We start from the raw sequence: 144,179 nt of genomic DNA, 5'->3' as shown, positions 1-144,179 counted from the left end.
TGTCTGAATACCGACAACCCCCTCCACTCTCTGCCCAGTCTGTCTGAATACCGACCTCCCCCTCTACTTACTGCCCACTCTGTCTGATAACCGAAAACCCACTCCACTCACTACCCTGTCTGTTTGTATACAACTCCGCCCTCTACTCACTCTCCAGTCTGTCTGAATACGACACCCCCCTCCACTCAGTCGGCAGTGTATCTGAATACCCTGACAAACCCCCTCCACTCACTCCCCAGACTGTCTGAATCCATACACCCCCTCCACTAACTCCCCAGTCTGTCTGAATATGGATACCATTTTCCACTCACTCCCCAGTCTGTGTTAATACATACACCCCCTCCTCTCCCTCCCCAGTCTGTCTGAATACAGACACCCTCCTCCATTCACTCCCCAGTCTGTCTGAATACCCTGACAACCCCCTCCACTCCCTCCCCAGTCTGTCTGAATACCGGCACCCTCCTCCACCCAGTCCACTGTCTGTCTGAATACCCTGACAACCCCCTCCACTCCCTCCCCAGTCTGTCTAAATACATACACCCCCTCTGCTCACTCCCCAGTCTGTCTAAATACATACACCCCCTCCGCTCACTCCCCAGTCTGTTTGAATACATACACACCCTCCATTCACTCCCCAGTCTGTCTCAATACATACACCCCCTCCGCTCACTCCCCAGTCTGTTTGAATACATACGCACCCTCCACTCCCTCCCGTCTGTCTAAATACATACACCCCCTCCGCTCACTCCCAAGTCTGTTTGAATACATACACACCCTCCATTCACTCCCCAGTCTGTCTCAATACATACACCCCCTCCGCTCACTCTCCAGTCTGTTTGAATACATACACACACTCCATTCACTCCCCAGTCTGTCTAAATACATACACCCCCTCCGCTCACTCCCCAGTCTGTCTGAATACAGACACCCCCTCCACTCCCTCCCCAGTCTGTCTAAATACATACACTCCCTCCGCTCACTCCCCAGTCTGTTTGAATACATACACACTCTCCATTCACTCCACAGTCTGTCTGAATACAGACACCCGCTCCAATCATGCCCCAGTCTGTTTGAATACCCACACCCTCTTCCACTCACTCCTCACTCTGTCTGAATACCGACACCCCACTGACTCACTCCCCCGTCTGCCTGAATACCGAGTCCCCTCTCCCTCACTCCCCACTCTGTCAGAATACTGACAACCCACTCCACTGACTCCCCAGTCTGTCTGAATACGACACGGTCCTCTACTCACTCCCCAGTCTGTCTGAATACCGGCACCCTCCTCCACTCCCTCCCCAGTCTGACTGAATACCGGCACCCTCCTCCACTCACACCCCAGTCTGTCTGAATACAGACACCCTCTCCACTCACTCCCCAGTCTGACTGAATACCGACACCCTCCTCCACTCAGTCCGCAGTCTGTCTGAATACCCTGACAACCCCCTCCACTCCCTCCCCAGTCTGTTTGAATACATACACACCCTCCATTCACTCCCCAGTGTGTCTGAATACAGACACCCCCTCCAATCATGCCCCAGTCTGTTTGAATACCCACACCCTCTTCCACTCACTCCTCACTCTGTCTGAATACCGACACCCGCCTCGACTCACTCCCCCGTCTGCCTGAATACTGAGTCCCCTCTCCCTCACTCCCCAGTCTGTCTGAATACCGACAACACCCTCCACTCTCTCCCCACTCTGTCAGAATACTGACAACCCGCTCCACTGACTCCCCAGTCTGTCTGAATACGACACGGTCCTCTACTCACTCCCCAGTCTGTCTGAATACCGGCACCCTCCTCCACTCAGTACGCAGTCTGTCTGAATACTCTGACAACCCCCTCCACTCACTCCCCAGTCTGTCTGAATACCGGCACCCTCCACCACTCCCTCCCCAGTCTGTCTGAATAACGACACACCCCTCCACTCACTGCCCAGTCTGTCTGAATACGGACACCCCCTCGACTCACTCCCCAGTCTGTCTGAATAACAACACACCCCTCCACTCAGTCCGCAGTGTGTCTGAAGACCCTGACAAACCCTCTCCACTCACTCCCCATCTGTCTGAATACAGACACTCCCTCCACTCCCTCCCCAGTTGGTCTGAATACCGACTCCCTCTCCACCCACTCTCCAGTCTGTCTCAATACATACACCCCCTCCGCTCACTCTCCAGTCTGTTTGAATACATACACACACTCCATTCACTCCCCAGTCTGTCTAAATACATACACCCCCTCCGCTCACTCCCCAGTCTGTCTGAATACAGACACCCCCTCCACTCCCTCCCCAGTCTGTCTAAATACATACACCCCCTCCGCTCACTCCCCAGTCTGTTTGAATACATACGCACCCTCCACTCCCTCCCGTCTGTCTAAATACATACACCCCCTCCGCTCACTCCCAAGTCTGTTTGAATACATACACACCCTCCATTCACTCCCCAGTCTGTCTCAATACATACACCCCCTCCGCTCACTCTCCAGTCTGTTTGAATACATACACACACTCCATTCACTCCCCAGTCTGTCTAAATACATACACCCCCTCCGCTCACTCCCCAGTCTGTCTGAATACAGACACCCCCTCCACTCCCTCCCCAGTCTGTCTAAATACATACACCCCCTCCGCTCACTCCCCAGTCTGTTTGAATACATACACACTCTCCATTCACTCCACAGTCTGTCTGAATACAGACACCCGCTCCAATCATGCCCCAGTCTGTTTGAATACCCACACCCTCTTCCACTCACTCCTCACTCTGTCTGAATACCGACACCCCACTGACTCACTCCCCCGTCTGCCTGAATACCGAGTCCCCTCTCCCTCACTCCCCACTCTGTCAGAATACTGACAACCCACTCCACTGACTCCCCAGTCTGTCTGAATACGACACGGTCCTCTACTCACTCCCCAGTCTGTCTGAATACCGGCACCCTCCTCCACTCCCTCCCCAGTCTGACTGAATACCGGCACCCTCCTCCACTCACACCCCAGTCTGTCTGAATACAGACACCCTCTCCACTCACTCCCCAGTCTGACTGAATACCGACACCCTCCTCCACTCAGTCCGCAGTCTGTCTGAATACCCTGACAACCCCCTCCACTCCCTCCCCAGTCTGTTTGAATACATACACACCCTCCATTCACTCCCCAGTGTGTCTGAATACAGACACCCCCTCCAATCATGCCCCAGTCTGTTTGAATACCCACACCCTCTTCCACTCACTCCTCACTCTGTCTGAATACCGACACCCGCCTCGACTCACTCCCCCGTCTGCCTGAATACTGAGTCCCCTCTCCCTCACTCCCCAGTCTGTCTGAATACCGACAACACCCTCCACTCTCTCCCCACTCTGTCAGAATACTGACAACCCGCTCCACTGACTCCCCAGTCTGTCTGAATACGACACGGTCCTCTACTCACTCCCCAGTCTGTCTGAATACCGGCACCCTCCTCCACTCAGTACGCAGTCTGTCTGAATACCCTGACAACCCCATCCACTCACTCCCCAGTCTGTCTGAATACCGGCACCCTCCACCACTCCCTCCCCAGTCTGTCTGAATACGGACACCCCCTCGACTCACTCCCCAGTCTGTCTGAATAACAACACACCCCTCCACTCAGTCCGCAGTGTGTCTGAAGACCCTGACAAACCCCCTCCACTCACTGCCCAGTCTGTCTGAATACGGACACCCCCTCGACTCACTCCCCAGTCTGTCTGAATACCGACTCCCTCTCCACCCACTCTCCAGTCTGTCTGAATACAGACACCCCCTCCACTCACACCCCAGTCTGTCTGAATACAGACACACGCCTCCACTAACTCCCTAGTCTGTCTGAATACCGACAACCCACTCCACTGACTCCCCAGTCTGTCTGATTACGACACGGTCCTCTACTCACTCCCCAGTCTGTCAAAATACCGGCACCCTCCTCCACTCAGTACGCAGTCTGTCTGAATACCCTGACAACCCCCTCCAATCATGCCCACACCCTCTTCCACTCACTCCTCAGTCTGTCTGAATGCAGACACCCCCTGACTCACTCCCCACTCTGTCTGAATACCGACAACCCCCTCCACTCTCTTCCCAGTCTGTCTGAATATCGATACCCTGCTCCACTCAGTCGCCATTCTATCTGAATACCCTGACTCCCCCCTCCACTCACACCCCAGTCTGTCTGAAAACCATACACACTCTCCATTCACTCCCCAGTCTGTCTGAATACAGACACCCCCTCCAATCATGCCCCAGTCTGTTTGAATACCCACACCCTCTTCCACTCACTCCTCACTCTGTCTGAATACCGACACCCCACTGACTCACTCCCCCGTCTGCCTGAATACCGAGTCCCCTCTCCCTCACTCCCCACTCTGTCAGAATACTGACAACTCACTCCACTGACTCCCCAGTTTGTCTGAATACGACACGGTCCTCTACTCACTCCCCAGTCTGTCTGAATACTGACAACCCACTCCACTGACTCCCCAGTCTGTCTGAATACGACACGGTCCTCTACTCACTCCCCAGTCTGTCTGAATACCGGCACCCTCCTCTACTCACTCCCCAGTCTGTCTGAATACGACACGGTCCTCTACTCACTCCCCAGTCTGTCTGAATACCGGCACCCTCCTCCACTCAGTCCGCAGTCTGTCTGAATACCCTGACAACCCCTTCCACTCACTCCCCAGTCTGTCTAAATACATACACCCCCTCCGCTCACTCCCCAGTCTGTTTGAATACATACACACCCTCCGCTCACTCCCCAGTCTGTTTGAATACATACACACTCTCCATTCACTCCCCAGTCTGTCTGAATACAGACATCCCCTCCGCTCACTCCCCAGTCTGTTTGAATACATACACACCCTCCGCTCACTCCCCAGTCTGTTTGAATACATACACACTCTCCATTCACTCCCCAGTCTGTCTGAATACAGACACCCCCTCCGCTCACTCCCCAGTCTGTTTGAATACATACACACCCTCCACTCCCTCCCCAGTCTGTCTAAATACATACACCCCCTCCGCTCACTCCCCAGTCTGTTTGAATACATACACACCCTCCACTCCCTCCCCAGTCTGTCTAAATACATACACCCCCTCCGCTCACTCCCCAGTCTGTCTGAATACATACACACTCTCCATTCACTCCCCAGTCTGTCTGAATACAGACACCCCCTCCAATCATGCCCCAGTCTGTTTGAATACCCACACCCTCTTCCACTCACTCCTCACTCTGTCTGAATACCGACACCCCACTGACTCACTCCCCACTCTGTCTGAATACCGAGTCCCCTCTCCCTCACTCCCCACTCTGTCAGAATACTGACAACCCACTCCACTGACTCCCCAGTTTGTCTGAATACGACACGGTCCTCTACTCACTCCCCAGTCTGTCTGAATACCGGCACCCTCCTCTACTCACTCCCCAGTCTGTCTGAATACCGGCACCCTCCTCTACTCACTCCCCAGTCTGTCTGAATACCGGCACCCTCCTCCACTCAGTCCGCAGTCTGTCTGAATACCCTGACAACCCCCTCCACTCACTCCCCAGTCTGTCTGAATATACTGACACCCAACTCCACTCACTCCCGACTCTGTCTGAATACTGACACACCCCTCCACTCAGTCCGCAGTGTGTCTGAAGACCTTGACAAACCCCCTCCACTCACTCCCCAGTCTGTCTGAATACAGACACCCCCTCCACTCACTCCCCAGTCTGTCTGAACACCGACACCCCCCTCCACTCACTCCCCAGTTTGTCTGAATACAGACACTCCCTCCACTCACTCCCCAGTCTGTCTGAACACCGACACCCCCTCCACTCCCTCCCCAGTTTGTGTGAATACCGACTCCCTCTCCACCCACTCCCCAGTCCGAATGAATACCGACACCACCCTCCACTCACTGCCCAGTCTTTCTGAATACCGACACCCGCATCGACTCACTCCCCAGTCTGCCTGAATACCGAGTCCCCTCTCCCTCACTACCCAGTCCGTCTGAATACCGACACCCTCCTCCACTCAGTCCGCAGTCTGTCTAAATACATACACCCCCTCGACTCACTCCCCAGTCTGTCTGAATACATACACCCCCTCCACTCACTCCCCAGTCTGTCTGAATACGGACACCCCCCTCCATTCACTCCCCAGTCTGTCTGAATACGGACACCCCCTCCAATCATGCCCCAGTCTGTCAGAATACAGACACCCCCTCTACTCACTCCCCAGTCTGTCTGAACACCGACACCCTCCTCCACTCAGTCCGCAGTCTGTCTGAATACCCTGACAACCCTCTCCACTCCCTCCCCAGTCTGTCTAAATACATACACCCCCTCGACTCACTCCCCAGTCTGTCTGAACACCGACACCCCCCCCCACTCACTCCGCAGTTTGTCTGAATACAGACACCCCCTCGACTCACTCCCCAGTCTGTCTAAATACATACACCCCCTCCACTCACTCCCCAGTCTGTCTGAATACAGACACTCCCTCCACTCACTCCCCAGTCTTTCTGAATACGACACACCCCTCGCTCACTCCCCAGTCCGAATGAATACCGGCACCCTCCTCCACTCAGTCCGCAGTCTGTCTGAATACCCTGACAACCCCCTCCACTCCCTCCCCAGTCTGTCTAAATACATACACCCCCTCCGCTCACTCCCCGGTCTGTCTAAATACATACACCCCCTCCGCTCACTCCCCAGTCTGTTTGAATACATACACACCCTCCATTCACTCCCCAGTCTGTCTAAATACATACACCCCCTCCGCTCACTCCCCAGTCTGTTTGAATACATACACACCCTCCACTCCCTCCCCAGTCTGTCTAAATACATACACCCCCTCCGCTCACTCCCCAGTCTGTCTGAATACAGACACCCCCTCCACTCCCTCCCCAGTCTGTCTAAATACATACACCCCCTCCGCTCACTCCCCAGTCTGTTTGAATACATACACACTCTCCATTCACTCCCCAGTCTGTCTGAATACAGACACCCCCTCCAATCATGCCCCAGTCTGTCTGAACACCGACACCCCCCTCCACTCACTCCCCAGTTTGTCTGAATACAGACACTCCCTCCACTCACTCCCCAGTCTTTCTGAATACCGACACCCCCTCCACTCCCTCCCCAGTTTGTGTGAATACCGACTCCCTCTCCACCCACTCCCCAGTCCGAATGAATACCGACACCACCCTCCACTCACTGCCCAGTCTTTCTGAATACCGACACCCGCATCGACTCACTCCCCAGTCTGCCTGAATACCGAGTCCCCTCTCCCTCACTACCCAGTCCGTCTGAATACCGACACCCTCCTCCACTCAGTCCGCAGTCTGTCTGAATACCCTGACAACCCTCTCCACTCCCTCCCCAGTCTGTCTAAATACATACACCCCCTCGACTCACTCCCCAGTCTGTCTGAATACGGACACTCCCTCCACTCACCCCCCAGTCTGTCTGAATACAGACACTCCCTCCACTCACCCCCCAGTCTGTCTGAATACCGACTCCCACTCCACTCATTCCCCAGTCTGTCTGAATACGACACACCCCTCGCTCACTCCCCAGTCCGAATGAATACCGACACCACCCTCCACTCCCTCCCCAGTCTGCCTGAATACCAACACCCGCATCGACTCACTCCCCAGTCCGAATGAATACAGACACCCCCTCCACTCACTCCCCAGTCTGTCTGAATACAGACACTCCCTCCACTCACCCCCCAGTCTGTCTGAATACCGACTCCCACTCCACTCATTCCCCAGTCTGTCTGAATACGACACACCCCTCGCTCACTCCCCAGTCCGAATGAATACCGACACCACCCTCCACTCCCTCCCCAGTCTGCCTGAATACCAACACCCGCATCGACTCACTCCCCAGTCTGCCTGAATACCGAGTCCCCTCTCCCTCACTACCCAGTCCGTCTGAATACCGACACCCTCCTCCACTCAGTCCGCAGTCTGTCTGAATACCCTGACAACCCTCTCCACTCCCTCCCCAGTCTGTCTAAATACATACACCCCCTCCACTCACTCCCCAGTCTGTCTGAATACGGACACCCCCTCCACTCACTCCCCAGTCTGTCTGAATAGAGACACCACCCTCCACTCACTCCCCAGTCTGTCTAAATACCGACAACCTCCTCCACTCCCTCCCCAGTCTGTCTGAATACGGACACCCCGCTCCGCTCACTCCCGAGTCTGTCTGAATACAGACACACCCTCCATTTACTCCCCAGTCTGTCTGAATACCGACACCCCATCCAATCATGCCCCAGTCTGTTTGAATACCCACACCCTCTTCCACTCACTCCTCACTCTGTCTGAATACTGACACCCCCCTGACTCACTCCCCACTCTGTCTGAATACTGACACCCCCCTCCACTCAGTCCGCAGTGTATCTGAATACCCTGACAAACCCCCTCCACTCACTCCCTAGTCTGTCTGAATGCAGACACCCCCTGACTCACTCCCCACTCTGTCTGAATACCAGCAACCCCCTCCACTCTCAGCCCAGTCTGTCTGAATACCGACCTCCCCCTCTACTTACTGCCCACTCTGTCTGAATACCGACAACCCACTCCACTCACTACCCTGTCTGTTTGTATACAACTCCGCCCTCTACTCACTCTCCAGTCTGTCTGAATACGACACCCCCCTCCACTCAGTCCGCAGTGTATCTGAATACCCTGACAAACCCCCTCCACTCACTCCCCAGACTGTCTGAATCCATACACCCCCTCCACTAACTCCCCAGTCTGTCTGAATATGGATACCATTTTCCACTCACTCCCCAGTCTGTGTTAATACATACACCCCCTCCTCTCCCTCCCCAGTCTGTCTGAATACAGACACCCTCCTCCATTCACTCCCCAGTCTGTCTGAATACCCTGACAACCCCCTCCACTCCCTCCCCAGTCTGTCTGAATACCGGCACCCTCCTCCACCCAGTCCACTGTCTGTCTGAATACCCTGACAACCCCCTCCACTCCCTCCCCAGTCTGTCTAAATACATACACCCCCTCCGCTCACTCCCCAGTCTGTCTAAATACATACACCCCCTCCGCTCACTCCCCAGTCTGTTTGAATACATACACACCCTCCATTCACTCCCCAGTCTGTCTAAATACATACACCCCCTCCGCTCACTCCCCAGTCTGTTTGAATACATACACACCCTCCACTCCCTCCCCAGTCTGTCTAAATACATACACTCCCTCCGCTCACTCCCCAGTCTGTTTGAATACAGACACACCCTCCATTCACTCCCCAGTCTGTCTAAATACATACACCCCCTCCGCTCACTCCCCAGTCTGTTTGAATACATACACACCCTCCATTCACTCCCGAGTCTGTCTGAATACAGACACCCCCTCCACTCCCTCCCCAGTCTGTCTAAATACATACACCCCCTCCACTCACTCCCCAGTCTGTCTGAATAGAGACACCACCCTCCACTCACTCCCCAGTCTGTCTAAATACCAACAACCTCCTCCACTCTCTCCCCAGTCTGTCTGAATGCAGACACCCCGCTGACTCACTCCCCAGTTTGTCTGAATACCGACACACCCCTCCACTCAGTCCGCAGTGTGTCTGAAGACCCTGACAAACCCCTCCACTCACTGCCCAGTCTGTCTAAATACATACACCCCCTCCACTCACTCCCGACTCTGTCTGAATACCGACACCCCCCTCCACACACGTCCCAGTCTGTCTGAATACCGACTCCCACCTCCACTCACACCCCAGTTTGTCTGAATACCGACTCCCACCTCCACTCCCTCCCCAGTTTGTCTGAATACCGACATCCGCATCGACTCACTCCCCAGTCTGCCCGAATACCGAGTCCCCTCTCCCTCACTACCCAGACTGTCTGAATAACGACACCCCCCTCCACTCACTCTCCAGTTTGTCTGAATACAGACACTCCCTCCACTCCCTTCCCAGTCTTTCTGAATACAGACACTCCCTCCACTCCCTTCCCAGTCTTTCTGAATACAGACACTCCCTCCACTCACTCCCCAGTCTGTCAGAATACAGACACCCCCTCCACTCAGTCCGCAGTCTGTCTGAATACCAACAACCCCCTCCACTCTCTCCCCAGTCTGTCTGAATACCAACAACCCCCTCCACTCCCTCCCCAGTCTGTCTGAATACAGACACTCCCTCCACTCCCTCCCCAGTCTGTCTGAATACAGACACCCTCTCCACCCACTCCCCAGTCTGTCTGAATACCCTGACAACCCCCTCTACTCCCTCCCCAGTCTGTTTGAATACATACACACCCTCCATTCACTCCCCAGTTTGTCTGAATACCGACACCCCCCTCCACTCTCTCTCCAGTCTGTCTGAATACCGGCACCCCCTCCACTAACTCCCCAGTCTCTCTGAATACCGACACCCCCCTCCACTCTCTCCCCAGTCTGTCTGAATAACGACACCCCACTGCACTCACTCCCCAGTTTGCCTGAATACCGACACCCCCTCCACTCAGTCCGCAGTGTATCTGAATACCCTGACAAACCCACTCCACTCACTCCCCAGACTGTCTGAATCCATACACCCCCTCCTCTCACTCCCCAGTCTGTCTGAATACAGACACCCTCCTCCATTCACTCCCCAGTCTGTCTGAATACCCTGACAACCCCCTCCACTCCCTCCCCAGTCTGTCTGAATACAGACACCCCCTCCATTCACTCCCCAGTCTGTCTGAATACCGGCACCCTCCTCCACTCACTCCCCAGTCTGTCTGAATACCCTGACAACCCCCTCCACTCCCTCCCCAGTCTGTCTGAATACAGACACCCCCTCCACTCACTGCCCAGTCTGTCTGAATACGGACACCCCCTCGACTCACTCCCCAGTCTGTCTGAACACCGACACCCCCCTCCACTCACTCCCCAGTTTGTCTGAATACAGACACTCCCTCCACTCACTCCCCAGTCTGTCTGAATACCCTGACAACCCCCTCCAATCATGCCCACACCCTCTTCCACTCACTCCTCAGTCTGTCTGAATGCAGACACCCCCTGACTCACTCCCCACTCTGTCTGAATACCGACAACCCCCTCCACTCTCTTCCCAGTCTGTCTGAATATCGATACCCTGCTCCACTCAGTCGCCATTCTATCTGAATACCCTGACTCCCCCCTCCACTCACACCCCAGTCTGTCTGAAAACCATGATACCCCCCTCCACTCACTCCCCAGTCTGTCTGAATACGGACACCACCCTCCACTCACTCCCCAGTCTGTCTGAATACCGAGACCACCCTCCACTCACTCCCCAGTCTGTCTGAATACCGAACTACCCCTCCACTCACTCCACACTCTGTCAGAATACTGACAACCCACTCCACTGACTCCCCAGTCTGTCGGAATACGACACGGTCCTCTACTCACTCCCCAGTCTGTCTGAATACCGGCACCCTCCTCCACTCCCTCCCCAGTCTGTCTAAATACAGACACCCCCTCCACTCACTCCCCAGTCTGACTGAATACTGACAACCCCCTCCACTCACTCCCCATTTGTCTGAATACCGACACCCTCCTCCACTCAGTCCGCAGTCTGTCTGTATACCCTGACAACCCCCTCCACTCACGCCCCATTTGTCTGAATACCGACACCCTACTCCATTCACTCCCCAGTCTTTCTGAATACCCTGACAACCCCCTCCACTCCCTCCCCAGTCTGTCTGAATACATACACACCCTCCATTTACTCCCCAGTCTGTCTGAATACAGACACCCCATCCAAACATGCCCCAGTCTGTTTGAATACCCACACCGTCTTCCACTCACTCCTCACTCTGTCTGAATACTGACACCCCCCTGACTCACTCCCCACTCTGTCTGAATACTGACACCACCCTCCACGCAGTCCGCAGTGTATCTGAATACCCTGACAAACCCCCTCCACTCACTCCCCAGACTGTCTGAATCCATACACCACCCTCCACTCACTCCCCGTTCCGACTGAATACCGACACCACCCTCCACTCACTCGCCAGTTTGTCTGAATACTGACACCCCCCTCCACTCACTCCCTAGTCTGTCTGAATGCAGACACCCCCTGACTCACTCCCCACTCTGTCTGAATACCGACAACCCCCTCCACTCTCTGCCCAGTCTGTCTGAATACCGACCTCCCCCTCTACTTACTGCCCACTCTGTCTGAATACCGACAACCCACTCCACTCACTACCCTGTCTGTTTGTATACAACTCCGCCCTCTACTCACTCTCCAGTCTGTCTGAATACGACACCCCCCTCCACTCAGTCCGCAGTGTATCTGAATACCCTGACAAACCCCCTCCACTCACTCCCCAGACTGTCTGAATCCATACACCCCCTCCACTAACTCCCCAGTCTGTCTGAATATGGATACCATTTTCCACTCACTCCCCAGTCTGTGTTAATACCTACACCCCCTCCTCTCCCTCCCCAGTCTGTCTGAATACAGACACCCTCCTCCATTCACTCCCAAGTCTGTCTGAATACCCTGACAACCCCCTCCACTCCCTCCCCAGTCTGTCTGAATACCGGCACCCTCCTCCACCCAGTCCACTGTCTGTCTGAATACCCTGACAACCCCCTCCACTCCCTCCCCAGTCTGTCTAAATACATACACCCCCTCTGCTCACTCCCCAGTCTGTCTAAATACATACACCCCCTCCGCTCACTCCCCAGTCTGTTTGAATACAAACACACCCTCCACTCCCTCCCGTCTGTCTAAATACATACACCCCCTCCGCTCACTCCCCAGTCTGTTTGAATACATACACACCCTCCATTCACTCCCCAGTCTGTCTCAATACATACACCCCCTCCGCTCACTCTCCAGTCTGTTTGAATACATACACACCCTCCATTCACTCCCCAGTCTGTCTAAATACATACACCCCCTCCGCTCACTCCCCAGTCTGTCTGAATACAGACACCCCCTCCACTCCCTCCCCAGTCTGTCTGAATACAGACACCCCCCTCCACTTCCTCCCCAGTCTGTCAGAATACAGACACCCCCTCCACTCAGTCCGCAGTCCGTCTGAATACCAACAACCCCCTCCACTCCCTCCCCAGTCTGTCTGAATACAGACACTCCCTCCACTCCCTCCCCAGTCTGTCTGAATACAGACACCCCCCTCCACTCCCTCCCCAGTCTGTCTGAATACAGACACCCTCTCCACCCACTCCCCAGTCTGTCTGAATACCCTGACAACCCCCTCTACTCCCTCCCCAGTCTGTTTGAATACATACACACCCTCCATTCACTCCCCAGTTTGTCTGAATACCGACACCCCCCTCCACTCTCTCTCCAGTCTGTCTGAATACCGGCACCCCCTCCACTAACTCCCCAGTCTCTCTGAATACCGACACCCCCCTCCACTCTCTCCCCAGTCTGTCTGAATAACGACACCCCACTGCACTCACTCCCCAGTTTGCCTGAATACCGACACCCCCTCCACTCAGTCCGCAGTGTATCTGAATACCCTGACAAACCCACTCCACTCACTCCCCAGACTGTCTGAATCCATACACCCCCTCCTCTCACTCCCCAGTCTGTCTGAATACAGACACCCTCCTCCATTCACTCCCCAGTCTGTCTGAATACCCTGACAACCCCCTCCACTCCCTCCCCAGTCTGTCTGAATACAGACACCCCCTCCATTCACTCCCCAGTCTGTCTGAATACCGGCACCCTCCTCCACTCACTCCCCAGTCTGTCTGAATACCCTGACAACCCCCTCCACTCCCTCCCCAGTCTGTCTAAATACGGACACCCTCCTCCACTCACTCCCCAGTCTGTCTGAATACAGACTCCCACCTCCACTCACTCCCCAGTCTGTCTGAATACGGACACCCCGCTCCGCTCACTCCCGACTCTGTCTGAATACAGACACTCCCTCCACTCCCTCCCCAGTCTGTCTGAATAGAGACACCACCCTCCACTCACTCCCCAGTCTGTCTAAATACCGACAACCTCCTCCACTCCCTCCCCAGTCTGTCTGAATACGGAGACCCCGCTCCGCTCACTCCCGAGTCTGTCTGAATACATACACACCCTCCATTTACTCCCCAGTTTGTCTGAATACCGACACACCCCTCCACTCAGTCCGCAGTGTGTCTGAAGACCCTGACAAACCCCTCCACTCACTGCCCAGTCTGTCTAAATACATACACCCCCTCCACTCACTCCGGACTCTGTCTGAATACCGACACCCCCCTCCACACACTTCCCAGTCTGTTTGAATACCGACTCCCACCTCCACTCACACCCCAGTTTGTCTGAATACCGACTCCCACCTCCACTCCCTCCCCAGTTTGTCTGAATACTGACATCCGCATCGACTCACTCCCCAGTCTGCCCGAATACCGAGTCCCCTCTCCCTCACTACCCAGACTGTCTGAATAACGACAGCCCCCTCCACTCACTCTCCAGTTTGTCTGAATACAGACACTCCTTCCACTCCCTTCCCAGTCTTTCTGAATACAGACACTCCCTCCACTCAGTCCGCAGTCTGTCAGAATACAGACACCCCCTCCACTCACTCCCCAGTCTGTCTGAATACCGGCACCCCCTCCACTAACTCCCCAGTCTCTCTGAATACCGACACCCCCTCCACTCTCTCCCCAGTCTGTCTGAATAACGACACCCCCCTGCACTCACTCCCCAGTTTGCCTGAATACCGACACCCCCCTCCACTCAGTCCGCAGTGTATCTGAATACCCTGACAAACCCCCTCCACTCACTCCCCACTCTGTCAGAATACTGACAACCCACTCCACTGACTCCCCAGACTGTCTGAATCCATACACCCCCTCCACTCACTCCCCAGTCTGTCTGAATACGGATACCGCTTTCCACTCACTCCCCAGTCTGTGTGAATACATACACCCCCTCCTCTCACTCTCCAGTCTGTCTGAATACAGACACCCTCCTCCATTCACTCCCCAGTCTGTCTGAATACCCTGACAACCCCCTCCACTCCCTCCCCAGTCTGTTTGAATACATACGCACCCTCCATTTACTCCCCAGTCTGTCTGAATACGGACACCCGCTCCTCTCACTCCCCAGTCTGTCAGAATACAGACACCCCCTCCACTCACTCCCCAGTCTGTCTGAATACCAACAACCCCCTCCACTCCCTCCCCAGTCTGTCTGAATACAGACACCCCCTCCACCCACTCCCCAGTCTGTCAGAATACAGACACTCCCTCCACTCCCTCCCCAGTCTGTCTGAATACAGACACCCTCTCCACCCACTCCCCAGTCTGTCTGAATACCCTGACAACCCCCTCTACTCCCTCCCCAGTCTGTTTGAATACATACACACCCTCCATTCACTCCCCAGTTTGTCTGAATACCGACACCCCCCTCCACTCTCTCTCCAGTCTGTCTGAATACCGGCACCCCCTCCACTAACTCCCCAGTCTCTCTGAATACCGACACCCCCCTCCACTCTCTCCCCAGTCTGTCTGAATAACGACACCCCCCTGCACTCACTCCCCAGTTTGCCTGAATACCGACACCCCCCTCCACTCAGTCCGCAGTGTATCTGAATACCCTGACAAACCCACTCCACTCACTCCCCAGACTGTCTGAATCCATACACCCCCTCCTCTCACTCCCCAGTCTGTCTAAATACATACACCCCCTCGCTCACTCCCCAGTCTGTTTGAATACATACACACCCTCCATTCACTCCCCAGTCTGTCTAAATACATACACCCCCTCCGCTCACTCCCCAGTCTGTCTGAATACAGACACCCCCTCCACTCTCTCCCCAGTCTGTCTGAATACCGGCACCCTCCTCCACTCAGTCCGCAGTCTGTCTGAATACCCTGACAACCCCCTCCACTCACTCCCCAGTCTGTCTGAATAACGACACACCCCTCCACTCAGTCCGCAGTGTGTCTGAAAACCCTGACAAACCCCCTCCACTCACTCCCCAGTCTGTCTGAATAACGACACACCCCTCCACTCAGTCCGCAGTGTGTCTGAAAACCCTGACAAACCCCCTCCACTCAGTCCGCAGTGTGTCTGAAAACCCTGACAAACCCCCTCCACTCACTCCCCAGTCTGTCTGAATACAGACACCCCCTCTCCCTCACTCCCCAGTCTGTCTGAATACGGACACCACTTTCCACTCACTCCCCTGTTTGTCTGAATACAGACACTCCCTCGACTCCCTTCCCAGTCTGTCTGAACACCGACACCCCCTCCACTCACTCCCCAGTTTGTCTGAATACAGACACTCCCTCCACTCACTCCCCAGTCTTTCTGAATACCGACACCCCCTCCACTCACTCCCCAGTCTGACTGAATACCGACTCCCACCTCCACTCACTCCCCGGTCTGTCCGAATACAGACACTCCCTCCACTCAGTCCGCAGTCTGTCTGAATACCAACAACCCCCTCCACTCTCTCCCCAGTCTGTCTGAATACCAACAACCCCCTCCACTCCCTCCCCAGTCTGTCTGAATACCAACAACCCCCTCCACTCCCTCCCCAGTCTGTCTGAATACAGACACCCCCTCCACCCACTCCCCGGTCTGTCTGAATACCCTGACAACCCCCTCTACTCCCTCCCCAGTATGTTTGAATACATACACACCCTCCATTCACTCCCCAGTCTGTCTGAATACAGACACCCCCTCCAATCATGCCCCAGTTTGTTTGAATACCCACACCCTCATCCACTCACTCCTCACTCTGTCTAAATACGACACCCCACTCCATTCACTCCACAGTCTATCTGAATACAGACACCCCCTCCACTAACTGCCCACTCTTTCAGAATACCGACACCCCTCTCCACTCACTCCCCAGTCTGTCTGAATACCGGCACCCCCTCCACTAACTCCCCAGTCTCTCTGAATACCGACACCCCCCTCCACTCTCTCCCCAGTCTGTCTGAATAACGACACCCCCCTGCACTCACTCCCCAGTTTGCCTGAATACCGACACCCCCCTCCACTCAGTCCGCAGTGTATCTGAATACCCTGACAAACCCACTCCACTGACTCCCCAGACTGTCTGAATCCATACACCCGCTCCACTCACTCCCCAGTCTGTCTGAATACGGATACCGCTTTCCACTCACTCCCCAGTCTGTGTGAATACATACACCCCCTCCTCTCACTCTCCAGTCTGTCTGAATACAGACACCCTCCTCCATTCACTCCCCAGTCTGTCTGAATACCCTGACAACCCCCTCCACTCCCTCCCCAGTCTGTTTGAATACATACGCACCCTCCATTTACTCCCCAGTCTGTCTGAATACGGACACCCCCTCCTCTCACTCCCCAGTCTGTCAGAATACAGACACCCCCTCCACTCACTCCCCAGTCTGTCAGAATACAGACACCCCCTCCACTCTCTCCCCAGTCTGTCTGAATACAGACACCCCCTCCACTCTCTCCCCAGTCTGTCTGAATACCAACAACCCCCTCCACTCCCTCCCCAGTCTGTCTGAATACCAACAACCCCCTCCACTCCCTCCCCAGTCTGTCTGAATACCGGCACCCTCCTCCACCCAGTCCACTGTCTGTCTGAATACCCTGACAACCCCCTCCACTCCCTCCCCAGTCTGTCTAAATACATACACCCCCTCCGCTCACTCCCCAGTCTGTCTAAATACATACACCCCCTCCGCTCACTCCCCAGTCTGTTTGAATACATACACACCCTCCATTCACTCCCCAGTCTGTCTAAATACATACACCCCCTCCGCTCACTCCCCAGTCTGTTTGAATACATACACACCCTCCACTCCCTCCCCAGTCTGTCTAAATACATACACCCCCTCCGCTCACTCCCCAGTCTGTTTGAATACATACACACCCTCCATTCACTCCCCAGTCTGTCTCAATACATACACCCCCTCCGCTCACTCCCCAGTCTGTCTGAATACAGACACCCCCTCCACTCCCTCCCCAGTCTGTCTAAATACATACACCCCCTCCGCTCACTCCCCAGTCTGTTTGAATACATACACACTCTCCATTCACTCCCCAGTCTGTCTGAATACAGACACCCCCTCCAATCATGCCCCAGTCTGTTTGAATACCCACACCCTCTTCCACTCCCTCCCCAGTCTGTCTGAATACCGGCACCCTCCTCCACCCAGTCCACTGTCTGTCTGAATACCCTGACAACCCCCTCCACTCCCTCCCCAGTCTGTCTAAATACATACACCCCCTCCGCTCACTCCCCAGTCTGTCTAAATACATACACCCCCTCCGCTCACTCCCCAGTCTGTTTGAATACATACACACCCTCCATTCACTCCCCAGTCTGTCTAAATACATACACCCCCTCCGCTCACTCCCCAGTCTGTTTGAATACATACACACCCTCCACTCCCTCCCCAGTCTGTCTAAATACATACACCCCCTCCGCTCACTCCCCAGTCTGTTTGAATACATACACACCCTCCATTCACTCCCCAGTCTGTCTCAATACATACACCCCCTCCGCTCACTCCCCAGTCTGTCTGAATACCGACACCCCCTCCACTCCCTCCCCAGTCTGTCTAAATACATACACCCCCTCCGCTCACTCCCCAGTCTGTCTGAATACATACACACCCTCCAATCATGCCCCAGTCTGTTTGAATACCCACACCCTCTTCCACTCACTCCTCACTCTGTCTGAATACCGACACCCCCCTGACTCACTCCCCCGTCTGCCTGAATACCGAGTCCCCTCTCCCTCACTCCCCACTCTGTCAGAATACTGACAACTCACTCCACTGACTCCCCAGTCTGTCTGAATACGACACGGTCCTCTACTCACTCCCCAGTCTGTCTGAATACCGGCACCCTCCTCTACTCACTCCCCAGTCTGTCTGAATACCGGCACCCTCCTCCACTCACTCCCGACTCTGTCTGAATACAGACACCCCGCTCCGCTCACTCCCCAGTCTGTCTGAATACCGACTCCCACCTCCACTCCCTCCCCAGTTTGTCTGAATACAGACACTCTCTCCACTCATTCCCTAGTCTGTCTGAATACAGACACCCCCTCCACTCACTCCCCAGTCTGTCTGAATACAGACACCCCCTCCACTCACTCCCCAGTCTGTCTGAATACCGACACCCCCCTCCACTCACTCCCCAGTCTGTCTGAATACAGACACCCCCTCCACTCACTCCCCAGTCTGTCTGAATACGGACACCCCCTCCACTCACTCCCCAGTCTGTCTGAATACCGACACCACCCTCCACTCACTCCCCAGTTTGTCTGAATACAGACACTCTCTCCACTCATTCCCTAGTCTGTCTGAATAACGACACACCCCTCCACTCAGTCCGCAGTGTGTCTGAAGACCTTGACAAACCCCCTCCACTCACTCCCCAGTCTGTCTGAATACCGACACCCCCTCCACTCCCTCCCCAGTTTGTGTGAATACCGACTCCCTCTCCACCCACTCCCCAGTCCGAATGAATACCGACACCACCCTCCACTCACTGCCCAGTCTTTCTGAATACCGACACCCGCATCGACTCACTCCCCAGTCTGCCTGAATACCGAGTCCCCTCTCCCTCACTACCCAGTCCGTCTGAATACCGACACCCTCCTCCACTCAGTCCGCAGTCTGTCTAAATACATACACCCCCTCGACTCACTCCCCAGTCTGTCTGAATACGGACACCCCCTCCACTCACTCCCCAGTCTGTCTGAATACAGACACTCCCTCCACTCACCCCCCAGTCTGTCTGAATACCGACTCCCACTCCACTCATTCCCCAGTCTGTCTGAATACGACACACCCCTCGCTCACTCCCCAGTCCGAATGAATACCGACACCACCCTCCACTCCCTCCCCAGTCTGCCTGAATACCAACACCCGCATCGACTCACTCCCCAGTCTGCCTGAATACCGAGTCCCCTCTCCCTCACTACCCAGTCCGTCTGAATACCGACACCCTCCTCCACTCAGTCCGCAGTCTGTCGGAATACCCTGACAACCCTCTCCACTCCCTCCCCAGTCTGTCTAAATACATACACCCCCTCCACTCACTCCCCAGTCTGTCTGAATAGAGACACCACCCTCCACTCACTCCCCAGTCTGTCTGAATACAGACACCCCCTCCACTCCCTCCCCAGTCTGTCTAATACATACACCCCCTCCGCTCACTCCCCAGTCTGTCTGAATACAGACACCCCCTCCACTCCCTCCCCAGTCTGTCTGAATACATACACACCCTCCATTTACTCCCCAGTCTGTCTAAATACATACACCCCCTCCATTTACTCCCCAGTCTGTCTAAATACATACACCCCCTCCATTTACTCCCCAGTCTGTCTGAATGCAGACACCCCGCTGACTCACTCACCAGTTTGTCTGAATACCGACACACCCCTCCACTCAGTCCGCAGTGTGTCTGAAGACCCTGACAAACCCCTCCACTCACTGCCCAGTCTGTCTGAATACCGACACCCCCCTCCACACACTTCCCAGTCTGTCTGAATACCGACTCCCACCTCCACTCACACCCCAGTTTGTCTGAATACCGACTCCCACCTCCACTCCCTCCCCAGTTTGTCTGAATACCGACATCCGCATCGACTCACTCCCCAGTCTGCCCGAATACCGAGTCCCCTCTCCCTCACTACCCAGACTGTCTGAATAACGACACCCCCCTCCACTCACTCTCCAGTTTGTCTGAATACAGACACTCCCTCCACTCCCTTCCCAGTCTTTCTGAATACAGACACTCCCTCCACTCCCTTCCCAGTCTTTCTGAATACAGACACTCCCTCCACTCACTCCCCAGTCTGTCAGAATACAGACACCCCCTCCACTCAGTCCGCAGTCTGTCTGAATACCAACAACCCCCTCCACTCTCTCCCCAGTCTGTCTGAATACCAACAACCCCCTCCACTCCCTCTCCAGTCTGTCTGAATACAGACACCCCCTCCACCCACTCCCCAGTCTGTCAGAATACAGACACTCCCTCCACTCCCTCCCCAGTCTGTCTGAATACAGACACCCTCTCCACCCACTCCCCAGTCTGTCTGAGTACCCTGACAACCCCCTCTACTCCCTCCCCAGTCTGTTTGAATACATACACACCCTCCATTCACTCCCCAGTTTGTCTGAATACCGACACCCCCCTCCACTCTCTCTCCAGTCTGTCTGATTACCGGCACCCCCTCCACTAACTCCCCAGTCTCTCTGAATACCGACACCCCCCTCCACTCTCTCCCCAGTCTGTCTGAATAACGACACCCCACTGCACTCACTCCCCAGTTTGCCTGAATACCGACACCCCCCTCCACTCAGTCCGCAGTGTATCTGAATACCCTGACAAACCCACTCCACTCACTCCCCAGACTGTCTGAATCCATACACCCCCTCCTCTCACTCCCCAGTCTGTCTGAATACAGACACCCTCCTCCATTCACTCCCCAGTCTGTCTGAATACCCTGACAACCCCCTCCACTCCCTCCCCAGTCTGTCTGAATACAGACACCCCCTCCATTCACTCCCCAGTCTGTCTGAATACCGGCACCCTCCTCCACTCACTCCCCAGTCTGTCTGAATACCCTGACAACCCCCTCCACTCCCTCCCCAGTCTGTCCAAATACATACACCCCCTCCGCTCACTCCCCAGTCTGTCTAAATACATACACCCCCTCTGCTCACTCCCCAGTCTGTTTGAATACATACACACCCTCCATTCACTCCCCATTCTGTCTAAATACATACACCCCCTCCGCTCACTCCCCAGTCTGTTTGAATACATACACACCCTCCATTCACTCCCCAGTCTGTCTAAATACATACACCCCCTCCGCTCACTCCCCAGTCTGTCTGAATACAGACACCCCCTCCACTCTCTCCCCAGTCTGTCTGAATACCGGCACCCTCCTCCACTCAGTCCGCATTCTGTCTGAATACCCTGACAACCCCCTCCACTCACTCCCCAGTCTGTCTGAATAACGACACACCCCTCCACTCAGTCCGCAGTGTGTCTGAAAACCCTGACAAACCCCCTCCACTCACTCCCCAGTCTGTCTGAATACAGACACCCCCTCTCCCTCACTCCCCAGTCTGTCTGAATACGGACACCACTTTCCACTCACTCCCCTGTTTGTCTGAATACAGACACTCCCTCGACTCCCTTCCCAGTCTGTCTGAACACCGACACCCCCTCCACTCACTCCCCAGTTTGTCTGAATACAGACACTCCCTCCACTCACTCTCCAGTCTTTCTGAATACCGACACCCCCTCCACTCACTCCCCAGTCTGACTGAATACCGACTCCCACCTCCACTCACTCCCCGGTCTGTCCGAATACAGACACCCCCTCCACTCACTCCCCAGTCTGTCAGAATACAGACACTCCCTCCACTCAGTCCGCAGTCTGTCTGAATACCAACAACCCCCTCCACTCTCTCCCCAGTCTGTCTGAATACCAACAACCCCCTCCACTCCCTCCCCAGTCTGTCTGAATACAGACACCCCCTCCACCCACTCCCCGGTCTGTCTGAATACCCTGACAACCCCCTCTACTCCCTCCCCAGTATGTTTCAATACATACACACCCTCCATTCACTCCCCAGTCTGTCTGAATACAGACACCCCCTCCAATCATGCCCCAGTTTGTTTGAATACCCACACCCTCTTCCACTCACTCCTCACTCTGTCTAAATACGACACCCCACTCCATTCACTCCACAGTCTATCTGAATACAGACACCCCCTCCACTAACTGCCCAGTCTTTCAGAATACCGACACCCCTCTCCACTCACTCCCCAGTCTGTCTGAATACCGGCACCCCCTCCACTAACTCCCCAGTCTCTCTGAATACCGACACCCCCCTCCACTCTCTCCCCAGTCTGTCTGAATAACGACACCCCCCTGCACTCACTCCCCAGTTTGCCTGAATACCGACACCCCCCTCCACTCAGTCCGCAGTGTATCTGAATACCCTGACAAACCCCCTCCACTCACTCCCCAGACTGTCTGAATCCATACACCCGCTCCACTCACTCCCCAGTCTGTCTGAATACGGATACCGCTTTCCACTCACTCCCCAGTCTGTGTGAATACATAGACCCCCTCCTCTCACTCTCCAGTCTGTCTGAATACAGACACCCTCCTCCATTCACTCCCCAGTCTGTCTGAATACCCTGACAACCCCCTCCACTCCCTCCCCAGTCTGTTTGAATACATACACACCCTCCATTTACTCCCCAGTCTGTCTGAATACGGACACCCCCTCCTCTCACTCCCCAGTCTGTCAGAATACAGACACCCCCTCCACTCACTCCCCAGTCTGTCAGAATACAGACACCTCCTCCACTCACTCCCCAGTCTGTCTGAATACAGACACCCCCTCCACTCACTCCCCAGTATGTCTGAATACACTGTCACCTCCCTCCACACAAGGCCCAGTCTGTCTTAACACTGACACCCGCCTCCACTCACTCCCCAGTTTGTCAGAATACCGACACCCCCCCTCACTCACTCCCCAGTCTGACTGTATACAGACACCCACCTCCACTTACTCCGCATTCTGTCGCAGTACTGACACCCTCACACCCCCCTCCACTCACTCCCCAGTGCGTCTGAATACCGACACCCCCCTGACTCACTCCCCAGTTTGTCTGAATACCGACACACCCCTCCACTCAGTCCGCAGTGTGTCTGAAGACCCTGACAAACCCCTCTACTCACTGCCCAGTCTGTCTAAATACATACACCCCCTCCACTCACTCCCGACTCTGTCTGAATACCGACACCCCCCTCCATACACTTCCCAGTTTGTCTGAATACCGACTCCCACCTCCACTCCCTCCCCAGTTTGTCTGAATACCGACATCCGCATCGACTCACTCCCCAGTCTGCCCGAATACCGAGTCCCCTCTCCCTCACTACCCAGACTGTCTGAATAACGACACCCCCCTCCACTCACTCCCCAGTCTGTCAGAATACAGACACTCCCTCCACTCAGTCCGCAGTCTGTCTGAATACCAACAACCCCCTCCACTCTCTCCCCAGTCTGTCTGAATACCAACAACCCCCTCCACTCCCTCCCCAGTCTGTCTGAATACCAACAACCCCCTCCACTCCCTCCCCAGTCTGTCTGAATACAGACACCCCCTCCGCTCACTCCCCAGTCTATCTGAATACCCTGACAACCCCCTCTACTCCCTCCCCAGTCTGTTTGAATACATACACACCCTCCATTCACTCCCCAGTCTGTCTGAATACAGACACCCCATCCAATCATGCCCCAGTCTGTTTGAATACCCACACCCTCTTCCACTCACTCCCCAGTTTGTCTGAATACCGACACCCCCCTCCGCTAACTGCCCAGTCTTTCAGAATACCGACACCCCTCTCCACTCACTCCCCAGTCTGTCTGAATACCGGCTCCCGCTCCACTAACTCCCCAGTCTCTCTGAATACCGACACCCCCCTCCACTCTCTCCCCAGTCTGTCTGAATAACGACACCCCCCTGCACTCACTCCCCAGTTTGCCTGAATACCAACACCCCTCTCCACTCACTCCCCACTCTGTCAGAATACTGACAACCCACTCCACTGACTCCCCAGACTGTCTGAATCCATACACCCCCTCCACTTACTCCCCAGTCTGACTGTATACAGACACCCCTCTCCACTTACTCCGCATTCTGTCGCAGTACTGACACCCTCACACCCCCCTCCACTCACTCCCCAGTCTCTCTGAATACCGATACCCCTCCACTCACTCCCCAGTGTGTCTAAATACAGAACCCCCCCCCCGCAGTCACTTCCCAGTCTGTCGGAATACCCTGACTCCCCCCTCCACTCACTCACTAGTCTGTCTGAATACCAACAAGCCCTCCACTCCCTCCCCAGTCTGTCTGAATACCCTGACTCCCCCCTCCACTCACTCCCCAGTCTGTCTGAATACCCTGACTCCCCCCTCCACTCACTCCCCAGTCTGTCTGAATACCGACACCCCTCTCCACTCACTCGTCAGTTTGTCTTAATACAGACACCCCCCTCCACTCACTCCCCAGTCTGTCGGAATACCCTGACTCGCCCCTCCACTCACTCCCCAGTCTGTCTGAATACCCTGACTCCCCCCTCCACTCACTCCCCAGTCTGTCTGAATACCCTGACACCCCCTCCACTCACTCCCCAGTCTGTCTGAATACCCTGACTCCCCCCTCCACTCACTCCCCAGTCTGTCTGAATACCCTGACTCCCCCCTCCACTCACTCCCCAGTCTGTCTGAATACCCTTTTCGTCTTTTGTTGCTGTTGTTTCACAGATGTATACAGCTGCTTGTTTTATTAGAACGATGCAATAACATTCTGCTATCTGACGTAATCATGTCCCTCACACTTTCTGTCACCCTGTCAGTCTTCGGCCCGTGTCACTCAGAGACTCGTGTTAATATTATTTTGTGACTCTGTGCTGGATACTAACTCGATGTGCCTTGTGAGACTCAATCTCCACGCTTTGCACCCTGGCCCCAGAGGAACAATGTTTCATTTTGTGTACATGTGTCTGGTTGAATGACAATAAACCCGAACTTGTACTTGAAATATTTATTACTGCTTCTCATCCTGTGTTTCCAATTCTGTACCGACTAGTATCTACACATTTACAAAGAAGAGAAAAGCTCAAGATGCTGGAATTCCAAGCAACACACACAAAATGCTGGAGGAATTCTGCAGCCCAGGCAAATTTTGTCCCGAAACATTGATACTGCCTGGCCTACTGAGTTCCTCCAGTATCTTGTGTGTGTAACTACACATTTGTAGTCATTGCAAATAAATTCCACTGATTTACTTTCTCAGCCCGCAGATCAGGGGCTGTTTACAGTGGCTGACTGACCCACGTGTTTGGGACATGGGACGAAATCAGATCACCCAGAGCAAATCGATATGCTCACAAGGAGAACTCCGTGCACATCGTGCCCAGGATCAGAGTTGAAGCAGGGTTTCAGGCACTGCAGGGCAGTGGTTTACTAATTGTACCTCATTGTCTTGTTGGTCGGACATTTACCTCCGGTTCTTGAACAAACCTATGCAGAGGCCTTGGTGTGATCATCTGGGCCATCTGTGGTTTGGCTTTGTTCAAATTCATGTTTAATTGTCATTCAGCCATACATAACCAGCCGGACAAAGCAGCGTGCCTCCGGGGCCAAGGTGTCGAACACAATACCAACAGTCATACACCCCACAAGGCACACATACAACACACAAGACAGCAGTAAACAGACACTCACACAGAAATGTATAATATAGCCCAAGGCCCTGAGCGACATGTTCTGTAAATTGATGGTGCATGGGCGTCATCGGCAATAGCAAGCAGTTGTCGGCAGTCAGCAGGTGAACGTACACACAGAGCTCAGCTTGTCTTCCATCAAGTGAACACCAGAGGGCAGCACTCAATACAGCATTGACACCACTGTTATGTTTAGGCAAAATTGTCTAATTTTGGTGACAAGTTGAATACTGTAGTTTACTCACTTTTATTTTTATTTCAAAGTCACAATAAACTGCAGATGCTGGAACATACAAACTGCTCGAGCAACTCACAGGATTGAGCAGCATCTGTGGAGGGAAAGAAATAGTCAACGTTTGCAAACATGCACAATTCGTTGTCCTTACAGGTGCTGATTGATCTACGAGTTCCTTCATCAGATTGCTTATTTTTATTAGTTTGTCTAGATAGTCTAGTTGGACTTATTGAGGATTTAGTAGGTAACAGAATGTTGCTAAACATCCTAACATCTTACATTTAGAATTAGAATCAGATTTATTATCACAGACTTATATGACCTGCACTTTGTTGTTCTGTGGCAGCAGTGCTGTGCAAAAACATAACATTACTATAAATTATAATTGATAATTATAATTATAATTGGTGGTGAAGGAAGCTTTTGGTATACTGGCCTTTATAGATCAGACAATTGAGTATAGGAGTTGGGATGTAATGTTGAAATTGTACAAGCCATTCATGAGGCCAAATTTGGAGTATTGCGTACAGTTCTGGTCACCGAATTATACGAAAGATGTCAACAAAATAGAGAGAGTACAGAGAAAATTTACTAGAATGTTACCTGGGTTTCATCACCTGAGTTACAGAGAAAGGTTGAACAAGTTGGGTCTTTATTCTCTGGAACGTAGAAGGTTGAGGGGGACTTGATAGAGGTGTTTAAAATTATGAGAGGGATAGATAGAGTTGACGTGGGCAGGCTTTTTCCATTGAGAATGGGGGAGATTCAAACAAGAGGACATGAGTTGAGAGTTAAAGGGCAAAAGTTTAGGGGTAACATGAGGGGGAACTTCTTTACTCAGAGAGTGGTAGCTGTGTGGAACGAGCTTCCAGCAGAAGTGGTTGAGGCACGTTCAATGTTGTCATTTAAAGTTAAATTAGATAGATATATGGACAGGAAAGGAATGGAAGGTCGGTGGGACTAGGTGAGAGTAAGAGTTCGGCATGGACTAGAAGGGCCGAGTTAGCCTGTTTCCGTGCTGTAATGGTTATGTGGTTATATGGTTACAATAGAAATGAATAGTGCAATTAAAAAAGGAACAATGAGGTAATGTTCATGGACCTCTCAGCAATCTGACGACGGAGGGGAAGAAGTTGTTCTTGACTTGTTGAATGTGAATCTTCAGACCCCTGTATCTCCACCCCAACAGTGGTAATGAGAAGAGGCCATGTCCCAAACGGTGAGGGTCCTTAATGATGGATACCACCTTCTCAAAGCACTGCTTCTTGAAGATGTCTTTGATGGTGTGGATGCGTCCACAACCCTTTGCAGTGTCTTGCGATTAAGGGCCCCCACCATGCAGCCCACCCCCTTCTTTTGATGTCTCCATCAGTCAAGAGGCACAGGAGCCTGATGGCCCACTCCTCATGGTTCAACAACACCTTCTTCCCCACTGCCACTGGGTTGTCGAATCAACCTGACTTTCTAATTCTACCTTGGACTGTACTTCTCTCAACGTATGTGTAAGTCATTACTTTTATTTTTGTTGATTTTATCCTGTAAATCAGGAAAAATTTGTAATTTATTTTTGTCATGCCATCAGATTCTTAAAGCAAAAGGGATAACTTCATTCAAATTCACTTGCCCCATCACTAAACTGTTCCCACAACCTATGGACTCACTTCCTTTATCTCAGGATCTTGATATTTATTTATCTATCTATCTATTTATTTATTGATTGATTGATTTATTATTCTTTCTTTTTTTATTTACACAGTTTATTTTCTTTTGCACATTCATTGTACAGCCCTCTTGGTGTGGTCTTTCATTGAATATGGTTATTAGATTTATTGAAGATGCCATCTAGGAAATGAATCTCACGGTTGTATATGGTGACATATATGTACTTTGATAATACATTTACTTTGAACTTTAATGTACTGTGCTGTTGCTACAAAAAGCTCTTTTTCATGGCATTATACCCTGGGTATTTTTGCCCATGACAATAGTTGAAGATAAAACAATGAATCACAGTAACAGGTCCCTCAGGCCACACTGTTGCAAAGTTGAACTTGAACTTGGGTTGCTAAGGAAAGCGTGAGTGGCTGGGTTTTTTGTAGGGTTTTGGTTGGAGGTAGAAAAGAGAGACGAGGGCTATTTCCTTTAGCAGTGTGTGCTCAGGTCTGACTGAAGGGACACTGCTTCTGATATATCTATCACTGACTTGAATGAAGCAGTTTGTCCAATTATGCTACTGAAACGTACGTTGTATATGGGAGCTGTTGGTCAATAGTTTCAGAGATTGGGCAGGAATGTGGCAAATGGCATTCAGTATGAGGTCAATCAGCCGGACCTAAGAAAGATGCACTCTGTGATCACTCACTATCTAATAAAATGGCCACTGAGGTACGTTCCTGGTCTTCTGCTGTTGTGACCCATCCACTTCAAGGTTTGATGTGTTGTGCATTTAGAGATGCTCTTCTGCACACCACTGTTGTAATGTGTGGTTATTTGAGTTACTGTCACCTTCCTGTCAGCTTGAACCAGTCTGGCCATTCTCCTCTGACCTCTCTCATTAACAAGTCATTTTCACTCACAGAACTGCTGCTCACTGGATAGTTCTTGCTTTGCGCACCATTCTTTCTGAACTCAAGAGACTGTTGTGCATGAAAATTTCAGATGGTAACGAGAAGGCATACAGGAGCAAGATATATCAGCTAGTTGAGTGGTGTCGCAGCAACAACCTTACACTTAACATCAGGGAGATGTTGAGGACTGATTGGGAACTTCAGGAAGGGTAAGATCAGGGAACACACACCAGTCCTCATAAGGGGATCAGAAATGGAAAGAGAGAGCAATTTCAAGATCCTCAGTTTTCGGATCAAGACCTTTTATCAGAACTTGGCCCAAAATGTCGACTGTTTACTCTTTTCCACAGATGCTGCCTGACCTGCTGAGTTCCTCCAGCATTTTGTGTGTGTTGCTCAGATTTCCAGCTTCTGTCGGTTTTCCTGTGTTTGTGATTCTATTCCATTAACTCTGTCTATGCTTCCTGCTGTCTCAAAAGCGGCCAGCATGTTCAAGACCATCAGACATAGCAACATAATTAGGCCATTAGGTCCATCTAGTCTACTCCACCATTCAATCATGGCTGATCTATTTTCCACCTCAACCCTATTCTCCTGCCTTCTACTCATAACCTTTATCACTCTTACTAACCAAGAACCTCTTAACATCCACTTTAAATTTACCCAATGACTTGGCCTCCACAACTATCTGTGACAATGAATCCCACAGAGTCAGCACCCTCTAGCTAACCAAGTTCCTCTTCCTGGGTGAAAGGGGTAGAGGGGCACCAGAGGGAAGTGATGTATAAGTGAGGAGAAAAGAAAGGGTAAGTGGGAAGACAGAATGGCAGTGGAAACAGGGAAGGGGAAGCAGGGAGACATTACTGGAAGCTGGAGAAGTCAATGTTCTTGCCATCAGGCCTGTATGACTTGATTACTCCCCTTGAATGAACTCTATGGGATGATCTGTCTGGATGGCTTGCAAACTAAAGCTTTTCATCATATTTTGGTACCTGTGACAACAGTAAATTTGTACCGAACCCAATATTTAACAAATTTCACGACACATACTGGTGATAATAAACCTGATTCTGATAACTTTGGACACAGAATGCAGAGCCCTAGTTTGGTGAATGATAGGTTAATGACAGTATGGTGGAGAAGAGGCAAAGGCAGACAGTGGTTTCTGTGTACAAGGGTGTGGTCAGATAACTGGACTCAGAATGCAGTTCGAGAATCCAAGGAGTTTCTGAATCACCAGACTGATTCAGGCAGGCAGCACTCCCTGTGGAGGTGATAATGTTTCCTACATTTGCCTGCCTGTTCTAAGGCACAATTCACGGCTCATTAACAGAGGTCAGACCTGGGTGACCACATTTCCTGCTGGCATCAATTTCAGTCTTGAATTATTCGAGAGGCATTTTTGTGTTTTACTCCCCTGTGTCCATCTCAATTGTCGTAATTAATGAGAAGTAGAACATTTCCTGCACGAAATGGCAAACTTTGATCTGAATGTGAATGTTTGTTTATTGCTTGGAGACACCAGAGAATGCAGATGCTGGAATCATAGTTCAACTAAATTTATTATCAAAATACATTTATGTCCCCATATACAACCTCGAGATTCATTTTCTTGCAGGCATTCATAGTAGGTATAAAGAAACACAAAAGGATCACAAACAACCAATGTGCAAAAGACAACAAGCTGTGCAAAGCCAAAATAATAATAATACTTTATACTTTATAGTCGCCAAACAATTGATACTAGAACATACAATCATCACAGCGATAGTTGATTCTGCGCTTCCAGCTCCCTGGAATACAAATCGAGAGTAAATATTAAAAATTTAAATTATAAATCATAAATAGAAAATAGAAAAATGGGAAGTAAGGTAGTGCAAAAAAAAAACCGAGAGGCAGGTCCGGATATTTGCAGCGTACGGCCCAGATCCGGGTCAGGATCCGTTCAACAGTCTCATCACAGTAAGAAAGAAGCTGTTCCCAAATCTGGCCGTACGAGTCTTCAAGCTCCTGAGCCTTCTCCTGGAGGGAAGAGGGACAAAAAGTGTGTTGGCTGGGTGGGTCGTGTTCTTGATTATCCTGGCAGCACCGCTCCCGACAGCGTGCAGTGTAAAGTGAGTCTACGGACAGAAGACTGGTTTGTGTGATGTGCTGCGCCGTGTTCACGATCTTCTGCAGCTTCTTTCGGTCTTGGACAGGACAACTTCCATACCAGGTTGTGAAGCACCCTAGAAGAATGCTTTCTACGGTGCATCTATAAAAATTAGTGAGAATTTTAGGGGACAGGCCAAATTTCTTTAGTTTTCTCAGGAAGTAAAGGTGCTGGTGGGCCTTCTTGGCAGTGGACTCTGCTTGGTTGGTCCAAGTCAGGTCATTTGTGATATTGACCCCGAGGAACTTAAAGCTTTTGACCTGTTCCACTTGCACACCACCGATGTAAATTGGGTTGTGCGGTCCACTACCTCTTCTGAAGTCAACAACCAACTCCTTCGTCTTGCTGACGTTGAGAGATAGGTTATTGTCTTTGCACCATGCCACCAGGTTCTTAATTTCCTCTCTATACTCAAACTCATCATTACCTGAGATACAGCCTACAATTGTGTCATCAACAAACATATATTGGGTTTGATGGAAACTTGGCTACACAATCATGGGTGTACAGTGAGTACAGTAGGGGGCTGAGTACACAGCCTTGTGGGGCATCGGTGCTCAGGTAATAAATAAATAAATAAGCAATGAATATCAACAACATGATTTGTAGAGTTCCTGAAAGTGAATCCGGCGGAACCTGAAGCAACAAACAACCTGCTGGAGGAACTCAGCATTAGGGTTGAGACACATCTTTGGTAAAAAAAGATTAGTTCACTTTCCGGGTCTGTTTTGACTCAGAGTTTAAATCTGAAGCTTTGACAATTCCTTCCCAACCTGCACCTCACCAAGACGCTGTTCAACCCACTGTTCACCTCCAGCAGATTGTTTGTGGATTCATTGCCCTTCCATATATTTTTATCAATGTCAAAAGGAGTGGGTACAATATAGCCCAGTCCATCACAGATAAAGCCCTCCCAGCCATTGAGTATATCTACAGAGAGCGCTATCGCAGGAAAGTAGCATCCATCATCAGTGACCCACCCGGGTGATGCTGTCATCAGGTACAGGAGTCCCAGGACTCACACCACCAGGGTCAGGAACAGTTATTGCCCCTCAACCATCAGGCTCCTGAAGCAGAGGGGATAACTTCACTCACCCCATCACTGGACTGATTCCACAGGCTATGGACTCACTTTCAAGGACTTGACAACTGTTGTTCTCAGTTTCTATTTATTTATTTGCACAATTTGTCTTCTTTGTGTTGTTTGTCAGTCTTTATTTGCATGTAGTTTTCATTGATTCTATCGTATCCCTTTGTTCTATTCTGAATGCCTCCAACTAAATGAATCTCAGGGTAGTATATGGTGACATACTGCATACAGAACATATATGCAATTTTACATTGATTTACTTTGAATTTTCATAAATTTACTTTGAACATTTTTGTATTTTTCCCACAACTTCCCCGCGTCCTGGGCCCCTGATCCCAATCCAAACCCACAGATCAAACCCCAGATAGTCTGTGTCTGAGCACTTTAATCTCAGAATACAGTTTCATTCTCCAGTCGCAGTACAGGAAACAGTTGGAACTCAAGCTGGACCAGACCAGGACAACTTATCATTGATTTTACACTTTTGCCACTCAGGGACGTTGTATGGTGAGGTCTCTGTCAGTCAGAGTAGACCACAGATATTGTGTTCTAGCTGTCTAGATACGTAAGCCTAGGCAGTACAATATGGAGAGCAGGCTGTTGCCCATGTAGCAAGCTCTCCCACTCCAATTGGTTTTAAGGCACCAGTAACCCACCTTTGTCCTGTCAGTAGAAATGGTTCCACTGGGCTTAGTAGCTAAGTGAAGGCCAGGAGCTGGACTTGGTTGTCAGAGGCTATTTGAGGCACACACCACTGAGAGAATTTAATAGGTAGTGGGAGGTTATCCCCACTACCACCCCTGGCTATGACAAACTTAAGGAACCTTGTGCAATATTATTTTATTTTATAAGTGACTGTATGTTTTTCTGAAATCGTAACCATACGTGTTAGTTGTGCTATGTGCCGTTGGCGATGTTGTTTGTATCTTGGATCCAGAGGAATGCTGTTTTCTTTGGCTATATTCACATATGGTCGAATGATAATTAAACTTGAACTTGAAGAAGTCATTTGTCCTGTTGTACTCATACCAGCTCTGTGTTAGGGCAATCCAATCATCCCATTCCCCCTCCTGTCCCCACAGACCTAAATCCTTTCCTTTCTCCGAGTGCTTCAGCTTCCTTCCACGTTCCAGACATAGGGGTCACTCCATTTATCGGTCACATCGACTGGTGTGGGCTCGTTGAGCCTTGTTACCGTGTTGTATCTCAAAAAATAAAAATAATAAATCATTCTGTATGATTCCTCAGTGTCACTTTCCTGCATTAACTGCACCTTCAATGACACATCCCTGACCACGCTACGATTACCTGCATCTTTCCTGCATTAACTGCACATGCCTTGACACATCCCTAACCACTGTACGGTTCCCTGCATCTAGTTCAAGAAGAGAGTGAAATAGCACGGTAGTGTTCTGGAGTTCATGGACCATTCAGAGATCTGATTGCAGAGAAGAAGCTGTTCCTGATATGTTGAGTGTGGGTCTTCAGCCACCTGTACGTCCCCATAGAACACTACTGGACAGAAAACAGGCTATTCGGCCCTTCTAGTCGGTGCCGAAACTTTATTCCGCTAGTCCCATTGACCTGCAGCCAGTCCATAACCCTCCAGACCTCTCCCATCCATGTCTAATTAATTCTTAAAACTCAAGAGTGAGCCCACATTTACCACGTCAGATGGGAGCTCGTTCCACAATCCCACCACTCTCTGAGTGAAGTTCCCCCTAATATTCCCCCAAAACATTTCCCCTTTCACCCTAAAGCCATATCCTCTCGAACTTATTTCTCCTAATCTAAGTGGAAAGAGCCTACTCGCATTTACTCTGTCTATACCCCTCATAATTTTGTAAACCTCTATCAAATCCCCCCTCATTCTTCTACGCTCCAGGGAATGAAGTCCTAATCTGTTCAATCTTTCCCTGTAACTCAACTCCTGAAGACCCGGCAACATCCTAGTAAATCTTCTCTGCACTCTTTCAATCTTACTGATATCCTTCCTATAGTTAGGTGACCAGAACTGCACACAATACTCCAAATTTGGCCTCACCAATGTCTTATACAACCTCACCATAACATCCCAACTCCTATACTCAATACTTTGATTTATGAATGCCAGGATGCCAAAAGCCTTCTCTACAACCCTGTCTACATGTGATGCCACTTTCAGGGAATTATGTATCTGAACTCTCAGATCCCTTTGTTCCTCCGCACTCCTCAGTGTCCTACCATTTACTGTGTATGTCCTACCTTGATTTGTCCTTCCAAAATGCAACACCTCACACTTGTCTGCATTAAATTCCATCTACCATTTTCTGGCCAATTTTTCCGGTTGGTCCAGATCCCTCTGCAAGCTTTGAAAGCCTTCCTCGCTATCCACAACGCCTCCAATCTTAAATGTTATCAGCAAACTTGCTGATCCAATTTACCACATTATCATCTAGATCACTGATATAGACAACACACAATGGTGGTCCCAGCACAGATCCCTGAGGCACACCACTAGTCACAGGCCGCCAGTCTGAGAAGCAATCATCCACTACTCCCACACTGTCTTCTCCCACACAGCCAATTTCAAATCCAGTTTACAACCTCTCCATGGATACCTGGTATCTGAACCTTCTGAACTAACCTCCCATGTGGGACCTTGTCAAAGGCCTTACTAAAGTCCATGTAGACAACATCCACAGCCTTTCCTTTGTCTATTTTCTTGGTAATCTCCTCGTAAAACTCTACAAGATTCATTAAAGACTCTACCACGCACAAAGCCATGCTGACTATCCTTAATCAGCCCTTGGCTGTCCAAATACTTGTACATCCGATCTCTCAGAACACCTTCCAATAATTTACCCACTAAAGATGGCGGCGTGATGGCAGCGCGCACGGCCACTTTGGTGGTGATGTCTGTAATCTGTCAAGTAGGGGACCGTGCACAATTCTGATTTGATGGAGACAGACGTGAGAGTACGGAGGAACATCTGGAAAACTTCTGAAATGCCCGCTTCGCTGCCGCTGCTACTGTGTGGTAACCGGAATCTCCGGAGCAGAAGGCCCCGAAATCCTCAGCTTTGCTTGTTTCAGCGGCCGGGGCGAGGTTGAAGGTGCTCGGCAGAGGATGGTGCTCGGGAGGCTGTATCGCAGAGGCTGGTCGGAAGCTCGAAGTTTTCGGATGGACGGACTCAGTGTCAGCTGTGGTCGGCTGCTTCCAAGGCATCGGCAAGTTGATGGTGCCTGGAGGTTTATGGCAGGGAGTTTCTCCCTTTTGCCGCCTGCTATCGCGGACTCGGGAGTCGATCGACTCAGAGTCTTGAGACTTTTTTTTAAACGTGCCCATGGTTTGTTCTTCATCAAATTATGGTATTGCTTTGCACTGCTGTAACTATATGTTATAATTATGTGGTTCTGTCAGTGTTAGTCTTTGGTTTGTCCTGTTTTCTGTGATATCACTCCAGAGAAACATTGTATCATTTCTTAATGCATGTATGCATTTCTAAATGACAATAAAAGAGGACTGAGTGTTCTCATAATCTAATCTAATCTACTGATATCAGGCTCACTGGCCTGTAATTACCTGTTTTACTTTTGGAGCCTTTTTAAATAACGGAACAACATGAGCTACCCTCCAATCCTCCGGCACCGCACCCGTGCTAAGGACCTTTTAAATATTTATGCCAGGGCCCCTGCAATTTCTACACGAGTTTCTCTCAAGGTCCGAGGAAATATCATGACAGGCCGGGGGGATTTATCTACCTTTATTTGCTGTAAGGCAGCAAGCACCTCCTCCTCTTTAATCTCTGTATGTTCCATGACATTGCTGATTGTTCCTCTTCCTTCCATATACGCTATGCCAGTTTCCTGAGTAAATACTGAAGCAAAAAAACTGTTTAAGATCTCCCCCATCTCATGAGGCTCCACACATAGACAACCACTCTGATCTTCTAGGGGACCAGTTTTGTCCCCTACTATCCTTTTACTCTTAATATACTTGTAGAAACCCTTCGGGTTTACCTTCACATTATCTCATGTCTCCTTTTTGCCTTCCTGATTTCCTTCTTTAGTATTTTCTTACATTTTCTATACTCTTCGAGTACCTCATTTGTTCCCTGTTGCCTATACCTGCTATACATGTAACACTCACCTGGCCTAGTGGCATGATCTCGGGGGTGATGACTCCCCGCCTGGCCAAACTTTAGAACTCTCGTTTGGGTGGATGCTGCATGATGTGTCCCCTGCGTCAGATCATTACCCCGAAATAACAAACTATACACAATATGCGGTTAGACAAGTAAGATTTTACAGCTTACTTTGACTGAGAGTAATAGAGAAATAAAATTTAAAATAAAGGGCGCCACTAATCTTACTAAACAGTCCAGTGCACAAATCGTTGGAGCTCACGGATTTTCCTTCGCTGATCCTCCTTCGATCATCGTCGACCTCTGGGCTGCTGCCCAGAACTCAGAGGGTCGGGCAACCCACCGACTCCTCAAATTGCGTCTTCTCTCTTCATCCTCCTTGTGCCTTCTCCCCGAAGCCCGTGAAAACTAACAGCTTTCACACAGACAAGAAAGAATAACATCTCTTCTATTGGTTAGCACTGAATGCCAAAGTCCCGTTATCTCTACCTATAACCCAAACATGCTGCTACAGAAAACTCATTACCTCAGCAGTTAACATTACAGAGAAGCCATTTTATAATAACACTACAGAGAAGCCATTTTATTAGCCTTAGCAGTTAACATAAAAGAGAAACCCTTACATACACCTCTCTCTTTTTCTTAACCAGATCACCAATATCCGTTGAAAACCATGGTTCTCTATGCCTGCTAACTTTGCCTTTAATCCTGGCAGGAACATGCAAACTCTGCACTCTCAAAATTTCGCCTTTGAAGGCCTTCCACTTACTAGACATATCCTTGCCAGAAAACAACTTATCCCAACTCACTTTTCCTAGATCCTTTCTCATTAACACAAAATTGGCCCTTCTCCAATTTAGAACCTCAACTTGAGGACCAGACCTATCCTAATCCATAATTAACTTGAAACCAATGGCATTATGGTCACTGGACCCAAAACGTTTGCCTACACATACTTCTGTCACCTGACCTGTCTGGTTCCCTAATAGGAGATCAAGTATTGCATCCTCCCTCATAGGTACCTCTATATATTCAGCGCCTTTACTTCCTGAGAAGGCTAAAGGAATTTGGCCTGTCCCCTAAAACCCTCACTAATTTTTACAGATGCACCGTAGAAAGCATTCTTCTGGGGTGCATCACAACCTGGTATGGAAGTTGTCCTGTCCAAGACCGGAAGAAACTGCAGAAGATCATGAACACAGCCCAGCACATCACACAAACCAATCTTCCGTCCTTGGACTCACTTTACACCGCACGCTGTCGGAGCAGTGCTGCCAGGATAATCAAGGACACGACCCACTCAGGCAACACACTTTCTGTCCCTCTTCCCTCTGGGAGAAGGCTCGGAAGCTTGAAGACTCGTACGGCCAGATTTAGGAACAGCTTCTTTCCAACTGTGATAAGACTGCTGAACGGATCCTGACCTGGATCTGGGCTGTACCCTCCAAATATCTGGACCTGCCTCTCAGTTTTTATTGCACTACCTTACTTTCCCTTTTCTATTTTCTATTCATGATTTATAATTCAAATTTTTAATATTTACAATCGATTTGTACTCCAGGGAACGCGAAGCGCAGAATCAAATATCGCTGTGATGATTGTATGTTCTAGTATCAATTGTTTGGCGACAATAAAGTATAAAGTATATTGATTTAGAAAACTTTCCTGAACACATTTGACAAACTCCAAGCCATCTAGCCCTTTCACAGTGTGGGAGTCCCAGTCAATATGTGGAAAGTTAAAATCCCCTACTATTACAACTTTCTGTTTCTTACATTGGTCTGCTATCTCTCGACAGATTTGCTCCTCCAATTCTCTCTGACTATTGGACGATCTATAATACAACCCTGTTAGTGTGGTCACACCTTTCCCGTTCCTCAGCTCCACCCATATGGCCTCTGTAGACAAGGATAATGCCATAATCCCACGAGCCAATCCACACCCTAAACTCATCAGCCTTACCTACAATACTCCTTGCATTGAAATAGATGCACCTGAGAACATTTCTATCACTTACAAACCTTTGATTTCTGTCTATACATGCAGTTCTTGCATGACCTTTATCCTCCTCCACCTCACTATCTGCCCTAACACTCTGGTTCCCCTCCCCCGGCAAATCTAGTTTAAACCCCCCCCCCCCCCCAGAGCAGCACTAGCAAATCTACCTGCAAGGATGTTAGTTCCCCCTCCAATTCAGGTGCAAACCATCCCGTCAGAACAGGTCCCACCTCCCCTGGAACAAGGCCCAATTGTCCAGAAACATGAAGCCCTCCCTCCTGCACCATCTCCTTAGCCACGTATTAGGCTGCATTATCTTCCTATTTCTAGCCTCACCAGCATGTGGCAAGGGTAGCAATCCTGAGATTGCAACCCTGCAGGTCCTGTCCTTCAACTTTTCACCCAACTCCCTAAACTCTCTTTGCAGGACCTCCTCCTTCTTTCTATCCACGTCATTGGTCCCTACATGGACCACGATGTCTGGTTGCTCACCCTCCCTCCTGAGAATACTGAGAACTCGATCCGAGATATCGTGGACCCTGGCACCAGGGAGGCAACAGACCATCTGGGATTCTCGATCTCTCCCACAGAACCTCTTATCTGTCCCCCTATCAAGTCCCCTATCACTACTGCTCTCCTCTTTTCCCTCCTTCCCTTCTGAGCTGAGGGTCCAGTCTCAGTGCCAGAGACGTGACCACTACAACTTGTCCCTGGTAGGTCATTCCCACCAACAGTATCCAAAACGGTATACTGTACTTATAATTGATGGGAACGGCCACAGGTGTGCTCTGCTCATTCTGTCTACTCCCTTTCCCTCTCCTGACAGTCACACAGCTTCCTGCCTCCTGACTTTTAGGGGTGACTCTCTCCCTGAACCTCCTGTCTATTTCTGCCTCTACCTCACGAAATGATCCGAAGTTCATCCAGCTCCAGCTCCAGTTCCCTAACTTGGTTTGTCAGGAGCTGTAGCTGGATGCACCTTTTCCAGGTGTAGTCACAATGGCGGGGGGGAGGGGGTGTTGATGGCGGACCCAAATGCAAGACATAAAAACACTACGTGAGGTAAACTAAATTGAGTTTATTGCTCGTTGCAAGGAGAGCAAAGCAGAAGCGGGAAATAGCATAATGGACAGGGAACAGGCCCCGGACTAAGGCTGGGACACAGGGACAGTGCTAAGGCTAAGACAAGGAAAGAGGGACCAAGTCAAGGAACTAGGAACTAGGAACCTGGACAAGGACTCCCAGCCGGAGACTGGACAGGGACCCGGAACCTGGGTTTTGACTCGGGCTCTGACCCCAGATCCAGGCGAAGACAAGACGTGGCTAGGCTACAGGACAAGGCACATGGACAGGACACAGACTAGCAGCAGGAACAGGAACACAGACTTGGGCTTAGGGACAGGACATGGAACTGGGGACCCAGACATGGGCTTGATACTTGGAACCTCCAGGGCCAGGACTTGATACTTGATACCCCCGGAGCCAGGATCTCTTCTTATTCACGGGACAGACTCGGACACAGGACATAAAACACTGAGCCGGCAATCCTCCTTAGACACAGGACAGAGTCTGGACTCTTCTTGACACAGGGTCAGAATCCTTCCAGGGTACAGGGCCGGGACCCCTTTTAGACGCACGACATGGATACGGAGACCACACAATGATGGACAGAACTATAACTGGGCTCAAGTGCGCTCCAAGCCGCGGCGAGCTCTGGACTCACCCCGACGGGTTAACTTCGACTGACCCGTACTGACAAGGGGAGGCGGCTTGCTGGCACTTGCTTCGGGAGGAGACTAGGCTTACTCCGGCCAGATGACATTGGCTCTCAGTACCTTCGGTGACTTTGGTAATGCTCTTGCGCCAAAGGGCTGGAAGCTAGAGACTTATAAACTGCCAGTTCAGCCGAGAGTAAATTGCCTCTAATCACCAAGCCCGAGGGACACGGGAAAACAGGGAAGCAAAGGGAAACAGGGAGTCAATGGTCCGGATCGTAACACAAACAAAGTAAATTTAAAGGAAACCTGATCCGGACCATGACAGGTGTAGTCATCAGGGTCAATTGTGCTGTCCCTGACTTCCCACATACTGCATACAGAGCACTCGACTACCCTAACTGCTGCCTCCATTACCTACTCTTAAGTTAATTAAATTAATTAAAGTAACTTACCCGGCCTTACCTCACTGGGAGCAGGCTCGTCCTCAGCCTCTGCTCACCGAAGCCTCTTGAGCCGAAGCCTCAAAGTTCCACTCCTACCCTGAGCCACTCACACACTGGCCACTCCTGTTCAGTTACCTCTCCTTTTATTTGTCCCTGCCAATTATGTCAAGTGCTCACTCCTTCTAATCAACTAATCAACACTGTTTAACCCTTCAGTTGCCCTCCGCGCTCCTTTTAAAGCACACCCACCTCAGCTCCTCAGTTGCTTCCCAGCACTCAGCGCTGTCCCGAGCCCCTCGCTCCTCCTCCTGCTGCGACGGTCCCGCGATCACTCTGATGATAGTAATGAGAAGAGGGCGTTCCCCATATGGTGATGGGTGGTTGTGGGGGAATGAAGCAAGGAGGGGAGAGGTGGAAGAGGTAAAGAGCTGAAGAAAAAGGAATGTAATGGGAGATGACAGAGGACATTGGAATAAAGGGAAAGAGGAAGGGAACCAGAGGTAGGTGAGGGGAAGTGGTGAAGAGTAACCAGAATGTGGAATGGACAAGAGAAGGAGTGAGGGGAGAAATTACTGGAACTTAGAGAAATTGAAGTTCATGTCATCAGGTTGGAGGCCATATAGAATATGAGATGTTGCTCCTCCAACCTGAGTTTGGCTTCATCTTGGCAGTAGAGAAGACCATGGGACAGACCCCTGTCACAGTTACATTGTCCGTCTCACAGTTACATTGTCCGTCTCTCTCCTGGATTCACCTTGTCACAGTTACATTGTCCGTCTCTCTCCTGGTTTCCCCGTCACAGTTACATTGTCTGTCTCTCTGCTGGATTCACCCTCTCACAGTTAGATTGTCCGTCTCTCTCCTGGATTCACCCTGTCACAGTTACATTGTCCGTCTCTCTCCTGGTTTCCCCGTAACAGTTACATTGTCCGTCTCTCTGCTGGATTCACCCTCTCACAGTTAGATTGTCCGTCTCTCTCCTGGATTCACCCTGTCACAGTTACATTGTCCGTCTCACAGTTACATTTTCCATCTCTCTCCTGGATTCCCACTGTCACAGTTACATTGTCTCTCTCTCTCCTGGATTCACCCTGTCACAGTTAAATTGTCCATCTCTCTCCTGGTTTCCCCGTCACAGTTACATTGTCCGTCTCTCTGCTGGATTCACCCTGTCACAGTTAGATTGTCTGTCTCTCTCCTGGATTCACCCTGTCACAGTTACATTGTCCGTCTGTCACAGTCATATTGTCCGTCTCTCTCCTGGTTTCCCCGTCACAGTTAGATTGTCCGTCTCTCTGCTGGATTCACCCTGTCACAGTTACATTGTCCGTCTCTCTCCTGGATTCCCACTGTCACAGTTACATTGTCCGTCTCTCTGCTGGATTCACCCTGTCACAGTTAGATTGTCCGTCTCTCTCCTGGTTTCCCCGTCACAGTTACATTGTCCGTCTCTCTGCTGGATTCACCCTGTCACAGTTAGATTGTCCGTCTCTCTCCTGGATTCCCACTGTCACAGTTACATTGTCTGTCTCTCTCCTGGATTCACCCTGTCACAGTTACATTGTCTGTCTCTCTCCTGGCGGGACAGAAGACCATGGGACAGACATGTCAGAATTGGAATGGCAAGTTGAACTGAAATGTGTGGAAATGGGGACACCCTGCCTCTCACAGCAGACAAAGCGAATGTGCTCAGCAAAGTCTCCCCTGATCTGCGTCGGGCCTCACCAACATAGAGAAGTACAGAGACTGGGCCTGTGTAATTGTTAACAGTAAAAATAGTGCTGTTGATTGTAAAGGGAGGAGGAAGTTGCCTGGCAGCTTACAGCGATATTCATAGGAAGAGGAATGGAAAATGCAGGAAAAACTCAGTAGTTTAGGCAGCATCTGTGAAAAGAGCAACATCCTTAGACCTGAGAAAGAGAAAAATAAATTTGAGACACAAGAGACTGTGGCTGTTGGAATTTTGAGTAATCTACCAGAGGAACTAAGAGGGGATCTCATTGAAACCTACTGAATGTTGAAATGACTAGTTAGGGTGGATGTGGAGAGGATGTTTCCTATGGTTGGGGTATTCTGAACTAGAGGGCAGAGCCTCAAAATTGAGGGTGACCTCTTAGAACAGAAGTAAGGAGGAATTTTTTATCCAAAGAATAGTGAATCTGTGGAATGCTCTGCCACAGATTACAGTGGAGGCCAAGTCCGAGGGTATATTTAAAGCGGAAATTGATAGTTTCCTTGTCGGTCAGGGCATCTAAGGATTTGACGAGAAGGCAGGTGTCTGGGGTTGAATGGCATCAGGCATCAACCATGATGGAGTGGTACAGCAGACTTGATGGGCTGAAGGGCCTAATTCTGCTCCTATGTCTTATGGTCTTACTGTCATATTGAGGGGGGGGGCGCTGGGAGTGGCGGACCCAAATGCAAGACACAGACACTGAAGCACTAGGAACAGGACTAGGACTAGAGTTAGGAACATGACAGGACACAGACTAGGAGCTGGGACAGGAAAACAGGCTTGGGCTAGGACTTTGTCAAGGAAAGCAGGACCAGGACAAGGAAATAGGAACTAGGAGCCTGGGCTAGGACTTCTGAGCCAGAGACTGGACAGGGACCCGGAAGCTAGGTCTTGACTCGGGCTCAGACTCCAGATCTAGGTGAGGACAAGACGTGGCAAGGCAACAGGACTGGACACCACAGCAGGACGCGGGACTCCAGGACAGGACATGGGACCAAAACTGGATGAGGACACGATGCTAAGACTTGGACTTGGGAGACTGGAACATAGCACCTTGGTCTTGGGAGACAGGAACGCAGAAACATAGAAACATAGAAAATAGGTGCAGGAGTAGACCATTCGGCCCTTCGAGCCTGCACCGCCATTCAGTATGATCATGGCTGATCATCCAACTCAGAACCCTGTACCAGCCTTCCCTCCATACCCCCTGATCCCTTTAGCCACAAGGGCCATATCTAACTCCCTCTTAAATATAGCTAATGAACTGGCCTCAACTGTTTCCTGTGGCAGAGAATTCCACAGATTCACCACTCTCTGTGTGAAGAAGTTTTTCCTAATCTCAGTCCTAAAAAGAACACAGAGCCTTGGTAATCTTGGGAGACAGGAATACAGAACACAGAGCTGGGACCCCTCCTTGGGAACAGGACGTAGGGCCGGGACTCATACACAGAATGCTGAACATGATGGGACGGTTTCTAACACAAGGTAGCGGCAAACGGCTGGACCTACCTAGCGAAGACGTGGACACAGAGATGGTTCTTAACACAAGGTAGCGGCAAATGGCCAGACCTACCTAGCAAAGGCATGGACACAGAGACAGTTTCCAACACAAGGTAATGGCAAAGGGCCGGACCTACCTAGCGAAGGCGTGGACACAGAGATAGTGCCAAACAATGAACGACAGTTCCTTATCTAGACTCTGGTCTTACTCTAGCGGTAGAACTTGATGGCGTAAATAGGAGAGGACGCAGGTGATGCTTCAGGCGAAAGGTAGCAGGCGAGGCTTCAGCCAAGGGCTACAGAGGGAAGGGGAAGGGAAGGGAACAGTCCAGCAACTCAAGCTCTTCTTCTTCTTCTTCTTCTTCTACTTCTTCTTTAATGGCGGTTGGCAAACCAGCTTTAAGTTGCATTACCACCACCTGCTGAGCTTCCGTCTTGAACCAGATACATCCTAGAGTACTCTGCTTTAAACAATCTAGTTCAGCCTGCAGATCTCTATTTACATCACTCTGTAATTTCAATTAATTTTGCGAGTGCTGTTTACGCTCAGTCGGTAGCAGTGCCGCAGACTGCTTTTCTTCCCTAATTTTTGTCACATGGCTTTCAAGTAATTGCATCACCTCAATTACATTGATTTCATCTGCATCATTTGTAAGACTAAAATCTTCTTATTATTTATCGCATGCTTAACTTTTAAATTTGTTTCCATGTTTTCGTTTAATAATCCGAATGTAAATAATTCACTTTGCAACAATTCCTTTTTCCTTTCTTACTAGCTCTTCTTTCAGTTGGTCCTGACGAAGGGTCTCAGCCTGAAACGTCAACTGTACCTCTTCCTAGAGATGCTGCCTGGCCTGCTGCGTTCACCAGCAACTTTTTTGTGTGTTCCCTTTTCCTTTTATAACTTTGACTAATTTCCTCTATTCTTTAATCTGTTTTCCAAGTCACTAAATTTTTGACAAACATCCTTTTGAGAAACCGTCTCCTTTAAATGCAGTACTGTTTCATCCAACCTCTTTTCCAACTCTCAGTTGTTCTTTTTGAATACTTCTATTTGTCGCTGGAGTTCTGCATCTTTACCCTGTTTCTTGTATACATACAATCTGAAGTTTTTCTTTAAATTCTGATACATATTTCATAAATTCTTGACCATTTGCAATGAGACTCCTTGCATTCTCTTGTAATATATATATATATACTGCCATTAATATCCCGCCTCTCCTGCCTGTAAACTGTTTGATCCTCCGTTCAGCATTTCTTTGACTGCTTCCCACCTAAGCCCTGTAATCACAAGATATATTTCTACAGTCTTGACTATAATTTTAATTTTTTCACAGGTTTATTTTTCCCTGTATTTGTTTGCACCTTCTTTCGAGCAAATGCTTTCACTGCCTCCGCGTAACTGATTCCTTGAGTTACTATCACATATTGTATCTCAGCTTCTTTCTTACTATTAATGCACCCTCAGTGAGCTGCAATGTGTCCCTCGCCACAATTACAGCATTTCAGCCTAGCTCCCGCTTCCCGCTTCACATTTCCCATATTCATGTTCCCCAATGCATCTCCCACATCTTTGCTTCCCTCTGCAGACAGCCACAATATGCCCGAATTTCTGGCATTTAAAGCATCTTAAAGGCGGTGGTATATATATTCTGACTTCATAACACATATATCCTAAATAAACTTTAGTTGGCAATCTCTCTTCATCGAAGTTAATCATAACCGACAAACTATCACACTTTTTTCCATTTCTTGTAGCTTTCAAACGTTTGGCCTCAATAATTTTTGCTCCTTTTATGTTCTGTTTAATCTCATCCATAGTAACTTTTGCTGGTATTCCCGAAATAACTCCTCTAGTCCACTTTCTGTTGTTGGGTATGGAGCATTGTACTTTCTTGCTGTCTATTTTATTTAATCTTATCACTTTGCCTTGCTGAGAACTATCCCGGCAAATCACTAATAGCGATCCATTTCGTAAAATTTTTGCTCTGTTAACCTCGCCTATAAGTTTGTTGATTGTCTTCGTCAAATGAATCGGGTTCCAGTCACTGAAAGACGGCTGTCTTCGCTCAGTTTTATAATTGATTTCATCTCATCTTCTTTCCATTGTTTTGCCATCCTATTTTGATCATCCCCTGACTCCTCAGAGTTCAATATCTCATACTTCTGTTTTCTTTTCTTACTCTTTCTAATCCATTCTTCTTTCCCGCCATCCTCCATCTCGAACTCACTCCACTGGTCTTCTCTTGTCACCATCTCATCCAGTCACGACCTTGTCTGCCGAGACACCCTGAACCAGTGACTGAAGCTGTCTGTCTGTATCTTGTTTTACGGCGGTTGGCATCCAGCTTAATGGTGCATTACCGCCACCCTCTGCTCCAGAATGTGCACTAGACATACATTCTAAATCCCTTCACCCAATCACACACACACACACACACACACTTCACCCTCCCATCTTTGACCATCCTAGTATCCTATTCCTGCTTATTCGTCATATTCTATAAAAAACCCCTGTACCCCTTAAAAACGCTAAAAAATACCCGGACTTGTGCTCTCTCACCCATGCCCAGCAACCCTTTTAATGTGAATTCCTGCATCCCCAACTCTCTTAATTTTTTTCTCATCATCTCTCTCTGTATCCCATACTTCCTGCAACACAAAACTACATGTTCTACTGACTCCTCTTCCTGACATTCTTCACACAATCCTGTCTGGTGTTTCCCTATCATTTTCAATGTTTTGTTTAATGCACAGTGCCCCAGCCTTAACCTAGTCCACACAATTTCCTCTCTTCTGTTTCCATTACCTACCCTAGTAACTGCAACACTCGTTTGTATTTGATATAAATGCCTCCCTTTCCCCTCCCTGTCCCATCTTTCTTGCCATATTCAGTTGACTTTTTCCCAGATTACACACTTAACCTCTGCTTTACTGATACTAATGTGCATTTCCACATTTTCTTTCTTTAACGCCCTCTTTGCCAACTCATCCACCCTCTCATTCCCCTTCACCCCTACATGTGCTGGAACCCATAGAAATTTTACCTGACCTCCCTGATTTGCAATTCTTGTAACTCACTGAAGGACTTCATAAAGTACATCTTGCCGACTGTTTGTGTGAAAAGACCTTAAACTTGCTAGAACTGAGGATGAATCTGAACATATCAATGCTTTGGATGGTCTGGCTTTCTGCACCCATTGCAACGCAACCAGCACTGCCAGCATCTCCACTGTAAACACTCCTAACTTATTAGATGTTCTTCTGCTGATTCCAGTTTCTTTTGCTGGTATTACCACCCCAAACTCTGTCACTCCTGTTTAAGGTTCCTTCGCACCATCCGTATAAATGTGAGTATAATCACTATACTTTTCCATCACATGACAGTTAAATGCATTTACCAAATCTGTTTTATATCTTTCTTTCCTTTTTACCTCTAACAAATGCCAGTCTATGTCAGGCCATACAAGCTTCCATGGAGCTACTACCGGATAAACTACTGAAGGACTTCTCCTCAGATCAAACACTCCACATTCTTTCACGATATCATTCCCTACCCGACTAAAGGTATCCCTCTGAAACCTCCCATTTTCCCAGCACTCCTGCAACACTCCTTTAGTAGGGTGAGAATCATTGTGCCCCTGCAAGTTAGCCCAGTAGTTTGCCATCAGTTGCATCCTTCTTAGTTCCAAAGGCATTATTCCCATTTCTACCTGTAGGGCTGACACTGGTGACGTTTTAAAAGCCCCACTGCACACTCTCAAGGCCTGAGCCTGAATCACATCCAGTTTCCTTATAAGAGACCTAGCTGCTGATCCATATACTATATTTCCATAATCCAATACAGATCTTACTAAAGCCACATACATTCTCTTCAAAGCTGAACAACTTGCTCCCCATTCCCTACCAGTCAAACATCTCATCACATTTTTTACTTTTTTACATTTCTCCTCAACTTTCCTGATATGGTCTGCCCATGTTAATCGTGAATCAAATATAACTCCCAGAAATTTAAATGATGCAACCCTTTCTAATTCAACCCCATACATCCTTAACTTCTTCCCTACCTCAGCCTTTTTCCTGGTAAAAAATACAGTTTGAGTTTTATCTACTGAAAATCTACATCCCCAATCATAACCCCACTCCACCACTTCATCAATTGCTTCTTGTAGTTTCCTGATTATACGGTCCATGTTCCTGCCTCTTTTCCACAAGGCCCCATCATCCGCAAACAGTGACCTACCTATATCCACTGGTACCTTTGTGAAGACATCATTGATCATAATCATGAAAAGTAACGGGCTAATCACACTACCTTGAGGTGTGCCATTTTCCACTATGTACTGTTTTGATAATTCTGATCCAATCCGAACTTGAATTTTTCTACCAAACAAAAAATCTTTAATCCAATTAAAAACTCTCCCACCAACCCCCATCTTGTGCAGTTTAATTAATAATCCTTCCTTCCACATCATATCATAGGTTTTTTCAATGTCAAAGAACACTGCCATTACTGACTCTCTATTTGCCTGGGCCTTCCTTATTTCAGTCTCTAACATAATCACTGAGTCCATGGAATTCCTTCCCTTTCTAAAACCACTCTGATAACTTGCCAGCATTCCCCTTTTCTCAAGCTCATATGATAACCTTTCTGTTATCATCCTTTCCATTATCTTACATATACTTGATGTTAATGCAATTGGTCTGTAGCTAGTGGGTTTTGACAGATCCTTGCCAGGCTTCCTTATTGGAATTACTACTGCTTCTTTCCATGCATTTGGTAATCTTCCCTCCTCCCACACTCTGTTATAAAAATGCAGCAACTTCAAGAGCGCTCCTTCTCCTAGAATTTTTAGCATCACAGAGCATATCAGATCTTTCCCTGGGGAGGTTGGTCTCAATCTCTTTATTGCTCTCACCATTTCTGCTAATGTAAATGGATCATCAATTATATCATCTGTTCCTTCCCTCCTGCTTAACACACCTGGGTGTTGGCTCATTATTCTTTCCCTTCTTCTTCTCCCTTATTCAGACAAATTTTCTGAACTGTGTATCAGTACAAATGACTTGGTCATGACCTCAGCCTTATCCCTACTGGAGACTGCAGTTTCCTCCTCAGATATCATTACTGGATATTCCCATTCCCTTCTATCTCCTCCCATCCTCTTAATCATTCCCCATATCTCTCCCATAGGTGTTGTTCTTCCTATCTTGTCACAAAAACTCCTCCAACTTGCCCCTTTAGCTTGACGTATAGTTCTTCTCACCACTGCCTGTGCTTTCTTATATTGAACCAAATGCTGCATATTATGGGTTCTTTTAACTAGCCTGAATGCTCTAGGAGCTGTTTATGTAGCCAGCCCAAAATGGGAATCATGTGCCTCAATTAAGGCACCAACAGAACAAGGGAAAACCGGAAAACCTGGGATAAGGATCGATGGATGCTGAGTCCCTCCAACAGTCCTGATGAAGGGTCCCACATAAACATTGACTGCATATTTTCCATAGAAGCTGCCTGGCCTGCTGAGCTCCTTGATTCCTGGAATCACCCATCACAGTACAATGTCTGTCTCTCGCCTGGATTTCCCTTGTCTCAGTAACATTGTCTGCCTCACTCCTGGATTCACCCTGTCACAGTTACATTGTCTGTCTCTCTCCTGGATTCACCCCGTCACAGTTACATTTGTCTGTCTTTCTCCTGGATTCACCCTGTCACAGTTACATTGGCTGTCTCACAGTTACATTGTCCGTCTCTCTGCTCGATTCACCCTGTCACAGTTACATTGTCTGTCTCTCTCCTGGATTCACCCCTGTCACAGTTACATTGTCTGTCTCTCTCCTGGATTCACCCTGTCACAGTTACATTGTCCGTCTCTCTGCTCGATTCACCCCGTCACAGTTACATTGTCTGTCTCTCTCCTGGATTCACCCCTGTCACAGTTACATTGTCTGTCTCTCTCCTGGATTCACCCCTGTCACAGTTACATTGTTTATCTCCCTCCTGGATTCCCACTCTCACAGTTATATTGTCTGTCTCTCCTGATTCACCCTGTCAGAGTTACATTGTCCGTCCCTCTCCTGGATTGACCCTGTCACAGTTATGTCATGGTCCAGTCCGCATTCTGGTTCACGGTCCAGTCCATTGTTCCTTATACCAGGTTTTCCAGTTTTCCTTTGTTTTGTTGGGTGCTCTAATTGAGACACCTGATTCTCATTTTGGGCTGGCTACATAATTAGCTCCTGGGTTCAGCTTCATTTGCTGTGGCAGAACATAGTGAGTGAGTGAGATCATTGAAGCTTGAGATGCAAAGGTGATTGGATGAGATGGCGACAAGTCTTTCGGTGACTGGTACCCGATTCATTTAACGAAGACAATCAACAAACTTATAGGTGAGGTTAACAGAGCAAAAATTTTACAAAATGGATTGCTATTAGTGATTTGTCGGGATAGTGCTCATCAAGGCAAAGTGATAAGATTAAATAAAATAGATGGCAAGGAAGTACAATGCTCCATACCCAACAACGGAAAGTGGACTACGGAGTTATTTTGGGAATGCTAGCAAAAGTTACTATGGACGAGATTAAACAGAACATAAAAGGAGCAAAAATTATTGAGGCCAAATGTTTGAAAGCTACAAGAAATGGAAAAAAGTGTGATAGTTTATTGGTTATGATTAACGTAGATGAAGAGAGATTGCCGACTAAAGTTTATTTAGGATATATGTGTTATGAAGTCAGAATATATATACCACCGCCTTTAAGATGCTTTAAATGCCAGAAATTCAGGCATATTGTGGCGGTCTGCAGAGGGACAAAGATGTGGGAGATGCGCTGGAGAACACGAATATGGGAAATGGGAAGCGGGAGCTAGGCTGAAATGCTGTAATTGTGGCGAGGAACACAGTGCAGCTTACCGAGGGTGCATTAATAGTAAGAAAGAAGCTGAGATACAATATGTGAAAGTAACTCAAGGAATCAGTTACATGGAGGCAGTGAAAGCATTTGCTGGAAAGAAGGCTATCAAGCAAACAAATACAGGGAAAAATAAACTGGTGAACTGTAAGGGCCGTAATAAGATAAATAAGGGTACGCTAATAATGAGTAGAAAGGATTTCGTACTATTTATGGTAGATGCCATTAACTGTTCAATGCAAACCGACAAAAGAACTGAAAAAATTAAATTATAGTCAAGTCTGCAGAAAAATATCTTGGGATTACAGGGTTTAGGTGGGAAGCAGTCAAAGAAACACTGAATGGAGGATCACAGTTTACAGGCAGGAGAGGCAAGATATTAATGGCAGTATATATATTACAAGGTAATGCAAGGAGTCTTATTGCAAATGGTCAAGAATTTACGAAATATGTATCAGAACTTAAAGAAAAACTTCTGATTTTATGTATACAAGAAACATGGTCGAAACGCAGGGTAAAGGTGCAGAACTCCAACAACAATAGAAGTACTCAAAAAGAACAACTGGGAGTTGGAAGAGAGATTGGATGAAACAGTACTGCACTTAAAGGAGACGGTTTCTGAAAAGGATGCTTGTTGTCAAAAATTCAGTGACTTGGAAAACAGATTAAAGAATGGAGGAAATTATTCCAAAGTTATAAAAGGGAAAAGGAATTGTTGCAAAGTGAATTATTTACATTCGGATTATTAAACGAAAACATGGAAACAAATTTAAAAGTTAAACATGCGATAAATAATAATAAGATTTTCGTCTTACAAATGATGCAGGTGAAATCAATGTAATTGAAATGATGCAATTACTTGCAAACCATGTGATAAAAATTAGGGAGAACAGCAGTTTGCGACACGCCTCTCTAATAGGCGCATACAGTATTTGCAAGAGGAATTGCAATTACAGAGTGAAACAAATAGAGATATGCAGGTGGAACTAGGTTGTCTAAAGTGGGTTGGAAGGAAATTGAAAATGGAGGAACTTATTACAAAATTATGAAAGGAAAAGGTATTGTGGTAAAGTGAAGTATCTACATTCAGGTTATAAAATTAACTCATGGAAGCAAATGAAGAAGAACTGCAAGATCTCAGTAAACAACGAGAGACTATGATTCAAGAAAAGGAAAACTTGAAAAAAGCAGATAGACTTGAAAAACAACAATTTTAAATGTTAGGCATGCGAAAATTAATATCCTTAAACAAGAAGCTTTTAGTTTTACAAATAATGCAGTTGAAATCAATAATGCAATTACTTGAAAGCCATGTGACAAAAATTAGGGAAGAAAAGCAGTCTGCGGCACTGCTACCGACTGAGCGTAAACAGCACTCGCAAAATTAATTGAAATTGCAGAGTGATGTAAATAGAGATCTGCAGGCTGAACTAGATTGTTTAAAGCAGAGTACTCTAGGACGTATTTGGTTCAAGATGGAAGCCCAGCAGGTGGCGGTAATGCACCTTAAAGCTGGTTTGCCAACTGCCATTAAACAAAAAGAAGAAGAAGAAGCTTCATTTGCTGGACTGTTCCCTTCCCTTCCCCTCACCTTCCTCCTGAAGCCTTGCCTGCAACCTCTGCCTGAAGCCTTGGCCTGAAGACTTGCCTGCAATCTCACCTGTGTCCTCGCCTGTATCGCAGTCAAGTTCTACCGCCAGAGCCAGACCGGAGCCTGGCTGTGTCTAGATAAGGAACTGTCTTCCATTGTTTGGAACTGTCTCTTTGTGTCCTTGCCTTCGCTAAGTAGGTCTAGCTGTTTGCCACTTCCTTGAGTTGGAACTGTCTCTGTGTCCACGCCTTCGCTAGGTAGGTCCGGCCGTTTGCCGCTACCTTGAGTTGGGAACTGTCTCTGTGTCCACGCCTTCGCTAGGTAGGTCCGGCCGTTTGCCGCTACCTTGAGTTGGGAACCATCCCTTTGTGCCCTCGCCTCCACTGGGTAGGTCCGGCCATTTGCCGCCACCTTGAGTTGGGAACTGTCTCTGTGTCCACGCCTTCGCTAGGTAGGTCCGGCTATTTACCGCTACCTTGAGTGGAGATCTGTCTCTCAGTGTTCTGTGTATGAGTGCCCGGCCCTACATCCCGCTCCCTAGGAGGGATCCAGACTCTGTGTAGAGCCCCGGCCCCAAGTCCTGTTCCCAACGAGGGGTCCCGACTCTGTGTTCCATGTTCCTGTTCTCCCTCGACCAAGGCTCTGCGTTCCTGTCTCCTTCACGACCATGACTCTGTGTTCCTGTCTCCCTCACGACCAAGGCAAGGCTTCGTATTCTCGTCCAGTCCATGTGCCTCGGCCAGCCCAGGAGTACCTCACCCAGCCCGGTGCTGGGGTTCCCTTGCCTGTCCAGGAGTCTCTCGTCCTGTCCAAGCCACGTCCAAGAACCTCGTCCTGTCCAAGCCACGTCCAAGAACCTCGTCCTGTCCAAGTCAAGGCTTTGTTCTCGTCCTGTCCATGTGCCTCATCCTGTGCAGGAGTTCCACGTCCTGTTCTGTAGCCACGTCCTGTACTTGCCAAGATCCTAGTCCAGAGTCCTAGCCTAGACCCGGGTTCCGGTTCCGAATCAAGACCCAGGTTCCGGGTCCTTGTCCAGGCTCTGGTTCCAGAGTTCTGTGTCACTGGTCCAGGCTCCTTGTTACTAGTTCCTTGTCGAGGTTCCGTGTTTATTGTCCATGTCCTAGCCCAGGCCCTACATTCTAGTCTTGTCCAGGGCCTGTGTCATTTCCAGCATCGTTTCTTCCTTTCACACTTTGCTACCTCGATAATCCTAGTCCTGTTCCTAGTACTTCAGTGTCTGTGTCTTGCATTTGGATCCACTCAAGCCTACCCCTTATAACAGTCACATTGTCTGTCTCACAGCTACATTGTCTGTCCTCTCCTGGATTCAACCTCCCACGGTTACATTGTCTGTCTCTCTCCTGTATTCACCCTGTCACCATTACATTGTCTGTCTCTCTCCTGGATTCCCACTGTCTCTCAGTTACATTGTCTGTTTGACAGTTACATTCTGCCTCTCTCCTGGATTCAACCCTCTCACGGTTACATTGTCTGTCTCTCTGCTGGAATCCCATTGTCACAGTTATATTGTCTGTCTCTTTCCTGGATTCATTCCTGTAATAGTTAAATTGTCTGTCTCACATTTACATTGTCCATCTCTCTCCTGGATTCACCCTCTCACAGTTAGATTGTCCATCTCTCTCCTGGATTCTTGTTGTCACAGTTACAATGTCTGTCTTTCTCCTGGCTTCATCCCATTCACAGTTACATTGTCTTCATTTCTCATGGATTCCCCGTCACAGTTACGTTGTCCGTCTCTCTGCTCGATTCACCCTGTCACAGTTACATTGTCTGTCTCTTTCCTGGATTCATTCCTGTCATAGTTAAATTGTCTGTCTCACATTTACATTGTCTGTCTGTCTCCTGGATTCACACTGTCACAGTTTCATTGTCTGTCTCTGTCCCGGATTCTCCCTTTCACAGTTAAATTGTCGGTCTTTCTCCCAATTCACCCTGTCACAGTTATATTGTCTGTCTCACAGTTACATTGTCTGTCTCTCTCCTGGATTTGAGCTCTCATGGTTACATTGTCCGTCTCTCCCCTGGTTTCCCCCTGTCACAGTTACATTGTCTGTCTCTCTCCTGGATTCACCCTGTCAAAGTTACATTGTCTGTCTCTCTCCTGGATTCATCCCTGTCACAGTTGCATTGTCTGTCTGACAGTTGCATTCTCAGTCTCTCTCTCGCCTGGATTCACCCTCTCACAGTTATATTGTCTGCCTCTCTCCTCGATTCCCACTGTCACAGATGCATTGTCTGCCTGTCTCCTAGATTCACCGTTATCACAGTTACATTGTCTGCCTGTCTCCTGGATTCACCGTTATCACAGTTACATTGTCTGCCTGTCTCCTGGATTCACCGTTATCACAGTTACATTGTCTGTCTGTCTCCTGGATTCACCATTATCACAGTTACATTGTCTGTCTGTCTCCTGGATTCACCGTTATCACAGTTACATTGTCTGCCTGTCTCCTGGATTCACCGTTATCACAGTTACATTGTCTGCCTGTCTCCTGGATTCACCGTTATCACAGTTACATTGTCTGCCTGTCTCCTGGATTCCCACTGTCACAGATGCATTGTCTGCCTCTTTCCTGGAATTCCACTCTCACAGTTACATTGTCTGCCTCTCTCCTGGATTCACCCTGTCACAGTTACATTGTCTGCCTGTCTCCTGGATTCACCGTTATCACAGTTACATTGTCTGCCTGTCTCCTGGATTCACCATTATCACAGTTACATTGTCTGTCTGTCTCCTGGATTCACCGTTATCACAGTTACATTGTCTGCCTGTCTCCTGGATTCACCGTTATCACAGTTACATTGTCTGCCTGTCTCCTGGATTCACCGTTATCACAGTTACATTGTCTGCCTGTCTCCTGGATTCCCACTGTCACAGATGCATTGTCTGCCTCTTTCCTGGAATTCCACTCTCACAGTTACATTGTCTGCCTCTCTCCTGGATTCACCCTGTCACAGTTACATTGTCTGTCTGTCTCCTCGATTCCCACTGTCACAGATGCATTGTCTGCCTGTCTCCTGGATTCACCGTTATCACAGTTACATTGTCTGCCTGTCTCCTGGATTCACCCTCTCATGGTTACATTGTCCGTCTCACTCCTGGATTCTCACTGTCACAGTTAAATTGTCTGCCTTTCTCCTGATTCACCCTGTCACAGTTACATCGTCCATCTCTTCCCTGGAATCCCACTCTCACAGTTACATTGTCTGCCTCTCTCCTGGATTCACCGTTATCACGGTTACATTGTCTGTCTCTCTCCTGGATTCTGTCACAGTTACATTGTATGTCTCTCTCCTCGATTCCCACTGTCACAATTACATTGTCTGCCTTGTCGAGTGTTGCCAGTATTTTATTTGTTTCTCTGGAAAGGTAATTAGTTTCAATTCTGGGAACCGCTGTCAGAGCTGGGTGTGTTGCTAACATGATACGGGATAAACAGTTTTTGAAAGTTCAAGGTAAATTTATTATCCAAGTGCATATATATGATAATATCCATCATAGAATAATAACTGTAGTAGAATCAATGGAAGACCAAGAACACATTGAACCAGCGTGCTAAAGACAACCTGCTGTTCAAACACCAAAAGAAGGAAATAATATTAATAAAGAAAAATGATGAATAAACATCTAGAATATTGGATGGAGTGCCCTAAGAAGTTAGTCTATATGTTGTGGGAACATTTCAATGATGGGGCAGGTGAAGTTAGCTGCACTGGTTCCAGAGCCTGATGGTTGAGGGGTAATAACTTTCCCAGAACTTAGTGCTTTGGGGCCTGAGGCTCCTCTACCTTCTTCTGGATGGCTGCAGTGATGAGAGAGCATGAGCTGGGTTGTGGGGGCCCTTGATCATTAATGCTGCTTTCCTGTGTCAATGCTTTGTGTCGGTGTCCTGCAAAGAAAAAGACTGGGAAAATCCAGGACCCTCTCACAGAAAATACTGGAGGAACTCAGTGAGTCAGACTGAAGGGATGAACACGATGAAACAGTCGACGTTTTGGGCTTAGACTCTTCATCAGAATTGGAATGTAAGGGATGGCACCAGAATGAAAAGGTCTTGGCGAAAGGTAAGAGTTTAGCTCAGTGATTCCCAACAGGGGTAGTCAGGTGTCCTATGGGGTCATCAGGGGAAATGGATGTCATTCAAGATTTTCACTGGGGTAAGCGTTAGTCGGCACCCTATCTTGAGGCATGAGACCTGACTGACCGTTGGTAGAGCAGACACGCCCAAAGAAAAGGATGAGGCACTGGAACACAGGAAGAACCAAAGCTCTGCAGGCAGTGAGCACTCGTTGTCACAACAGGGCTGAAACGTGGCAACTCATCCAAACTTACCAACCAAAGAGACATAACTGGGGATGCATAAACTAGCACCCATGATGCCCAGCAGTTCCCCTTGACTTGCAGCATGGGACAAGTTCATGCAATCTAACAGTTAGTAAGTCATGTACACCCCGTCAACTTTCTCTACAGATCTACGGAAAACAGGTTGCGCAATGATACAGCGCTGGCCGGGACCAAATGAACCCCGAGGATTCCTCTTGAGCTGCCAAGAACCATATCTGGGGATTCTGAGACCTTACGTGATTGGTCAATCGTGCTAACGGGAATAGTATAAAGGTAGCTTGCTCAACACCAGCTCTGTTCTGACCAACACTCAGATTCCAATGGGAATCCTTATCAATATAATTTTCGCTGTTGTGATCAACATCTTTGCCTCACTGTTCCTCTGCGTGCCGCTACCATCGTTCCATCCGTGTCAACTCGCTGCCGTCATCAACATCCGATAGGAATTCCCAGTTTGTGTTAATTTTTTATTTTAATTTAGCCCTGTTAATGATGGATAAATACTTATGGCACAATCTCTGAGTCTGAAGGCAGTAAAGCCTTGAATTCTAATCCTGCTAAGAAACAGAAACTACAGAAAGTGCATCAATACGATGTTACATAGCTGGAATATGTTTTTATTCTGTTTCCATCAGATTAGCGATGCCCTATGTACCTTACTTGTAATACTGTACTGTCTGATGAAGCCACAAAACTATCAAAATTGAAGGAACATGACCAACTGGCTGGTGTGGTCACAGATAGGTCCAACCTCTCACTCTGGCAGTGTGTGCTGCCCACCTGCTTCAAACAGGTTTCAATCATTCCAGTGCCTGAGAAGAGCGTGGTGACCTGCATCAATGACTACCACCCAGTGGCACCTACATCCATAGTGATGAAGTGTTTTGAGAATGTGGTGTTGAAGCATATCAGCTCATGTCTGAATGGTGACTTGGATCCGCTCCAATTTGCCTACTGAAGCAATAAGTCTACAGTACAGGCTATCTCATTGGCTCTTCACACAACCCTGGAATATCTGGACAGCAAAGGTGCATACACCTTTGTCAATTCCAGCTTGACCATCATCCCCTCAACCTCAATATCCCCTTGTGCAATTACATCCTGGATTTCCTCACTTGTCAGTTCGGATTAGCAAAAACATCTCCTTTCCAATCTCCATTGGCGCAGGAGCGCTGCAGGGATGTGTGCTTAGCCCCCCGCTCTACTCATTACCCCGATGACTGTGTGGCTAAGCACAGCTCCAATACCATGTACAAGTTTGCTGATGACACCACTGTTGTGGGCCGTATCAAAGGGGACAATGAATCAGCATACAGGAGGGAGACTGAAGTGGTGTCATAACAACAACCTCTCACTCAATGTCAATAAGACCAGGGAACTAATTGTAGACTTCAGGAGAGGGGAACCAGAGGTCTATGAGCCAGTAATCATTGGAGGATCAGAGGTTGAGAGGGTCAGTAATTTTAAATTCCTGAGTGTCACTATCACAGAGGTTCTGTCCTGGACCCGTTATATAAATATTATTGTGAAGAAAGCACAACACCTGTACTTCCTTGGGTGTCTGCAGAGGTTTGACATGTCACAGAAACCTTGGCAAACTTCTATAGATGGGTGGTGGAAAGTCTGCTGACTGGCTGCTTTACAGCCTGGTATGGGAGCACCATTGGCCCAGTATATCACAGATAAAACCCTCCCTACTATTGGGCACACCTACATGAAACGTTGCCGTAGAAAACTCGAAGATTCTCACCACGCAGGCCTGTTGCAATGGAATGGGGCAAACCCAAACGCAGGACACAGACATGGAGGTAGAGTAATCTAAAGTGTTTATTAACGGTTACAGGGAAGGCCGGGGAGTGAGGATTAGGCAGAGGAAAGCCGAGGAGCGAGGAAGGGGCTTGGCCGGGGATCGAACCCGGGTCACTATGGTAGAAACGTGGCATTTAACCACCAAGCCAATGGAGAGTGTAGGTGGGCAGCGAAATGAGGCAGAGCAGGGATTCAGACCAGGATGCGAGCGTGGCTTGAGGGGAACAGCAGGCAGAAGGATGAATGGGAAGACAGGCGGCATGCAATGCTCCTATTAACAGGGAGAGACAGAGTTAACACAGGCAAACAGTGTGGGAACAAAACTTAGAATAGTCAATTCTAAGCGGTCGAGTGACAGAGTTAATACCGGCAAACAGCGCAGGAACAGAACTTAGAATACACAATTCTAAACGGTTGAGAGACAGAATTAACACAGGCAAACAGCGCGGGAGAATGGAGGAGCAGGAGGCAGGCAAAACTTTCTTGACACAGGGCGTTGCTAGAGCTGAACAGCAAACAGCAGACAGGCGGCAGGCAACACTAATCTAGGCATGGAGCGTTACATGGAAAGGCAAACGGGAGACAATACTTTTCTTGACACAGGGCACTGCTAGAGCTGAACAGCAAACAGGAGACAGGTGGCAGGCAAAACTTATCTTGACACAGAGCATAGAAAGGCAAGCGGCAGACAATATTTATCTTGACACGGAGAGACAGAGCTTCACAGGTACACCTCGGTACTGAAGTATAACTTAGAATAACCATTCTAAGCGGCTGGGAATGTGAATTATCATACTGGCTGAAGCAATGATCTGGCGATGAGTGGATGCAAACCCGGGGTTTTTATGCTGCAGGTTTAGAAGAGAATCAGGTGCCGCAATCAAGAAGCCCAGGAGAACACAGGGAAAAGGGAATTAGGATAATAAGAGGAATTAACAGTCAGAACCGTGACAAGGCCTTGCTCTTTTCTTACTGCTGCCATCAAATAGAAGGTACAGGTGCCTCAGGACTCACACCACCAGGTTCAAGAACAGTGACAACCCCTCAACTATCAGGCTCTTGAACAAAAGGAGATAGCCACACTCATTTAAGGACTCTGTTATACTGTTATTTCATGCTCGTTATTTATTGCTGTTTATTTACTTGTATCTGCATTGGCATAATTTGTTTACAGTTTCCTGATGTTATGATTTACAGTTACTCTTCTATAGATTTGCTAAGTATGCTCGCAGAAAGGGAATCTCAGGGTTATATGTGGTGACTTTGATAATATATTTTACTTTGAACTTTAAAACACACCCTGGAAAGGCTACTTATAGTATTACTCAGTTCCAGAAGATGAAGGAAGCATTTGAAAAACAATGCACACTTGAGTCATTTGCCAAGAAGGCTAAAAATGACCTTGATAGTGGTCTCATTGCTTCTTATAACTTTCCTAAAGTGGTAGCAAAGTGTGGGAAATCTCATGAAATTGGTGAAAGATTAATAATGCCTGCTGTATCAGAAGTGCTCAACACTGGATACCAGTATTTTAAAACAAATTCCTCTGATTAATAACTCATCATATTGATGGAATGAGTGAAGAGTATCAGCTCTGCACAAAGCTACAAAAAAACAGAATTTGGGATACAACTGGATGAGTCACCTGCACTAGACAATGAAGCATTGCTAACAGCATATGTACGGTTAATCAAAAATGGAAAGTTTACGAAGAGATTCTCTTTTGTAAAAAGTTAAAAACAAGTATCAATGCAGAATCAATCTACACCGGCTCAAAATATATACGGAGGTTTAAAGTATTCAGATTAGGAACATGATTTCTTGTTAACAGATGGAGGACCATATATGACAGGTTGTCATGCTGGTTTAGAGGCATTTATGAAAATAGAAATTCCAAGTCTGTTTGCAATCCATTGTGTAATTCATCATCAACAGTTTGGAGCCAAAAACCTCAGTCAGCAACTTTTTCTAGCATGACTCTTGTGATATCTGCTATCAACAAAATTAAAGCTCATCCATTAAATAACAGAATATTTTGCCAATTATGCCAAGATAGTGATAAAGAGTTTGAATGCTTGCTTCTTCACATTGAAGTATGTTGGCTGTCAAAAGGCTGCTGCTTAAAACATTCTTTTTTTTTTCTTTTTGACACTGGTTGAATTTTTGCTCAAAGTCAACATGAGCCTGTGAAACAAGATTGAACTTCTACGTGGAGTTATTGCATATCTAGCCAATCTGTGTGACAAAATGAATATTCTAAATATGAAACTGTCAGGTAAAAATTTCAATTTAATCCAGGCAAAAAAGTACAGTATCCACTTTTATCAGGAAATTGGAAATATATAAGTGAAACATTGAGAGAAGAATGTTCTCACAGTTTCCCATACATGGGAAGTATGGCACTCTTTCACAGATGGTGATTTGCAAGAGTACTGCTTACACCTGCAGTCACTGAACGATCTGGAAATTCTGGACTGGATAATGAACCCATTTCTTTTCAGGGTGGAAGAACAGAAGAGAGCTTACAAGAAGAAATTATCGAAATTCAGAATGATGAAGAAGCAAAAATACTTTTCAAAAATTCTGCTTTTCTGGTATGTGGCTCCACTGTCAAATGAAGATTTCCAGTCCACAACTTTTTGTAGGATATTTCATTCGAGGACATTGGTGTTTCTATATCAGGAAGTGATGCAGCTAATCAATATACTCTCCACCACACATCCAAAGAAGATTGCCGAAGTTTTAGATGTCATGCTGTATCTCCGCAAACTCCTAAGTACAGGTGTTGCTGTGCTTTCTTTGTAATTGCACTTGCATGTCATGCCAGGACAGGCCCTCTGAAATGATAAACACCTACAAATTTAAAGTTGCTGACTGTCTGATGAAGACTGGCGGATGGACCTCTGGTTTCCTTCTCCTAAAGTCAGTAATCAGCTCCTTGGTCTTGCTGACATTGAGTAAGAAGTTGTTGTTGTGGCACTAATCAGTCAGGTTTTCAGTCTCCCTCCGAGATGCTGATTTATCACCACCTATGATTTGGCCAATGACACTGGTGTCATCAGCAAACTTGAATATGGCATTGGAGCTGTGGTTAGTCATACAGTCATAAGTGTAAAGTGAGTAGAGTAGGGGGCAAAGCACACAGCATTATGGTGCACCTCTGCTGTGCTGCTTACCTGTACACCTGTGTGCAGCCTGTACCCTGGTTACCTGTACACCTGTATACACCCTGTACCCTCGTTACCTGTACACCTGAGTGCACCCTGCATTTATTCTGTATCCCAGTTACCCTGTGCTTCTGCATTTATCCTGTCCTCAGGTTATTCAGTACCTGTACATATTATTTCTCCTTACTACGCAAGGAAAAACTGCTTTGACACTACCAGTGATGCCTCCCACCCTGATTATCTAAACAACAAATCCAAAAGAGATAAATGTCTTGATAAACTTAAGAACTTAGCTCTGCTTTTAAAATCAGAAGTAACTAGCTTTTGTGTTATTCTGGAATCAGATTTGAATTTTAAAGTCCTGCATAAAGAAAATGTCCAGAGTAGTATCTCTATATTTAAAAATATTTCAAACATACACTCGTTCCTGTCACGCCTTTATATTGAATAGATTAGATTACTGCGATGCACTTTTTACTGGCCTTTCAAAGCAACCTCGTGACAAACCCCAACTCATTCAGAACATTGCTGCGAGATTTGTAACCAAAACTAGCATGAGTGAACATATCACTTCCATACTGGCTACTTTGCATTGCCTTCCTGTACCTTTTAGAATTGATTTTAAAGTTCTCTTACTTGCTTTTAAAGCTCTTAATGGACTGGAACCAGAGTACATCACAGAATCCTTTTCACTTTATAATTCTGTTCAAGCTCTCAGGTCTTCTGCCAGTCTCTTAAATTTAAACAATCTTGATCAAAAGATAATTAGCAGGTCAGTTTTTTAAAATTTTCTCTAAAATGGCAGAACTCAATACCTAAAACTATAAGGGATGCAGACTCATAGAACATAGAAACTTACAGTCCTTTGGCAATGTTGTGCTGACCATGCTACCTACTCTAGAGACTGCCTACAATTTCCCCACGGCACAGCCCTCCATTTTCCTAAGCTCCATGTACCTATCTAAGAGTCTCTTAAAAGATAATGCTTTTAAATACCAGCTCATAACCTATTCAGTTAACCTTACTTTGAAGTCACATCTTTTATTTTCAGCTTTATTTTTTATTTTTAATATGTGTACATTGCCTATGTGAAAAGTGTTTGGTAAATATTATTAATATTAATTTTTATGCACACCGAAGCAGGCAACACGAAAGCTCTGCCCCTCCCAGTTGAGCAGCCACTGTTTATAGCAGCAGCAGACGTGAGATGGACTCTGCAGAGAATCGCTCCCCGGGAGGTGGCCGGGCCGGGCCGGGCCAAGCACGCAGGGAGATTGCACACCAGTTCACTCACATCACTCATTAAGGCTGCTGTCCCCATACGCTTCAAATCAGCCACCATAGCAACGAACTGAAGAACTATTGCACAGTGGCTCACCAATCATCGCGAAGAGCTTTGAACAGTTGGTCATGGCACATATTGAAAAAAACTATTCCTGCCACTCTGGATACTCCCCAATATGCTGGCCAACAGAACTGCACTAGATAGATGCCAGAGCGTCTGTAATGCAGCTGGCTCTGACATACCGAGACAACAGACACTTTGATCAGATCGCTATTGCTCCGCCGGTGAACAAACTCCCACTCCACGTTCCAATTCTAGTTGGGCTCCCTAACCGACAGAGCTCAAAGTCAGACTGCTCCATCATCCTCAACACGGGGCACCTGTCCTGCCCCAGGGCTGTCTGCTGAGCCCACTGCTGTACATCTGCTCACACATGTCAAGTTCGCCGATGTCACGACAGTGGTGGGGCTCGTCACCGTCAACGACGAGACGGCCTACAGAGAGGAGCTGGAAGAGCTCGAGGCCCGGCTCTAGGCGAATAAAGTCAACAAGACAAAGGAGATGGTAAGCTACGCCAGCACCACTCACACCCCTCTTCAGCACAGCAGTGAAAACTGCATGAAGTTTCAAACTCCCGGGAGCGCACGTCTCTCATGGTCCCATCCATTATAATCCGGAAAGTTGAGCAACACCTCTACTTTCCGGGGACGCTAAACTATGTCATCAGGGTCATATATTCAGAAAGGTGCTGGTAACATCATTGAGGGTCCCATCCACCCTGTCTCACTCCATCGGGGGGGGGGGAGGTGGGGGAAGCTACACAGCATCCACGGCAAGACCACCAGACTCAAAAACAGTTACTTCTCCCAAAGCAGCCTATACCCACGAACCCACCCATGTCCCCAATCATCAGTATTTTATTATTTCCTGCCAGTCACCTAGTGTCACTGATAGACATACAATCCATGTATACAAACTAGCTTATGTATTTGTATTTATGTTTTTATTGTCGCGTTTCTTATCTTTTATGCATCGGATCTAGAGTCCTTTGCACTTGCATACGGGAAATGAGATTAAACAATCTGTAATCTTGAATAACCAGGTTACTTACACCGATGTGCAACCTGCCCTTAGTTACCATTAACCCTGTATTTACCCTGTCTTTGCCATGCACAGTGTTTTTCGCTCGGCTGCCTCTGCACCTCTTCCTGCTGAGCTGCACGGTGATTGACAGACGGGGACCCGGGGCAAGGGCGGGGCTTGATGGTTGATTGACAGGAGGAGCGGGGGCATCTTTGCGTCATGGAAACAGGGAAAAGGGGGCGCGGTCAGGAGTTGATTGACAGCGGGTTGAAAGCCGCTCTTCGGGGACGGCTGGTTACGGGTCGCGCTTGGGGCTCCGCCCGTCGGTCGCGATCTCGAAATGGGCGGCGGCGGTGGAAGTGCCAGTGCCAGTGCTGGTGATAGTGGCGGCGGCAGTTCTGGAGGCTTCTCCGCCTGAGCAGCGGCGCCGCTCGCGCGCGGTGATGCCGGCAGCCGGAGTTTGATGAAAAGCCCGGAGAGCGCGGCGGGTTCGGTCACGGAGCTGGAGCCCGGGCACGGCTTGAAGGAGATGACGGGCAACCTCCGGCTGAGGGAGCCGAGCCCGTGTCCGGCAGCATTCCAACCCGAGGCCGCGGACCTGCTCCCGGCCTCGAGCTGCAGGCCCATCCCCCGGCTGATCGTGACCCAGGACGAGTCGCTGGCGAGGGTTGAAGGGGTGGCCGAGGACGAACAGCCGGACGAGGAGTCGCCGTCGTCGGACAGTGGCTGTGGCGGATCGCCCGCCCCGTCGCTGCTGCTCCGCAAATTGTCGGGCTCGTCGCTGTCCTCCGCCGGACACTCATCCTCCTTCGAGGAGTCCGAGGATGACTTCAGCCCTTGCAGTGACGCCGAGGGCCAGCAGCCGCAGTACCTGAGCCTGGACGACGGCCTCGGGGTGAGTACGGCTGTGTGACGGGGGAGAGGGAGAGGAGGGCCCGGGCCCCCGTCCTGTCTGCAGTTCACCAGCCTGTGCATAGTAAGATTCCATGGCTGGCCCGTGCAAATGGGTTGGAGTACAATGCATTTTAAAAAATCTTTCATCCCATTTCCTCCACGCCTTTCCTAATGCGGCTTCTGGACCTTGTAGCCCCACGTGGGACATGGGACACTAGCTGTCTTGTATGCATTGAGCGTTGGCATCTGTGACAGTGCTGCATCCCCGCGGTTCCTGTGTGCCGGGCTCTGACTCTCCTGTTTGGGAGTGGGACTGGAAGTGATTTGGGGTGAGACTGAGGCACAGCCATTGCTGTGGAGGTGGAGGGGAGAGCTGGTGGTGTATACATGCTCGCTGGAAGGCAGAGGAATGAGGGTGATGTAGCTGCACCTGAGAGCGAGCTGGGAAGGGTGACATGCCTACACCCTCGGGGAAGGTTGTGCTGTTTGTTCCCGTGACGGGAAGGAGGTGCCACATGTGTGGGGAATGGTTAGGAAGGTAAGGAGCCTGCGTTTGGTGCAGCTCCTGATTGGGTTTGGGTGTCCTTCAGGTGAGTGTGGTTGCGGTTGTAGGCATGATATTTCTTTAGGATTGTACTCTCTTGAGTTTGTCATTTTATGATACCGAAATTATGATGGAGTTTTATTTTCTTTCCAATGAAACAATTGCCCCCCTCTTCGGTTTTTCTGATTTGGACCAATAGTTGTTTTTATTTTTCTAATTATTTCCATCGTGTGGAGCGTGGGCAGGTTTTGATTTTTTTTGCAATTGAGTAACTCTTGGCAGAAAAGGATCTCGAGTGCCCCACGTCTGTTGCTCCCTATCGGCGTTTAGCTTGTGCTGTAAGATTATATCAATTATCCACCTTTCCTTGATGCCGAATCCATTAGCTGTGCCCGAGTTGTAGGCTGGGTACAGTTACACAAATATTTTTGTTCTGTGGTAAACGTCCAGGAGTTCCGCGGTGCAGACCAAGTACTCGGAGGATGGGTTCTATTTCCGTTCTGTAGGTTTCTTTGCAGAGAGCCGTGGCTCCGTTGTAGTGGGTGAATTGCATTCAGAGAAACCGTTTCTTTCCCTTGACTTCTCTGCTGCCATTTGCAGTTGTCTGTAGCAATGCCAGGGCTCTTATTAAAACAACTGCAACTGACTATTGTATAATGTAAACTGCAACGCCAAGCCGCTCTCTACGTTGCAATGATAACTAACCAGATTAGCTTCAACTATTAAACATGCACAGGTTAGTGGTCAGGGTAACTGACTGCATTTTACAGTTGTCTGACTTGCATTTAAAGTGTGTGTGTGTGTGTGTGGGGGGGGGGGTAATTTCAAAGGAGAGGTGAGAGGCAAGTTTTTTAAAAAAAGATAGTGATTGGTTGCGTGGGGTGGTGGTAGAAGCAGAAACTTTAGAGACTTTTAAGAGACATTTAGACATGAACGTGAAGAAAATGGAGGATGTCAACATTGTATCGACAGAGGGGATTCGTTTATTTGACCATTTGATTACCAATTTAATTGATTCGGCGCAACACCCGTGGGCCAAAGGACCTGTTCTGTGTTTTAACTTGTAGACGCTGAAGCATATTTTCCATTTGAGGTCGATGAGCCACCCACTGAGAATTAAGATTTGATCAGTTGCACCAATCTTGCTCCTCTGGCCGATCTCTGGCTTTGCACACACTGTAAATTTGAGCTGATCGAATCTTGGCTTCCTGTCTTGTATTTTGCACTGCTTCATTTGCTGCTCTCTGCTCATACAAATAGTTCTGAGTACAGTGTTTGCCCTTGTTTCTCTTTGAAATGGCCTCTCTGTCTTTGTCACCATCCACATCTTGATCTGATAGCCTTTGTTTGCTGCATTGTGTCACTGTTCCACCATCAACTAGTATGCTGTAAATTGGGAAATTCCTCACCTGAAATCATAGTCATCTGTGTATCTCCTCTTTCAGTAGACAGCTTGAAACCTACCTCTTAGCATTCTGGTCAATCGGAATCTGGCTTAATATCACTGGCATATGTAGTGAAGTTTGTTGTTTTGTGGCAGTAGTGCAATAGATAGTTTAAAAAACCCTATAAATTGCTATTTTATATGTATATATCTGAGACAGGGATAAAGTAGTGAGGTAGTGCCCATAGGTTCATTGTCCATTCAGAAATCTGATGGTGGAGTGGGAGAAGCCATTTCTATACTTGCTGCTTGAAGGTAGCATTGGCAAGAGTGCATGACCTGGATTGTGGAACTCTGAGCTTGTATGTTTGGGTTGCCATGGGACGCTGTTGAAATGTTTTATGTACAACTGGCTGTCAGTTCTTGCCATCTTATCATTAAGTTATAGACTCCACTTTCAGTGAGTGGGTTGTGGTTCTGAATCCCACACTTGGAGGATTGATTAGGCTGACATCCTGTACTGCGGGACAGGAGTGATTGATCATTTGCACCCTAATCTCCCAACCTATATCAGTTTGGGCAGGGAACTAGTTGTCTGGCATTGTTCATCCTTGCTATGTGCAAATTCTCTACAGCTTTTCCTATATTAGAATCATGACTGTAGATTGAAGATACTTCACAAACTGTGGAGTGCCCTGAAATCTCCTAAAGATGTTATAGATACCGAGCAGCTGACTGTGGCTGGGAGAGGGGAATTGTATGTGTTTTGTTTTGCCTGAGTTCTGGGATTATCTATTTCATGTGGAAACCAAGCACAAATCCTAGTTGATTAAGTAGTGCAGGGATTAAGAAAGGGCAACACAACAGATTGTGAAATGTTAATAGTTTGAAGAGCTGTCTTGCTCTTGGAGGACCCAGTGTCATAGATTGTGTGCAAGTTCTGAGACCTGAGGAGCTATGTTGATGTGGATACATGCTGAGCTCAGTAAGAGCGACAGAAGAAAACGGGAAATCTGAAATGAAGACACAATGCATAATTCACCTCACTGGTCATGGAGCATGTACATGGGAAGTGTTTCTGCTTGGAGACCTGTGGGAGGAGTATACTGAGATATGAATGTGTGTATGTGTTGGCTGAATTAGTTTTGCTGCACTTGTTGTGGTTAAACTCTTGTTTGCTGTAGCTTTAGGCATTGGCATTACTATTAATAAACTGTGGTCGGGTTGGTCACCTCGGAGGAATTCCAGAGATCTGGGTAATCGCCTGTGAGTTGACTGAGATTTCCTTTAGTCATGAAATGATTTAACGATTAGTCCTTCATTTCAAGAAACAAACAAATGAACAATGTAGTCTAATCTTTGCTGAGATGATGCAGTTTATTACTGGTAATTTATTTTTGGCTTTGGGCTTTTGATGTTTAAAAACAAATTTGGTAAGTTCATTAGTAAGAGCGTCAAAAGTTACGGGGAGAAGGCAGGAGATTGGGGTAAACGGGGAAATTTAAATCATCCGTCACTGAAAGGCGGAGCAGACTGGATGGACTGAATGGCCAAGTTCTGCACCAGTGTTGTGCGGTATATTATAATTATTAATGCTTGAGCTTAAATGCAAACAGTGCTTGCTGACAGAGTCGCTCATCGTGCAGTAAAACGTCACGTGCCTACACTCGGGGTTCTGTTCCACAACCTGTTATCTCCGCAGGGTGCGCACACAAAGAATGTCAAGGACACAGATGAGATGCATTGATGCTGTTGTCGTTAACTATTTGGCCTCTCAGTATGTGACAATATGATTCCTCCACATGTGAGATGCCTCTTTCCTCTCATTCCATATTCCTCCAGCCTTTCCAGTAATTGTGTGCACAGTTGCCCTGGAAGTCCAATCTGCTTTATTTCCATAAGACATGGGGGAAAAATTAATCCATTCTACCCACTGAGTCTGCTCAGCCATTCCATTGTGGCTGATTCATTTTCTGTCTCAGCCCCATTCTCCTGCTTGATCTGCTCTAACTAACAAAGAGCCGGTCAACAACCTATGCCTTAAATGTACACAGTGACTTGGCCCCAAGCTGTCTATGCAATGAATTCCACAGAATCACCACAGAATGATTCTTTATTGCACATTCTGTAACAATCTTGCTTTACCAATCAGGGTTGTTGCTTTGAGCTGAACCCCCAACCCTGGAGGACCAGTGGGCCACTCTTAGTCTGGACTGTACCCTTTGACCTGTTTGGCATGGGTGACCCTACCAAGAGCCAAAGCATGAAGATCTTGGTTCAACCAATAACGCTGTCTGGATCATTGAAAGGTGGAGCAGACTCAGAGCAGAATCAGATTTATTGTCACCGGCATGTGACGTGAAATTTGTTAACTTAGCAGCAGCAGTTCAATGCAATGCAAAATCTAGCAGAGAGAGAGAAAAAATACATAAAATAAAACATAATAAATAAGTAAATCAATTAGGTATATTGAATAGATTTTTTTAAAATGTGCAGAAACAGAAATACTGTATATTTAAAAAAAGTGAGGTAGCATTCATGGGGTCAATGTCCATTTAGGATTTGGATGGCAGAGAGAAGAAGCTGGCTTCTATACCTCCTATCTGATGGTAACAGTGAGAAAAGGCCTAGACATCAAATGCTTCTCATACTTTTCATTCCTGGGATCATTCTTGTGAATCTCCTCCTGAGAACATCCTTTTTTTAGATCAGGGGCCCAAAGCTGCTCTCAATACTCCGTGAAGTCTGACCAATGCCCTATAAAGCCTCAGCATTATATCCTTGTTGTATTCTTGTCCTTTCGAAATAAATGCTAACTTTGCATTTGCCTTCCTCACCTCTGATTTCAGAATTTTCTCCATGTTTAGAAAATAGTGTATGCCTTATTCCTTCTACTGAAGTGCATGAACATACAGTTTCCAACATTGTATCCACCTTCCACTTCCCTGAATTTAATGTCTATCTCTGCAGTCATATTTTCTGTTCTAAAATCTGTATTGCCTGTTTATTTTTATGTACGAAAATATTTGAATGATTGTCTGTACCAGGATATTCAGCCTGGCCTGTAGAAATAAAAATGACTTTCTAGAAAGTCTGTCATTGAATAGTTGTTGCTCTGAAACATTATTTGTGGACTGAGGTGTTTATCTCTATATTTTGTTTTTTCACATAGACGATTTTGACATCTGTACAGCTTTGGCATTGTCAGGGTCATCTTTGTAGATTGATCTCTGGTATAACATTTCTGCCACAAGTATCTGATAAAATGCAGTGATGTTACAGCTCCCAGTGTCTTCTGCTTCATTCACTTCAGAGAGAACTCCCAGTGTCTTCTGCTTCATTCACTTCAGAGAGAACTCCCAGTGTCTTCTGCTTCATTCACTTCAGAGAGAACTTACTGGCATTTAAAACCAGGGGGTTCCACTGTAACGGACTCAGAGTGAAACTGTGTTAACCTTTTGAGTCAGGATCTTCCTTTGGATCTGAAATGACACTTTTTCTGATTCTAGTTGCTGCCTGACCTGCTGGTTGTGTCCAGTATTTTGTTTTAATTTCAGTTTTTTTTGGCTCCTAGATTGCTGATTGGCGCCGTGTAACAGTGTATTGGATGCAAAACTGATATAACACACATACGTATACATATATATAGTGGATTCTGGTTAATTGGCCCATTATTTGGGGTAACTCTGAAACCAATCAAGAAAATAGCTGGGAATCCTTTTTACTTATTTGGGACACTGCTGCTTAATTGGGGCAGAAGACTGTTGCTGAACAGGTACTTGCACAAACACAGAATCTGCAGATGCTGGAAATCCAAAGAAAACATATAGAATGCTGGAGGAACTCAGCAGGCCAGCTAGCATCTATGGAAAATTGTAAACAGTTGACATTTTGGGCTGAGACCCTTCATCAAAACTAACTAGATTCTAACTAGTGTCAGTCTGGTACACTTATGTGGCCATTAGACACTACACTGTGCTTAGAATGATTGGTTTTTAAATAACCTCAGTGGCATTTGTTCAAAAAGCAGTGATTTTGTCACTGATAGTTGGCAAGGAATAAGCAGTAGAACAATTTAGAACTGTTTTGCTCACTGTAGTTTCAAGCATTCAGGCTTAGAGATGCCAGAAATGGCTGGGAGTGAAAATAAAACAATTTCACCACTACAAATTTGGAACTATGATGAATTTGAAGATATCGACAATCATCTTGAACGTTCGAATGAAAATGAAGAGTTGGAGGATGCGATCATTGATAGTAGGTGTCTGCGCTGACTTTGTTCATGGCGTATACTGGATGAATTCCTCTCATAACTGTTAGGAACTAATACAGTTCTATAGTACTATTAGTGATCTAACTTGTTCTATGTTTCATTTAAATATGTTATTTCATTTAAATATTTGTTACTCAGTTTTGTCTTTTTTATACTTTTTAACTAATCCCATGAAGCCTTTGGCTACACACATCAAAGTTACTGGTGAATGCAGCAGGCCAGGCAGCATCTGTAGGAAGAGGTACAGTCGACGTTTTGGGCCGAGACCCTCTGTCAGGACTAACTGAAAGAAGAGCTCTCACTGTGTTGCATTTCCTTCTTTGTACCCACAGCTCTCCAAATTGGTGTGGCTTTAGTGAGATGTATTGCATGTAGTTATTGGTTTATTCACTATCTCTGACATTATGTTCTAGTAACCCCATATCGTCAGTAAATTGGTTACCTGAGCCCATTTACTTTAAGTGTAGAATTGTCATTTAATCCAGTGATCTCCTGTCACACTGCATGAAATCGACACCAAGGATTCTGCAGATGCTGAAAATGTAAAGTAACATACAAATGCTGGAGGAACTCGGCAGGTCAGGCAGCATCTATGGAAAGGGGTAAACAGTTGACATTTTGGGCTGAGACCTTTCATCAATACTGATCTGCTGAGTTCCTCACAGCATTTTGTATATTACCTTGACAGCCTGTTTGCTCTTCCATTTTTCACAGTATCTGAGGTTATATCTTGTATTTTCTAAATCTTGGAATTAATTTTCAGAGAAAATCACAACTGTTCTGGATATAACAATCTCCCGTGTAAAACCTTTGAACTAAGTTCAAATTGTTGAGTGGAAGTTGGCAAAAGGATACTCAAGTTCAAAAATATATTTTCCACTTCACTGTACAGCATTCATTTTGATTTCATTCTGTTCTTTCCTTTATTTTCTTATCCTTAGTATTGTCCTCTTTCAGTTTTTGTTTTTGAAACATTGTGGGCCTGGTGCTGTTTGGTGTAAATGTGATGTAATGTAACATCATTACTGCATTTGTATCTGTGTAATAAAGGGAACTTTGTTTCCTTCCAAGTCTTGCAGCATGCCCACTTGCAGATGTACATTGGATTCCGGTTACTATAATTGGGAAACATCAGGACCAGTACACTTTGGGCCAATTAAGTACCAATTAGCCAAAGTTTCATGGAAATAGTTAAAAATGTATTTTTTTTTTTAAAAAGACTCAACTACCATTTGAGTAACAATTTGTGTATTTAAATGAAATACAGAACAAATTAGAACACAATCACGACTACTACAGTTCTATAAACTATTAGTTTCTAATAGTTGTCAAAAGAGGAATTCATCTAGTGTATACTGCCGTGTTCTCTTGACTGCAAGTGAACAAAATCATTGTATGAAGACATTTGATTATCTGCAATGCTTTTGATGACTGCATCCTCCATATCTTCGTTTTCATTGTAACATTCAAGATTATTTGATATCTTCAAATTCATTAAAGTTTCTAACTTGTTGAAGTAATGAAATTATTCCATGTTCACTCCTGGCCATTTGTGGCATATCCAAGCCTGAATCCTTAAAAACTGCAGTGGGCAAAGCAGTTCTGAATTGTTTCTCACCAGCTTTCTGGCAAAAATCACTGCTGTTTGAACACAACTATTTTAAAAATTGTTCGCTCTAAGTGTGGTGTAGTGTCTAACAGCCACACAAATACATGTGACTGGTGCAAGGTAAAAACTGTTTGGCAAGTGTCCCCTTTTCCAATTAAGTGCAATGTGTCCCAAATAAACGAAGGGGATCCTGGCTATTTTCTCTCCTTTTTTATTAAGGGTTGTTCCAATTAACCAATGGCCCAATTAGTTGGAATCCACTGATTGCTAAGTCAGCTCTGGAAATCTCTGCAAAAGCACTGTGGAACTACCCGAACTACAAAGTGCCTGTTTCCTACCACCTTAATGTCCTGAAGGACATTGCCAGTAAATAGTACATACAGCTACCAAATTCTGCAGGAACTCAGCAGGTCAGGCAGCATCTATGGAAAAGAATAAATAGTCGTCATTTTGAACCAAGACTTCTCATTAAGTTCCTCATCAGTCCTGATGAATGATCTTGGTCTGAAACATAGACCATTTTGCGTCTATCCAGACATGATGTCTGACCTGCTGAGTTAGTTTATTTTACTTAAATGTAGTCATAAATGCAGTGCAGGTAGGTCTTTCTGACCCTTCAATCATGCCATCCTGGCAACAATGGCAAATTTGCGATGACTGATTACCAACCAGCATGTCTTTGGACTGTGGGAGGAAAGCAGAGCACCCGGAGAAAACCCACACATTCCACAGCGAGAACGTACAGACTCTTTAAAGACTATGTTGGAATGGGAATCTTGAACTCTGATGCTCCAAGCTCAAATAGTGTTGCTCTGGATTTCGGGCATCTGCAGAGCCTCTTGCCCATATCCCACGAATAAATTGGAAAGTAAAAGATCTGGGTTCTACCTTTTTTTTTGTGTAGAGCCAGGCACCAGCCAGTCTGGATTCCATTGCTCTGTTTGCATTCTCTGTCATTGTGTGCTGGAATGTGGTATTTAAATAACATTTGTTTTGGCATGATGTGTTTTGGAAGAATCCTTGTATCTATGAGCAGTCAAGGGGAGGCTGGACAAGATAACAGGCCGGATAGGCAGGCTATTACGTCAGTGTAAGTAAGTGGATGATATTGATGACCCAGGAAGAATGAAAGTCGGACATTTTGTCAGTGTAGACATGGGGAAGGATTGGACTGTGACTTGTTTTGGGAAAATTCTGACCCAGATCAGAAAGGTATTTGTGTTAGTGAAAATCTGTGGAGTAATTATTTGAGATTGCAAAAGTTGAAATACCTGTGTATTTACCATACGATATTTTGATAGGGGCAGAGATCTGTCCTAGTACGTCTTGTTATTCAAATGATTGGGGTACATGCAGTGGAAAAGTGAACTTGGGAGTGATACGGAATAGAGTTTGAGAAAATAGTTCCCTTCTCAGAAGTTTTTGCAAAGGATATGAGAAATAGGTCGGCAGAACTGCATGGACATTTTTAAACTCAGTCAAGTTTAGTGTTAAATGCACATGAACATGTATGCAGAGGTGCAGTGAAAACTGCGACAGCATCACAGGCATATTGCATCACATAACAAGCTTTCAAAAGGAAAATAAATTAAGCACAACTTACACGATTACAACAGAAGAAAACAAAATCCACTTTAGTGTATTCCGTTTGGATAGTCTCCAGCCTGATGGCATGAACATAAATTTCTCAAACTTTCAGTAATGCCCCTCACTCCCCTTCTTCATTTTCCATCTCCTTTTTCCCTGTCTCACCTTGTCTCGTTCCCTCTGGTGCTTCTCTCCTCCCCTCCCACCCCCCTTTCTTCCATGGCCTTCTCTCTCTTTCACCAATCAACTTCCCAGCTCTTTATTTCATTCTTCCCCATCCAGGTTTGATCTATTATCTTGTGTTTCTCTCTCCCCTAATCTTTTAAATCTACTCCTCAGCTTTTTTCTCCAGTCCTACTGAAGGGTCTCGGCCTGAAACATGGACTGTACTCTTTTCCTAGATGCTGCCTGCCTGCTGAGTTCCTCCAGCGCTTTGTGTGTGTATTGCTTGGATTTCCATCATCTGCAGATTTTTTCTTGATTTTGATATTGCATGCAGTAACCCATTTCTGGATTATAATAGGATTTCCTTCTAGAGTGAAAGATCAGTTGCAATGAACAACAAATATTCCCTTTGCATCGTGTTTTTATTTTTTTTGTTCCTCACTGTGCCTTCTGGCACATTGGGTGGCAATTTTCCTGTTCCTTTAGGATTTTTGTCTTTTTTTGACAAGGTTGAGTTGCTAGATCGATGCTCAACCCAGCATGGATGGAAAGTGTGGTCCCAAATTTGAACCTGGGACCGCTTGCCTAAAAGTCCAGTGCGGATGCCACTACACCACTGGCCAGCTTTTTGTCATTGGCCAGAAATGGTATCAGAGTTTGATATTGTGCTGCTTACGTGGATCAGAGTTGGCACCGAAATAGAGGGATTTGAGAAGTAGAGGAGAGGCAAGATGTATGGGAGTAAATCCAGAGTATAGAGAGCCTTGGCTAAGGATGGCAATAAATTGAGTGAACATTTTAAAACTCTGGTACCAGTTTACCCTGAGAACTGCTTGCCATTTGAGTCAAATGTGATGGATAAAAGTTCAGAAAGTTAGAAGAACCTGCTCACTTGGTAAATTCTACAGATTTCATTCAAAACATTTGGAAACTTCGAGGAACTTGATGCTCTGGATTTCCAGCAACGCACAAAAAAAATGCTTCTCCAAAGGTGCTGCCTGACCTGCTGAGTTCCTCCAGCATTTTGTGTGTGTTGCTCTGGAAACATTGGGGATTTTTGCGTTAAGGAGAATGTTTGTCAGCAACTGAAACAACATTGCCTGGGGGTTTCTTGTTGAAAAAGCAGAATTGAAGCGTGAATGGTGTTGAAGCCATTGAGCTAATGGACAGGAGGGACTTTGGGATCTTGAAATCAACAATGTAGAGAAGAACTAGCAGCCACCTGTATTGTTGGATTACATAGCAAAAGCTGGAGGGGAGTCCAGATCCTGTCACAACATGCCCACCACGTTGTTGAACCTCTTGCCCTTGTATGTCTTCACTCTTATTTTGGTTTACTCCTTTGTCACAGTATTTGGTGTCCATAAGACACAGGAGCAGAATTGGGCCATTTGGTCCATCGAGTCTGCTCTGTCAGATCATCACGGCTGAAACCTTTGATGCTTGGATTAATCAAGAACCTATCAGCCTCCATACCCGTTTGTGGCAATGAATCCCAAAAATTCACTACCCTCTGGCTAAAGAAATTCCTCCTTGTTGCTGTTCTAAATGGACATCCCTCTATTCTAATGATGTACCCTCTGGGCCTAGACTCACTCACTGTAGGAAACGTCCTCTCCACATCCACTCTATCTAGACTATTCAATAGGTTTTATTGAGATCCCCTATGCTAGTGCTTGGGTGTCAAAGTGAGTTGGGTGGGCGGTGTGCTGAAGAGAAGGGCCATGCTTATGAGTGATTAATGACTGGGTCAGGAATGTTGCTATTGAAAATTATAGCTGTGCAGTTCATTTCAATTTGTTTTCCGTTTAAAATTCCAAAGGCTCATTTTCAAATAAGACTCATTTCCTTACTCTTCCCAGGAGAAGCAATGGAAGAACATTCCCAATGTTAATTTGAGGTTATGTGATCACTCCTTCTATATCTGAGTTGTCAAACCGCAAAAAGCCCCAAGTCTCTTGTCCATTCAGAAAAAATCTTCTGCAGTTTTGCAGCTTTGCAGGAAGGGTAGATTTTGTATCACTTGAAGGAAAGAAATAGACATCTATATATCAGTATAGTGGATTCTGGTTAATGGAGACAATCGGGGCCAGTATATTTTGGCCCTATTAAACAGCTGCTCCAGTTAGCGGAAGTTTCATGGAAATAGTTAAGTATAAGAAAGATAACTAGGCAACATTTTGTGTATTTAAATGAAACGGCAAATTGGAAAATCGCCACTGCTGCGACAGTACTATAAAACTCTTGTTTCTTAATAGCTGTCGATAAAGGTTTTCATTCAGTGTATGCTGCTGCATTCTTTTGATTGCACTGATTTTATTCATTTACAGTCAGACACCAAGTGTAGATAATGGACTGCCTTCGTATAATGTTTTCGACTATTGCATCCTCCAAATCTTCATATTTATTGCAACATTCAAGATGTCGATACCTTCAAATTATTGTAGTACCTAACTTGTCAAACTATGAAGTAGTTTCATTTTCACTCCTGGCCGTTTCTGGCATATCCAAGCTTGAATGCTTGAAACCAATGTGAGCAAAACGGTTCCGAATTGTCTTGCTGCTTATTTCTCACCAACCATCAATGACAAAAATGGCAGCTTTTTGAACACAAGCAGATGCAACTGATGCCATTTATAAACTGTTCACTCTTAACACATTTTTGGTTCAAATGGGCACTCAAGTGCACGTGACTGATGCTAGTTAAAATCTGTTCAGCAACTGTCTCCTTTCCCAATTAAGTAGCATAGTGTCCCAAATAAAGGGAATCCCAGCTATTTTCTCGATTTGCTTTTATTCTTTAAGAGTTGGCCCAAGTAAGTGGCTGTCCTGATTAATCAATGGCCCAATTAACCGGAATCCTCTGTTTTTCTGTTGCCAACTGCCTCACTTTAAGTGGCCACCTTCTCATTGCACATATGTTTGATTCCCCTCATTGAACATAGACAAAAGAACACACTGTTGCAGTTTGAAGTACTTCACCGATGTAGTCACTATTATAATGTGAATTATTTGTCAGTTTCCATATAGTGAGATAATAGCAATGTGATTAGAATGCAAATGATCTTTGATTACAATTGGCTGAGGATGGATACTCCAGTTAATCATGTCCACCTGGCAACACAGTTTAAGATCTCATGTATAAAACACCTTTGGCAGTGCAGAAGTCCCACAGTTCTAAGGTGGATCATACTATCCATTACCCCTGCATAATTAGTCTGGAGCTCTCTGACCTCTGCGCACTCAGCGACATGGCGACCGACTCTTGGATAACTCAGTCCCCCGACTTGGCGTCTGTTGAGTTTTGATGGAAGACAAAGCTTAATGACTAAAAATTCAGAAACTGTCGACATTGTGAACTGAAGGGCTGTGTCTGTACTCCACTGTGATATTCTAATTAAACATGCAACTAAATGGTAGGCCAGTGCTGCTGCCTCAGCACGAGTGACTCTCGTCCCCAAGGTAGCATATTCTTGGGATGATGTGCTTTTTTTTTACCCCCCTTCCTCTGGATATTCTACTTTCCATGCACATCCTACCTACAGAGGTTGGTAGGTAGTTAATTGGCTTTGCCCCTATTGTGGATGAGTAGGGGGAGATGACGAGGGTTTTAGAGGAAAAATAGGATGGGTTGGATGGGTGCTGAAAGGCCTGTTTTTGTGATGTTTGTTGTTATGACTCTCAAATTATTCCTGCTCTTTTTCCTTACCCATGCGCCTAGAATCCCCATCAAAACTATTGGGGGTCTGGTCTGACTGGGAATTGGGACCATAGCAGTAATTTTCCCCAGTACATTAAAAATAAGATCTACTGATGCTGGAAATTTGAAACAGTGTTGGAAGCAACTCGGCAGATCAGGTTTTGTGACTGAGGGTTAATAATCCTGAAATATTTCTCTTTCCACAGATAATGCCTAGCTTAATTACATTCAACTCTAAATCTTTATTGAAAGCAAATTTCAGAATATTACACAAAGCCATGAGACTTTACAATAAACACACACAAAAGTTGCTGGTGAACGCAGCAGGCCAGGCAGCATCTCTAGGAAGAGGTGCAGTCGATGTTTCAGGCCGAGACTCTTCATGAAGGAAGAGTGAGTAAGCAATTTGCTCTTCCTTCAGTTAGTCCTGACGAAGGGTCTCGGCCTGAAACGTCGACTGCACCTCTTCCTAGAGATGCTGCCTGGCCTGCTGCGTTCATCAGCAACTTTTATGTGTGTTGCTTGAATTTCCAGCATCTGCAGAATTCCTGTTGTTTGAGGCTTTACAATATATCATTTCAATCACTTTTATTTGCAGTGCTTGTGTGCATTGGTTCATTATAGTTTGATAATGTGATGTAGATTTTGAGTAATATTAAAAATACAGAACAATCAATAAAAATTGTGTCCTTTAACATATTAGACCATTAAACTCCCCCTTGAATCTGTGCCAGCTCAGAGTAATTTTATTTCCATTTTATGACCTTGTTATGACATGTTTTCTCACGTGCTTGTCAATACCAATTCTTTCTACCACCCAGCTATGCTCGGAGTAGTTTCTGGTAACCATATGACTGGCATGTGTCTGAGAAGAGGGAGTGAAATAGAACATTTGGGAGAGAATAAGTAAGCTCATACAAAGGGTACTGGGAGGTCGATGCCAAGCCTGAACTGTAGCTGGGAGGCAGCTACACTACCTGCCGCACCCAGTGTATTACGCACAATGTAAAACCAACAGCGGCTCATTAACATTTTTGAATAACATGTGAAAAATGTTAATTTTTTTATGGGGGACGAGTGAGTTCAGGTTTATTGTTCAGCCGTACGCATGTATACTGAATGAGACAATGTTCCTCTGTACCAAGGTGCACAACACACTACATATAACTCGCACAACACAAAGTAATATTACCTTTAGTAAATTAACAAATAATATGCATATGTGATACAAGTTTTAAAAAGTAAAAAGTATAACGCGACCAGCACTTCATGCGTGCCGAGAACTGGATGGTGTCAGGGAGTTCAGTAGCCTTACAGCCTGGGGGAAGAAGCTGTTTCTCTCACAGTAAGGGGAGTGTATGAGTAGGTTGAGAGAGGAGAAATGTAGATGGCAGAGGGAGTGCCCGGGGTGGGTGGGTAATCGGGAGTGCTCTGAGTTTGGTGGATGGGTGATGAATCCGAGTGCTGGATTTCAGTCAGGACCCATCTGTAACTGGGGAAGGTTAGGCACTGCTTCATCTCCTACTTTCACTCTCTGGTTTCAGTCTCCATGCTCTCAGTCTGTGTTGTTGTAGCCTGCGATTTCATTGAAAGGAAGAAGCGGGGAGCTAATCAGGTGACGGAGAGCTTCCATTGTTGGAGAATGCTGTGGTATTAAAACTTGTCATTCTTTATTAAGTACCATGTTATAAATGCACTGGAAATATACCAACTCTTAGTGTTTTGGCGCTTTCTAAATTGACTGTGGGTGTTGTTTGAATCCTGTACATGTTTGTTTTTGTGTGTTGTGGTTGTCATGTGTTCTCTGCTCTTCTTGGACTTTGGGTTGTGATTGTGCCTTTATGCTGTGTGTGTGTGTGTGTGCGCTTCTCATAGCTAATGGTACTTTTTCATTCAGATACTAAAGTGTGCCTTAAAAGTGTAGGAGGGGTTATTTCCCAGGATGAATTGTTAGCAGGAGATGGTAGGCCATTTACCCACTCTTGGCTACTCCTTCATTTCAATAGTATCAATAATAATATGTTTACCTTGGTTCTTCATTCTTGCAATAGCATCAAACTGACTTGTATAAATCAAAAAAAAAACTTATGATATCTTGTTTGTGACTGAGCCTCCACATTTCTCTTGAGTAGAGGATTCCAAAACTGTGAAGACGGTAGTTTGTTTTGTCCTGAATGACTGGTGCGTTATTTTGAGGCTGCAACCTTGTATTGAACTAAATTGCTTTGAATTTTTATGAAAAATCACATTGCAGTCACTGTTTCCTAAATGTTCTTTAACTCTGAGATCATTTAACCCTTTCCTACAACACAGCATTATAACTAAAATAGCATGTATCTTTGTTGGTTCATCAATGTATAGAACCAAGAAACTTCCTTGGGCTCCATGAATTCACTTTCCATACTGTTGCAGATAACTTCTGTGTCAATATGATTTTCTTTTATCTTCATGCATTTTAATTTCCACATTATTTCACTGCTCTCTTTCTATCTTCTAAGTTGGTCAGAAGGAATCCAACATTTGTGTGTTTGTGTTTTTTAAAAAAAAAATGTTTAAAGAGCACCTGCAAAATCTTTGTGATATACAGGCAACATCTGGGTTTTTGCAAAAGAAAAATCCAGATCCTTGGTAGCTTATAAAGATAAAGGTAGTTTTATTTGTTAGATGTGTACCAAAACATGCAGTGGAAGGCATCATTTGCATCGAGGTTGTGCCGTGGGCAGCCTGCAAGTGTCATGGTGCTTCTGCCAACATAGCTTACCTACAAATAACCTGGCTCTAAATGTATGTCTGGAATGTGGTTGGAATCTGAAGATCCACAGTCATGGGGAGAATGTAGAAACCTTTTATAGACAGCAGTGGGAATTTTATAGCTGGCACTGACAAGCCTTGTGCTAACCTATGTGCTCCCGTGCCTAGATGACCGTAAGCCTATTTGGGCCACGTTCAATTGTGACAGCTTGTCCACTACTGTCCAGCTGGAACTGAAGCACATCATAATTGCCCTTTACCCAGTGCCTCCAAAGAATATGGAAATTTACAGGGATTCTTAGAATGTGTATAGCTGTCATTATCGAGGTGTTTGATAGTGAAACTATAATTTCCTTTGTTAGTGGTTAGTTTGTCACAGCATCTGTCACCTGTGGCAGTGGTGTAAATCTGATCACTAATGGCTGGCACTTGGTGTTTAGATACTTTCGTTGTTGTTCAATCATTTAGTTGAATCAAACTCTTCGTGACCGCATGGACCATAGGGTCCATAGGGTTTTCATGGCAAGATACGGAAGTAGATTGTTAGGCTTTTCTTCTGTGCAGATACTACCGCCCAGGTTGGGACCCGGCTGGGGTTGAACTTTGGACCATCTACCCTGAAGTCCAGTCTGAGCCACTATACCACCAGCCGACCTGTTTAGATACTACCCTTGTAATAAACACAGGAAAATCTGCAGATGCTGGTAATAGATTTACTATCCTAGTAAGTCTGTTTTGGATCTTGCCCAGTGTGTCCCTTATTGCATGAGGCCCAAACTGACCATTCCTCCCCTGTTTTCAGCTGTCTTCCTGGACATCATCCCTTTTCATTGGCTTGATGTGCTCTTGCACCAATATCTTGCCTTGAAGATCTCTTTGGTATGAGCTTCACAATCCCTGTCTCTTCTCGCTCCCCAGCCATATAGGATGCTGTTGCTGCTTGGTGTTTCTGCCATGTCCCTCATCTTCGATGGAGAGCTGTCTGACCCTGCTATCCTGGGACTAGTGGTATTTCCCCCTGCTGTTTAAAAGCCTCCAGAAAGCTACATGGTTAGATGGTTCTTGGTTCTGAATTCCACCTTGTGTCATGTCTTGTTTTATTCTGAGTCATTTCCAGATGCCATATTAATGTCTTCTTGGCCTCCATTGGTCAGGGTCAACCATGGATGTTGCATCTTGGCTTTCAAAGTCAATACAGGAGCCAGTACACAAGCTGGGGCAGTATGATGTGGAGGGGAAGCTGTTGCCCTTGCAGCTGACTTGCCCTCTCCACGAAGCTGATAAATCCAAAGGAATGGCAGAGAACTATACAGTTTGGCACCATTGGCATCACAGGAGCTGCCAATCAGTGTTGAACTCAATATGTAGACTCGGAGTGTTTGATAGCTCTGGGTTTGTACTGGCTGGAATTTAGAAGGTTGGGGGGCTGGGGGGAGGTGGATCTCATCGAAACCTTTTGAATGTTGAAAGGCCTGGACAGAGTAGATGTAGCTGGAGGATGGTGACAGTATTACCACAGGCAGCTGTGGAGGCCAGGTTGTTGGGTGTATTTGAGGCAGAACTTAATAGGTTCTTGATTGGACGTGGCATCAGAGCTTATGGGGAGGAGACTTGGGAGTGGGGCTAGGAGGGGGTTAAAAGATCAGCCATGATTAAATGGCAGAGCAGACTCAATGGGCCAAATGGCCTAATTCTGCACCAATGTCTTGTGGTCTTTGGTTGGCCCTGCAGTAGCTGCTGCTTCTGAGTGTGCTGAGTGGGTGGTCTTAGTAGCTAAGCTGCATGTGAAGGCCAGGAACTGGACTTGGTTGTCAGAGGCTATTTGAGACTCAGATCATTTGCAGTATATAGTAGGTAGTGGGAGTTTGCCCTGCTACCAGCCTGATTAAGGCAGCCTTAAGGAAACAACCTCAGTCTAACTTAATGATTTTTTTTTTGTTCCGTTCTGTATTGAGGAATATAGTAACTGTTTGCTGGTAGTAAAATGCCTGTGTACTGGAATGTTATGCCTCCACTGAGTATATTGCACATGCGTGGGTACACGATATTGCTTAGTGTTCAGATTAAGCACATTCCCCTTGAACAGTTTTACTGAGAGACTTAACCAACTTTGCCTCTGGTTGTTGTTTGTATCTTCTGATTAAATTGTCGCAGAAACCACAACATCGGCATGTAATGGAAACTTTTGTGCAGGTAGCTGGTTGCTGGGCAACAAGTTGCATAACCTTCCTTTCTGCAGCATGTAGGACCAGATGAGGCTGATAGAGGAAATGGTTGGAGGAGGGGACCAGTCTGAGCTGAGTCTGTGCTCTGTGAAAATAAGTGATGTGGATGCCATTGGTTTGAATAGGGGCAAGAAGGCTCTGTACTTGCAAGACGCATCGCCATCAATGCTGCAAGTCGGTGACCATCCCTTGGCTGCACCTTTAAACATCTCAACTGTGAAAGTGAGCAAAGCTTTTGTTTTATCATTATGTCTAGGCTTTTCTAACGTTCCAAAAGCTTTATGCTCAGCTTTGCCTGGAGTGTTTTTGCTAATCTAGCAACGCAGAACTGTTTACACTCGTGGAAAATGAATAGACAGCACAATAATGCAGCGAGCAGAAGTAGAGCTGCTGCCTTAACTCTAACATTCTGGGTGCATGAGCTTCCATTTCTCCTTCCAGTCATTTATAGTTTCTTTTTTTTTCCTTTTCCCCTCCTCCTTCCCTCTCCTCCTCATCTGCCTATCACTTCCTCTGGTGCATCTCCTTCTCCCCTCCCTCCCATGGTCCACTCTCCTTTCCCATCAGATTCCTTCTTCTCCAGCACGTTAGCTTTCCAACCTATCTCCTTCCAGCTTGTCCGCCTTCCTCTATCTTCCCCCGCCCCCCCCCCACCTTTTTATTCTGGCATCTTCCACCTTTCTTTCCAGTTCTGATGAAGGGTCTTGACCCCAAATGTCAGTTTTTTTAAAACTGATTTCCATCAATGCTGCCCGATCTGCAATGTTCCTCCAGCATTTTGTGTGTGTTGCTCTTCCAACATCTGCAGATCACATGTGTTTAGTATTTGGGGTTCAATCTTGACCTCTGGTGCTGTCTGTAATTTGTACGTTCTTGCTGTGCCCACATGGGTCTCCTCAAGTACTCTAGTTTCCTGCCACATCCCAACAACGTGAAGGTTGGCAGGTTGATCTGTCACTGTATCTGTCCCTACTGTGTGAGTGAGTGAGTGATAGAAACAGAAATGAACCAGAGTCACTGCTATCGGTTGTGAAGTTTGTTGTTTTGCAGCAGCATTTGTTAGTTGGGGTCAGCCATTGGTGTTGTCACCCAGCTGTCTATGTGATATGAAAACCAGGGCAGTACGATTGGGAGAGCAAGCCATGTAGCTGGCTCCCGCTCTCCACACAGCTGATGAATCCAAAGGAACTGATCCAGTTTGGCACCAGCGGCATTGCAGGAATTGTCAGTGTGGAATTTAACATGGGGGCTACCTTGGGGACTGCTGCTCCTGAATCCTTCCCCATGAGTGGGTCTTGCCACAAGGCAGTGGAAGTTTGAGATCAGAGTTTTCTCTTCTCCTAGGTGAGCTGCTAATCATGGCTAACAAGTCACATCTGGGTTTTAAGTTGTCAGTAATCTGTCTTTGCCCCTTCTCCTTTCTGTAAAAAAAATGGTTCCACCGGGCTTAGTAGCTAAGCCACTCATGAAGGCCAGGAGCTGAACTTGGTTGTCAGGGGCCATAACCCTAGGTCAATTTACAATAAGTACATATAAAAATGTTAAATTACAGAAGTAGTACAAAAAGTGTGTGGGGGGGGGCAATAGTAAGGTAGTGTACATAGGTTCATTGTTCATTCGGAAATCTGTTGGTGGAAGGAAAGAAGCTGTTCCTGAAAATGGGGGAGAGGGTGGTTTCCTTAATGATGGATACTGCCTTTTTGAGGCATCACCTTTTTGAAGGTGTCTAGGATGCTGGGGAGGTTAGTGCCCGTGATGGGGCTGGCTGAGTTTACAACTTTTGCAGCTCTTTCCAATCCTGTGCAGTGGCCCCTCCATACCAGACAATTCTGGGCAGTGGGGAAAGGATCTGAGTAAGTGACCACTGGATGGTCTGTAGATTTAGTGGGACGCTTGAGAGTCTGATTTTTATTTGTCTTCAAGCTTTTTAATCGGAGGGGAAGTGTGTGAAAAGGCAGCTGGCCAAGTGCAACTTCTCACTGAGCTGCTTTACTCGTGCTCCATCTGCCCCCTCTCTGACTCATTGCTGTGCTTTTGCAAGGCATGTCTCATGTTCCTGTTGTGTTTACCTGTATCCTCATGACCCTGAATGTTTGGAAATGGAAGAGAGCCAGCTCTGTTTATTGTCGTAGTCATACAGTGTGAAAGCAAGCCCTTCTGCCCTCTGAGCCATTATCAGGCACCCAATCACACTAGTCCCATTTTATCCTCCCCACATTCACATCAACTTCTCCCAGATTCCACCCCTCACCTTCTCACTCGGGACGATTTGCACTGACCAGTGAACCTTGCAACCTGTTCATAGGGCATTGGGGGTAGTGTAGTGTTTCGCGCAACACTATTACAGCTTGGGGTCATCAGAGTTCAGTTCCGACATTATCCGTAAGGTGTCTGTACGTCCTCCCCATGAAATGCTCCCACAGTCCAAAGACATACCAATTAGTAGTTTAATTGGTAATTGAAAACTGTCCCATGATTAGACTAAGGTTAAATTGGAGGTTAAATTGTGATGTGATTCAAAGGACATGAAGGCCCTATTCCACACTGTATCTCTAAATAAAAATAAAACAAATAAATAAAATGTTTGGTATATGGGGCAAAACTGGAGAAACTCAGAAAAGCAAAGTGGTCATGGAGAGAGCATGCGAACTCCACACAGACTGCTCCTATCTTGCGATTGAGCTGGGATTATTGTACTCTGAGGCAGCAGTTCTGTGTCACTGTGTTACTCATTGCAGATCTGCTGTTTTGAACAGTTTGTGTGGCTAGTAGTGATTCATGTGATGGGCAAACGTTGCTACACATTCCAGAGTAAGATTATAGACCATGAGACATGGGTGCAGAGTTGCGCCAGTCAGCCCCTCAAGTCTGCTCTGCCATTTCATCATGGCTGATTTATTATCCCTCTCAACCCCATTTTCCTGCCTTCTCCCCATAATCCTTGACACCCTGACTAAAGAACCTAACTGCTTTAAATATACCCATTGATTTGGCTTCCATAGCTATCATGGCAATGAATTCAACAGACTCACCACTCCTTGGCTAAAGAAATTCTTCATCTGTGTTCCAAATGGACACCCCTCTATTCTGAGGCTGTGCCCTCTGCTCCTAGACTCCCCCACTGAAGGAAGCATCCTCTCTACATCTACTCTATCTAGGCTGTGGATTATACAAGAATAGGCTATCCGTCTTGCTGTGCATGAAAAGATTTTTTTAGACTTATCCAAGTTGTTCCACTCCCTTGCCCATGCAAAATTATGAGAAACTAACAGGCTGTTTGACTCCTTCAGTTTTATAATCCATCAGAGGGGTTCATGATGTCATTAATGGCCCAAGCTCTCATCTACACCAGCTTTCAAGTCCCAAAGGGCTTTACAGCCATCAATACATCTAACATTCATTCAGTGGCCACTTTATTAGGTACACCTGCCAATCATGCGGCAGCAACTCAAAGCATGCAGACATGGTCAAAGGGTTCAGTTGTTGTTCAGCCAAACATCAGAATGGGGAAGAAATGTAATCTTGGTGACTTTGACCATTGGTACTAGACGAGATAGTTTGAGTATCTCAAACTGTTGATCTCTTGGAGTTTTCACACACAACAGTCTTTGGAGTTTAGAGAATGGTGCAAGAAACAAAAACCATCCAGTGAGCTGCAGTTCTTTGGGTGAATACACCTTTTAAATGAGAGAGCTCAGAAGCATCTTGGCACATGTTGAACCTTGAAGTGGCTGATACAGCAGCAGAAGATCACCAATATATACTTAGTATCCACTTTATTAGGGATGTCCTGTACCTAATAAAGTGTTCATTGAGTGTATAGCTACCTTTGTAATGTAGGAAACAGTGCTCTTTGTGGTGCACTATTTGGCTGCCAGGTGATGTAACCACAAGATACTGAGCGATATTAGTTGTGGGCCGTGGATTGGCATGAGTTCCCACTTGTCCATGATGCTCGGCAGAACAAAACAACTCAACGAAACAAAACTGAAGATAGCAAGCAACAAAGCAAAAACGGCAAAACAAACCCGTTTGTCCCTCTCACCCGCCCACACAAACGAGTAGTCCGCCAAACCCAGGAAGGGTCTCCTGGTTTCAGCCTTCGCACTGTGACTTCTATCCACCAACCATCGGCTGTTGATGTGCTCTCAGTAAGTGTGCCTCCATTGAGTGCATCGGCAAGAGCTGAGGCTGGCATGGACTTGTGTAAATTCAAAACAATGAAAACATTTTCCAGATGGTTTTCCTGTGAACTCCACCAAATGATTTTCCTTCAAAGATATCACCCAACATTTTAGGACAGATGTTATGTGGCTCTGATTTCACTGTGTTTCAGATGAGATCTGAATCTTAGAACACTTTGAATTGTATGTTCTTGCAATCAGTAGTGAGTGATCCTTTGGTACCAGCTAATAACAAGGCGGGTTGAGAGGGTGAACAGCTTTAAGTTTCTCTGCATAAATACCAACGAGGATCTCACGTGGTCTGTACATACTGGCTCTGTGGTGAAAAAGGTGCAATGGTACCGCCGCTTAAAAGCCAGGACCAACAGGCTCCAGGACAGCCTCTTCCACCAGGCCATCAGACTGATTAATTCATGTTGATGCTACTGTATTTCCATGTTATATTGACTATCCTGTTGTACATAATATTATAAATTACTATAATTGCACAATGCACGTTTGAACAGAGATGTAATGTAAAGATTTTTCTACTCGAGTATATGAAGGATGTAAGTAATAAATTCAATTCAAGACTGGTTTATGTTTAATAAAACACAGTACTCTCCCCACAGACAGGAAAAGTTCATATGGGTAATTTAAATATTAAATGCAGACATGAAAATTTATAAAGTGGGTAAGAAAGAATGGATGAAATGCATTGAAGAAACAAACAATTGCTGTAAATATTGCAGTTGAGAACAATAGAGAAATTTATTTTGAGGGAGGATAGGCATTACAAAGGGAAAGGGGGGCATTCTCCCTCTTTTATAATGTCTCCCTCTCCATTCTTAGTTCTGATGCCTGTCTTAACCCAAAATGTCCACCATTCCTTTCCTTCCACAGATGTTGCTCAACCCATTGAGTTCCTCTTGTTTTTTTTGCAAAAAGAAACCATCAAAAGCTGAAGTGGGTGAAGAGTTGGTGTATGTGAATCTTGGTGAAATTTGAGACTGCAGTTCATGATCTGAAATTGTTATACTGAATCTGAAAGACTGCAAAGTCTGTGATTTAATTTGCTGTTCAGGTTTAATTCAGCTTCATTAGAACAATAGAAGAGGCTGAGAAGGGGATTCAGAGATGATGCAGAAAGTTGTATTAAGTAGTTGTATTTTTCAAGTGCAGAAAGATTTATGACTAGTTTCGTATGGAAATAATAAAGCAGAAGATTAAAAAGAAAAATGATTGAAGGGAGGAAGAAGATGCACAGAGGTGTAAGGAATTAATTCCGGTAGTGATCTCCAGCCAGCTGAAGGCATGACTTCTTGAGCCAAGTGTAGGAAGACTGCAGATATCTTGAAAGATTTGAGGAGATTGGAGATGAGACTCAAGACTGAAGAGACATTAAAAATGAATGTAGTGGAGAATTTTAAAGTTGTGGTTTTAAATAAGTAACAGTACCCCTGGAATAGTGCATGGTTGAATCATTGTCATCTCAGAGATGAGCAGCAGAAGTGTTGGGGAGCTCCAGTTTGCAGAGTAGGATGAGAGCAACTGGGCAGGAAACTACTGGAGTTGTTGATTCTGGCACTAGCAAAGGCTTGTGAAGGTTTCAGCAGCAGGAACAGCGGTAAATACTTGGGTGGACAGACCATAAGACATAGGGGCAGAATTAGGCAATTTGGCCCATGGAGTCTACATTGCCATTCCATCATTGTTGTTCAGTGGGTGATATGATAGTTTAGCGGTTAGCTATTAGAGCTTGGGCATTCCGGCATCATCTGTAAGGAGTCTGTATATCCTTCCTGTGGAATGTGTGGGTTTTCTCCTGGTGCTCTGATTTCCTCCCACGGCCTGAAGACATTACTGGTTAGGAGATTAATTGGTTATTATAAATTGTCCCATGATTAGGCTCGGGTTAAATCAGGGGTTGCTGGTTGTGTGGCTCAAAGAGCTGGAAGAGCCTACTCTGTGCTGTATCTATAAATAAATTTATTATCCCTCGCAATTCCATTCTCCTGCCTTCTCTCCATCACCTTTGATGCCCTTACTAATCCAGAACCTATTGACATCTACTATAACTGTACAGTATTCATTAATTTGGCCTCCACAGCCATCAAAGACGATGAATTCCACAGATTCACCACCCTCTGACTCAAGAAATCTCTCTTCATCTGTTTTAAAGGATGTCCTTGCCTTCTGGTCCTAGACTCCCTCACTATTGAAAACATAATCTCAATATCTCTTTCTCTCTATTGAAAGGCCGAGATAGAGTGGAAGTGGAGAAGAAGATTCTTTCCCTCTTCCCCCACCCATTTTTCTAAACTCCAATGAGCACAGACACAGATCCATCATACGTTCCCCATAAAACCACACCTTGTATTCTGTCTGGGTAGCCTCCAACCTGATGGCGTGAACATTGATTTCTTTAACTTCTGTTAATGCCCCTCCTCCCCTTCTTACTCCATCCCTATTTATTTATTTATTTATTTTAAAACAATTTCTCTTTCCCTTGCCAAATACTCCTTGCCTGTTCTCCATCTTCCTCTGGTGCTCCCCTCCCCCTTTCTTTCTTCCAAGGCCTTTCGTCCCATGATACTCCCCCTTCTCCAGCCTTGTATCCCTTTTGCCAATCAACTTCCCAGCTCTTGGCTTCATCCCAACCCCTCCTGTCTTCTATCATTTCGGGTCTCCCCCTCCCACTTTTCAAATCTCTTACTATCTCTTTTTGTCGTTAGTCCTGACGAAGGATCTCGACCTGAAATGTTGACTGTACTTCTTCCCATAGATGCTGCCTGACCTGCTGTGTTCCACCAGCATTTTGTGTGTGTTGCTTGAATTTCCAGCATCTGCAGATTTTCTCCTGTATACGTTTCTCATAGGTAACTTATTCAATAGCATTGATTATAAGATTCAAGATTCACGAGTGAGATGAGTTGGGTTCAGTTTTGAGCAGTTGCTAGGGTGGGGTGGATTTGATGACTAAGTTTACAACCAAGACAGAAGTTTTCATTCTTCCTAACTTTATATTGGAGAAAACACATTTTCAATATCTGGCAAGTTAAAGCTCATGAAATCTTTGGGTATCGGAATTTGAAGCTCCTACTTTAGCTGTACTTTATTTTCAAATTGTTTCCGTTGATAGTTTCAGCGGCTAGAATAATCACTTGAAGAAAATGGCCTTTGATCAGAAAGGAGGAGCTTGGAAGCTGCCTGGTGCAAACTTGCAGCGTTTTGAAAGCAGTTCTTTATTGCCAGCATGGGATCTGTAAAGATCTCAGGACTGGTTGCACGGTGCCATTTCTTGTGACTGAGCGGCTTGTTTGTTCTTGCCCTGAGGCAGGGAGTGTTGCTGGTGGCTTCAGTTGTTCTTCTTTTGGTTTCCAGCATCTCGTTTCAAATCGGCAATGGAATGAACAATGGTGGCTTATTGTGTAACAATACAAACCATGGCATTGACCTCATACTGCCCAAAAAGGAGCTGTGAGTGAGGCTATTCAGAAGTAGAGAAGCCAGAGGTATGTACAAGTTGCTTTTAAGAAGGAATTTAGGATAAAGTTGCAACAGGCAAAGATATGGGTTAAGTTTGAGTTTTTTTTTGAACTGTACATCTGCTTTAGCATGTGCCGGTGAGAATGGGAAAGAAGGAATGGGTTTTATGATCAGAGATTAAGGGAGCTAGGGCTTTACTCTTTGGAGAGAAGGATGATGAGAGGAGACATGATAGAGGTATACAAGATATTAAGAGGAATAGATAGAGTGGACAGCCAGCGCCTCTTCCCCAGGGCACCACTGCTCAATACAAGAGGACATGGCTTTAAGGTAAGGGATGGGAAGTTCAAGGGGGATATTAGGGGAGGGTTTTTTTACTCAGAGAGTGGTTGGTGCGTGGAACGCACTGCCTGAGTCAGATACACTAGTGAAATTTAAGAGACTATGAGACAGATATATGGAGGAATTTAAGGTGGGGGGTTATATGGCAGACAGGGTTTGAGGGTCGGCACAACATTGTGGGCTGAAGGGCCTGTACTGTGCTGTACTATTCTATGTTCTACGTTTATCAACCAATGGTTACGGTGGTTGTCCAAATATGACAGGAAACGTGTGCGGGAGTGTTTTTGAAGTGGAAAAGTTTTTAAACTGCACTGGGGCAGTTCCACTCTCTCTTGACCATGGAAGTCAGAGTCCTTTGATGTGAGCATGTGTCACAACTGGGATCTTCCTTGGTTGGATGACCATGACTACTTCTGTGTCTGATCATGCCCTTTGCTCTCCATGGAGCATTGCAGAGCTGCCTACCTGGCTGTTGGATCATCCATGCAGTCCACTGGAGCTGACTTAAAAGTAAATTTATTAGCGAAGTACAAATATGTCACCATATACAACCCTGATATTAATTTTCTTTTGGACATACTCAATAAATCTATAGAATAATAACCATAACAGAACCAATGAAAGACTGCGTTCAACCAGAGTGCAGAAGACAACAAACTGCAAATACAAAAAGGTAAATAAGCAATACGTATTGAGAGCATGAGATGAGTCTTTGAAAGTGAGTCTGTAGGTTGTGGGAACATTTCAATGATAAGGCAAGTGAATTTATTCCCCCTGGTTCAAGAGCCTGATGGTTGAAGGGTAATAACTGTTTCTGAACCTGATGGTGAGAGTCCTGAGGCTCCATTACCTTCCTGATGGCAATGTCGAAAAATGAGCATGTCCCAGGTAGTGGGGTCCATGATAATGGTTTTTCATATAGATGGTTAGGAAGGCTTTACGTGTGACGGACTGGGCCATATTCATGATTTTTTGTAGGATTTTCAGTTCAACGGCATTGATGTTTTCATATTAGGCTGTGATGCAGCCAGTCAATATTGTTACGTACCCCGTAACTGGGTTGCCAAACCAGCAGAAATGGACCACTTAGTTGGAGTCTGGTTTAACAGAAACTAATAAGGTTTTATTAAAGAAATAAGTAACACAGTACTCTAATCGTAAAGATATAAATGCAACAGGTTAGCAATGATAAAACGCACATGTACACAGAACTAAGGTAATAGGAATCAACCAAGCTCTATCGCAGTCTAGGGGTAAAATGATCAGTCTCAAGTGACGCAGAGTTCAGTTCAGCTTAGTACAGTTCGCAGTAATCGCTGTTGTGCCATTAGAGAGAGAGAGAGATATGCAAATCTGATTCAGCAGACCTTTGATGTTCTTCGCAGTTGGCTTTCAGGTGGACCCTTTTAATGTCTTCTGTGGTCACCGACTGTGACCCCTCCGTTCCGGATACGACCGTTCTTCCGCGGTGAACCCGGCACCCAGGCAAGGGCAGACACACACACCAGGTTCCCGCCAATCGTACCTTTTCACCCTCTGAGTCTATGGTTGGTTCCCCCGAACCACCAACTTGTGGGGGCACACTGCTTTTCCAGGGTCTCATTATCTAGTGATCTCGTGGTGTCTCGTGCCTTAGCGAACCTGTTCTTTTTATCCCCCTGCTGGGGTATTGCCTGTCCATCAAACTTCAAACAATTCAGGCTCAAAGCAACCGGTCTGTCAATACTCTGAATTGTGTCTTTCTTCGTTATCTCTCTCCCATTAGCACCAATCTTCTGATAACTTGGTTTTTTGTCACAATATGCTCTCCACTGCATGTCTGTAAAAGTCTGTCAAAGTTTTAGATGTCATGCTGAAACTCCACAAATTTCTAAGGAAGTAGAGGCACTGGCATGCTTTCATCGTAATTGCACTTGCGTGTTGGACCTTGGACGGGTCATTTGAAATAATAACACTGAGGAATTTAAAATTGCTGACCCTCTCCACCTCTGATTCTTTTGAGGTCTGGGTGACGGACGTCTGGCTTCCTTCTCTTGAAATCAAAAGTCAGTTCCTTGGTTTTGCTGACATTGAGTAAGAGGTTGTTGTTATGGCTCTGTTCAGTCCGATTTTCAATTTCCTGTATGCTGACTCATCACCACCTTTGATTCAGCCAAGGACAGTAGTGTTATCAGCAAACTTGAATATGGCATTGGTCCTATGCTTAGCCACACAGTCATAAGCATAAAGTGAGTAGAGCAGGTGGCTAAGCACACAGCCTTGTGGTGCACCTGTGCTGTTAGAGATTGTGAAGGAGATGTTGCCAATCCAAACTGACTGGGGTCACCAGTCAGTTTGAAATGAAGAAATAGAGGATCCAATTGCACCAGGAGGGATTGAGGCCTAGGTCCATGAGTTGATTAGTTTTGAGTGGATGATGACGTTGAATGCTGAGCTGTAGTCGATAGAGACCATCCTGATGTTTGCATCTTTGCGTCCAGGTGTTCCACGATTGAGTGAAGAGCCAATGAGTTGGCATCTGCTCTAGACCTGTTGCTCCTGTAGGCAAAAATGGAGCAGATCTAAGTCACTTCTCATGCAGGAGTTGATCTGTTTCATCACCAACCTTTCAAAACACTTCATTGTGGATCTAAGTGTTACTGGATGATTGTCGTTGAGGCAGGCTGCTATGTTCTTGGGTACAGGTATAATTGAAGCCTGCTTGAAGAGGTGGGTACCACACATTGCTGAGCGAGAGGTTAAAGATCTCAGTGAGCACAGCAGTTAGTTGATCAGTGCAGGTCTTTCGTATTTGGCCAGGTACCCTGTCTGAGCAGGACTTTTCGTGGTTTCATCCTCCTGAAGGCTGCTCACATGTTGGCCTCAGAGATTGAAATCACAGGCTCATGGGGGTGTGGGAGTTCTTGATGGTTCCTCCATGTTTTGACAGTCAAAGTGAGCACAGGGGCATTGAGCTCTGCTTGATTTAACTCAAAGAGGTGATATTATTCGAAGCCTGTCACAGCTGTTGAGCGTCCTTCATTGATTCAAGTTTAGTCTGGAATTGCCACTTCACCCATGAGATAGCTTTCTGGAGATCATACTTGCACCTTTTGTAGCCTTCTTGGTCACCAGACTTGAATGCCACTGATCTGGCTCTCAGCAGATTGCAAATCTCTTAATCATCCAGGGCTTCTGAATTAGGAAGACTGTCTACAACTGTTTTAATAAAGTCTGTTACAAACATGGTGTATTCATTTAGATCCAAAGATACTACTCTGCCACCCGCAACCACCTCTTTGTTGTCTGAATCTCGGGGAGCTTTGCTCTTTAGCCTCCATCTGTATTCAGTTAGGAGAAGGGCAGCCAAGTGATCTGATTTACAGAAATGAGGTCTGGACATGGAAGGGTAGGCATTCCTTATCTTAGAATAACAGTGGTATAGTGTATTGGGACCTCTGGTGCTACAGGTTATATGCTGATGTTAATTGGGCAGGGTTTTCTCCAAACAATACTACGACAGGCATGTCTCTATCTCAGGACTCAAACAGCTGTTAGTTTTTCATAGCTTTGCAGGGGCATGGGACAATGGACAATTCTTTTTATAAAAAAAACTTTGTAGGCAGAGTGAGTTGGATAGCTTACTCTTGCTTGTACTGGAATGTGTGGTGAATCTTGTGGGCTGCCCGAGTATCCTTGAGTGTGTTGGTAATTAATGCAAATGACCCATTTCACTAGGTTTCAGTGTACATCTGCGAAACAAATCTGAAACGTATGATTCATGTCCAGGAGTTTGAGAGTAAATGTTTGGAAGATCTTAACATTAAGTGCTGACGAAGATCAAAGTTTAGCTTGTGACTTTGGAAAACATTTACCTTCATTTGCCTTCACAAAGGACTCTGCAAACCCTTCAGTTTATGGATTATTTAAAATATTAGTGACTCTTACTTTCAGAGTCAATTTGTGTGATCACTGTTTTGTAGCAGTTAATCTTTTAGTTGTTTCGTTTCCTTCCCATAATACTTACCTTTAGAACAATGTGGAAACTTTCTCCAGGGCATTTCAACTCTCTGCCTCAAACAAGTGCCTTTTTAGATTCTGTGCGTGGCGGGTTTGGAAACTCATTGAATCACATGTTCCACAAGTGAAAGAGCCTATAGTCTTCGCATTAAATTCCACCTTCCTCCTCCTCGGATGGAATAGATGGTATTTATTTCATTAGTTGTGCCATGTGCTTTGGCGCATTTTTCTACATGTGACTTTTTTTCTCTCAAAAAAAACCCCAGTTTCCAGAGTGAGGTTAGGCTTGAGGTCCTTGCTTTGAAATCAGTACCTTTCCCTGTGGGGGTTAGTGGTAGAAAATTAATGGAACAGGAATGTACATAATTGGAAAACATAAAAACAGCAAATGCTGGAAATAATTTATATTTAAAAATGTGGAAATGCCCTGTAGGTTGAGCAACATCAAGAGGGGAAGAGAGGGGTTCACTCTGTCTCCCTCCATGCATAAGGCATCATGTCTCTTAAATCTTTTCCCCTTTCACTTTAAACTTTAGCTTTAAACTCTTCGAACCAGGGATAAAGCCACCACCCCTCATGATTTTGTATACTTCTATTAGTTAACCCTCTGCCTCCTAATCATCTAGTCAACAACGTCTTTACAGCACCCTTTCTAGCTATTGCGGCTCAGGGTGTTGGAGTTCAATCTGATGTCATAATCATAGAAAAGTACAGCATAGAAACAGGCCCTTTGGCCCACATAGTTCATGCTGAACCATTGAAACTGCCTAGTCCTATCGACTTGTACCTGGACCATGGCCCTCCATGGCAGTCCATGCACCTACATAAATTTATCTTAAACGTTGAAATTGAGCTTGCATGCACCACTTGCGCTGGCAGATCGTTCTACACTCTCCTGATCCTCTGACTGAAGAAGTTTTCCCTCATGTTCCCCTTGGAGTTTTCACCTTTCATCCTTAACCCATGACCTGTAGTTGTCCCACCCAACCTCAGTGGAAAAAGCCTGCTTGCATTTACCTGATTTTATTTCTTTCATAATTTTGTATACCTCTATCAAATTTCTCCTCAATCTTCTATATTCCAAAGAATCAAGTCCTAACCTATTCAATCTTTCTTTGGGACGTCCAGTTCCGGCAACATCCTTGTAAATTTTCTCTACTCTTTCAGCCCTATTTATATCTTTCCTGTGGGTAGTTGACCAAATTGCACACAATATTCCAAACTAGGCCTCACCAATGTCTTTCACAACTTCAACATAACATCCATTGATCGTGTAGATAATCAGAGGCTCCAGGGCTGAACTGGCTAGCACAAGAGGGCATAGTTTTAAGGTGCTTGGAAGTAGGTACAGAGGAGAAGTTAGGGTTAGGTTTTTTTATGCAGAGAGTGGTGAGTGTGTGGAATGGGCTGCCGGCAGTGGAGGTGGAAACAATAGGGTCTTTTAAAAGGTTCCTGGATGTTTACATGGAGCTTGGAAAAACTGAGAGCTATGGGTAAAGCCTAAGATTCATGTTCAGCCCAGCTTTGTGGGCCGAAGGGCCTGTATTGTGCTGTATGTTTTTCTGTTTCTGTCCCATCTCTTGTATTCAATACATTGATTTATGAAGGCCAAAGTGCTAGAAGTTTCTTACTAACCCTGTCTACCTGTGACACCACTTTCAATGAATTATGGATCTGTATTCCCAGATCCCTTTGTTCTACTGCACTCCTCAATACCCTTCCATTCACTGTGTAAGGCCTACCCTGGTTGTTCCTACCGAAATGCAATACCTCACACTTATCTGCATTAAGTACCATCTGCCATTTGTCCAGATCCCGCTGCAAGCTCTGATAGTCTTCCTTGTTGCCCACTACACCCCCAATCCTGGTGTCACCTGTAGGTTTGCTGATCCAGTTGACCATGTTATCGTCTAGATCATTGATATAGACGCAAACAACAATGGACCCAGCATTGATCTCTGTGGCTGCTCCACTAGTCACAGGCCTCCAGTCAGGGAGGCAATCATCTACTACCATGCTCTGGTTTCTCCCACAAAATCAATGTCGAATCCAATTTACTACCTAATGGCAGGCAGTGACTAGTGGGGTACCGCAAGACTCAGTGCTGGGACCCCAGTTGTTTACAATATATATTAATGACTTAGATGAGGGAATTAAATGCAGCATCTCCAAGTTTGCGGATGACACGAAGCTGGGCGGCAGTGTTAGCTGTGAGGAGGATGCTAAGAGGTTGCAGGGTGACTTGGATAGGTTAGGTGAGTGGGCAAATTCATGGCAGATGCAATTTAATGTGGATAAATGCGAGGTTATCCACTTTGGCAAAAACAGGAAAACAGATTATTATCTGAATGGTGGCCGATTAGGAAAAGGGGAGGTGCAACGAGACCTGGGTGTCATTATACACCAGTCATTGAAAGTGGGCATGCAGGTACAGCAGGCAGTGAAAAAGGCAGATGGTATGCTGGCATTCATAGCAAGAGGATTCGAGTACAGGAGCAGTGAGGTACTACTGCAGTTGTACAAGGCCTTGGTGAGACCACACCTGGAGTATTGTGTGCAGTTTTGGCCCCCTAATCTGAGGAAAGACATCTTTGCCATAGAGGGAGTACAAAGAAGGTTCACCAGATTGATTCCTGGGATGGCAGGACTTCCATATGATGAAAGACTGGATCGACTAGGCTTATACTCATTGGAATTTAGAAGATTGAGGGGGAATCTTATTGAAACGTTTAAAATCCTAAAGGGATTAGACAGACTAGATGCAGGAAGGTTGTTCCTGGTGTTGGGGAAGTCTAGAATGAAGGGTCACAGTTTGAGGATAAAGGGGAAGCCTTTTAGGACTGAGATTAGGAAAAACTTCTTCACACAGAGAGTGGTGAATCTGTGGAATTCTCTGCCACAGGAAACAGTTGAGGCCAGTTCATTGGCTATATTTAAGAGGGAGTTAGATATGGCCCTCGTGGCTAAAGGGATCGGGGGTATGGAGAGAAGGCAGGTTCAGGGTTCTGAGTTGGATGATCAGCCATGATCATACTGAATGGCGGTGCAGGCTCGAAGGGCTGAGTGGCCTACTCCTGCACCTATTTTCTATGTTTCTAATCTTCAATACCAAGTGACTCAACCTTCTTAACTAACCTCCCATATGGAACCTTGTTAAGTGTCTTAACCAGTCTATTATTTCCCATGAATGGATGAGCAATGGGAGCCATTTTTCAAATTAGGAGAAATTTGGTAGATTACATGAAATGATATCACTTTTAAATTATAATGTCTCAGGGATTTAACAGCCTACTTCCAATTCATCCCTGTTTGCGCTACTTTTGAATCTCTCCTGGTTTCTTCAGGATCTCTGGCATATTACCATTACTCCCCCACTGTAAATTCAAATCATAACAATTATTCAGCAGGTATCCGATGTAGCAGGATGTACTGGAGGTACCCTACATTTTTCTGGCATGTCTGAACGAAAGCCTCTATTTTCTGAGAGATCAGCAAAAGTAGCTGTGTCAATGGGCCTAGATTTTGTATGAATCCCTTGCTGTTGCTGCTACTTGAGGATTGACCTGCCTGGGGTGGCAGAGCCTCACAGAGTGGGTAGAGGTAATAGCTGACATGAATACAGGGCACTGTTGTTAGAAACAATTCTCTGTTTGTGGGGGAAAATGGGTGTTAACTATCAGACCTTTCATCAAAAGGCAAGTTGCTTGACAGGAAAATGTTCTTGATTGCATCAAGCTGTTTGGCTGTCCTGAAGCAACACTCAGGCATTTTGTTGGCGTGTGACCGTGGAGTTTTGTGGTTCACACAGTTACCTGGGAGAATTGATCACTGGCTTGCCCATATCTTATAATGATGTAAGCACACAGCAATTAAGTCTCCAAACAATTGTCAAAGTCATGAGTTCAGGGAACCTCTTGTTGAAGTATGCAATGTTAAAAGGTGTCATCTTTTAAAATGGGTGGTTAAACTAAGGTTCTTGGATTTGTATGTATTCCACAGCATTTCTGAAAGGCTAGGCGAATCCCTTCAACCTTTCTGACTAATACACAGCTCTTGACAAGTATCACTAAAATACATTGGTTTTGCCTCACAAAATGATAAAGGTGCTTAGAAGTCTGAAATAAAATTGGAGAATGCTGGATATCTTAAACAGTTCAGGCAATGTCGGTGGAGAGGGTAACTCTCCATTTTGCTTCAGTCCGCTTTTCCACCGCCATGGCGGTAGCAAAGCCACAAAAAATCCTCATTTTCTGCGAGATACGTGGGAATCCCACTGGAGCTGAATGCTGCCGTAGAAATGCACACTGCAGGGGTATCTGCTTCTGGCAGTAAGATGGGCAATGTATATTTCTGATTATGTGATTATAGTCATGGCTTCCTGTGTCGCTGATTCTTTCAGTCCGGTGAAACAGCAGGAACTGTATAAGTGACTTCAGTCTGACTAAGTAAGCATTTCCAAATTCAGTATAATTGGGATCTGGAAATAACATGAGCGTCATAGAGCAATTATTGTCCCATGATTCAAATTGGGGAAAACTTCTGAGCCAACACAGAATTAACTTTTTATCTGGGTGTATTGACCAGCTGTATATTTGATTGTATTATGTAACATGCAGTGTAATGTTTGAGTATCTCAGAGCTACAGTATGATAAGTCACAGCACACTGATTCATTGTACTAGAAGAGAAAGCAGCAGGTCAAATGGCATCTGTGGGAGGAAAGGAATTGTTGATATTTTAGGTCAAAGCCATGCGCAATTGACAGACGTGCTGAGTTCCTTCAGTAGACTGCATGTTGTTCCAGATTTCAGCATCTGGAGTCTCTTGTGTCTCTGGAATGAAAGCACTGTTTTGAGTACAGTGCATTCTGATTAATTGGGACAATTGCTTATTTGAGCCAACTCTGAAAGTACAAAAATGAATTGAGAAAATAGTCAGGATTCCCTTCGTTCATAGTCATACTTTATTGATCCTGGGGGAAATTGGTTTTCGTTACAGTTGCACCATAAATAATAAATAGTAATAGAACCATAAATAGTTAAATAGTAATGTGTAAATTATGCCAGTAAATTATGAAATAAGTCCAGGACCAGCCTATCGGCTCAGGGTGTCTGACCCTCCAAGGGAGGAGTTGTAAAGTTTGATGGCCACAGGCAGGAATGACTTCCTATGACGCTCTGTGTTGCATCTTGGTGGAATGAGTCTCTGGCTGAATGTACTCCTGTGCTCACCCAGTACATTATGTAGTGGATGGGAGACATTGTCCAAGATGGCATGCAACTTAGACAGCATCCTCTTTTCAGACACCACTGTCAGAGAGTCCAGTTCCATCCCTACAACACCACTGGCCTTATGAATGAGTTTGTTGATTCTGTTGGTGTCTGCTACCCTCGGCCTGCTGCCCCAGCACACAACTGTATTTGGGACACTATGCTGCTTAATTAAAACAAGCGACTGTTGCCAAAGTTTCTAATCAGTCATCAGACGTGCACTTGTGTGTTAGACGTACACCGTACTTAGAGTGAACAATGTTTAAGTAGCATCGGTTGCATGTGTTTGTGTTCAAAAAGCAGGGTTTTTTTTGCCACTGATAGTTGGTGAGAAATAAGCAGTAAGACAATTCAGGACTGTGCTGCCCACCACAGTTTCAAGCATTCAGACGTACAGATGCCAGAAACAGCCAGGAGTGAAAATGAAAACAATTCACTACTCCAAGTTAGGAACTACAAAGAGTTGACAATCATCTTGAATGTTGCAATGAAAATGAAGATTTGGAGGATCACAAGAGTAATCACAAGACAAAGGAGCAGAAGTAGGCCATTCGGCCCATCGAGTCTTCTCCGCAGCTCCCCCATGAGCTAAACTATTCACCCATCTAGTTCCAATTTCCGGCTTTTTCCCCATATCCCTTAATACCCTGACTAATTAGATACCTGTCAATCTCCTCCTTAAACACTCTCAATGATCGGGCCTCCACAGCTGTATGTGGCAATGAATTCTACAAATCCACGACCCTCTGGCTAAAAAAATTTCTCCTTATCTCTGTTTTAACTGGGTACCCTCTAAGTCTAAGACTATGGCCTCTTGTCCTGGACTCACCCACCAAGGGAAACAACCTTTCCACATCTACTCTGTCCAACCCTTTCAACATTCGAAATGTTTCTATGAGATCCCCTCTCATTCTTCTATACTCTTAATGAATACAATCCAAGAGCTGACAAACGCTCCTCATATGTTAGCCCCATAGAAGGATGCATCATTGAAAGCATTGTATGAAGATTGTCCATCATCTACACTAGATAACTGTGCTGATTTTGTTCATGTACAGTCAATGAAAAGAACAGTGTACACTGGATGAATTCCTGTCGATACCTATTGGGAACTAGTACAGTTTTAGTACTATAAAAGTATTGGTAGTGTTCTAATATGTTCTGTATTTAATTTAAGTGTCATATTTGTTACTCAGTTAAATGGTAGTATATTGTTTTTATACCTGTTTGATTATTTCCACGAAACTCCGGTTAATCGGGGAAGCCGCTTCATTGAAAATGTATTGGTCCCGATGTATTCCAGTTAACAGGGAGCTACTGAATAGCTTAGATGAAATGCTAAAACTGAATGAGTAGCTGTCAGTCTAGGTGGAGTTAAGATTGCAGCAAAAATTCTGATTATTTTGGTTAGGCTTGAAACTTGGTGCTTGGAGCACAACCAGGAAAGAAGTTGTGAGCAATAGCAGACAACTTAGTCAAAGTTGCTTTCCGTCATCATTCGTTATTCACTGTGAGCGTCAGCATGGTATATGACACATTTTATAGGCGTGTCTGACTGACGTTCCAACTCCCAGAACAAAGGCAAGACTTGACGGTTACAGAATTAACTCAGACTGTTCTGATGCTACAGCTGCTTTGGTAATGTTCTCAGATTTTCATTGTTTTGTGCTCTTTATAAATGTTATGGAATCGTGCTTTTGATATTCTTGGAGAATATTCCCCATTCAACGAAAGCTACAAGGATTTGAGATCACTTGAAGTTTTTTTTGAATGGAGTTTTTCGGGAATGCATTGACTTGTAGTCACCATTGCAGATTGGGTATCAATGTCATCTCTGTACAGTTTCAACCAGTGTTCAGACCATGAACACATAGTATTCACAAAGGAGGTTAAGATCAGTATCAATAACATTAATGTGGCTAGTTGTGCTTTGACACCTAGTATAACATTGTGGGCTAAAAGGCTTGTTCCTGTGCTGTACTGTTCAATGTGACTAAGATCACCTGTCGAGTTGGACATTTGTGTTTATTTCAGGAGGCAGAAGTTGATGAGCTACATTTTATTGTTTCTGTGTAATAGCAGCAAGAGATTGATGGGCTTCCTTGTGCAAATGGATCTAAGTTTAATGTCTCCAGGGGTAATTGAGAATGTACTGCATTAACAAGACTGGGGTACTAGAGAATGTGCAATTTTCCTTCCTCGGACAAAATGTGAATTAGTCAAGATATTGTGATGAATTATGTAAATGAGTGGAGAAAAACCACAGACATAAAGTGGTGGAACATTGCTGTCTTGTGCTGTGTAGTTTTATTGAATTTAATTTCATAATTTGCCCTGTTATCTCTTGATCTTTGGAGCTGCTGGTTCAGTTCTGTAACCACTGGTATGTTGATCACCAGCAGTCATGCTGATGCATTCAGTTTGAATGTTAACTCTTTTATAACCAGAGCTCATTGTTTTCTTGACTTCTGTACTGGCAGATAGTTATGTCTTTGAGCATGCTGCCTTCAAGGTATTGGCACTAGTGTGGGCATGTCTTGTGCAAAGTTTTAGGAAAATTTGTTATCAAACTACATGTGTGTCACCATATACAACCCTGAAATTTGTTTTCTTGTGAGCATTCACAGTAAATATAAAAACACAATAGAATCAATGAAAGACTGTACCCTACAGAATGGACAAACAACGAATATGCAAAAGACTATTGTGTAAATACAAAGAAAGAAAAACAGCAATAAGTACTGAAACATGAGCTGAAGAGTCCTTGAAAGTGAGTCAGTAGGTTGTGGGAACAACTCAGTGAAGTTGTTCCCTCTGGTTCAAGAGCCTGGTGGTTGAGGTGTAATAACTGTTCCTAAGCCTGGTGGTGTGTGTCCTGAGGCTCCTGTGTTGCCTTCCTGATAGTAGCAGCGAGAGGAGTATGTGGCCAGGATAGTGCCAGTCCTTGATGGATGCTGCTTATTGTTTTGGAGTGAGTGATAGTCTTCTGCATCTGTTGCTGTAGGATATCACAGTGGTTTCCTTGCATGTGAAACTAATTGCTGTGATGGGAATAGTGATCTTGCAGTAGTGGTTGCTCTGTTAAGAGTTGTCTTTCCATGTACCTGGTTGTTTGTTGTAGTGTGTAGGATCTTGCTGGAGCCTGGCTTCTCTGTAGTATGAAGCTGGAGACAGGGCTGCAAAGAATATGCTCAGTTTTTTTCACAAAGGTGGTCTAGCCCACATGCTGCAAAAAAAAACTGGAAAATACTGACCCTTTCAGTAGGCATCCACGGGGAAAAAATATAGTCGACATTTTGGGCCGAAACCCTTCAGCATCTCTGATTTCTAGCATCTGCAGATTTTCTCTTGTTTGTGAACCTTTCAGGTTGAAGGCTGTTTGAGAGTGCTGAGGTGGTAGGAACAGTTTATTCCAGAGGTTGTACGCCTTAGAAACGCTTGCTATTGTTATCCTGGTTGGATGCAGCGCTTTTAAGTGTTCTGTGAGAAGTATCATGGCCATTTGCTTCACACAAAGGGAGAGGGAGGGGAGGCTTTTCTATTGCTTGAAAGATAAATGTTCTAGTCTTTAACTATCTTGGTAAAGTCCCTGCCATGTTATTTTATTTGTTCTCGGAGCTTGAACCTGAAATTGTTGTAAACTCCGCATTCCAACTCCAACCTCTTCCTGAATTGGCCAGTTTCTAATGTTCTGTTGTTGGCTGAGAGTTTCAATTGGCGCAGTTTGTGGATTGGACTTAGTTTTGAGGGCTCTACAGTTCACGTAATGTGTTTCTGGTTACATTTTTTTTATTGCTAATTTGCGCAACTTTGGGACACTTCGCAGACTGGCTGTAGACAATGAACAACACAGCGCTAAATTAACCTGAACGTGTCTGGACTGTTTTGAGGGCTTTGTAGTGTGACATTTAATATTCTGTGTTAATTGCTTGTTTTTTTTTGCCATTTGCGCAGTCTGTTCTATTTTTGCGCGTTGGGTGTTTGATGTTTTCTTCGAATGGGTTCCATGTTTCTTTGTTTTGTGGCTGCCTGCTGATGAAGTTGAAGGCTCGAGCTTTTAGAGAGGGCAACAATGAGAATAATTTGGAAGAGTAGGAGGATTGCAGTTAATAACTGCTGTTGTATAGGAAGGGTGTGATTTGAAATCTGCTGGCCAGTTGATCAGAATAGTTGAGACCTCAGTTATTTCCTGTTTACATATGGAACTTTGATTCTCATGGAAAGCAGTAATAGCATGTCTAAATGATGCGCAAATCCTCTGTGTTTGGGAATGTTTGTACTAGGTGTTAGCAAACAGATTTGGCTGAAGCAGGTTGTGAGAGGTATGATGCCGGCTGTATTTGGTAGTGAGAGTGGGAGGCAGTGATCGCAGAAGGCGGGTGCGAAGCTTGTTAATTGGAATGTGTAGGAGGGAAGTGGAGTTGGCAGAAGTTTAAAACAGTACAGTGTAGGAACAGTTCCTTTGGCTCATGATACTATACTAAACTAACTAAACTAGTAATTATATGCTTAACTGAACTAATCTTTTGCCTACACAATGTCAATTATCCCTGTATTCTCTGCCCATTCATGTGCTTTCTTACTGCCTCTTAAATGCCTCCAATACCACCCGCCTCCTCTGGTAGCGCATTCCAGGCACAAATCCCATTCTTTATTAAAAAAACATCTGTCCTGCACAATTCCGTCATTTTGCAGATTCTGTCACAGTGAGGAGAGATGGCATTGTGTACAGTTTCTCAATGGGAGAAACCTTCCTTGAGGAAAGCTGCCAGTACCTGGACTTATAGATGCAAGTTCCATCATGAGATAGAGATCTGCAGACTGCTAGCTTATTTTTCGGTTAGATGTACCTGAAGGACAAAAACAAAGAATGAAACTGGCAGCACACAAAATGCAGGAGGAATTTAGCAGGCGAAGCAGCATCTATGGGGAAAAAAAAATACAGTTGACGTTTTGGGCTGACACACTTCGGCAGGACTAGTTCAGGATCTTCTACAATAAGAAGCCTAGATGTTCGGTGTGATTAAACACTAGTTTGTTTCCAGATCTTGTTAAATGGCATGGCAAACTTGAAAGGCCTGATAGCCTCGTGTTTTGTGGCAGAAGTTGACGTGCTCGAGTGACACTGCCCTGCAAGTTTGATTCTGACTCTGGTAACTCTGTGGGTTAGTTCTCTCTGTGACCACGTGGGTTTCCCCTGATCGTCTGGTTTCCTCCTCACATCTCAAAGGTTTGTCAGGCGGTCGGTTAAATGGCATGTGCGGCAAGTGGGTAGGTGGGTGGTAGGAATGTGAGGAAGGTATTAATGGCCATGTGGAAGAACATAAAGGGATGCAAGTGGAACGAATGAGGTTCATGCCATTGCTGAAAGCTGGCATGAAAGGAATGGGCTGAACAAAGAATTTAAAACTGTCAAACCAAGGCAGGGGTGACAATCGAGCTGCTGCTTCTCCTGCATTGAGTCTCAATTTAAAAACAATCTGAACGAAGGACATTTCAAATTGTTCTGTGGATTGCATTCTGGTTGTATAACTTCTATACCATCAATATGTTAAAGACTCAGATAGATGAAGGAAGAACTGCAGGGTAAGGATTAGAATTTGATTAAGGAGAGGATGGTGAAATCAGTGTCAGTAAACATAGGAAGAGGAACACTAGCAACTCTGATTTTGTTACCTCTACATTGGTTTTCAAATTTATTCATATTTCCCTCGATCACTTCAGTTTGGACGTGAGTTCCAGACCTATTATATACGTAACCTCGAAGATCTATGTACTTCTGTAATCTGGCCACTTGTCCAGATCTACATCAGGCCACTAGTGTTGGCCATCCCTTCCAATGTTTTGGCATACACCTTCCCTGAACCTTTGTTATTTTCCCAGCCTTTCCTTAAAACAAACCCCCCCCCCCAAAAACAAGTTTTGGTCGACTGGTTGACTATGCTATTATTGCTTTTTTTATGGCTGTGTCAGATTTTTTTTTTAATCATTCCTGTGAAGTTTCTTGCCTCTATTAATACAGGAAATGTACTAAAAAGATGAAATTGTCTTCATCAAAAACGCTGAGCTTTAGTGACAAATATTCCTGGTTAGTGGCAATATCAGAATCGGGTTTACTATCACTGGCATAGTCGTGAAATTTGTGGCAGCAGTGCATTCAATGCATAAAAACTATAAATCACTATAGAAATGTGTATATATTTTTAAACAAGTGGTGCAGAAAGAGAGAAAAAAATATGATGAGGTAATGTTCGTGGGTTGGTTCATTGTCCGTTCAGAAATCTGATGATTGAGGGGAAGAAGCTGTTCCTAAAATATTGAGGGTGGTTCTTCAGGCTCCTGTACCACTGAACTGCTGGTAGTAATTAGAAGTGGGCATAGCCTGGGTGATGAGGGTCCTTAATGGCAGATACTGTCTTTTTGAGGCATCTCCGTTTGAAAATATTCTCAGTGCTAGGAAGGCTAGTCCCCCTATGTTTGCAACCCTCTGCAACTTTTTCCAATCCTGTGCAGTGGCCCCACCATGCAACCAGCTAGAAAGCTCTCCACAGTATAGCTGTAGAAATTTGCAAGTGTTGGATGACATACCAAGTTTCCTCCACATCTAGACTTCATCTAGACTTCCCTGGTCTCTATTGTTCCAGAGAAAACAATACCATTTTAGTCTGTCTCTCCTAACTATAATTCTGCAGCCCTGGAAATGCCCTGGTAAATCTCTCCTCAGTGCTATTGCATCCTTCCAGTAACGTGAATATAACCACATGCAGCTCAGAAAAAATTCCAAGGTCTGGTTACTAAGCCTTGCTGAAATCTACCCGAAACCCTTCAATCACTTTAAAAACTCCCTTTGGCCATTACTCTAATCCTTGGAGGAGAAAAGTAAAATAATAGATCTAAACTATTTGCTGTCAAAATATGGAGATTATGATCTTGTTTCTTTGTTAATCGGTGCATTTCTTTATAGAACAAGTCGTGGAAGAAGCTGAAAACCATGGTGCACTGGTCCCCATTTGTTGTTTCCTTCAAGAAGCGTTATCCATGGGTGCAGTTAGCAGGACATGCAGGTAAACCGCCTGTTGGGATTCCCTGTCATTGTGCAGAGACTGGTAGCAGTGGGAGGCGGCAGCCCAGGATCTCATAGCTTTTAGAAACTGGGACTCTGATAGGAATGATTAAGATTAAAGATTAGCATTATTATCACATGTACATGGAAATATACAGTGACTTGCGCTGTTTGCGTCAAATCACATCAGTGAGGCAATCCATGACTGCTGCCAATGTAGCATTCCCACAATTCACTGACCTAACCGTACGGTTTTGGAATATGGGAGCAAACTGGAGGAAACCCATTTGATCGAGGAGAGAATGTGCAAACTTCTTACAGGCAGCAGCGGGAACTGAACCCTGATTGTACAGGCAATGCAGTAAGCACTGTGCTATCTCCTCCTGGTCACTTACTCTCGCTCAGAGAGGGTGGTATTGTGGGTTTGGAGGGGTAGGATTATGAACCGCCAAGCTATTATAGCTCAGAGCGCCAGAGTTGGGAGTTCAATTCTGATGTCATCTGTGCTGTATCTCAATAAATAAACACGTGTCAGGTTGAGATTGCTGCTAATTAAGCCTTTTTCTTTCAGGGAACTTTAAAGCTGGAGATTATGGCAAGATCCTGAAAAAATATTGTGAATGTGAGCATCAGTGCCTGGAGTCCCTGATGAAGGACCCACTGCTGCGTCCCTATGTGCCTGGCTATTATGGAGTGGTGGATAAAGATGGAGATAGTTATAACCAGATGGATGACTTGTTGTCAGAATTTGATTCCCCTTCAATCATGGACTGCAAGATGGGAGTGAGGTGTGTTCAATAATATTACTCAGTTTCTTTGGAAAAGAGTATATGGAATTTGCTATCTCTGTCCCTCCCATTGTCATTTTTGTAACCTTCCCCCTCAAATTTTGAGGCAACTTCAGGTTTGAACAGGTTTTATTTATTTAGTGAAACTGTGTGAAATAGGCCCTTCCAGCTGACTGAGCCACGCTGCCTAGCAACTACCGACAACCCCCGATTTAACCCTAACCTAATCATGGGACAATTGACAATGGCCAATTAACCTGTACACCTAAGTGGTACGTCTTTGGCCTTTGTGAGGAAACCGGAACACCAGGAGGAAACTCAAGCATTCCATGGTGAGAAAGTACAATCTCCTTACGGAGGATGCCAGAATTGAGCTCTGAACTCTGCCCCAAGTTGTGACAACACCTTGCTGACCACTGGTACTGTGGCCCTCAATTCGGCTGATGCACAACTCGAGGGTGTCGCTTGTGCAGTTTATAAAAGCCAGTGAGTAATCTTATTTTAAAGAGATGAGAGACTGCAGATGCTGCAATCTGGAGCAACACAAATGCTGGAGGATCTTGGTGGGTCTTGCAGCACCTGTTTATGCTGATCTTATTTTGAAATGTAAAAGTGTTTTGCCTTTGAAAATTAACCACAATGTAGTTCCTTGGGATAAAAGAAAATTGTCTGCTTTCCTGTGGTGGTTAACGTGTCATCAGTAAAGTGATTGCCGGCGAATAGGTGGTAATTGTAGTCAGTAGATTCTGTCAGTACTTGGGTAATGTGACAATGTATTAAAGATGTATGGAATGTGTGTAATGTTCCTCAGTTATTTCTGGCTTGGTAATGGCAGACAAATAGTGTTGGAAAATTCTTACCAAGTGCTCAATATTGGTTGTGAAGGAGCTTGTGATAGTAGTAAACTGCACTCAGTGGCCACCTCATTATTAGGTGCTACTGCAAACCTACTTATTAATGTAAATTAATCAGACAATCATGAACTTGAAGCATAAAATCTGGCAGACACGATCAAGAGGTTGAGTTGTTCAGACCAAACATCAGAGAATGGAAGAAATGTAGTCTAAGTGACTTCGACTGTGGAATGATTGGTGGTGCCAGACAGGGTGGCTTGAGTATCTCAGAAACTGCTGATCTTGCATTTATATGCACAACAGTCTCTCGAGCTTACAGCAAATGGCATGAAAAATAGAGACAAAAATCCAGTGAGTGGTAGTGTGGTAGTTCTGTGAGTGAAATCTGTACTCCCTCCTCTTTACCCAAACAGGTTTTCAACTTCAGCATTGATGCTGGAATCTGGAAAAATGCACAAAGTGTTAACCCAAAACATTGTGTCCATTCCTCTCCATAGATGCTGCTTGACTTGCTGAGTTCCTCCAGCATTTTGTGTGTTGCTGCAACATGTAAATTGTGGCCTGCCCTCTGACCCTTCCCATTGGATCCTCCCTTTCACATCCTCCTCTTTGTGTCCTTTTCCCATTGAATCCTGAGTGGAGGGAGTTATTTTCTTGGCTGTCCTCCAGGTGATGCTCAGTGCTGTATTGCTTCTCTCCCCATTTAAAAATTTTTTTTATATATCTCCCACTGCCGATCCATTTCCTCAATTATACTCTTTTCCTAATGGTTCACTCCTCCTTGCTGGTCTCCTACTTGCAGCCTTCGAGGCTGTGATGAGCTGGCTATCTTGGGAGATGACAAGGCAAAACTGTGGAGGTGGATCAAGAGTTATCACTGTGAATCACATAGAACAGTACAGTACAGCACAGGAACAGGCCCTTTAGGTTGTACAACTAAATTAATAATCAAATGGCCAACTAAACTAATTCCTTCTGCTTACTCACTGTCGATATCCTTCCATTTTCCTTACATTCATGTACCAATCAAAGCTCCGAATGTACAGCATCTGCCTCCACCACCACCCAAGGCAGCATATTTCAGGCACCCCCACTTTCTGTGGTGGGGGTCAGAGTAAAAACTTGCCCCTCACATCTCCTTTGAACTTATGCCCTCTGGTTAGACATTTCAGCCCTTAGAAAAAGGTATTGTCTCTACTCTATCGATGCCTGTCATAATCTTTAAACCTCTATCAGATCTCCCCTGTCAGTTTCTGCCACTCCAGAGAAAACAACCCAAGTTTGTCCTTGGTGTTGGCTTTATCCTTAATGTTTGCATATTTCCTTTTTAAAGGACTTACCTGGAAGAGGAGTTGACCAAAGCTCGTGAGAAGCCCAAGCTCCGGAATGATATGTATGAGAAGATGATAGCAGTGGATCCAAACGCACCCACGCAAGAGGAGCATAATCAGAAGGCCATTTTGAAGCCACGTTACATGCAATGGCGGGAGACGCTTAGTTCTACTGCAACACTAGGATTCAGGATAGAAGGCATCAGGGTAAGTGGTGAGCCCAACAGCTCACACTAATGGGAACCCGATAGGAAAACAAGAAACCATTTAGTGATGTCTTAGATGTCCCATGTCCCAACCACATCCTCTTACATCCTCTACTAATAAAAACTGCATCTCAGATTTTAAAATTGACATCTGACCCAGCAACAATAACCATTTGCGGAAGAGGTTTTTGAATTGTTATTTCCTCTGGGTATTCACATTGCCTCTGAACTTTAAGCCTGCATTATTCAGAATTTCTAAATTGGGGACATAGTGTACTGCAATTTCAAATTGTGGCTTGAGAGGGAGCGTGGTGAAGATGGGGACCCTTCGAACCATGGGTGTGTGTGTGGGGGGGGGAGGGGGATTGTGGTGAGCCAGGTGCCAAGTTATCAGGGTCTGCAAACAATGAGATATTGGATTATCATTCTGTAAAATCTGCACTGCACTCCTGATGCCCTTTCTTCCATGGTGCCCAGAAATGAGCATGGGTCCATCAGGGTGCAGTTGGTCACGTGAGTCCAGGGTAGGAAGAGTAAGCAGCTGAATAAAGGGCAACAAAGATCAAACATTGAGTGGAATTGTCAGTATTGTTGCACAAGATTTTGCTATCGGTTGCTCATTCTTTCTGTTTTGACTTTGGTACTCCCCTCGCTTCAGTTAAAAGTTTCTCTTTTCCTCTGATTCCCACAGAAGGCTGATGGGACATGCAACACAAACTTTAAGAAAACCAAACTCAAGGAACAGGTTATGGCAGCACTGGAAGATTTTGTGGACAGCAATAAAAACATCTTGGTAACTATTTTCCCTCTGTTCCAGAAGTTCAGGCAATAGGTTTTCTGTAGCTAGCCAGAGGTTGTAACTTAATCAAGTTCTCTTTGAAGACTCCAAATACTGCAAGTAGCAAAGGCACCATGTGTAGTTTGAGTGGAGTCTTCAATGTCCATCATCTTGAGTTGTGAATCTTCATGAAGTTCCTCTTCACATTTCAAAGCTTTTATTACCATCAACAAAATACAGTCCGAGTATGCTTCAATGATTTTAGCATCAATAGTGTTTGATAAGCTCTGTATTGTCACAGCAGTCTACTCAGTCGATGGTCCAAACACGTTAAGCATTTTCTCTCCCATTACATGCACTAACTGCCGTGTGTATCATCTGTACAATGCATAAATATAGGAGTGTGTGTAAGTAAACTTGGCAGGAGCAATGGATGTTGGGAATGGTTAGAGAGGGGCGTGGGACAGGTGGCAGAGGAGTGCCAGGGACAGGGACAGGCGCAGGTGCAGACACACCCAGGTCTGAGTCATCTGGCAAGGTCATTTGATTCCAAACAATTGGTTTATTGAACATTACAGAATGTCTCTGTGGTGCTTCCCGCTCCCTCCCTCCTCCACTGTCTTTTCCCCACCATGATTCCCTCCCCCCCCCAGTCCACAATAGAGACCCATGTCAGAATAAGGGGTTTATCATCATTCACACACACCGGTTTGGAGTAATATTTTTGTAGCAGCAGTTACACTGCAATAGATAAAATTACTACAGTACTGTGCAGTCTATAAAGTTAAAGGCAAGGCAGGTGGGAACACTACCTTATTCGGATTTTCCTTCCAGCGCAGGATGGCATGCGATGAGAAGTATACCCTTTGTCACACAGCAGCATCCCTGTGGGAGTACCTTCACAAAGACTATAGTGGTTTGCAAAGATGTCTCAACACCTTGCAGAACATAGAACATAGAACAGTACAGCACAGTACAGGCCCTTCAGCCCACAATGTTGTGCCGACCCTCAAACCTTGCCTCCCATATAACCCCCTCACCTTAAATTCCTCTGTATACCTGTCTAGTAGTCTCTTAAATTTCACTAGTGTATCTGCTTCCACCACTGACTCGGGCAGTGTATTCCACGCACCAACCACTCTCTGAGTAAAAAACCTTCCTCTAATATCCCCCTTGAACTTCCCACCCCTTACCTTAAAGCCATGTCCTCTTGTATTGAGCAGTGGTGCCCTGGGGAAGAGGCGCTGGCTATCCACTCTATCTATTCCTCTTATTATCTTGTACACCTCTATCATGTCTCCTCTCATCCTCCTCCTCTCCAAAGAGTAAAGACCTAGCTCCCTTAATCGCTGATCATTATCCATACTCTCTAAACCAGGCAGCATCCTGGTAAATCTCCTCTGTACCCTTTCCAAAGCTTCCACATCCTTCCTATAGTGAGGCAACCAGAACTGGACACAGTACTCCAAGTGTGGCCTAACCAGAGTTTTATAGAGCTGCATCATTACATCGCGACTCTTAAACTCTATCCCTCGACTTATGAAAGCTGACACCCCATAAGCTTTCTTAACTACCCTATCTACCTGTGAGGCAACTTTCAGGGATCTGTGGACGTGTACTCCCAGATCCCTCTGCTCCTCCGCACTACCAAGTATCCTGCCATTTACTTTGTACTCTGCCTTGGAGTTTGTCCTTCCAAAGTGTACCACCTCACACTTCTCCGGGTTGAACTCCATCTGCCACTTCTCAGCCCACTCCTGCATCCTGTCAATGTCTCTCTTCAATCTTCGACAATCGTCTACACTATCCACAACACCATCAACATCTGCAAACTTGCCAAACCACCCTTCTACCCCCACATCCAGGTCGTTAATAAAAATCTCAAAAAGTGGAGGTCCCAGAACCGTTCAGGCTGCCCTTGCCAGGAATGCCCAGGTCATGAAATGTTGGCATGTTACTCAAATAGTACTTTTCTGGTTGCCACACTTCTTTCTTCCATTGACTGGAGCTTCCCTTTTTTTGTCCTCCCCATAATCCCCCTACTGAAAGCTAATATGGAGGAGTACTAATCCCCTGCCCCTTTAAGAGGTTGTTTCTCCCTTTCCCTTCTCCATTTTGTGTGCTTCTCCAGTGCTTCCCCTTCACAGGGCTGGCTGGATTGCATTGATGTGATGTGTGCTGGGCTGGACTTCACACTTGGCTGGATGTGATGGGCAGGTATTGTGTGCCACTAATGCTGTTCTTCTGTTGCAGAAAAAGTATTTGACAAGGTTAAAAGACTTGAGGATTGCATTGGAAGGCTCAGAGTTTTTCAGGACTCACGAGGTAAAGTATTTGTTGTGCCTGTTCACAGCTTGAAGCTGGAGCTTAGTGAGCTAAGATCGCAAGTCTTTAACTGTAACTAAAATAATTGCTGCTAGGACTGCCAATTGCAGAAGAAGCACTAAGCTTTGCATCTCATAATTGTTTAAATCCAAACTGTACAGTATCAAATTGATAGTGAGAGTGTGGCAAGTGTTCAATCAAGTGCACGGTGCATTGAACAGGCCTCCTACATGCGGAGGACTCTCTCTTGGGCGCGAGCTTTTGAGTGCACGTCTTTCATCTCAATGGGCTAATTTGTAGCTCCCACAGTTCGAGTTGTCCAAGCGTGTACTGTTACTAACGTGACTCAGTAAAAGCGTTTAATCATACTACTCCATTGTTATCCTACAATACATAACATAAACTAACTGTCTGGGACAGCTGAGCTCTCTTCATTGCTAAACACTGACTCTAGTGACCACTTCACTCTTCCATTTTATTGGCTGTTAAAACTGAGACCACTCTACAGTGGCACAGGTGATTTAGCTGTAAATAAATGACAGCACTGAAGTGTGAGCTTTTTTTATTTAGAGATACACAATAGACCCTCTGGTCCTTCAAACCGTGCTGCCCAACAGCCCCCAATTTAACCTAACCTAATGATAGGACTATTTACAATGGCTAATTAACCTTTGGACTGTGGGAGGAAACTGGAGTACCCGGAGGAAACCTACGCATTCCACGGGTAAGACGTACAGATGAAATTGGAATTGAACTCTGCCGCCCTGAGCTGTAATGATGTCGCATTAATTGCTTCACTATTGTGGCACCCATTTGAGGAACTTCTGACTGCATTTGAGGAATTTTTTGTCCTCTTGTTTCCAGGTGGTGGGAAGTTCTCTTTTGTTTGTCCACGATGACTCGGGGATGGCCAAAGTTTGGATGATTGACTTTGGGAAGACGATGCTGTTACCCGATCAAGAGACACTGAACCACAGGGTGGCCTGGGAGGAGGGTAACCGGGAGGACGGCTACCTGTGGGGACTCGATAACCTCATCAATATCATCAGCGCAATGGTGAAGGAGTGACTCATTGTGGCAGCCCTCCCGGGCATTCCGTTCACAGCTGGTCTTTTGAACAATGCACAGCCTCTGCACAGGGAGTGCTTCTTGTCTTGGGTAGTATTTTCCTCACCTCTTAGCAGAAGTGATGTTCGCTGCATTAGCCAGGAACACAAGCACACCGGGGAGGATGAGGAAGGGGTGCTCACTGAAAATGGGAGGGGTGGGGGAAGAACTGTATGGGTTTAAACACGGGTGAACAAACCCAGGTCATGGGTGTGCCTGTGATCTGCGGGGGATCTGTGTGCTGTGGCCAAGTTGTGAAGGTGTCACTCCTGAGCATGGCACTGAGCCTCTGAACTCAAGTAAAGTGAGAGGCAAGACTGGGATTTGAACTCTAAGCTGCAGTGACAATGATTGGCAACAATCAGGCATTTGGGGCTTCAAGACAACTGGCTGAGTCAGTGAACTTTAATCTGCAACTGAAGAGGAAACACTGGAGAGATGCAGAGCTATCTCTGATTTTTAATTCCTAGGTTTGCATAATATATTGTTTTTAAAAGCTGTAAAACTGTACTGAAAACCACTCAGAGGTCAATCACATGTATGCATTTGAAATATTTTCCTATTCTTGCTCAGTTTGCCTTGTCTGTGACATGCTGTGATGCAATGGAGTCACATTTCCTATTACTTTACACCTTTCCCCTACTCCAGACAAGTTCAGGGAGTTGTTAGTGCTCTGCTGTCTGGGTGTTGAGGCCAAGGGCAGGGCAGTCAGTCAAACTCAGTACAAGCTAGGTGAAATTGCCCAAGACAAGTATTCTTAGAGTTCATAGTGAAACAATTTATTGATAGTGTAAATTTGTAATAACATGTTTAATTTTTTATTAAGTTTTATTGAAAGAAAACTAACCTCTAAACTGAAGTTGAATATTAAACGGGTGGAGTTGAGTAGAAAAAGATTTCCAGAGTGTTTATGGTGAGGCTCCAGGGTTTGTTTCAGCACAATTCTGTTCTGTAGCTGGTGAAAACTCCATCTGAGCTTGCAGACTACACAAGTCTCATTTCAAGCTTTTCTGAGTAAGCCCATCTCAAGATCACGGGGTTAGAGAAGATGCATTGAATAGAGAAGAGGTCTTAAGTCCATTGAGCACAGCATTTAACCCGAGGAGCCTTCACCATAATGTTGCTCTGAAATTTTCCCCACCAGTAGATTCCTACTGCTCAAGCTGGTTGCTCATGTGTTTTGAGTGGGTGCCGTAGTGGCAGAGTGCATTCTGTGGGTGTGGATGCAGGTAGAGGAGGTGGGGGGGAGAGAAGATGTTTGAGATTTTAGTTAATCCCTTTATGGTAACTTTTAAAATGTTCTGGAATATTTTAAGTAAGTTGACATTATCTGTGAGAAATACCAGTTTTTATTATTAAGAATTTTTACAAATCTAATTGTTAAATGCAGGCACCGTATTCGGTGCTGAGGCTGGATCTATGTCTTTGGTACTGATTTATTTCCATGTCTTAATTGAGTTGCATTAAGAGCTGTGCTTCGCCGAAACATCATTCCTGGGTGCAGACTACAGAGTCAAAGTTCGTTTTGGCAGATAACTGGAGTTTTAAAAAAATCTTATTGAACAGAAACTGAGAATTTTGTTTGTCCTGTGTTCTGCTCCCCAACACATGCTCTGTCGGCTCAGGTCAACCTCTGTGTAACCCCGGTCAGCAGCCGTGAGTTGCTGTGCAAAGAAGCTGAGTGTCAGACATATAGAGATGCCTAGCTTCATTTTAAAACCAAATTCATTGGTGGCTAGGTGTACCATGGGAGAATGAGAGTCGTAGTAAAGCAAAATAATAATGTGACACTCTACCATTTGTATTATGTAGTAATAGCCCCCAAAAACACAATAGTGAAGCATGCATGGCGGTCCGAATGACTTGAATCTTCTCCGGTATCATGGTTTTATGGAAGCGAATGATAAACACAGCACTTCACCATTCTACAACATGACTCTGCCTTCCCCATAACTTCAGCCCTTTCACTCCCACCTTGGGCCTGGTTGCAGAGGTTGATTAGTAAGAGTGTCAAAGGTTATGAGAAGAAGACAGGAGAATGGGGCTGAGGGATAATAAATCAGCCATGATGGAATGGCGGAGCAGACTCGACTAATTCTGATCCTTTGTCTTGTGGGAGAATTGACATGAACCCAAAGTTTGAGTTATCATTGGGCATAGTGACTCATTATCAAATGTCTTTATTTCAACTTTCTTCTTCCCAGGTGAAGTTTAGAATCTCACTGTTGGAAATGTGTTTCATCTTGCATCTCCAATGAAATCTCACAAATTGATCCTACTGATTTTTGATGGTAATTCAGCCATTGTAAATAACTGGGGCTGCTCATCTTGCTTGGAGAAGTCCCCATCTTATTAATGCCCATTATCTGTAAATTGAATAGTAAATGCAATGTGCCTGAACTGAATACTTTTTTACTGTATGCATTTTTGTGGTAGTGAGTTCTATGTTGAGGATTGAACACTGATTCAATGCTGAGGGAGTGGTTATAGAGTGGGATTTTAACAAGTAGAGCTCTTGTGTTATGCTGGATTTTTTTTTAAATATAGGATCCTTTGAGGTTTCTTTACACAAGTTCACCCAAAAGCTCCTAGGATCAGTGCAAGAAAACAGCTAAGTAGGATGAGGCTTTGCCTATGGATTCTTATTTCAACATCTAATCATATTTATAGAGTGCCTTTAACATCCTGCACTTTTTTAAAAAAAAAGAACAGGAAGGATTATCAAATAAAACTTTTAATTTTGAGCCACAAAAGGTGATGGACAAGTAACTGATAGTCTTGTTAACTTGGAGTTTTAAGCGGATGGAGGGGCAGACAGGGAGGGAGTTCCAGTGCTGTGCCTTGCCTTATCAAATTGCTGAAGGTGGAACAATGAAACTTGAGGTTGATTATGATAGCTAGCTTCCTGTTTCAGGACCTGCTAATTCTGGTATAAGATATGGAGTATAAGCTTGGTCTCCTCTACATTTCTTTGTCCTTTCAACAAAGACCTGTTTAAAATTGGATCTTCAACGTTGTGTTTAGGAGAAGGAAATGTTGCCTGGATGTTGCTTGTCAATCTGTTTTTTTCCAGGCTCCTCCATTCAGTTCAGATTGCAAAGTTTGAAAATGTCGTAAGTATTTCGGTCTCTCACTTCTGTGCACCGCATTTAACATTTGAATGAGTCCAGCCTTTCAGTGCTCGAGCAAAGAAGCTACATTGCGGAGCCTCAGTGATACAGGTTTAACCGGATTCCTGTCTCTTGCAGATTATTGCCCTATCACTGAGTCACTTCACTTCCTGGGGCACTGAGCTGACTGAACTGGCTGCACACCTGCCTGTGAGTCAGTATTCTATTCCTCATTAAACGATGAGCTGCAGCCAGTGGTGTAGTGCTAGCTGGAGCATGTCCGGCACATCTTTAAGAAAAAAACTGAAATAAAACAAGCTAATTAATTAGGTGCCGCCCAGGGTGATTTGAGTATCTCGGAAACTGCTGATCTCATGGGATTTTTATGCACAACAGACTCTGGAGTTTACAAAGAATGGTGCCAAAAACAAAAAAAAATCCAGCGAGAGGCTGTTTTGTGAGTGAAAACATCTTGTTAAATCCACCCGCTGGATGTCTTTTTGTTTTTGGCACCATTCTTTGTAAACTCCAGAGTCTGTTGTGCATAAAAATCCCAGGAGATCAGCAGTTTCTGAGATACTCAAATCACCCTGGGGGGCACCTAATAAACAGTTTATTTATTTGGGCTTTTTTCTGAAAGGTGTGCTGGGTGCGCTCCGGCGAGCATTACACCCCTGGCTGCAGCTCATTGTTTCTAAATTTGAAATCGCCTCTTCTAATTTTCATTACACTCAAATCTTTATTGTTTACAAAGCTATCTTTTTAAAGAAAGTTATCCCACTCCCTCTTTGTATTTTCATTATGTATTTATAAACCATTACTGGACAAATACTGGAAGTGCATGTTTAATTTATATTGCATTAAAATTGTATTGCTGGTTTAATTTCCATCTGTTGTCTGATTGGTTCTTGTCACAATAAAACATCATAAAGTATTTCTAGAATGCTAAACTCAAGATTCTGCTGGAAATCCAAGCAACACACAGAATGCTGGAGGAATTCAGCAGGTTGGGCAGCATCTAGGGAGAGGAATAAAAAGTCAATCTGTTGGGCTGAGATACTTCATGTCCTAATATGTATTTATTTATAAATTGAGCTACAGCGTGGACTAGGCCCTTCTGGCCCTTTAAGTCATGCCGCCCAGTGATCCCCGATTAACCCTAGCCATTTACAATGACCAAATAACCTATTCATTGACACAAAATAATCTGCAGATGCTGCGGTCAAAGCAGCACTCACAACACGCTGGAGGAACTCAGCAGGTCGGGCAGCATCCATGGAAAAGATCGGTCGACGTTTCGGGCCGGAACCCTTAGTCAGGACTGTAGAGGGAAGGGGCAGAGACCCTATAAAGAAGATGGGGGGAGGGTGGGAAGGAGAAGGCTGGTAGGTTCCAGTGAAAAACCAGTAAGGGGAAAGATAAAGGGGTGGGGGAGGGGAGGCAGGGAGGTGATAGGCAGGAAAGGTGAAGAAGGAATAGGGGAAAACAATGGGTAGTAGAAGGAGGCAGAACAATGAAGAAGGTGATAGGCAGCTGGGGGAGGGGGCAGAGTGACATAGGGATAGAGGAAGGGAGGGGGAGGGAATTACCAGAAGTTGGAGGATTCTATGTTCATACCAAGGGGCTGGAGACTACCTAGATGGTATATGAGGTGTTGCTCCTTCAACATGAGTTTAGCCTCATCATGGCAGTAGAGGAGGCCATGTATGGACTATCTGAATGGGAGAGGGAAGCAGAGTTGAAGTGGGTGGCTACTTCATTGATATGTCTTTGGACTATGGCAAGAAACCAGAGAACCCGGAGAAAACCCACAAGACATACAGACTGCTTACAGAAGGAGTCTCTGAAGCTTTAATAGCGTCACACAAACAGCTACACTACCATGGCATTTTTAGTATGATAGTTGCCTGGGAGGGGCTGAGGAAGCGGATAGGATAGCAACATTTAAGAGGCATGTAGACATATGTGAACATACAGTGAGATGGATCATTGCAGGTACATGGGGTTAGTTTAGATTAGATTATGAGAACACTCAGTCCTCTTTCATTGTCATTTAGAAATGCATACATGCATTAAGAAATGCTACAATGTTTCTCCAGAGTGATATCACAGAAAACAGGACAAACCAAAGACTAACACTGACAGAACCACATAATTATAAAATATAGTTGCAGCAGTGCAAAGCAATACCATAATTTGATGAAGAACAAACCATGGGCACAGTAAATAAAGTCTCAAAAGTCCCCGAGTCAATCGACTCCCGAGTCCCTGATAGCAGGCGGCAAAATAGACAATAGGTGCAGAGGTAGACCATTCGGCCCTTCGAGCCTGCACTGCCACTCTGAGATCATGGCTGATTATCTACTATCAATACCTGGTCCCTGCCTTGTCCCCATAACCCTTGATTCCCCTATCCATAAAATACCTATCTAGCTCCTTCTTGAAAGCTTCCAGAGAATTGGCCTCCACTGCCTTCTTCGAGGATGTAACCAGGAAGATAGACGCGGGAGATCCAGTGGATGTGGTGTACCTTGACTTTCAGAAGGCATTTGATAAGGTACCACATAGGAGATTGGTGGGTAAAATCAGAGCTCATAGCATTGGGGGGAGGATATTGACATGGATAGAAAACTGGTTGGCAGATAGAAAACAAAGGGTAGCATCCTTGAAAAGAAACTCCCTGCCATAAACCTCCAGGTACGGTCAACTTGCCGATGCCTTGGAAGCAGCCGATCACAGCCGACACTGAGTCTATCCATTCGAAAACTTTGAGCCTCCGATCAGCCCCTCTGATACAGCCTCCCAAGTGCCATCCTCTGCCGAGCGCCTTCGACCTCGCCCTGGCTGCCGAAACAAGCAAAGCCGAGGATTTTGGGGCCTTCTGCTCCGGAGATTCCGGTTACCACACAGTGGCAGTGAAGCAGGCATTTCAGAAGTTTTCCAGATGTTCCTCTGTACTCTCATGTCCGTCTCCATCAAATCAGAATTGTGCACGGTCCCCTACTTAACAGATATTCATCACCAGAGCGGCAGTGCGCGCTGCCGCCGCCACCATCTTCTCCTCCCAGTTCATAACAGATTGGCTTTATTTGTCACTTGTACATTGAAACATACAGTGAAATGTGTCATTTTCATCAGCAGCCAGCACAGTGCTGGGGTCAACTCACAAGTGTTCTCATTCTACCAGTGCCAAAGTAGCATAGCCACAACTTGCCCTCCCTAACCTGTATACCTTTTGGAAATCGGGAGTAAACGGGAGCACCTGGAAGAAACCACACGGGGAGGAAGTACAAAGTTCTTACAGATGGTGTGAATTGATTGCTGGCACTGTAAAGCCTTGTGCTAACTGCTATTCTATCCGGCCACCCTAGATTGACATCATAGTGGGTACAGGCATCTGGTTGAAGGGCCTGTTCCTGTGTTGTACTGTTCTCTGTTCAGAAATGGTCACTATTGCCACATACCCTCTGGATGGGCTGCGCCACATCCTTGACTTTGGGATAGAGGTTGAAGTGGAGTGTAAGGGTGAAATTCATGGATGAAGTACTTTTCTTACCATCTCTGAACTTCAATGAAAAATCAAGGCCCTCCTTCGGTCTATATAGGCAGAAACCTTTATGCAAGCCAGGGTAGTACGATATGGAGAGCAAACTGTTACCCATGTAGCAGTACTCCCTCTTTACTCAGCTGATGAATCCAAAGGAACGGCAGAGACATGTTGTTTGGCACCTGTGGCATCGCAGGAGTTGCCAGTCAACGTTGAACTCAATGGACTGCATTAAGGACTTCAACTCCAGATTTCACATCGGGTCTACTCCTGAAGCCTTCCCCATGAGTGAGTATAGCTGCCAGGCAGTGGAGGTTTGAGATCAGAGTTTATCTTCTCATAGATAAAGAGCCCTAGAGCGATTGGTTTTAAGGCACCAGTAATCTACCTTTGTCCTTTGTCCTTTCTCCTGTCAGTAGAAATGGTCCCAGCAGGCTTAGTAGCTAAGCCACACTTTACGACCAGGAACTGGACTTGGTTGTCAAGAGGTTATTTGAGACGCACGCCATTGGGAACATTTAATAGGTAGTGGGAGCTTATCTGCACCACCACCCCGGCTATGATAACATTGAGGAAAAATTGTATGAACATTACAAGCAAACCCTTCAATTGTGCAATTGTGGTTGATGTGGGAATCAAGCACAGACATTTGCGACATTGAGAAAGTGTAAAGTATTGGAACTAATCCCACTTCCCAGCATGTACAGGAGTCCTACATGTCACAGCTTAACTCTTAGTGTACTTTCTGAAAGAAATTTGAAGATCTCTGACTCTACATTTCTGAGTGAAGTTATGTTTATTCCTCAAGCACCCTTGTCCATTAACATGAGATTTTGTAGATGCTGTAAGTCTTCAGCAGCACACAGAAAATGCTGGAGGAGCTCGACTAGATAGGCAGTAGGTAGAGGTAGCTCTGTTGGTAAAACATGAAATCAAATCCTTAGAAAGAGATGACATAGGATTGGAAGGTGTAGAATCTTTGTGAGTAGAGTAAAGAAACAGCCAGGGTAAAAGGATCCCGCTATAGAGTTCTACACAGGCCTCCAAACAGTAGCCAGAATGTAGACTACAAATTACAGAGAGATAGAAAAGGCATGTAAAAAGGGTCCTGGTGATCAAACATTTTAATTCCCATTCCCATTCCAACGTGTCAGTCTACGGCCTCTTCTTGTGGCATGATGAGGCCACTATCAGGATGGAGGAGCACACCTCATATTCCATCTAGGTAGCCTCCAACCTGATAGCAGAAACATTGATGTCCCCTTCTGGTAAATTGTTTTCTTTATTTTCTTTTCTCCTCTTCAATTTTCCACTCTGGCCTCTTACCTCCTCCCACATTTCCCTTCTTTATGGCTTGTACATTGTGACGGAGTTGCAACATAAAGATTTTTTACTCCTTTGAATGTAAGAAATAAAATAAGTATAATACCTCTTCTCATCTACCTGGTGCCCCTCTTTCTCTTCCTCTCTCCTGTCAGATTCCTTCCTCTCCAGCCCTTTACCTTTCGTACTCACCTGGATTCACCTTTCAGCTTTTAGCTCTCCTCTTTTCCCTCCCCCGCCTTATTATTCTGGCATCCTTCCTGGTGAAGGGTCTTGGCTGGAAAGCTTGACTGTTTACTCATTTCCATAGATGCTGCCTAACCTGCTGAGTTTCTCCTGCATTTTGTGTTCCTTAGGATTTCCAGCATCTACAGAATTTGTCATGTTTATGTAAAAAGGGCAATGTTGTGAAAATCATGGGGGATTTCAATATGCAGGTGGACTGGGAAAATCAGGTTGGTGCCGGATCCCGAGAGAGCCTTTGTAGAATGCCTATAAGATGGCTTTCTTTTTTTAAGAGCAGCTTGTGTTTGGGCCCACTAGGGGAACAGTAAATCTGGATTAGATGTTATGTAATGACCCAGATCTGATTAAGGAGCTTAAGGTAAAGGAACCTTTAAAAGGTAGTGATCATACTATGATAGAATTTACCCTGCGGTTTGAGGAGGAGAATCTTTCATTTTAAGATGGCACTGATGAAACATAGCAATGACTTCTTGGTAGCAAACAAAAGGAGCAAAATTACAAATTCCTGTATTAATCACACTTTTCTTAGATACGAACACTGCAATCAATAGCCTGTTACTTCACTTTTGGAGTTGAGCTTTTTAACCACCCGTACAACCTGGCATGAACTGAAGTCTGGAAGGCACAGATTGATTGTGGTGTGGCAGGTATGGTCCGAATCAAGGTGCTGGGGCCCAGGCCTAAGAGCGGAGATTGGCTATTGCTGTAGTGGACTTGGAGGTGATTTGATGTGGCAGAGGCAAGTCAAGCAAGGGTCCGAGAGCAAGACACAACTTGAGGTTTGGCCGATTTAAGCACCAGGCCAGATTGAAAAGGTCAGTGTGTCAGGGGCCAGAGGTGAGGGATGGGCTGGAGTTCAGCTTACTGCTCTGCAAGATTTACTTGTCTCTGTGTTGAACTGAGGCTGTGGCTTGCAACTGCAACTAACGGGCTCCTGGATCTGCAGCAGTAACGACTGGTTTCCTGAACTTAGTTCTGAATGTTATTTGCACAATTTTTCCCTCTGTACTTTGGGCGTTAGATCATCTTTCTTTAAATAGTCTCTATTCTATTTCTTTGTTTTGTGGCTGCCTGTAAGGAGACGAATCTCAAGGTTGTATATACTATACATACTTTGATAATAAATATACTTCGAACTTTGAAAATTAGATATATCAGTATAACTAGCTGGGACTGCAGTGGCTAGTGTTTCTGGGAGGAATTTGGAAGGCACAGGAAAGATGTGTCCCAAGAGTGTCAGAGTAGAAGTGAGTGTTGTTGCTTGGGAAACAAAATTCTGAAGGTAAATAGATGGGTCACCTGGACCAGATGGACGGCGCCACAGTGTTCTGAAAGGGGTAGTGGAAGAGCTATCTCCAGGTGCAGGTTGATGAAAGCAGGCAGTTTAAATAGATGGACTAGATAGGCAGAAATGGTAGATTCAGTTTCAATTCAGTAAACAGTTGACTTTTTGGTACAAGACACTTGTTTATTTGCTGCCTGATTTGCTGAATTTCTCGAGCTTTCTGTGTCTGCTGCTCTGGATACAGACCAGATGGAAATGTGGATGGGGGATAGCTAATGGAATTTAAACTGGACAAGTGAAGGGTGTTTGTTGCATTCGGAAAAGTAACAGCAAATGGCAGGATACCTAGGAGAATTGATGTATGAGAAAGTCATGAGACATAGGAGCAGAATTGGGCCATTCAGCCCATCGAGTCTGTTCTGCCATTCCATCATGGCTGATCCCAGATCCCACTCAACCCCATACACCTGCCTTCTCACCATATCCTCGACCAATCAGGAACCGATCAACTTCCACCTTAAACGTATACATGGGTTTGGCCTCCACTGTAGTCTGTGGCAGAGCATTCCACAGATTTACTACTCTCTGGTTCATAAAATTCCTCCTTACCTCTGTTTTAAAGGGTCACCCCTCAATTTTTTGAGACTGTGCTCTTGAGTTCTGGATATCCCTACCATAGGAAACATCCTCTCCACATCCACCCTATCCTTTCAACATTCGGTAGGTTTCAATGAGATCCCCCTGCATCCTTCTAAATTCCAGTGAGTACAGGCCCAAAGCTGCCAAAACGCTCCCATATGTTAACCCCTTCATTCCTGGAATCATTCTTGTGAACCTCCTCTGGACTCTCTCCAACAACAACACATCCTTTCTGAGATATGGGGTCCAAAACTGTTGACAATATTCCAAGACACTATGACTAGTGTCCTATAAAGGCTCAGTATGATCTCCTTGCTTTTATGTTCTATTCCCCTTGAAACAAATGCCAACATTGCATTTGCTGCCTTTACCTTCATAAAGCAAGTAGTTAGGGTAGTAAAGCAGGCACTTTATTTACCTTTCAATTTACCTTTATTTGTCAGGGTGCTGTGTATAAAACTTGGCAAGTTACAATGCAGCTGTCTAAAACTTTCCTTAGGCCACACTTGGAGTATTGAGTGCATTTCTGGTCACTGCATTTTAGAAAGAATGTGGAGGCTTTAGGAAGAGCTTCACCAGGATGTTGCCCAGATTGGAGAGTATTAACCATAAGAAGTTGGACGAATTTGGATTGTTTTCTCGAGTGTCAGAGGCCGAAGAGGGCGATCTTCTAAAAATACATTTTAAAAAAAAATGATGAGAGGCATAAATAGGGTCTGAGTCTTTCTCCCATGATGAAAATGTAAAATACTGGAGAGCATCACTCTAAAGTAAGAGGAGGGAATATGTTTGTTCCACAGTAGTAAGTGCCTGGAGCACGATGCATGGGGAGCTGGCAGAAGCAGATAAGACAGCAATGTTTAAGACATTTGGACAGACTGACCAGCAGAGAGGAATGGAGGAATACAGACCAGGTGCAGGTAGACAGAGGAAAAAGAGAAATTATTAGCTTTTTTGTCCAATGTACATTGAAAAGTACAGTGAAATACAATGTTTACATCAAATCAGTGAGGATTGTGCCAGGCAGCCTGAAGTGTCACCATGTTTCTGGTGCCAACGTGGCATGCTCACAACTTGGTGACTAACCCGCATGTCTTTGGAACGTGGGGGATAATCGGAGCAGCCAGAGGCCATGGGGAAAACATAGAATCTCCTTGCAGACAGCGACAGAAATTGAAGCCCAATCTTTAAACTGGAGTTGTAAAATGTTATGCTAACTGCTGGGCGTGGTTCGACAGCACAGAGACTGGGCTGTTCTTGCTGTACCGTTCAATGCTGTCTGTACTGAATTCTGTGGAACTTCTCTGCTGATGACCATCCAGTCACTGCCACAAATGTTTAACCACCAACCTCTGTTACTGCTGATAAGCTGCTCGTTCCATTAAAAGAATTTTTTGTTCAAAGCTGCAAGTCATCCAGGAAATGCAACCACAACATGCTGTGAGCCTGGAGTAGAGACGATGATGGGTGGGGGGTAGTGGTAGGAAGACTTTGTGAAATGTTACAAGGAAGAATCCTATGGGATTGACAGGCTTTGGGTCATGTTGGTTCTCTGTAGTCATTAGATTAGATTAGATTCAACTTTATTGTCATTGTGCCGAGTACAGATACAAAGCCATTGAAATGCAGTTAGCATCTGACCAGAAATGCAAAGAATTGCGATCAATGTGACTGACAGCATCCATGTTCTGCTGGCTGGACGCCCAGTTAACACATACACAGAACACTGGCCAAAATCCTTCACCTGGGCTCTGGTCTCGTCACCATCGGGGTCTTGGCCCGAAACATCGTCTGTGCATTCCTCTCCGTAAACGCTGCCTGGCCTGTCATGTTTCTCCAGTGTTTTGTGTGTATTACTCTGGATTTCCAGCATCTGCAAAATCTCTTGTGTTTATGATCTCCCAGCCACTGCTCAGCGGATACATCATAGAAGGGAACTTTATTTTAATAGCAGCTTTCACAGTCTCAATACTTGGGAGGGCTATGAGCATACGTAGATTTGGGGGGAAGTTGCAGTCAATTATCGGAAAGAGCTCGTTCAAATCAGCACCATGAGGCATGAGGGACTGCAGATTCTGTGATATGAAGCAAAACACAACCTGTTGGAGGAACTCAACTGGACCCATTATCTAAGAAAGGATGCGCTGGCACTGGAGTGGGCCCAGAGGAGGTGTAATGTTGAATGAGGTTTGTGGATCTGGCGAGTGAGACAGAAAACACTGACTGTGAATAAGTATATTAATCTTTTGTTTACAAACTGTAAGTATTTGAACCAGCTGTTCATGTTCCCCAAGTTGCAGAAACTGCAAAGCTAATTATCAACAGCACTACTCTGTGGGAACCATAGGTAGGCCAAGGAGCTGCATATCCAGTAAATGCCATTCAGCGTCCAATAAGTGCCCTGCTTCATTTGGCATAGACATAGCCATCCCAGGATACTGTTCCTGCACACACTTGCACCTTGTATTTGTACCCAACTTGCCCCCTACACCAACTCTCCCCACCAGATGGGGAAATCAGGACCTTCCAATTAAACAAATGGTATGTGGGGAAATTTCAGTCCCTAAAGCACTTACACCACTAGGGCTACTGGGACTCTAGTCCCTTCAAGCTGTTAGCATACTTCCTATAGATGCTGCTTGGCCTGCTGCATTCACCAGCAACTTTGATGTATGTTACTCCGGGTTGAGGTTGGCTGAAATAGATTACTCCCTCCCAGCTCCCCTAAAACAGAATGCCAAAACCTAAGTAGCCAGATAATTCTTCCCAACATTATTTTCCTTGTCAAAGGGATTGATATCAGAGGCATCTTGAATGACCCGTTTCCTACAACAATGAGGCACAAATGTGCTAACCACTGTCCTCTTACCCCCACCCTCCCCTTCCCGGAATCCCACTGCTACTGCCAGCAAACATTAGCCACGTCCCTTTTGCAGGGAGCCCTGAATGGAATGCGAAGAATCTCGAAGAGGACAAAAGGAACCCTTATCGAGAGAGGACTTGAAGAATGACTCTTTCCCCATGAATTGTCTCCCTCTCTTGCTGCCCCAGACGGTACTTGCCCCACATTGCATAGAGGGTGGGGATGGGAATCCCATTTACCTGCCCCAGTTTTAAGCGATGATAGACATGTGGGATTCTCCCACTTCCTGTCTGCTTATTTAACTTCCACACCTGACTAGGGGCACCCTCTTCTACATACTCTAAACCCAGTAATAATTGAATCGTTATACTTCTAGGATGACCAACAGCTGATACCCCTTTATTGGGAAAACTGCCTGAGTCCTACTATTCCAGGAGTTAATTCAATATTCTCGGGTGGGCTACCACTATTGCAGTATATTTCTGTGATTAGAGCCCACTGGCATAGAACTTTAGTGCCCTCCTCTACTGTGTTCCATTCTGCTTGGGGGTTTAAATTCCATTCAGTAGGAGTGGCATACCCAAGTTTAACTGCGGCCAGAGTGAACCCAGAGTGAGGCATTATGCTTGGGGGAAGCAAACAGCGTCCTCAGGTCATTATTGATCATGTGTTGGGATGATTGGTCCCCTAAGGCAACCACCTCTCAATTAAAAAGGCTTACTTCGGTATCCCTCTCATCCCATATCCTCAATAACCACACGACCAAAGACTTGCCAGCCTTTTGTCTGCACCTACCCCTAAACTCACTAATTCCCAAGCGGAGAACTCCCTGAGCTCTTTTCTTCAGAAGAAAGGAGAGAGACTGTCGAGTTAAAACAAAAAAGCACAGCACATGTTTCTTTTGGGAGACAGTCACGTTAAAAGAAAGGCAGAAAATAGATGAGATTCACGGGTTCATAAACAGTTAGTACTGCTTGATAGTAATAAGTAAGAAAAAAGCAGAAATAGCTGGCTACATTGGAAAGACAGACATGTTCAATTCCACAACAGATGACTGGGTGATATATACTGAATGAATTGAGATGTAATTTTGAAGCAAATGAAATAGCCAATGAAATGCGAGTGCCAGTGTTATAGAGTGTAATAGGTGGAAGAGCATACAGTTTGCTTGGACTGCTCCAATCAAACTAGCCAAAATGATACCTGATAGTGTGAAAGTAATACAGGAATATTTACAGGACCATAAAACCATGCCATATCATAGCAGAAATGGGCCATTTTGCCCATCATCTGCTCTGCCATTTCATCAAGACTAACCCATTTTCCCTCTCAGCCCCAATCTCTTGCCCCCCACCTCCTGTATCCCTTTATGCCTAGACCAATCAAGAATCTATGAACCTCTGTCTTAAATATACATAAAGACTTGGCCTCTACAGCTGTCTGTGGCAGCAAATTCCACAGATTCACCACTCTCTGGCTAAAGAAATCCCTCCTCATCTCCATTCTAAAAGGATATCCCTCTATTCTGAGGCTATGTCCTCTAGTCTTAGACTCTCCAACCATAGAAAACATTCTCACCACATCCACTCTGGCCTTTCACCATCCAATAGGTTTCAATGAGGTCACCCCTCATTCTTCTGAATTCTAGTGAGTAAAGGGCCAGAGCTATCAAATGCTCTTCATATGACAAGCAACACACATAGAAGTTGCTGGTGAATGCAGCAGGCCAGGCAGCATCTCTAGGAAGAGGTACAGTCGACGTTTCGGGCCGAGACCCTTCGTCCCGAAACGTCGACTGTACCTCTTCCTAGAAATGCTGCCTGGCCTGCTGCGTTCACCAGCAACTTTTATGTGTGTTGCTTGAAATTCCAGCATCTGCAGATTTCCTCATGTTTGCGCTCTTCATATGACAAACCATTCAATATTGAAATCATTTTCATGAACCACCTTTGAACCCTGTCCAGTTTCAGCACATCCTTTTTAAGATAAGAGGCCAAAACTGCTCACGATACTCCAAGTGAGTCGTCACCAGTGCTTTATAAAGTCTCCCCATTATATCCTTGTTTTTATGTTTTAGTTCTCTAGAAATAAATGCTAACATCACATTTGGCTTCCGCACCACAGACTCAACCTGCAAATTAACCTTGAGGCAATACTACACAAGAACTCCCAAGTCCCTTTGCATCTTAATTTTCCAAATGGAGAGAAATACAAAAAACTATCAACCCTTTCATTTCTTCTACCAAAGTGCATGACCATGTACTTCCTGACACTATATTCCATCTGCCACTTCTTTGCCCATTCTCCTAATCTAGCTAAGACCCTATGTAGCCTCTCTACTTCCTCAAGTCTACCTGCCCCTCCACCTATCTTCATATCATCTGCAAGCTTTGCAACAAAGCCATCAATTCCATCATCAAAATCATTGACATATAATGTAAATCAGTCCCAGCACAGACCCCTGTGGAACACCACTAGTCACTAGCAGTCAAGCAGCCTTTATTTCCACTCTTTGCCTCCTGCCAATCAGCCACTACTTTATCAATGCTAGAATCTTTCCTGTAATACCATGGGTGTTAGGTTTCATAAGTGGAATCAAAAGAAAGGGGAGTCTGTTTCAGCTTACATGGCTGAACTGAGGAAATTGAGTATTATCAGTTCAGTTAGGGGCTTATTGATGCATTAAGAGATTGTTTAGTGTGTAGAATCTTACAAGATAGTATTCAAAATGGCTTCTAACTGAACCACAGCTGACATTTAAAAGAGCAGTTGAAATCGCGATATGAATGGTAAGAGCAGACAGAGTCGCGATCGAGTTTCAGTCAGGTGTGAACAAAATTGCAATGTCTAAACAGAAACCTGCCTGACTGAACACATTGTGTTACTGTTGTGGCAGGGGCTCACATACAGAAGACCAATGCAGGATTAAAGGTGAAAGGCAGAAAATGCAACAGAGTCGGAAACATAGAAAGAGTATGTCAGGCCAAAAAAAGTAAATGGAAGAGAAAAAGATTTTTAAAAAATCAAGCTGTAGTTTCAAAAACAGCACTAATCTGCATGGTATTGATGAAAAATCTGATAATGATGAGAGTCACACAGGACTGAGTAGCCTTGATACTTACAATGGGAAAACTAACAAGAGGCAAGCAATATGACTTACACCAGAAGTGATCTGCAAATTAATTAAAATGAAACTAGCTGGGCTGTTTCAGTCATTCCATAAGATACTGAACTCTAGATATTCAACTCAGAACTTAGAGTCATAGAGAAGTACAGCTCAGAAATAGGACCTTCAGACCATCTAGTCCATACTGAACCCGGGACCATAGCACTCCATACCTCTACTATCCAAACTTCTCTTAAACGTTGAAATTGTGCTTGCATGCACCACTTGTGCTGGCAGCTCATTCCACACTCTCTCAACTGTCTGAGTGAAGAAGTTTCCCCTCATGTTCCCCTTAACCATTTCACCTTTCACCCTTAACCCATGACCTCTAGTTGTTGTCCCACCCAATCTCAGTGGAAAAAGCCTGCTTGCATTTACCCTATCTATCTATCTACCCTATCGGCAGGAGGAGAAGATGGCTGCGTACCTGCTTGTACGCAGCCCTCCGGTGAAAAATGATATTGTATCTGTTAAATAGGGGCCATGGACAATTCTGATTTGATGGAGAATGGACGTGAAAGCACAGAAGAACATCTGGAGAAATTTCTGAAATGCCCGTCCACTGCCATCGTTACTGTGTGGTCGGGAATCTTTCGGAGGGTAGGCCTCAAAATCCCTGGCCTTGCCTGTTTTTGGCGACCGAGAAGGAGGTCGAATCGTTCGGGCAGAGATGGTTCTCGGTACTCGGTGTCGGACAGCTGATCAGAGCTCGAAGTTTTCGGATAACTCAGTCAGATTGTGGTCGGCATGGCAGGGAGAGTTTTTCTTCCTTCTCCCGTCTGTGAGAGATTTGGGACATTTGAGAGACTTTGATCTTTACTGTGCTCACGGACTTCTTCATCAAGTTATGGTATTGTTACACTGTTTGTAACTATATGTTATAATTATGTGGTTTTGTCAGTTTTTTCAGTCTTGGTTTGTCCTTTGTTTTGTGATATCACACTGGAGGAAATCATGTATCATTTCTTAATGCATGCATTACTAAATGACAATAAAAGAGGACTACTACATGTCTTCATAATTATAATATGCCCCTCATAATTTTGTATACCTCTATCAAATCTCCTCTCAATCTTCTCCATTCTGTGGAATATAGTCTTAAGCTATTCAATCTTATAACTCAGATCCTCCAGTCCTGGCAACAACCTTGTAAATTTTCTCTGTACCTGTTCAACTTTATTTAAATCTTTTCTGTAAGTAGGTGACCAAAACTGGGCACAATACTCCAAATCTTCACCATTGTCTTAAACAACTTTAACATAACATCCCATTTCCTGCAACCAATACTTTGATCTATGAAGGCCAATGCACCAAAGCTTTCTTTATGACCCTGTCTACCTGTGATGCCACTTTCAATGTATTATGGACGCTCAAAGCTGGTGCACATGTTGACAGTCTTGTGACTGCTATGTATAAGACCTTGGTCAGACCCCACTTGGAGTACTGTGTTTGTCGTGGTTTCTCTTTTCTCACAAACGACAAGGAGACGCAGAAAACTCGTCGACCTTTTAAACTTTAATTTGCAAATCAAAGCTGAGACAATCAGAAAGCTAGTAGCTGACTGCCCGTCGAGGCTTGTATACAGCATTTTTTATAGCAATTTCCTATCTCAGCTACATTATCATATCCAGTCGGCCTGTGATTACATATCATCAATATATCCACTCCCGACTTTCCACTATTGTTTTACTCCCCAATTTAATTATGTCCTAGTTTACATTTTAGACCATGTGTACTCTCATCCCTAACCACAGTTATTTCTTAATTAGTCTTGCGTTGACATACTGCCCCATATTTCATCACCTTACTCGCCACCGTTATCTTTCTACTTGGTTTCTTTCTAGTTCTCTTCATGAATTAATAGTGAGCAGGTCAAAAGTCATGAATACCTTCTATTGAGCTAGCAGTGGTTACATAGTAAATATAGAAAATACAATGCGTGCATTTGAGTAAATACTGTTGAGTGAATACCGTAACACATAGAAAATACAATGCATGCGTTTGCATTTTCCAATATAATCCCACAGAGAGAGAGTACTGAGAGTCTATGCACAAAAGTTCAAATAAAGCCCCGCATTTACTCCCAAATTTGGGTTAAACTATAGTTTTCTGCGCTTAGGACTCAAAGTGTTCTCTCCCTGCCTCCCTAGGCCGCTGAGCCAAAAACCCGTCCCTTCGTATCTGAGACAGGGAAAAAGACCCAGGAGCCTTCACAGTCCCACATGTTTCATCTCTCTCCTGTTCGTCTTCCGTGTCTCGTAGACTGTACGAATACATCATCGGTGTCTCCTTCTCCATAGGGCTCGACCCAACAATTTCCAGGAGCATCGGAAACCGTTTCATTGCAGCACGCACTACAAGCGACTTGAGGCGTGGAAGAAAACAGCACAGAATGACCGCACAGCTTAGCAATACAATACTGCAATCTTGGTCAGCCATGCTCCCCATCCTCCTAGTTTACTATTTAACCAGTCAAAGAACTGATGTCCAAACCCTGCATTTTGTTTAACTTCCTTTCTTAGGTTTTTCAGTTTATTCATTGCTCTGGTAAACGACCCCTCCGAACTAGGGTTATTCGGTATAAAAGTACAGCACTGTTCCCCAAACATTACACAAACCCCTCCTTTCTCCGCCAATAGCCAGTCTAGTACCTGTCTATTTTGCCACGCCACTCTACTGGTTGCAGCTAGCTGCTGTTCCAAAGCCTCTAGTGCATCATTGGTGTAGTTAATGAATCTCTGTTGATTATAATATATATAATTTATCCATTCAACATTTTTGCTAACCCCTATTACAGGTATAAGTGCTTCCCAGCCCGCAGCAATCTCATTTCTTGCCTTAAACTCGTTAGGTAAACCCCTCGGCTGTCCTATTCTGTCGATCCGAATCGTCAGGTCAGGCTCATATTTTCTCTTCCTCCGTTTTAGAGTCTGTTGCCTCGAGGTGTCAAACTGTATTTCAGGGGATACTACAACTTCTTGAATCAGCATAACACGCTACATGTACCCGCCCAATTAAGGAGAAGCGTGGATCCCAGACCCCCTTCCTGTCCACACAGCCACCAGGTATCTGCTAACGGGATGGTCTGGGAGTTCAGTGCACCCTCGGGCAGAGGGGTACCTGTCTGGTATCTTCGGCCTGCGGTTACATCCCAAATCTTAACATAGTTGCCGCTGAAATGCCCAACTGAAAGGTCACCCATCCGCGTGAAACATTCATAACTCAAATGTTCCTGCATTTTAAGCTTTCCCAATGTAGGTGTCTGGCTTCTTTTATTCATAGCCCACGGTCTGCTGTAATTACAGTTACAGGCAAGCTTGTTTTGATCAAACTGCGAGGAAGCCTGGTATAACATACACCAATAAGGGCACATTGGTGTGTTATCAATACACTTCTGATAACAAGGATCCGTCCCGCTACAAATTCCCATACTGCAGGTCTTGACTACACTTGGACACTGCCGCGCACACTGTCCCCTCCGCTCCTTTCGCCATTGCGTGCAGGTGGAGGAGTTATAAGGCATGGGGGCTACGTATTGCACCGGACTTGCCCTTCAGCAAAGATAACAATTCTGTCTCTTCATCATCCCTGCTGTATAATTTGCCCACATGTTCTGATACCATGGTACGGAGGTAACCATTGTGCTCCTCTTACTCCTTTCTCTCAGGTTTGGTGGGATCCTAACAGTCCCATGCCACATCTGCCAAATTAATGGTCTCCAAATCTGCACAAGAGTATCTGAGTGTATCATCCTGGGGGGCGGGACTGGTCGCCCTCAAGTCGTCCCCCTTATCTGAAAGAGTACTACCATCCATAACCCGATCCTTATGGTCTTCTGGCCTGTCCTCAGGACCACAAATTTCCCTTATTACTTGGTCAAGCTCCTGCGGTTCAGTGTCAGCTTCTTGTTGCTCTTGTCTGCCCCCTACTGTTTGTTCCTCTTCACCACTTACCTCGGGTGGCCCACCTGACTGTACCTGCGGGACTGCTCTAGTGCAGTGATTGAGATGATACCAGGTGGAGCGTCCTTCCACTTGAACTGCGGTGGGTGATGCTTTGGTTACTGTAAAGGGCCCTTCCCTTCTGGGTTCGTTCCACTTTCTTCGAAACGCTCGCACGTAGACCTGATCGCCTGGCTTGATTGGTCCTTCCCCTTGATCGATCTCTGGCTCTTTCTGTTTTTCCTGTTTATAAATAGACTTATGCATCATAGTTAATTGCCGCATGTATTGTTTTAATTCCAATTCCAGTTGTTCTAAACTAGGCCCTTTATATGGTCCTGTCCACTGGGGCACTGGCATGGGCCTTCCGGTTAGCATTTCATGCGGTGTTAGACACGTCATCCGATTAGTCTGCATGCGGTAACTCATTAATGCTAACGGTAGTGCATTGACCCAGTTGAGTTTAGTATCTGCACAGATTTTGTTTAGTTTGGTTTTTAAGGTCCCGTTAATTCTTTCCACCATACCCTGCGACTGAGGGTGATACACACATCCAAATCTCTGCTTTATTCTCAGTGCTCGCAGAACTAACTTGACCACTTTTTGGATGAAAGCTGAACCATTGTCTGAGCTAATTTCTGTCGGTATCCCAAACCTTGGGATCACTTCGTTTGTCAGGAATTTCACCACTGTTCCTGCCCCTTGATCTTTCGAGGATACTGCCTCTACCCATCTGCTGAATCTGTCGATTACCACCAACATGTATCTTTTCCCACTTACTGTTTTTATCATGTCTATGTAGTCAATCACTAGGTGTTTAAATGGCCCTTCAGGTACGGGTATGTGACTATTGTGGTTGTAATTCCTTTCCGAACATTATTCTGCACACATACCTCGCACTGTGACAACACATGGTCTACTGAAGCCTGTAAATAAAGCGACCAAAATCCGTCCTTTTTTATTTTCCTTATTACTTCCCCCCTTGCACAATGATCCATCCCATGTGCTTCTGAGATCAGGATAGTCAGTAAAGGGGTGGGAGCTACCAGTGGGCCATCTTCCGTGGTCCATAGGCCTTCTGGGTTCTGATTGGCCTCCCTTTGTCTCCACAGTGTTTGTTCCGCCAAAGTTGCCTTTCCCTGTATTTCATTTAGGTCCTCTACCATAGGTTCCGGCTCTAGACTTACCTGGGGTGCGATGACAGCGGATGTACACCCAGACGCTTTCCTGGCTGCTTCATCTGCAGCTTGATTTCCCTTTGTTACTGCATCATTTCCTTTTTTATGTGCCTGGCATTTTACTATAGCCAGTGCTTTAGGTTTCATCAGTGCTTTTATTAGATCTAAAATCTGCTGACAGTGCTGTATGGGATCTCCACTGCTCTTTTTAAAACCTCTCTGTTTCCACACTGCCCCAAACAAATGACACACTCCATGAGCATATGCTGAATCTGTATAGATATCTACTTTCTCTCCCTCTGTTTCTAATATCTGCCTTTTCACTCTCTCTTTTTCCCCTTCAAGGCTCCTGTCTCCTATCCTCTGCCTACACTCTCCTGCACCCTCTCTTTTGCTACTTAACTATCGCTCTCCCGACAAGTTACCTTCTGCTCTGGCCTGTTCAGTTCCGTGCCCATATAACAAAGATTTCTCTTCATCCCTTTTCGCTTTTGACTCCTGTAACCCTTTGATCTCTTCTTCTATTTCCCTTTTCTCCTGTTCTATCTTTGCCCTGTCTTCTTCTATTACATTCCGTAGTTCCTCCCGCTCCTTTTCGTGATTCTTTCTTTCCTCCTCGGTATCCCAGACTTTAATTTCTCCATTTAGATCCACTTTTCCTGTTATCATCGGACACTGCTTAAGGGTTTCTTTCTCCTAATAGGCAGAAGGTTTTTCTACGTCTTTCAGGTCTGGGCATAGAGCCGGAGCCGGCTCCCTGTTATGCTTTTCCTTTTCTTTATCAGACTGCTGCTTTCGTTTCTCAGTGTCTTTTTTACTTACTATTAATATACCTCCCGTCTTTCTTAATCTTTCTCCCTCCATCCTAAAGAGTTTTAACACTGCCATTTCTTGTTCCCTTTTTCCCTCTCTTTTCTTAGATTTATCTTTGGGTTTGTGATTTTTAATTAGCTCTTCCATTTCCTCGCATAAGCTTACATTCTCTTGGCCATTTCGTGACCAGTTCTTTAGTTCTTTTTTCCCATTTTTCTGAAATTTCCGTGATCTTACCTTGACACACCAGGAATTTTCTGCTCAATATTTCTACTGCTGTTCCTTTCTCTGTCATGTTGTTCTCTTTTTCCTTTTTCTATTATGGTATTTTAAGAATCTCACGACTTGCCTATTTAATAATACTATTTCTCTAACTCTATTTCTATGCCTAGCCTTATGGTTTATCTCACCAGCGTCTGAATTATCTATTAAACTATCTTTATCTCTTATTACGTTCTGCCCGTGCAGACCCCTACTTAGGGCGGTATCCACAGAACCTTTTACACTTCGCCTATGCAGACCCTTACACTTAAGGCGGTATTCCCGAGGATTTTTAATTTGCACCTTGCCTATGCAGACCCTTACACTTCTTAAGGCGGTATTCACGAGGATTTTTAATTCTCCTTCCCTGCCTGTTCAGACCTTCGTTTCGTGCAAAGCGGTATCCACAGGGACTTACCAACACCACGTGGAATTTTCACTTAACTTATTATTACTACTTACTTACTTATTCGTACTTACCCCCACTGCCGTGCTCTTGATTAATCCTCTGAGCCTCCTTTTATCCCCAATTCTGCCAGATTCTTTGGATCAGAGAGACCCTTCGGCAGTTGCTTCACACTTCTGAGTCCCCGAGACCCCCCAAAACCAATAGAATTCTTAGTCCGAATTATCGCAAAAAGCGCTCACCTTTTTTCTTTGGGTGCACCCTTAATTCTGTTAACCCCAGTGAGGGTCCCTGAGGGACCGGGAAGCGTCCCAATCTGCCGTTCCCTTCCTCGCGGGTCTCTATCCGATCCCGTTCGTGACGCCAATTTTGTCGTGGTTTCTCGTTTCTCACAAACGACAAGGAGATGCAGAAAACTCGTCAAGACCTTTTAAACTTTAATTTGCAAATCAAAGCTGAGACAATCAGAAAGCTAGTAGCTGACTGCCCGTCGAGGCTTGTACACAGCATTTTTATAGCAATTTCCTATCTCAGCTACATTATCATATCCAGTCGGCCTGTCATCAATATATCCGCTCTCGACTTTCCACTATTGTTTTACTCCCCAACTTAATTATGTCCTAGTTTACATTTTAGACCATGTGTACTCTCATCCCTAACCACAGTTATTTCTTAATTAGTCTTGTGTTGACATACTGCCCCATATTTCATCACCTTACTCGCCACCGTTATCTTTCTACTTGGTTTCATTCTAGTTCTCTTCATGAATTAATAGTGAACAGGTCAAAAGTCATGGCTACATAGTGAATACCTTTTATTGAGCCAGCAGTGGTTACATAGTAAATATAGAAAATACAATGTGTGCATTTGAGTAAATACTGTAATACATAGAAAATACAATGCATGCATTTGCATTTTCCAGTATGTTCAGTTCTGGTCGCGTCACTACAGGAAGGATGTGGATACTATATAGAGAGTGCAGAGGAGATTTACAAGGATATTGCCTGGATTAGAGAGCATGCCTTATGAGAATAGGTTGAGTGAACTTGGCCTTTCATCCTCCACTGCTCCAAGGAGAAAGGGTGACCTGAGAGAGGTGTACTGTATAGGCATTAATCATGTAGATAGCCAGAGACTTTTTCTCAGGGCTGATATAGCTAACACGAGGGGACGTAGTTTTAAGGTGCTTGGAAGTAGGCACAAGGGGGATGTCAGAGGTAAGTTTTTCACACAGAGTCGTGGGTACATGGAATGCATTGCCAGTGAAGGTAGTAGAGGTGAATACAAAAGAGTCTTTTAAGAGATTCTTAGATAGATATATGGAGCTTAGAAAAATAGAGGGCTACATGGTAGGGAATTTCTAGGCAGCTTCTAGGGTAGGTTACATGGTCGGCACAACATTGTGGGCCAAAGGGCCTGTAATGTGCTGTAGATTTCTATGTATTCCCAGATCCCTTTGTTCTATTGCACTCCTCAGTGCCCTACCGTTCACTGTGTAAGACCTATCCTGGTTGGTCCTGCTGAAGTGCAATACCTTGCACTTGTCTGCATTAAAGTCTCTCTGCCATTTTTCCAGCTGATGTAAATCCCTCTGCAAGCCATGATAGCCCTCCTCCCTGTCCACTACACTGCCAGTCTTGGTGTCATCTGCAAATCTGCCAATCCAGTTAACCACATTATCATCCAGATCACTGATATACATAAGGAATAACAATGGACCCTGCACCAATCCCTACCGTACACCACTAGTCAGAGTCCCTACGGCCTTCAGTCAGAGGCAATCATGTAATACCACTCTTTATCTTCTCCCACAAAGCTAATGTCTAATCAAATTTACTACCTCATCTTGAATGCCGAGCGACTGAACCTTCTTGACAAACTTCCCATGCAGTATCTTGTCAAATGCCTTGCTAAAGTCCATGTAGACAACATCCACAGCCTCGACTGTCCTGGTAGCTTCCTTGAAAAACTATAAGATTGGTTAGACATGACCTACCATGCACAAAGCTATGCAGACTATACTTAATCTGTCCATGCCTATTGAAATACTTGTATATGCAGTCCCTTAGAATACCTTACAATAAGTTTTCCACAGCTGATGTCAGACTCATTGGCCTATAATTTCCTGGTTTATGCTTTGAGCCTTTTTTAAACAGTGGACCAATATCAGCTATCCTCCAATCCTCTGGAACCTCTCCTGTCGTGAAGGGTGATTTAAGTATCTCTGCTAGAGCCCTGGCAGTTTCTGCACGAGGATATGAGGGAATACCTTGTCAGACCTAAGGGATTTATCCACTTGGATTTGCCTCAAGACAGCAAACACCAGCTCCTGTAATCTGTACAGAGTCCATCGAAGTTGATGCCACTTTGCCTCACTTCTATAGACTCAGCAGCCATCTTCTGAGTAAATACAGATGCAAAACATTCATTTAAGATCTTCAAGAGGATCAATTTTGACCCTTGCAATCATTTTGCATTTAACATATCTGTAGAATCCCTTAGGATACTCCTTCATCTTATCTGCTAGAGCAATTTCATTCCTTCTTTTAGCCCTCCTGATTTATTTCTTAAGTGTCCTCTTTCATTACTTGTGCTCCATAGGCACTTCATTTGTTCCTACCTGCCAAATAGCTGCTATGCACCTCCTTTCCTCTCTTAACCAGGGCCTCATAAACTTGGTTCCATAAACTTGTTATCTTTACCCTTTATTCTGACAGGCACATACAAGCTTTCTACTCTTAAATATTCATTTTAGAAGGCCTCCCACTTTCTAAGTTCACATTTGCCAGAAAACTGCCTGTTCCAATCCACATTTGCCAGTAACTTACGCTGAAGAAAAGATAACTCTTGTGGGAATGATTTTCACAACAGTGAAATACAACAACAAGCAAGCCATGTTGGGTTTGTATGTGGTGAAGACAGGAGGGCCAGCATCGTGGGCCATGATTGGCTGGGGCAATTGCAACTTGGCTGGAGATACATCCACCATTTGCACACCTCAACACCAGCAACAGAGTCAACTGAAAGGAAATTGAGAAAGTACTGGATGAGGCCACAGCAGTGTTTAAATTCGGCACCAGAAAACTCAAGCATATCATGGGTGAAATTGTGTTAAATGAGGGATCCCCACCAGCCGCGGTAAGCTGGCCAGGGTGAAGTGAAGCAGACTATGTTTGAGGCACCTTTTCCAGCCCCTTCCTCCATGGAGGTGAGCAGAGCGATCCTAAAGAGGGCTGCTCAGACACCCAGGGGGCTGCCGAACTCAACTGCTGCTTCGGTCCAGTAGAGAGCGACCCTATGCCCTGGGCCGCCTGTGTGCAGGTTTGTGACTACAGCTTCCAGTGTATCCGTACCTGCTGCTTCGCCACTCCCCCATCGACACAGGGCTTTAGGTTGCGCGTTGGGTTTGAAGTCATGACTTGCGCTTGACTTGGATTAAAGTGAGGGAGAGTTGCGCAGGTCGTCAGCCTCACTCTCTCGTCACGGCCTATCTGGACCCAGTGGCAAGACATAGTCGAGACGGCTGGAGATAGGTCAGGATGCAGTGGACGGCCAGCAGTGTTCTGTGTGTCTCACTGTGCCCTCTTAGCGCTCCACGACGCATTGCTGAGAATCGCCTTTCTGCCCGTTGAACCAGTGATGGTTTCTTCCATGCAGTCTGCTGAATCCAGGCTTCACACGCTAGGTAGACAGGCCCTGAGTGTCGTGGGTCTACGGCGGTTCTTGCGGCGTGCTCGCAAGCCTCCCGACCCATTGTTGGGCATCCTCATCTGCCTTTGCAGCCGTTGGGAGATGTATCCTCTTCTGCCTGCTCCGCCATTGGGATGATCACCTTGGTTACTGGCCTATGGAAGTGGGCTCGCAGCTTGCTGCCGCGCTGGCCATACCAGGCGGCGGGGGCAGGCAGCGGTGGTCGCGACAAGTGGCAGGCCAGCTGCAGGCCTCAGGCCTCGCCTCCTCTGCCCGCCGCCGCCTCGCACTGGCTGCAGGCCGCCGACGGTGCGGTGGCGGCGGGTGGCCAGGGGCTGGGCCCCGGCCTCGACCTCACCAAGAGGCGGCATCGTGCCTCCCCGCACCGCACGTATGACATAGAGCCCTCTTTTGGATTGCTCTGCTCACCTCCATTGAGGAAGGGGCTGGAAAAGGTGCCTCAAACATAGTCTGCTTCACTTCACCCTGGCCAGCTTACCGCGGCTGGTGGGGATCCCTCATAGCGGTCGACCTACAACAGTGAAGAAGAAAGTGATGGTGCTCAACCTCCGCACATGGAACGTGAGAACTCTGCGAGATAACATCAAGGCAGACAGACCAGAGAGAAGAACTGCACTGGTTGCAAAAGAGCTAGCTCGCTGCAACGTGAACATAGCAGCTCTCAGCAAAACGCCCCCAGCAGACAAGGGCCAGCTGACAGAACGTAGTGGTGGATACACGTTCTTCTGGAGCGGTCGCAGCAGCGCTGAACGACGAGAAGCAGGCGTGGGATTTGCCATCAATTCTAACCTCGCCCGTAAACTCACCAAGCACCCAGAGAGCATCAACGATTGCCTGATGACACTTCAGCTCCCACTTGCAAACAAGAAGAGTGCTACGCTGATTAGTGCCTACGCTCCCACCATGACCAACCCAGATGACATTAAAGACAAGTTCTATGAAGAACTCGACGCCCTCATCTCAGCAATCCCACAGTCAGAGAAGCTCATCGTTCTCGGGGACTTCAATGCCAGAGTAGGGACAGACTACCAAACCTGGGAAGGGATCATTGGTAGACACGGCACTGGCAAGTGTAACAACAACGGCCTTCTGCTCCTCAAGACATGTGCCACACACGACCTTGTCATCACCAACACCCTGTTCCGCCTACCCACCCGTAAGAAGACGTCATGGATGCACCCACGCTCGAAGCACTGGCATCTGATTGACTACATCATCACCAGGAAGAGGGACAGGATGGATGTCAGAGTGATGAGAGCCATGTGTGGTGCCGACTGCTGGACCGACCACCGCCTCATTGTGTCCAAGTTCAGGCTTCGCTTTCTGCCCATGAGAAGACCCCAAGGGCAGAAGACTGCAAAGAGGCTGAATGTCTCCAAGCTGAAAAGCAGCAGGGTTGCAGAAGAATTCGTCAATGACCTTGAAGGCAGACTGCCAGACACACCACAGGATGACGGGACCAGCATTGAGGAACAGTGGACGGCCTTCAGAGCCGCTGTCTACACTACCGCACTCGAACATCTCGGACCAGCAACCCGAAGAAACCAAGACTGGTTCGATGAGAATGATGAAGAAATACAGGCACTACTAATGGAGAAACATCAACATTACAGAGTGCATCAGAACGACCCCACGTCGCTAGCCAAGAAAGATGCCTTTACCAACGCAAGAAGAAAGGTGCAGAAAAAACTTCGCGAGATGCAGACCAGCTGGTTCAGCAAGAAGGCCGATGAAATCCAGGGCTATGCAGACAGCCACGACATAAAGCGCTTCTACGATGCGCTTAAGGCTGTATACGGACCCCAGTCCTCCGGCTCCTCACCTCTCCTCAACGCAGATGAGACGCAGCTGCTGACAGAGAAGAAGCAGATTCTGGATCAGTGGGCTGAGCACTTTAACAACGTCCTTAACCGCCCTGCCGACATCAACGACGAGGCCATTGCCCGCCTGCCCCAGGTAGAGATCAACAAGAACCTCGACACCCTCCCCACAGTAGATGAAGTCAGGAAGGCAGTGAAGCAACTCTCCTGTGGCAAAGCGCCAGGACCCGATGCAATCCCTGCTGAGGTATACAAAGCAGGAGGCCCTGTCATGACGCAAAAGCTGACTGTACTCTTCCAGTCCATGTAGAAAAAGGGACAGGTCCCGCAACAGCTGAAAGATGCCAGCATAGTCCACATCTACAAGAGGAAAGGCAACCGCCAGTCTTGCGACAACCACCGATGCATCTCCCTCTTGTCCATTGCGGGGAAGATTCTGGCCCGTGTCCTGCTCAACCGCCTTCTCCAACATCTTGAGCAAGGTCTGCTCCCAGAAAGCCAGTGCGGCTTCCATGCTGAATGTGGGACCGCGGGCATGATTTTTGCTGTGCGCCAACTCCAGGAAAAATGCCAGGATCAACACAGCGACCTCTTCGTGACCTTTGTCGATCTAACCAAGGCTTTCGATACGGTCAGCAGAGAAGGCTTGTGGAAGATCATGAAGAAGTTTGGCTGGCCCAGCAAGTTCATCACAATCGTCCGGCAGTTCCACGACGGTATGATGGTGAAAGTTCTGGATGATGGCGACGAGTCGGAGGCCTTCCCAGTGACAAATGGCATCAAGCAAGGCTGCGTTCTTGCCCCGACTCTGTTCAGTGTGGTATTCTCTGCCATGCTGACAGATGCCTTCCATAACTACGAAGAAGGAATCCACGTCAGGTACAGGACTGACAGCAGGTTGTTCAACCTTAGGCGCCTGCAGGCAGTTACAAAGGTGCGAGAGACTGTCATCAGAGACTTGTTGTTTGCTGATGACTGCGCACTCAAC

General features: G+C 45.8%; 1 protein-coding gene across 1 annotated transcript; it reads left to right on the top strand.

Moving 5' to 3' along the window:
* Positions 1–64,367: 64,367 nt before the first annotated feature.
* LOC134352853 (inositol-trisphosphate 3-kinase C-like) lies at positions 64,368–118,359 on the top strand. Its single transcript, XM_063060369.1, has 7 exons — positions 64,368–64,931; positions 107,395–107,494; positions 108,065–108,281; positions 110,469–110,673; positions 111,364–111,465; positions 113,704–113,775; positions 114,640–118,359. Exons 1-7 carry the CDS (start codon positions 64,500–64,502, stop codon positions 114,841–114,843), a joined length of 1,332 nt encoding a protein of 443 aa, XP_062916439.1. The 5' UTR covers positions 64,368–64,499; the 3' UTR covers positions 114,844–118,359.
* Positions 118,360–144,179: the final 25,820 nt, after the last annotated feature.

This window comes from Mobula hypostoma, chromosome 10 (genome assembly GCF_963921235.1).
Source record: "Mobula hypostoma chromosome 10, sMobHyp1.1, whole genome shotgun sequence".
NCBI lineage: Eukaryota > Metazoa > Chordata > Chondrichthyes > Myliobatiformes > Myliobatidae > Mobula > Mobula hypostoma.
This window is presented reverse-complemented; position numbering and strand designations above follow the sequence as displayed.

Coding starts and splice junctions, on each gene's coding strand:
- LOC134352853 (XM_063060369.1), top strand. CDS start 64,500: ATGAAAAGCCCGGAGAGCGCGGCGGGTTCGGTCACGGAGCTGGAGCCC. Junction 107,495..108,064: donor GCAGTTAGCAGGACATGCAG/GTAAACCGCCTG, acceptor TTTTTCTTTCAG/GGAACTTTAAAGCTGGAGAT. Junction 110,674..111,363: donor TCAGGATAGAAGGCATCAGG/GTAAGTGGTGAG, acceptor TGATTCCCACAG/AAGGCTGATGGGACATGCAA.